Raw genomic sequence first — 144,179 nt, 5'->3', positions numbered from 1 at the left:
AGTGCTGAGTAAAGACTCTGAATACTTATGTAAATTTAATAATTCAGTTTGATTTTATATAAATTGGCATAACTTTCTAAAAACCTGTTTTTGCTTTGTGATTATGGGGTATTGTGTAGATTGAAGGGGGGGACAATTTAATCAATTTTAGAATAAGGCTGTAACGTAAAACAATGTGGAAAAAGTCAAGGTGTTTGAATACTTTTCGAAGGCACTAGGTCTACAGGTTATCAATGATAATAGCAATGAATGAATGACACATCTCTTGCATGTCATTGTCAAACCTGACATTTTTAAAGAGATTTTGTACAATTTTCTATAATTTATCTCAATATGAAAATAGTGCTTTTACACAGTATAGAAACACAATATTCCACAAATGACTGGTATTTGTATCAGCATTTTAGCTTTTTATAATAAACGAATTTCTTTACATTAGTTTATTATAAAGGTTTATACTTTTAGGGATTAAAATGGACAGACCCTTTTCCCCAGAGTTTGTTGTTTTGTTAATCACTGATTTTAATTTGGCTCCTTATGATAAGGTCCATTATCACTGGCTAACGACCCCTGCCCTGTGTCTTTCCAGGTGATGCAGAAGGACAGCGAGAAGAACATGTCCATCAAGAAACTCTGGAAGTAGACCTTTGGGATTTTTTGGGATCCGAACGCAGATATTTATTTACCTGCAAAGTCAAACATGTATATTTTTACTCTTTTGTTTAAGATTGGTTTATAATTGTTACCCAAAATTAAGTCTAAAATAAAATGGTGTCTCCCCACTGAGAAACAAGTCCCCCATTTCCCTTTTTTTTCCACCCTCACTCCTGTCCTGTAGCCTGGTCCAAGGTCTGTTTGTGCTTGGTAGCCTACACAACTATAGGCGTTGGCTATACAGGCTCTCTCCCACTGCATTCAAGGTAAATGCTGCAGATGTTGGCTCAATTGGAAATTACCTTTTAAATGTCAAGTGCGCTATAGACTTGTTTCTGATAGAATCCTGGCCTGAATAAGGAATACTCCTCTTAGCAGAATTCCAGGATTCTTTATCTTTAGTTTCCTCGATTCCTTGTGTCCCATCTTCTCGCCACTCTCATCCATTGGTTTGTGCAGGTCCTAGTAGAGCCCTATGCTGTAACAGTTTTACTCCACAAGTCGTGAACCACTTTTTACACGCCCACAACCCAATCATCAGATTACGAAAACCACATCTTAATGCAAGGTATAACCGGGGCTAGAAGATCAATGACAAGTGAGGCCAAATAAACAGGGTCACCTTGTATCTTTATGGAAGAGATTTTCTTGAATGGTTTGGTTAAATTTCAGATCTCACAATCAGTCATCAGTGTTATTTTGCATACAATTAATAATTGATCATTCATAATCAATATCTTCATCTTGTCAACATCTCTTTCATTTAAACCAATACTTGTACTTACTAGACTAATCTACACATTCTAGATTATTATAGAGGGCATAGCTCTGATAAATAGTATATACACTACGTTTTCAAGACCATTGTCCAACATGCTTTTTCATGGTTGTCACATTGCCAATTAGGATTAGGCCTATTATGAACTACACAAGTCCAGCCAGTATCCACAACTCCTCATTGCACAGAGACACAAAATAAATTCAGTATACCGGACAAGCTCATACACTTAGAAAGAATGAGCAGTACAATTTTTTTTAAAACAGTCCACAATGCTAAATAATTTATCTTGAGGTGACAACATCCAATACTTCTGATCCAACTTGTAATGGCAATGACAAGTCTCACAAACAGACATCCATTGTCAAGAGCTAGGCAAACCCACGCAGTTTCAATTGATTCCACTGTATTCACTTGAGTCACCACCGATAGCTGTTCACCTTGTGGAAAGGTCCCATTCCCAAGTTCCCTCTATTCTCCACTCATCTCAATGTCCGTTTGCCACCACCTACACCATCTCTCTGGCAGTGGTGGTCTCTCGTGATTTAACGTAAGTGTATGTGAGATTTTGTTCTGGTTTCTGAGATTATGGCACAATGCCAGTGAAACACTTAAGTCCAAATCCATTCCCATTATCTCTATCACCAGCTAGTTTCTATGGTTTACGTACAGTAATGGTTTACTTAAAGTAATGGAGCTTTATTGTATTATATGCAATACCCCCTCTGTAGCTCCAGGGATTGTATGCTAGGTGGTTTGAACCCAGCAAAGCAACCTGTGGACCTCAATCTCAACCCTCTGCAGGATGTCCCGGAGTTCAAAACTCAGCAAAAAAGAAGCGTCCTCCCACTGTCAACTGCATTTATTTTCAGCAAACTTAACGTGTAAATATTTGTATGAACATAAGATTCAACAACAGACATAAACTGAACAAGTTCCACAGACATGTGACTAACAGAAATTGAATAATTGTCTCTGAACAAAGGGGGGGGGGTCAAAAGTAACAGTATCTGGTGTGGCCACCAGCTGCATTAAGTACTGCAGTGCATCTCGTCCTCATGGACTGCACCAGATTTGCCAGTTCTTGCTCTGAGATGTTACCCCACTCTTCCACCAATGCACCTGCAAGTTCCCGGACATTTCTGGGGGGAATGGCCCTAGCCCTCACCCTCCGATCCAACAGGTCCCAGACGTGCTCAATGGGATTGAGATCCGGGCTCTTTGCTGGCCATGGCAGAACACTGACATTCCTGTCTTGCAGGAAATCACTCACAGAACGAGCAGTATGGCTGGTGGCATTGTCATGCTGGAGGGTCATGTCAGGATGAGCCTGCAGGAAGGGTACCACATGAGGGAGGAGGATGTCTTCCCTGTAACGCACAGCGTTGAGATTGCCTGCAATGACATCAAGCTCAGCCCAATGATGCTGTGACACACCGCCCCAGACCATGATGAACCCTCCACCTCCAAAATGATCCCGCACCAGAGTACAGGCCTCGGTGTAACGCTCATTCCTTCAACGATAAACGCAAATCCGACCATCACCCCTGGTGAGACAACCGCAACTCGTCAGTGAAGAGCACTTTTTGCCAGTCCTGTTTGGTCCAGCGACGGTGGGTTTGTGCCCATAGGCGACGTTGCTGCCGGTGATGTCTGGTGAGGACCTGCTTTACAACAGGCCTACAAGCCCTCAGTCCAGCATCTGTCAGCCTATTGTGGACAGTCTGAGCACTGATGGAGGGATTGTGCGTTTCTGGTGTAACTCGGGCAGTTGTTGTTGCCATCCTGTACCTGTCCTGCAGGTGTGATGTTCGGATGTACCGGTCCTGTGCAGGTGTTGTTACACGTGGTCTGTCACTGCAAGGACGATCAGCTGTCTGTCTTGTCTCCCTGTAGCGCTGTCTTAGGTGTCTCACAGTACGGACGTTGCAATTTATTGCCCTGGCCACATCTGCAGTCCTCATGCCTCCTTGCAGCATGCCTAAGGCACGTTCACGCAGATGAGCAGGGACCCTGGGCATCTTTCTTTTGGTGTTTTTCAGAGTCAGTAGAAAGGCCTCTTTTGTGTCCTAAGCTTTCATAACTGTGACCTTAATTGCCTACCGTCTGTGAGCTGTTAGTGTCTTAACAACCGTTCCACAAGTGAATGTTCATTAATTGTTTTTGGTTCATTGAACAAGCATGGGAAACAGTGTTTAAACCCTTTACAATGAAGATTGAAGTTATTTGGATTTTCACTAATTATCTTTGAAAGACAGGGTCCTGAAAAAGGGACGTTTCTTTTTTTGCTGAGTTTACATGGTCGCTGTCTTAGTCCTCCTTCACTAGAACCCGGTTGATTAGGTAGCCATAACGCTCGACCGACTGCCTCATCTCCTGAAGGTCCTCCTAGCCATGGAACAGAGAGCGAGTGGAGAGCGAGAGATTCAGGAGTATCAGATGTTTTAAAAGTATTGGTTTTACTGTAGCTGCTGGAAACACTTGAGTAAATGAGGATTGCAAAGTGTATTGAAACTAGGGGTTTCCACACAGATGTGGTTCCTGGGTTAATTAATCAATTAACCTCTCATCATGTTTTGGTTCATGTATACTGAACATGTAAAATGTTGGTTTCATGAGTTGAAATAAAAGATCCCATGAATGTTCCTTATCCACAAAAAGCTTATTTCTCTGAACTGTTTTGCACAAATTTGTTTGGATCCCTCTTAATGAGAATTTCTCCTTTGCCAAGATAATCCATCCACTTGACAGGTGTGGCATATCAAAAAGCTGATTAAACAGCATGATCATTGCACCTTGTGCTGGGGACAATAAAAGGCCACTAAAATGTGCAGTTTTGTCACACAATACAATGCCACAGATGTCTCAAGTTTTGAGGGAGTGTGCAATTGGCATGCTGACTGCAGGAATGTCCACCAGAGCTGTTGCCAGAGAACTGAATGTTCATTTCTCTACCATAAGCTGCCTCCAACTTAGTTAGAGAATTTGGCAGTACATCCAACCGACCTCACAACCGCAGAACGCGTGTAACCACGCCAGCCCAGGACCTCCACATGGTTTGATAAGAAAGAAAACCATATTGCATGGCCGTCTGTCAGATCTCAACCCATTTAAGATTCTAGAGCTGTGCCTGAGACAGCGCTTTCCTCCACCAACAAAACAAAATTATGGAATTCCTTGCGGAAGAATGGTGTCACATCCCTTCAATAGAGTTCTAGACACTTGTAGAATATATGCCAAGGTGCATTATAGCTGTTCTGGCTCATGGTAGCTCCACGCCCTACATTGATGTTTCATTTATTTTGGCAGCTACCTGTACGTGGGTATTATCCTGTCCATTTTAATGAATTTTGCCTATTTTGTTCTCAAATTGTGAAACTGAGCTGCTTTTCCCTTTTTCAAAGTATGTATGTCAATAGGATGCGATTGCTGTCCCTATGGGGGTGGGCGTGTCCCCATAGGTTGAGTTTGACTTAAAGGGAACTGCAACCGCAGACTTGGCCTCATTTTTGGGCTTGCTCCTCAAGAAATGCTGGCGGCCATGACAGAAGCCAAACATGAGTTGGCTTGGGGGTATGGGTTGATGTGAGTGTTTCTTGGGTGTGTTCTTGCCACCACCAAGACACACCAATCTGTCAGAACCTTGCCCACAGCTGTTAACCCCCACTCAATCACAACAAACAAACCTCCTGCAGGTTGAGTTCATTAACTACAGGCAGATGTATGGTGAGATGCTGGAAGAAGCTTTGCATAGGTCAGCACATGCGCACCAATATTCCATTATTATTCAGAATCCTGAAGTATTCTGTTTTTGAGTTGACACATATGAACATCATATCCCGTTTACAATAACCCGAAAAGGCTTCTATCCCGGTTATGAGAAACCCGGATAAGATGCCTGTGATAGGCTGATCAGTGGCGTGTAAACAACCCGTTTACTGTTGTTTTTCGCAGTTGCGCAGGCTCAAATTTACATATCATGGTTGATGTGTAATGATGTTTTCATCTGATTGTCAAACAAATCACTTAAAAAAGTAGGCTATCTGCGCAGTTCGATGCACTATAGTAATTCCATAATTATTTTTGCTCATACTCTATATTTAAGCAATAAGGCCAGAGGAGGTGCCAATAAAGGGAACACTTAAACAACACATCCTAGATCTCAATGAAAGAAATAATCTTATTAAATACTTTTTTCTTTACATAGTTGAATGTGCTGACAACAAAATCACACAAAAATAATCAATGGAAATCCAATTTATCAACTCATGTAGGTCTGGATTTGGAGTCACACTCAAAATTAAAGTGGAAAACCACACTACAGGCTGATCCAACTTTGATGTAATGTCCTTAAAACAAGTCAAAATGAGGCTTAGTAGTGTGTGTGGCCTCCACATGCCTGTATGACCTCCTTACAACGCCTGGGCATGCTCCTGATGAGGTGGCGGATGGTCTCCTGAGGGATCTCCTCCCAGACCTGGACTAAAGCATCCGCCAACTCCTGGACAGTCTGTGGTGCAACGTGGCGTTGGTGGATGGAGCGAGACATGATGTCCCAGATGTGCTCAATTGGATTCAGGTCTGGGGAATGGGCGGGCCAGTCCATAGCATCAATACCTTCCTCTTGCAGGAACTGCTGACACACTCCAGCCACATGAGGTCTAGCATTGTCTTGCATTAGGAGGAACCCAGGGCCAACCGCACCAGCACATGGTCTCACAAGGGGTCTGAGGATCTCATCCCGGTACCTAATGGCAGTCAGGCTACCTCTGGTGAGCACATGGAGGGCTGTGCGGCCCCCCAAAGAAATGCCACCCCACACCATGACTGACCCACCGCCAAACCGGTCATGCTGGAGGATGTTGCAGGCAGCAGAATGTTCTCCACGGCATCTCCAGACGTCTGTCACATGCTCAGTGTGAACCTGCTTTCATCTGTGAAGAGCACAGGGCGCCAGTGGCGAATTTGCAAATCTTGGTGTTCTCTGGCAAATGCCAAACGTCCTGCACGGTGTTGGGCTGTAAGCACAACCCCCACCTGTGGACATCGAGCTCTCATACCACCCTCATGGAGTCTGTTTCTGACCGTTTGAGCAGACACATGCACATTTGTGGCCTGCTGGAGGTCATTTTGCAGGGCTCTGGCAGTGCTTCTCCTGCTCCTCCTTGCACAAAGGCGGAGGTAGCGGTCCTGCTGCTGGGTTGTTGCCCTCCTACGGTCTCCTCCACGTCTCCTGATGTACTGGCCTGTCTCCTGGTAGTGCCTCCATGCTCTGGACACTACGCTGACAGACACAGCAAACCTTCTTGCCACAGCTCGCATTGATGTGCCATCCTGGATGAGCTGCACTACCTGAGCCACTTGTGTGGGTTGTAGACTCCGTCTCATGCTACCACTAGAGTGAAAGCACCGCCAGCATTCAAAAGTGACCAAAACATCAGCCAGGAAGCATAGGAACTGAGAAGTGGTCTGTGGTCCCCACCTGCAGAGCCACTCCTTTATTGGGGGTGTCTTGCTAATTGCCTATAATTTCCACCTGTTGTCTATTCCATTTGCACAACAGCATGTGAAATTTATTGTCAATCAGTGTTGCTACCTAAGTGGACAGTTTGATTTCACAGAAGTGTTATTGACTTGGAGTTACATTGTGTTGTTTAAGTGTTCCCTTTATTTTTTTGAGCAGTGTATATAAAAAGCAGACATTGAATATCCCTTTGAGCATGGTGCAGTTATTAATTACACTTTGGATGGTGTATCAGTACACTCAGTCACTACAAAGACACAGGCATCCTTCCTAACGCAGTTGCTGGAGAGGAAGGAAACCGCTCAGGGATTTCACCATGAGGCCAATTTAAAACAGTTACAGAGTTGAATGGCTGTAATAGGAGAAAACCGAGGATGGATCAACAACATTGTTGTTACTCCACAATACTAACCTGATTGACATAGCAAAGGGAGTGAATACATACGCACGCACCACTTTTCGTTTTATTTTATTTGTTTTGAACTTTTTTAAGCAAGTCCTTTTTTTCATTTCACTTCATCAATTTGGACTATTTTGTCCAAATAAAAATCCATTTCAATTACAGGATGTAATGCAACAAAATAGGAAAAACCCCAAGGGGGATGAATACTTTTGCAAGGCACTTAAAGTCACTGTTCTATTACCAATGGCAGTTAGGATAGTATATGTTTGTTTGTCAGATATCACCTATGTTGAAGTTTGAACAGGTCAGTCTAAACCTACCTAATTCTGGTCTCCCCATCGACGACAATTGGTAAGCAAGCAAGAGACGAGGCTGGAGGTGAGGTCTTTGCTAGTGCCCCATCGATGGGCATAGCCGGGTAGATCAGCTCCTGGCCCCTCATCAAAGATACTGGTCTTACACACACACAGAGAGCACTGATTACATTATCGATGTAATTATGATATCTGACGTGAAATAGAAAAGTGAATGCAGAGATCAGCTTGATTCCACCATGCTAATCATAACCACCATCGATAATGTAATCGACCATGCCCGGGTAGAATGGTAAACACAGCAATCAGGCTGATTCCACCAGGCGAGGTTATGAAAGGGAATTGGGACAAAACTGTCACCAACCTGATTCAAATGTCTTCCCTGTTCCATTTACAGGAATGTTCACAGCGAGGGCATGTCTGCGTGATGCTGAGGTTCCCCTTGCTGGTTCTCTATGTTGCATGTTCGGCTGCAAACTCTCGAACAACTGCAGCAGGCAATCCTCATAAACAATGTACTTCCTCGTCTTATGAGGTGATGTTGACTGGGAGGGCCTGTGACAGGGTGATACAATAGACAGCCAAGTAGCAAATTGCATTTTGTTTTAAAGAAGGGACAAAGCTTTTTTATAATGCACTTCACAACCAAAATGACTGCTACTTGTTTGTATCTGCTTGGCTGGGTAATTGAGCTATTAGTTCATCAAACCGGCTATTTTTAATACAACTTTTCTTGTAACAGTAAAAAATAGATAATAATAATGAAAGTAAAATAACAGTAGCGAGGCTATATACAGGGGGTACCAGTCGCGGGGGCACAGGTTAGTCAAGGTAATTGAGGTAATATGTACATGTAGGTAGAGTTAAAGTGACTATGCATAGATAATAAACAGAGAGTAGTGACTATGCATAGATAATAAACAGAGAGTAGCAGCAGGGTAAGGGGGTGGGGGGGACAATGCAAATAGTCTGGGTAGCCATTTGATCAGCTGTTCAGGAGTCTTATGGCTTGGGGGTAGAAGCTGTTAACCCCTACGGGATCGGTGTCCCCCCCGAGAATGGTTGAGCTAACATAGGCTAATGTGATTAGCATGAAGTTGTAAGTAACAAAAACATTTCCCAGGACATAGACACATCTTATATGGGCAGAAATCTTAAATTCTTGCTAATCTAACTACACTGTCCAATTTACAGTAGCTATTACAGTGAAAGAATAACATGCTATTGTTTGAGGAGAGTGAACTTGTGATTATGAACTTAAATGTATTAATAAACCAATTAGGCACATTTGGGCAGTCTTGATAGAACATTTTGCACAGATATACAATGGTTTATTGGATCAGTCTAAAACTTTGCAAATGCAGTGCCGCCATCCAGTGGCCAAAATGTAAATTGCGCTTGGGCTGGAATATTACATTATGGCCTTTCTCTTGCATTTCAAAGATGATGGTACAAATAAATACAAAAAAACTCATGTTTTTTTCTTTGTATTATCATTTACCAGATCTAATGTGTTATATTCTCCTACATTCATTTCACATTTCCACAAACTTCAAAGTGTTTCCTTTCAAATGGTATCAAGAATATGCATTTCCTTGCTTCAGGTCCTGAAATACAGGCAGTTGTCACATCCTGACCAGCAGAGGGCGTAATTGTATTAGTTTTGGTCAGGACGTGGCAGAAGTTTTGTGTTATGTGTTAGTTAATTGGGGTTGGACTCCCAATTGAAGGCAAGTGTGTTGAGTTGCCTTTGATTGGGAGTCCTATATAGTAGTGTGTGTTTTTCCTTGGGGTTGTGGGTAATTGTTTCTGTTCAGTGTGTTATGCTGTCAGTACTGTTGAGCTGTCGGTGTTTTCTTGTTTTTGTAGTGTTCCAGTATTCTTTTTGAATTAAATCATGAACACTAACTCCGCTGCACCTTGGTCTTCTTCTCTCCATGACGACAGCCCTTACAGAATTACCCACCATACCAGGACCAAGCAGGTGGAACGAGGAAGAAGGATGGACATGGGCGGAGATAAGGATGAGCGTTTCCAGGGCTATGGAAGAGTTAAGTAAACTCGAGAGGCAGCCCCAAGAATTTTTTTGGGGGGGGCACAAGGGCAGTTTTGCAGGGCAAGGATGGAGCCCCAGGCCAGCTCCCCGCACTAGCCCTGAGGTGCGTCAGCCCAGTCTAACTCGGCCTGTTCCCGCTCCCCGCACTAGCCCTGAGGTGCATGTCTCCAGGCTGGCACGTCCAGTACCAGTCCCACGCATCAGGCGTCTAGTGCGTCAGCCCAGCCTCACCAGTCAGGAGCTGCCAGAGCTGCTCGCCAGTCAGGAGCTGCCAGAGCTGCCCGCCAGTCAAGAGTCGCCAGGGCTGTCCGCCTGTCAGGAGTCGCCAGGGCTGTCCGCCAGTCAGGAGTCGCCAGAGCCGCCCGCAAGTCAGGAGTCGCCAGAGCCGCCCGCCAGTCAGGAGTGGCCAGAGCCGCCCGCCAGTCAGGAGTTGCCAGAGCCGCCCGCCAGTCAGGAGTGGCCAGAGCCGCCCGCCAGTCAGGAGTCGCCAGAGCCGCCCGTCTGCCCGGAGATGCCAGAGCGGCCCGACTGCCCGGATCAGCCAGAGCGGCCCGACTGCACGGATCAAATCAAAATCAAATCAAATTGATTTATATAGCCCTTCGTACATCAGCTGATATCTCAAAGTGCTGTACAGAAACCCAGCCTAAAACCCCAAACAGCAAGCAATGCATGTGAAAGAAGCACGGTGGCTAGGAAAAACTCCCTAGGAAAAACTCCCTAGAAAGGCCAAAAACCTTGGAAGAAACCTAGAGAGGAACCAGGCTATTGAGGGGTGGCCAGTACTCTTCTGGCTGTGCAGGGTGGATATTATAACAGAGCATGGTCAAGTTGTTAAAATGTTCATAAATGACCAGCATGGTCAAATAATAATAATCATAGTAGTTGTCGAGGGTGCAACAAGCACGTCCGGTGAACAGGTCAGGGTTCCATAGCCGCAGGCAGAACAGTTGAAACTGGAGCAGCAGCACGGCCAGGTGGACTGGGGACAGCAAGGAGTCATCATACCAGGTAGTCCTGAGGCATGGTCCTAGGGCTCAGGTCCTCCGAGAGAAAGACAGAAAGAGAGAAAGAGAGAATTAGAGAGAGCATATTTAAATTCACACAGGACACCGGATAAGACAAGAGAAATACTCCAGATGTAACAGACTGACCCTAGCCCCCCGACACATAAACTACTGCAGCATAAATACTGGAGGCTGAGACAGGAGGGATCAGAAGACACTGTGGCCCCATCCGATGATACCCCCGGACAGGGCCAAACAGGCAGGATATAACCCCACCCACTTTGCCAAAGCACAGCCCCCACACCACTAGAGGGATGTCTCCAACCACCAACTTACCGTCCTAAGACAAGGCCGAGTATAGCCCACAACGATTTCCGCCATGGCACAACCCAAGGGGGGGGCGCCAACCCAGACAGGAAGACCACGTCAGTGACTCAACCCACTCAAGTGACGCACCCCTCCCATGGACGGCATGGAAGAACACCAGTAAGCCAGTGACTCAGCCCCTGTAAAAGGGTTAGAGGCAGAGAATCCCAGTGGAAAGAGGGGAACCGGCAAGGCAGAGACAGCAAGGGCGGTTCGTTGCTCCAGCCTTTCCATTCACCTTCACACTCCTGGGCCAGACTATACTTAATCATAGGACCTACTGAAGAGATAAGTCTTCAGTAAAGACTTAAAGGTTGAGATTGAGTCTGCGTCTCTCACATTGGTAGGCAGACCATTCCATAAAAATGGAGCTCTATAGGAGAAAGCCCTACCTCCAACCGTTTGCTTAGAAATTCTAGGGACAATTAGGAGGCCTGCGTCTTGTGACCGTAGAGTACGTGTAGGTATGTACGGCAGGACCAAATCGGAAAGATAGGTAGGAGCAAGCCCATGTAATGCTTTGTAGGTTAGCAGTAAAACCTTGAAATCAGCCCTTGCCTTAACAGGAAGCCAGTGTAGGGAGTAATATGATCAAATTTTTTGGTTCTAGTCAGGATTCTAGCAGCCGTATTTAGCACTAACTGAAGTTTGTTTAGTGCTTTATCCAGGTAGCCGGAAAGTAGAGCATTGCAGTAGTCCAGCCTAGAAGTAACAAAAGCATGGATTAATTTTTCTGCGTCATTTTTGGACAGAAAGTTTCTGATTTTTGCAATGTTACGTAGATGGAAAAAAGCTGTCCTTGAAACAGTCTTGATATGTTCTTCAAAAGAGAGATCAGGGTCCAGAGTAACGCCGAGGTCCTTCACAGTTTTATTTGAGACGACTGAATGAAAACAAACCTTTCGGTCGACGCGGGCACGAGCCTGAGTCTCACAGTACTGTTACCAGCCACTACCCAAACGCGCTACTTTGTTTCAGCCAGAGCCTGCAAAGCCACGATTCCGCTTTTTGCCGCCTTCTGAGAACCTATGGCAGCCGTAGGAAGTGTCACGGGACAGCTAAGATCCTCACTCTTCAATAAACAGAGACAAGAAGAACGACACCTTGTCAGACAGGCCACTTCCTGAATGAAACCTTCTCAGATTTTGGCCTGCCATATGAGTTCTGTTATACTCACAGACACCATTCAAACAGTTTTAGAAACTTTAGGGTGTTTTCTATCCAAAGCCAATAATTATATGCATATTCTAGTTACTGGGCAGGAGTAGTAACCAGATTAAATCGGGTACGTTTTTTATCCAGCCGTGAAAATACTGCCCCCTAGCCATAACAGGATAACAGAACTCCTATGGCAGGCCAAAACCTGAGAAGATTTCAAGCAGGAAGTGGCCTGTCTGAGAAGTAGTGTTTCATCTTGGCTCTTTTTATTGAAGACTCAGGATCTGTGCAATAACGTGACACTTCCTACGTCTTCCATAGGGTCTCAGAGCCCGGGAAAAAGTTGAACGATATCGAGGCAGGCTCTGGCTGAAACACATTATCGCTTTTGGCAAGTGGCCACTCAGAGTACTATGGGCTTAGGCGCGTGCCCGCTTCGACCGAATGCTTTCTTTTCCTTTGTCTGTTTATCTAAACGCAGATTTCCGGTCGGAATATTATCGCTTTTTTATGAGAAAAATGGCATAAAAATTGATTTTAAACAGCGGTTGACATGCTTCGAAGTACGGTAATGGAATATTTAGAATTCTTTTGTCACGAATTGCGCCATGCTCGTCACCCTTATTTAGCCTTTAGGATAGTGTCTAGAACGCACGAACAAAATGCCGCTATTCGGATATAACGATGGATTATTTTGGACCTAACCAACATTTGTTATTGAAGTAGCAGTCCTGGGAGTGCATTCTGACGAAGACAACAAAAGGTAATCAAAGTTTTATAATAGTAAATCTGATATTGGTGAGTGCTAAACTTGCCGGGTGTCTAAATAGCTAGCCCGTGATGCCTGGGCTATGTACTTAGAATATTGCAAAATGTGCTTTCACCAAAAAGCTATTTTAAAATCGGACATATCGAGTGAATAGAGGAGTTATGTATCTATAATTCTTAAAATAATTGTTATGCTTTTTGTGAACGCTTATCGTGAGTAATTTAGTAAATTGTTAGCAAATTCCCCGGAAGTTTGCGGGGGGTATGCTAGTTCTGAACGTCACATGCTAATGTAAAAAGCTGTTTTTTGATATAAATATGAACTTGATTGAACAAAACATGCATGTATTGTATAACATAATGTCCTAGGTGTGTCATCTGATGAAGATCATCAAAGGTTAGTGCTGCATTTAGCTGTCTTCTGGGTTTTTGTGACATTATATGCTAGCTTGAAAAATGGGTGTCTGATTATTTCTGGCTTGGTACTCTGCTGACATAATCTAATGTTTTGCTTTCGCTGTAAAGCCTTTTTGAAATCGGACAGTGTGGTTAGATAAAGGAGAGTCTTATCTTTAAAATGCTGTGAAATAGTCATATGTTTGAAAAATTGAAGTTTTTGTATTTTTGAGGAATTTGTAATTCGCGCCACGCCTATCATTGGACATTGGAGCAGGTGTTCCGCTAGCGGAACGTCTAGATGTAAGAGATTATACTCACAGACACCATTCAAACAGTTTTAGAAACTTTAGGGTGTTTTCTATCCAAAGCCAATAATTATATGCATATTCTAGTTACTGGGCAGGAGTAGTAACCAGATTAAATCGGGTACGTTTTTTATCCAGCCGTGTCAATACTGCCCCCTAGCCCTAACTTAACAGTCCGATGGCCTTGAGAAAGAAGCTGTTTTTCAGTTTCTCGGTCCCAGCTTTGATGCACCTGTACTGACCTCGCCTTCTGGATGATAGCGCGATGAACAGGTAGTGGCTCGGGTGGTTGTTGTCCTTGATGATCCTTTTGGCCTTCCTGTGACATCGGGTGCTGTAGGTGTCCTGGAGGGCAGGTAGTTTTCCCCCGGTGATGCGTTGTGCAGACCGCACCACCCTCTGGAGGGCCCTGCGGTTGTGGGCGTTGCAGTTGCCATACCAGGCGGTGATACGGCCCGACAGGATGCTCTCAATTTTGCACCTGTAAAAGTTTGTGAGGGTTTTAGGTGACAAGCCACATTTCCTCAGCCTCCTGAGGTTGAAGAGGCGTTGTTGCGCCTTCTTCACCACACTGTCATTGTGGGTGGATCATTTCAGTTTGTCCGTGATATGTACGGCGAGGAACTTAAAACGTTCCACCTTCTCCACTGCTGTCCCGTCGATGTGGATAGGGGGGTGCTCCCTCTGCTGTTTCTTAAAGTCCACGATCATCTCCTTTAGTTTTTTTGACGTTGAGTTAGAGGTTCTTTTGCATCGTCTGTGGACCTATTGGGGCAGTAAGCAAATTGAAGTGGGTCTAGGGTGACAGGTAAAGTGGAGGTGATATGATCCTTGACTAGTCTCTCAAAGCACTTCATGATGACAGAAGTGAGTGCTACGGGGGACAGTCATTTCGTTCGGTTACCTTTACATTCTTGGGTACAAGAACAATGATAGCCCTCTGGAAGCATGTGGGGACAGCAGACTGGGATAGGGAGAGATTGAATATGTACATAAACACACCAGCCAGCTGGTCTGCGCATGCTCTGAGGACGCGGCTAGGGATGCCGTCTAGGCCGGCAGCCTTGCGAGGGTTAACATGTTTAAATGTCTTACTCGTGTCGGCCATGGAGAAGGAGAGCCCACAGTCCTTGGTAGCGGGCCGCGTCGGTGGCACTGTGTTATCCTCTAAGCGGGCAAAGAACGTGTTTAGCGAGTCCAGAAGCAAGACGTCGGTGTCCGCAACGTGGCTGGTTTTTCTTTTGTAGTGTGTGATTGTCTGTTGACCCTGCCACATACATCTTGTGTCTGAGCCGTTGAATTGCGACTCCACTTTGTCTCTATACTGACGTTTTTCCTGTTAGATCTCCTTGCGGAGGGAATGACTACCCTGTTTGTATTCTGCCATATTCCCAGTCACCTTGCCATGGTAAATGCGGTGGTTCAAAGCTTTCAGTTTTGCGTGAATGATGCCATTTATCCACAGTTTCTGGTTTTAATAGTTACAGTGGGTGCAACATCTCCTTCATTCCAACTGTCACAGACTCATCTTTATCCTGACCCTCTTAGGCTCTTAGAACTTCACCACACCTACCACCTCCGATACTTCGCCCTCATTCACTTCCATTTCTCCTCCTGCCTTCAGCTCACTCTTCTTACACGTTCTACCATTCTTCTTTAACAAACCATCTCCCTTTTTTTGCCATTTTTAACCGACTCAAGCTCACCGTCTTCCTCCCTCTCTCTTAGACCTCCTCTGCCTCTCTTTTTCCCTCCAATCCTCCTCCGTATTCCAAGTATACGTCTCCTTGTGATAATACTGCATTTCCCTGACATATATCTTGTTCTTGCTTTCTCAAGGGATGCCTTTTAACCGGCTGTCACAATCTCCATGCAATCAGCACGAACCCCTCGGGATGTAGCGCTCAACAGTGCATCCCACTTATAATGCAGCTGCTTCATCTTGATGTTATTTCTTTATCAAAAGCTACTGCGATGCTTTTCAATTTTAAACAAGCGCGCTCTTCCAACCAATAGCTCACCACGTGATTCAGCCTGCCTTCACTGTGAAAATTAATCCTGCTGATGGAACAAGACCTCGGCACCCTCTCACAACATGAGAACTAGCGAACGTCTTTTTTTTATGCTGAGTAACGTAACTACAATTTCCTGCACGTGGGTATTTCACGACAATTTCTACAATTTCCAGCTGGATATATATTTAAACTCTTTGTCATGTCTACTCCCGCTCCCCCTCTTTGGCGATCATAGTCGGCAGTTTTCTCATTATTACGCACATCTGTCACCATCGTTACGTGCACCTGCGCCTCATGAAACTCACCTGGACTCCATCACCTTCCTGATTATCTCCCCTATATCTGTCACTCCCCTTGGTTCTTTTTTCAGGCGTTATTGTTTCTGTTTCATGTCTAAACGCTACTCGTGTTTGTTATATTGTTCGTGTCACATCCTGACCAGTAAAGGGGTCATTTGTAATTGTAGTATGGTCAGGGTGTGGCAGGGGGTGTTTGTTTTGTGTGTTTTTTTTTTTTTTTATTCTATGGGATTTTGGTTCTAGTTTTCTATTTCTATGTTTCTTTTTCTATGTGTGGCCAGGTATGGCTTCCAATCAGAGGCAGGTGTCTTTCGTTGTCTCTGATTGGAAGCCATACTTAGGCAGCCTGTTTTTCCTGTGTCTTTGTGGGTGGTTGCTTTCTGCATAGTCTGTGTACCTTGCAGAACTGTTGTTTGTCGGTTCATTGTTTTCGTTAAAGTGTTCACTTTATTAAGTAATAAAAGAAGATGAGCACTATACCCGCTGAGTTTTGGTCCCCTTTCATCGATGCCTGTGACAGTTCGATGCTCCGCTTATAATTAAATTCACCACCTGCACTTGCAAAACATTTTTCCAAAATAAAAATATATTTTAATAAAAATAAAAGAAATTACAAAATAAACATTTAAACTCACCACCTGCACTTGCTTTCTGACTCCCAGCCTATAGGTTTCAGAATACTGACTCTGTGTCTGTTTATATGTTTCAAGTCTGTACGCTACTCGTGTTTCTTGTTTTGTTCCATGTTCGTTCATTTGTTAAATTCACTCCCTGTACTTGCTTCCCGATTATTAGTGTACACGTTACAGAATAACACCTCACCAAAGGGAAGCAACAGGGGTTTATTTTTTACTGGTTATGTCGGGTCCATGGGCCGCTGCCGAAGCAACCGGGGATGCCTCAGCTAGCTCGTCAGGCTTTCAAGCCTCAGCTGGCTTGACAGGTTCTCAAGCCTCATTTGGCTCATCAGGCTTCAATTGTCAAAGCTACCGGGGATGCCTCAGCCGGCTCGTCAGGCTCCCATGCCTCAGCCGGATCGACTGAATCCTGCGCCTCAGCTGGATTTGCAGGTTCCCACGCCTAAACTGATTCTACAGGTTCCCGCACCTCAGCAGAGGCGACCGGCCAGCTCCTGGTCCCCGGGACCGTCCCTCTGGTTGGCGTCCTGTGGCTGGAGCCACGCGTCAGGGAGGGGGTACTGTCACGTCTACACCCGCTCCCCCTCTCTGGTGCTCGTTGTCACCAGTTTTCTAATTATTACGCACACCTGTCACCATCGTTACGCGCACCTGCGCCTCATGTGAGTCTGGATCCAAGATGGCATAGCAGTCGGGACATGTGTTTTGTCTTGTCCCGTGTAAATATCGTTTTCTTTCATATATAATTCATATATATTTTAATCTCACTTTCCATCTACGGACTGAACATACTCTCCTGCAACCCGCCTCACCCAATGTGGTACGGATCTGCTGTTTTTATACTTTAGAACTGGAACCCCCATCAGAAGCTAACCAGCTAACTAGCTAGTAGCCAGTTAGCCATTGCTAGCGGTCTTCACCGTTAACTCAGACACCAGCCAGCCTCAGATCAGTCAATACCTGCCAGTCTGCACAGCGCGATATCAACCCAGAGCATATTGGACTGCTTTATCTCGACCACATCTCCGGATTTCTGAACCTTTACACTGGATCATCGCAGCTAGCTAGCTGCAATCCGAGTGGCTACTCCTGGCTAACGTCTCTGTCCCGAAGCAACCACCAGTTAGCCTTGAGCTAGGCCCATCTCCCGGCTAGCCGAAGAGATCCACCAGCCAATTCTTGGGCTACAATGCCTTTTTTGCCAATTGGCCTGGACCATTTACTGCCGACCTGGAGCCTCGCCAATCCATCACAACTGGTCTGCCGACGTAATCGTCCGAGGCGATTTCAACAGGCTCTTCTGTTGCGACATTGCCGGAGGCCCATCTTTTAGCCCTGGCCCGCAAGCTGTCTGAATCGCCGTGTCTCCAGCTCGCCTAGCGTAGTAGCAACTACTGAATCGGCTCCCTGACCCATCTATTGCTACTCATTGGACTCTATGATCACTCGGCTACACATGCCTCTCCCTAATGTCAATATGCCTTGTCTATTGCTGTTTTGGTTAGTGATTATTGTCTTATTTCACTGTAAAGCCTCCAGCCCTGCCCAATTTGCCTTAGATAGCCCTTTTGTTCCACCCCCCACACGTGCGGTGACCTCACCTGGCTTAACTGGTGCCTCTAGAGACGAAACCTCTCTCATCGTCACTCAATGCCTAGGTTTACCTCCACTGTACTTACATCCTACCATACCCTTGTCTGTACATTATACCCTTAATCTATTCTTCCACGCCTAGAAATCTGCTCCTTTTACTCTGTTCCTAACGCACTAGACGAGCAGTTCTTATAGCCTTTAGCCGTACCCTATCCTACTCGTCCTCTGTTCCTCTGGTGATGTAGAGGTTAACCCAGCACCTGAAGCCCCCAGCACCACTTCCAAATTTCAGGCGCTCTCATTTGTTGACTTCTGTAACCGTAAAAGCCTTGGTTTCATGCATGTTAACATCAGAAGCCTCCTCCCTAAATTTGTTTCATTCACTGCTTTAGCACACTCCGCAACCCTGATGTCCTAGCTGTGTCTGAATCCTGGCTAAGGAAGGCCACCAAAAATCCTGAAATTTCCATCCCCAACTACAACATTCTCAGACAAGATAGAACTGCCAAAGGGGGCGGAGTTGCAATTTACTGCAGAGATCTGTCATACTATCCAGGTCTGTGCCAAAACAATTCAAGCTTCTACCCATCTCTCCAGAAACAAGTCTCTCAACATTGCCACTTTTTATAGACCCCCCTCAGCCCCCAGCTGTGCCCTGGACACCATGTGTGAATTGATTGCCCCCCATCTATCTTCAGAGTTCGTACTGTTAGGTGACCTAAACTGGGATATGCTTAACACCCCGTCTGTCCTACAATCTAACCTAGATGCCCTCAATCTCACACAAATTATCATGGAACCCACCAGGTACAACCCTAAATCCGTAAGCATGGGCACCCTCTTAGATATCATCTTGACTAACTTGCCCTCTAAATACACTTCTGCAGTCTTCAACCAGGATCTCAGCGATCACTGCCTCATTGCCTGCGTCCGTAATGGGTCCACGTTCAAACAACCACCCCTCATCACTGTCAAACGCTACCTAAAACACTTTCTAACACTTTCTAATCGACCTGGCCCGGGTATACTGGAAGGATATTGACCTCATCCCGTCAGTAGAGGATGCCTGGTTGCTCTTTAAAAGTGCTTTCCTCACCATTTTAAATAAGCATGCCCCATTCAAAAACTGTAGAACTAAGAACAGATAAAGCCCTTGGTTCACCCCAGACTTGACTGCCCTTGACCAGCACAAAAACATCCTGTGGCGTTCTGCATTAGCATTGAATAGCCCCCGCGATGTGCAACTTTTCAGGAAAGTCAGGAACCAATCTACACAGTCAGTTAAGAAAGCTAAGGCTAGCTTTTTCAAACAAAAATTTACATCCTGTAGCACCAATTCCCAAAAGTTTTGGGACACTGTAAAGTCCATGGAGAATAACAGAACCTCCTCCCATGCTTTCCACCTGGCTACCCCGACCAACAGCTCAGCAGCAACTTGCCCAAGCCCCCCCCCCCCCCCCCCGCTTCTCCTTCACCCAAATCCATACAGCTGATGTTCTGAAAGAGCTGCAAAATCAGGATCCCTACAAATCAGCTGGGCTAGACAATCTGGACCCAATTACTAGCCTGTTCAACCTCTCACCGTACCTTCTCCACCTCAGCCACGCTCAAGGTCCTAAATGATATAATAACCGCCATCGATAAAAGACAGTACTGTGCAGCCGTCTTCATCAACCTGGCCAAGGCTTTCGACTCTGTCAATCACCACATTCTTATCGGCAGACCCAATAGCCTTGGTTTCTCAAATGACTGCCTCGCCTGGTTCACCAACTACTTCTCAGATAGAGTTCAGTGTGTCAAATCGGAGGTCCTGTTGTCCGGACCTCTGGCAGTCTCTATGGGGGTGCCACAGGGTTCAATTCTCGGGCCGACTCTTTTCTCTGTATATATCAATGATGTTGCTCTTGCTGCTGGTGATTCTCTGATCCACCTTTATGCAGACGACACCATTCTGTATACATCTGGCCCTTCTTTGGACACAAACCTCCAAACAGCTTCAATGCCATACAACTCTCCTTCCGTGGCTTCCAACTGCTTTTAAATGCAAGTAAAACTAAATGCATGCTCTTCAACCGATTGCAGGCCGCACCCGCCCGCCCGCCCGTCTAGTATCACTACTCTGGACGGTTCTGACTCACATTAAGCAACTCCAATTCAAAATTAAATCTAGAATCGGCTTCCTATTTCAAGTCAAAGCCTCCTTGACTCATGCTGCCAAACATACCCTCGTAAAACTGTCTATCCTACCGATCCTTGACTTCGACGATGTAATTTATAAAATAGCCTCCAACACCCTACTCAGCAAACTGGATGCAGTCTATAAAAGTGCCATTCATTTAGTCACCAAAGCCCCATATACTACCCACCACTGCGATCTGTATGCTCTCGTTAGCTGGCCCTCGCTACATATTCGTCGCCAAACCCACTGTCTCCAGGTCATCTATAAGTCTTTGCTAGGTAAAGCCCTGCCTTATCTCATCTGGTCACCATAGCAACACTCACCCATAGCACGTGCTCCAGCAGGTATATTTCACTGGTCATCGCCAAAGCCAACACTTCCTTTGGCCGCCTTTCCTTGACTGGAACGAATTGCAAAAATCATTGAAGCTGGAGACTTCTATCTCCCTCTCTAACACCCCAGTATCTCTACTTGCACATCATCATCTGCACATCTATCACTCCAGTGTTAATGCTAAATTGTAACTATTTCGCCTCTATGGCCTATTTATTGCCTTACCTCCCTACTCTCCTACATTTGCACTCACTGTACATAGATTTTTTTCTATTGTGTTATTGACTGTACTTTTGTTTATGTGTAACTCTGTGTTGTTGTTTTCGTTGCACTGCTTTGCTTTATCTTTGCCAGTTTTCTAGCCAACACTTCCTTTGGCTGCCTTTCCTTCCAGTTTTCTGCTGCCAATGACTAGAACGAATTGCAAAAATCATTGAAGCTAGAGACTTATCTCCCTCTCTAACTTTAAGCATCAGCTGTCAGAGCAGTTTACCCATCACTGTACCTGTACACAGCACACCCAACTACCTCATCCCCATGTTATTACTTACCCTCTTGCTCTTTTGCACCCCAGGATCTCTACTTGCACATCATCTGCACATCTATCACTCCAGTATTAATGCTAAATTGTAATTATTTCGCCTCTACGGCCTATTTATGGCCTATTTATTGCCTACCTCCCTACTCTTTGCACACACCGTACATAGATTTTTCTTTTTTTTCCTATTGTGTTATTGTCATGGACGTAGTAAGGATTGGATCAAGGTGCAGCGGGTAAAGTGCTCATCTTCTTAATTTATTAAAGAACACTCAAAATAAAATTAACAAACGACGATAACAGTTCCATAAGGCTCCCGGGCTATGCAGAAAAGAACCACCCACAAAACACAAGTGAAAACAAACCCAACTAAATATGGCCTCCAATTAGAGACAACGACAGCCAGCTGCCTCTAATTGGAGGTCATTGCCAAAAACCCAACATAGAAATAGAAAACTAGATATACACATAGAAATAGAAAATATAGAACATAAACCAAAAACACCGAAACACACAAAACAAACACCCCCTGCCACACCCTGACCAAACTACAATGACAAATAACCCCTTTAATTGGTCAGGACGTGACAGTTATTGACTGTATGGTTGTTTATGTGTAACTCTGTGTTGTTTTTGTCGCACTGCTTTGCTTTATCTTGGCCAGGTCGCAGTTGTTAATGAGAACTTGTTCTCAACTGGCCTACCTGGTTAAATAAAGGTGAAATTTAAAATATATATATTTTTTGAATTGATGGACGTCTATGGGAACGCAGGAGTGAGAGGAGGTCTGGCCTAGGGCACACTAGTTAATCTGGAATGGCTCGCTCACCTTCGAAGGAATCCGTAAGTCCCCGAAGGCTGTTTTTCTGAGAGGATCCAAAGACACCCGAGCTCCCTCGAGAATCATCGGCGACGGGTGAGTCTGATACTCTGGAACCTATGCAACTGGGCAGAGCTAGATTATTGCCTAGGGAACGTTCACATAGGCTAAATTCCAACAGTTGTCTGTACTGTGGGGCTGCGGGACATTATATAGCCACCTGCCCGGTTAAGAGACCTATTTCTGTAGTTGGTACAAGTATTCTGGTGAGCCAGACTGGGAATCCTCTAAATCCCATCAACTGCACTCCATTTTTGTGATACTGCTCTGGGGAGACCAGTCTAAATCTCTCCGGGTGCTCATTGACTCTGGGCCGGATGAGAGTTTTATGGATGCTACCCTAGTTTCTGAATTCGGTATCCCCACTCAACTCCTCTCTGTTCCCATGGATGCTAGAGCACAGGACTGGCGCTCCATTGGTAGTTGGTAGCACTGTTCCAGTTAAATTGCGGGTTGCAGGAAATCACAGGGAGGCTATACAACTTCTCCTCAGTGAGTCTCCACATATTCCTGTTTTGGGATTTTCTTGGCTCAAGAAACACAACCCGTTATTGATTGGACCACAAGTTCACACCTGGGTTGGAGTCCGTTCTGCCATTCCCATTGCCTCAAAGCAGCGCAGCCTTCCCCGAGACGGCCTCCTCAGGGCTTAAGTCAAGTCTCAGATTTCTCTGCTGTCCCCACAGAGTACCACGACCTCCTGAAAGTCTTCAGCAAGGCACAGGCTACTTCTCTTCCCCCGCACCGTCCTTATGATTGTGCCATTGATCTCCTCTCAGGCACCACGCCGCCTCGTGGTAGGATATATTCTCTATCTGGGCCGGAGACCAAGGCCATGGAGGAGTACATAGAGGAGTCTCTGGCTACTGGGGCCATCCGTCCATCTGCATCTCCTACCAGCGCAGGGTTTTTCTTTGTGGAGAAGAGGGACAAGACCCCCTGCGTCCGTGCATTGACTACCGGCGTCTGAATGACAGTACAGTCAAGAATCGTTACCCCCTACCACTCCTCTCCTCTGCTTGTGAACCTCTCCAGGGGGCCGCCATTTTTTCCAAGCTGGACCTTTGGAATGCCTACCACCTGGTTCGAATACGCGAAGGAGATGAGTGGAAGACAGCCTTCAACACAGCTAGCGGACATTATGAGTGGACTCACGCTGTCTTCCAGGCTCTAGTTGTCACGACTTCCACCGAAGTCGGTTCCTCTCCTTGATCTGGCGGCGTTCGGCGTCACCGGTCTTCTAGCCATCGTCGATCCACTTTTCATTTTCCATTTGTCTTGTTTTCCTACACACCTGTTCTCATTTCCCTCATTAAGTGTTGTGTATTTAACCCTCTGTTCCCCCCATGTCTTTGTGTGGAATTGCTTGTTGTAAGTGCTTGCGCACATGTTTACTGGTGCGCGCCGGGTTTTGTACCCATGTTAGTTATTCTTTATGCCGTTGGTTTTGCAATTAAACTGCTCCGGCTATTACCAAGTTCTGCTCTCCTGCATCTGACTTCCCTGCCACCAGTTACGCACCCCTTGACACTAGTAAACGATGTGCTCCGGGACATGCTAAACCGTTTTGTGTTCGTCTACCTTGACGACATCCTGTTTTTTTCCTGGTCTGCCCAGGAACATGTTCTTCATGTCAGACATGTCCTTCAGCGCCTCCTGGAGAACCAATTGTTCGTAAAATCCAAGAAGTGTGAGTTCCACCGCTCTACCATCTCCTTTCTGGGATATGTCATTGCTGAGGGAAATGTTCAGATGGATCCTGGAAAGGTGAAAGCAGTGGTGGATTGGCCTCAACCCATGTCCAGGATGCAGTTGCAACATTTTCTAGGTTTTTCTAACTTCTACCGCCGTTTCATTTGGGGTTACAGCATCCTGGCGGACCCCTCTCTGCACTCACCTCTCCCAAAGTACCGTTTACATGGTCTCCAGCTGTTGAAAGAGCCTTTGTGGACCTGACGCATCGGTTCACCACAGCACCCATCCAGACTCGTCCTGTCAATTTGTGGTAGAGGGTGATGCTTCTGATGTTGGAGTGGGGGCCATCCTGTCCCAGCAATCTGTCCAGGCCAAACTCTTCATCCAAATCAAATCAAATCAAATTCATTTATATAGCCCTTCTTACATCAGCTGATATCTCAAAGTGCTGTACAGAAACCCAGCCTAAAACCCCAAACAGCAAGCAATGCAGGTGTAGAAGCACGGTGGCTAGGAAAAACTCCCTAGAAAGGCCAAAACCTAGGAAGAAACCTAGAGAGGAACCAGGCTATGAGGGGTGGCCAGTCCTCTTCTGGCTGTGCCGGGTGGAGATTATAACAGCACATGGCCTAGATGTTCAAATGTTCATAAATTACCAGCATGGTCAAATAATAATAATCATAGTAGTTGTCGAGGGTGCAACAAGTCAGTAACACGAGAATAAGTGTCAGTTGGCTTTTTCATAGCCGATCTTTGAGAGTATCTCTACCGCTCCTGCTGTCTCTAGAGAGTTGAAAACAGCAGGTCTGGGACAGGTAGCACGTCCAGTGAACAGGTCAGGGCTCCATAGCTGCGGGCAGAACAGTTGGAACTGGAGCAGCAGCACGGCCAGGTGAACTGGGGACAGCAAGGAGTCATCAAGCCAGGTTGTCCTGAGGCATGGTCCTAGGGCTCAGGTCTTCAGAGAGAGAGAAAGAAAGAAAGAAAGAATTAGAGAGAGCATATTTAAATTCACACAGGACACCGGAAAAGACAAGAGAAATACTCCAGATGTGACAGACTGACCCTAGCCCCCCGACACATAAACTACTGCAGCATAAATACTGGAGGCTGAGACAGGAGGGGTCAGGAGACACTGTGGCCCCATCCGATGAAACCCCCGGACAGGGCCAAACAGGTAGGATATAACCCCACCCACTTTGCCAAAGCACAGCCTCCACACCACTGGAGGGATATCTCCAAACACCAACATACCATCCCGGGACAAGGCCGAGTATAGCCCACAAAGATCTCCGCCACGGCACAGCCCAAGGGGGGGCGCCAACCCAGACAGGAAGACCACGTCAGTGACTCAACCCACTCAAGTGACGCACCCCTCCCAGGGACGGCATGGAAGAACACCAGCAAGCCAGTGACTCAGCCCCCGTAATAGGGGTAGAGGCAGAGAATCCCAGTGGAAAGAGGGGAAACCGGCCAGGCAGAGACAGCAAGGGCGGTTCGTGCTCCAGCCTTTCCGTTCACCTTCACACCCCTGGGCCAGACTACACTTAATCATAGGACCTACTGAAGAGATATGTCTTCAGTAAAGACTTAAAGATTGAGACTGAGTCTACGTCTCTCACATGGGTAGGCAGACTATTCCATAAAAATGGAGCTCTATAGGAGAAAGCCCTGCCTCCAGTTGTTTGCTTAGAAATTCTAGGAACAATTAGGAGGCCCGCGTCTTGTGACCGTAGCGTACGTGTAGGTATTTACGGCAGGACCAAATCGGGAAAGATAGGTAGGAGCAAGCCCATGTAATGCTTTGTAGGTTAGCAGTAAAACCTTGAAATCAGCCCTTGCCTTAACAGGAAGCCAGTGTAGGGAGGCTAGCACTGGAGTAATATGATCAAATTTTTTGGTTGTAGTCAGGATTCTAGCAGCCGTATTTAGCACTAACTGAAGTTTATTTAGTGCTTTATCCGGGTAGCCGGAAAGTAGAGCATTGCAGTAGTCCAGCCTAGAAGTAACAAAGGCATGGATTAATTTTTCTGCGTCATTTTTGGACAGAAAGTTTATGATTTTTGCAATGTTACGTAGATGGAAAAAAGCTGTCCTTGAAACAGTCTTGATATGTTCTTCAAAAGAGAGATCAGGGTCCAGAGTAACGCCGAGGTCCTTCACAGTTTTATTTGAGACAACTGTACAACCATCCAGATTAATTGTCAGATTCAACAGAAGATCTCTTTGTTTCTTGGGACCTAGAACAAGCATCTCTGTTTTGTCCGAGTTTAACCTCTTACATCTAGACGTTCCGCTAGCGGAACACCTGCTCCAATATCCAATGATAGGCGTGGCGCGAATTACAAATTCCTCAAAAATACAAAAACTTCAATTTTTCAAACATATGACTATTTTACAGCATTTTAAAGACAAGACTCTCGTTAATCTAACCACACTGTCCGATTTCAAAAAGGCTTTACAGCGAAAACAAAACATTAGATTATGTCAGCAGAGTACCCAGCCAGAAATAATCAGACACCCATTTTTCAAGCTAGCATATAATGTCACATAAACCCAAACCACAGCTAAATGCAGCACTAACCTTTGATGATCTTCATCAGATGACAACCCTAGGACATTATGTTATACAATACATGCATGTTTTGTTCAATCAAGTTCATATTTATATCAAAAACCAGCTTTTTTACATTAGCATGTGACGTTCAGAACTAGCATACCCCCCGCAAACTTCCGGTGAATTTACTAAATTACTCACGATAAACGTTCACAAAAAACATAACAATTATTTTAAGAATTATAGATACAGAACTCCTCTATGCACTCGATATGTCCGATTTTAAAATAGCTTTTCGGTGAAAGCACATTTTGCAATATTCTCAGTAGATAGCCCAGCCATCACGGCTAGCCATTTAGACACCGACCAAGTTTAGCCCTGACCAAACTCCGATTTACTATTACAAAAGTTTGATTACCTTTGCTGTTCTTCGTCAGAATGCACTCCCAGGACTGCTACTTCAATAACAAATGTTGGTTTGGTCCAAAATAATCCATCGTTATATCCAAATAGCGTCGTTTTGTTCGTGCGTTCAAGACACTATCCGAAGTGTAAATAAGGGTCACGAGCATGGCGCAATTCGTGACAAAAGATTTCTAAATATTCCATTACCGTACTTCGAAGCATGTCAACCGCTGTTTAAAATCAATTTTTATGCCATTTTTCTCGTAAAAAAAGTGATAATATTCCGACCGGGAATCTGCGTTTAGGTAAACAGACGAAAGAAAACATAGCATGGGGTCGACGCGGGCACGCGCCTGAGTCTCACAGTACTGTAACCAGCCACTACCCAAATGCGCTACTTTTTTTCAACCAGAGCCTGCAAAGCCACGATTCAGCTTTTTGCCGCCTTCTGAGAGCCCATGGGAGACGTAGGAAGTGTCACGTAACAGCAGAGATCCTCTGTAATGGATAGAGATAATCAAGAAGGGCAAGAAATTGTCAGACAGGGCACTTCCTGCATGGAATCTTCTCAGGTTTTGGCCTGCCAAATGAGTTCTGTTATACTCACAGACACCATTCAAACAGTTTTAGAAACGTTGGAGTGTTTTCTATCCAAAGCTAATAATGATATGCATATTCTAGTTTCTGGGCAGGAGTAATAATCAGATTAAATCGGGTACGTTTTTTATCCGGCTGTGAAAATACTGCCCCCTAGCCATAACAGGTTAAGAGTAGAAAGTTTGCAGCCGTCCACTTCCTTACGTCTGAGACACACGCTTCTAGTGAGGGCAATTTTGGGCCTTCACCATGTTTCATTGAAATGTACAGCTGTGTGTCATCCGCATAGCAGTAAAATTTAACATTATGTTTTCGAATGACATCCCCAAGAGGTAAAATATATAGTGAAAACAATAGTGGTCCTAAAACGGAACCTTGAGGAACACTGAAATTTACAGTTGATTTGTCAGAGGACAAACCATTCACAGAGACAAACTGATATCTTTCCGACAGATAAGACCTATACCAGGCCAGAACTTGTCCATGTAGACCAATTTGGGTTTCCAATCTCTCCAAAAGAATGTGGTGATCGATGGTATCAAAAGCAGCACTAAGATCTAGGAGCATGAGGACAGACGCAGAGCCTCGGTCTGACGTCATTAAAAGGTCATTTACCACCTTCACAAGTGCAGTCTCAGTGCTATGATGGGGTCTAAAACCAGACTGAAGCATTTCGTATACATTGTTTGTCTTCAGGAAGGCAGTGAGTTGCTGCGCAACAACGTTTTCAAAATGTTTTGAGAGGAATGGAAGATTCGATATAGGCCGATTAGTTTTTTATAATTTCTGGGTCAAGATTTGGCTTTTTCAAGAGAGGCTTTATTACTGCCACTTTTAGTGAGTTTGGTACACATCTGGTGGATAGAGAGCCGTTTATTATGTTCAACATAGGAGGGCCAAGCACAGAAAGCAGCTCTTTCAGTAGTTTAGTTGGAATAGGGTCCAGTATGCAGCTTGAAGGTTTAGAGGCCATGATTATTTTCATCATTGTGTCAAGAGATATAGTACTAAAACACTTTAGTGTCTCCCTTGATCCTAGGTCCTGGCAGGGTTGTGCTGACTCAGGACAACGGAGCTTTGGGGGAATACGAAAATTTAAAGAGGAGTCCGTAATTTGCTTTCTAATGATCATGATCTTTTCCTCAAAGAAGTTCATGAATTCATTACTGCTGAAGTGAGAGCCATCCTCTCTTGGGGAATGCTGCTTTTTAGTTAACTTTGCGACAGTATCAAAAATAAATTTTGGATTGTTCTTATTTTCCTCAATTAAGTTGGAAAAATAGGATGATCGAGCAGCAGTGAGGGCTCTTCGATACTGCACGGTACTGTCTTTCCAAGCTAGTCGGAAGACTTCCAGTTTGGTGTGGCGCCATTTCCGTTCCAATTTTCTGGAAGCTTGCTTCAGAGCTTGTATATTTTCTGTATACCAGGGAGCTAGTTTCTTATGACAAATGTTTTTTGTTTTTAGGGGTGCAACTGCAAGGTTAAATTGAGTTCCTCGGTTAGGTGGTTAACTGATTTTTGTCCTCTGACGTCCTTGGGTAGGCAGAGGGAGTCTGGAAGGGCAACAAGGAATCTTTGGGTTGTCTGAGAATTTATAGCACGACTTTTAATGCTTCTTGGTTGGGGTCTGAGCAGATTATTTGTTGCGATTGCGAACGTAATAAAATGGTGGTCCAATAGTCCAGGATTATGAGGAAAAACATTTAGATCCACAACATTTATTCCATGGGACAAAACTAGGTCCAGAGTATGACTGTGGCAGTAAGTAGGTCCAGAGATATGTTGGACAAAACCCACTGAGTCGATGATGGCTCCGAAAGCCTTTTGGAGTGGGTCTGTGGACTTTTCCATGTGAATATTAAAGTCACCAAAAATTGGAATATTATCTGTGATGACTACAAGGTCCGATAGGAATTCAGGGAACTCAGTGAGGAACGCTGCATATGGCCCAGGAGGCCTGTAAACAGTAGCTATAAAAGGTGATTGAGTAGGCTGCATAGATTTCATGACTAGAAGCTCAAAAGACGAAAACGTCGTTGTTGTTTTTTTTCTTGGTAAATTCCCTGTGCCTTCCTGTCCCATCATCTCAATCCTGCAGAGAGGAACTACGATGTAGGCAATGGAGAACTCCTGGTGGTCAAGATGGCATTGGAAGAGTGGAGGCACTGGCTGGAAAGAGCAGAACAGTCATTCCTGGTCTGGACCAACCATAAAAATGTGGAATATCTCCATACAGCCAAGCGCCTTAACTCCAGGCAGGCCCAGTGGGCTCTCTTGTTTAAAAGATTTAACTTCACCATTTCCTCCTGCCTATATAGTTCCTCTGCCATACCCTCAGTCTCCAAAACCATACTCCCTACCTCTTGCCTTGCAGCCTCAGTAGGTTGGGGTATTGAGACCCTGGTTCGCAAGGCACAACGTTCCCAGCCTGGACCTGAAGGGGGCCCCGGCTAACCTGCTGTTTGTCCCTAACTCAGTCCAGTCCTGGAATGGGCTCATTCCTCCTGACTGACCTGTCATCCCGTTTTCCTCCGTACCATAGCATTCCTCCGACAACGTTTCTGGTGGCCCACAATGGTTCCTGACGTCTCTGCCTTTGTCGCCGCGTGCACGATCTGTGCCCAGAACAAGAGTCCACGGCAAGCTCCTTCTGGCCTTCTTCAGCCGCTACCGGTCCCTCATCGTCCCTGGTCTCATATCTCTCTGGACTTTGTCACTGGGCTTCCCCCGTTTGATTGCAACACCATCATTCTGACAGTGGTGGATTGGTTCTCAAAGCCCGCTCATCTCATCCCTCTCCCCAAACTTCCGTCTGCCAAGGAAACGACCCAGCTCATGGTACAGCACATCTTCAGGATCCATGGACTCCCGGTGAATATGGTTTCTGTCCGGGGGTCCTCAGTTCTGGAAGGCGTTCTGCAGCCTTATTGGGGTGTCGGCCAGCCTATCCTCCGGATTCCATCCTCAGTCGAACGGCCAGTCGGAGCGAGCTAACCAGGACCTGGAGACCACCATAAGATGCCTGGTCTGAACCAACCCCACTACCTGGAGCCGACACCTGGTCTGGGTGGAGTATGCCCGGAACACCCTTCCCTGTTCAGCCACGTGACTATCCCCTTTTGAGGGCTCCATGAGGGAATCAACCTCCACTCTTCCCAGAACAAGAACCGGAAGTCAACGTACCCTCGGCCCAGATGTTCGTCCACCGCTGTTGAGGTACCTGGAGAAGAGCTCGGGTAGCACTTCTCAAGACCAACTCCAGGTATCGTCAACAAGCGGACCGCCGCCGGACTCCAGCTCCCCGCTACCGCAGAGGGTATGGCTGTCCACACGGGATCTGCCCCTTCATGTAGAGCCCCACAAACTGTCCCCCTGTTTCATTGGTCCTTTTCCCATCTCCAGAGTTCTTAGTTTCACTGCTGTCCATCTCTTGTTACCCCGTACCCTGCATATTCACCCTACGTTCCATGTGTCTAGGATTAAGCCTGTGTCTCAGTCCTTTGTCTTCTGTCCCCAGTCCCCCCCCCCCCCCCCCCCTCCCTGTGTCATTGGTGGCCATCCGGCATACACGGTAAAACGTCTCCTAAGCGTTCAACTACGGGGCAGGGGTTTCCAGTACCTGGTTGACTCGGGAGGGTTTCGGCCCGGAGGAGAGGTGCTGGGTTCCTGCTGGAGACATCCTGGATCAAGCCCTCATCGCCTACTTCCACCGCCAACACCCCGGTCAACCAGGTATGCGCCCAGGTAGGACGCCAGGTGGTGTTTTCTGGACTCCGTATCCGCCTGCCCTTACCTCGAGCCTGCCAGCCACTCTGTACCTCCTGGACTCTGAACTAGTTTTGACCTTTTGCCTGTCCACAACCATTCTCTTGCCTACCCCTTTTGGATTGATTAATAAATATCAAAGACTCAAACCATCTGCCTCCCATGTCTGCATCTGGGTCTCAGCTCCAGACGATTTGGGACCCTAAGTGAGATTTGAATTCGGTGCCCCTCCTATAGAAGTTGAGGGTTGCTTCCCTGGGACAGTCAAGTCTTCTCATATCACTAACATTTGTCTTACCTCTCATTATTGAAGGTCTGCAATATAGCCCTGAGGAGGTTCAAGAGGAGGAAGGGTTTCCAAATTGGGTCAAGTTCTATACGGAGATTGGTGGTGATAAATTAATAATACAAGTTCTCGCACAAGAGAAATGTATAGCATTCTCTATTTTGATGTAGTAACATTCATTATCTGGGCTTGGGAGCTGAGATAGAATTTGTTGATATTTCACTAATGGTAATCAGTTGCCTTTTTAAAGTACTCCTCAGTAGATATACTGATATGGATAAAAAAATAGAGGGCTTCCCCATTTCATATAAGGAATTGTTTTATAAATACATTTTGTGTGCTCTTGGACACATCAGTGACATTTCCTAGGAACAAGTTTTGGGTCTTTCAACATTATATAACGTCACCCATCATACCTTAGCTTATCATAGTGGCATTATGCTAGTTCTCATGGATTTACTGATGCCACGCCATTCCAAGGTAACTAACCACTGGCCAACTCCCTGTCACAAAATAACGATATGCACTTGTTCCTATCTTTCAGTACAATCGTGGAAGGATTGGGCCAACGTTGAGAAGGGTTGGGTGTTTGGGATGATGGAGGTCAAACACAACAGACGGTGACCAGTTCTTAAAATGGTGGAAAACCATTCACAGGAAACCTTAATCCCTATCATCAGACGACATGTGCGAAGAGGTTCATTCTGAGTGATTGCTGGAGAGTGTATGTCAAGTCTCTGAATAGGCTGGGTTACAATCACCAGACAGTCAACCAGATAAAAAACTTTGTAGATCCTCACACAGGATGTCACACGCAACACATTGAAAGAGCGTGGCAGACAATAAAGAGACAGGTCTGGATGCTAAGGGGAAATCGGACCAAAAAAAGTTTATTGAGTGGATGTACTGGTTGGTTAAAGAAAATAAGGAGTACTCTCTCAACTCTTCAAAGACATCCGATTAGTATATCAGCTGTAAGATTTTCACTCTTAGCATGCTCCCCCTAGAGGAAATGGAGCCGTGATGGGTACTTTGACGCCGGGTACTTTGCCACCTAAATTGAAATAGCGGTCAATACCGGCCCTTTAAATGCATGTGACCCCTACAAGCTCTATTTTGCCGAAAGACAGAGAATCAATTTTTCTCTTATATCAACCATTACAATGTCTTTGGAACTACGATCTTATAGCAAATTCATGTTTCATTCTTTTGACAGGGTTATAAGCATGTTTTGTTGCTATCAGTGTTTTTTTGGGTCACTCCACTAAAATGTATTTGATATCATATGAAACGGGAGACTCTGGATTCCATTGCTTCCAAACATATCACTGTCCGATCAACAGGCGATTGAAATGGATTCCTATCGATCACAAGTACTGTATTGGGTGTCTGCCATCGTTGTAAAATAATAACTACATAGAAATTACATGAGGGATTTGAAGATTTGATGTATTTCACTTTACATTAAGTTACTTTTTCCTGAGTAGAAACATTGTAGTTACGATACTTTTCTACAACATTGTAATAACTGACATTTGATATATCCTGTGAAATATGTAATTGCATTGAAAGTACATTGTAATTGCACTTATAGGTGCTGTAACAACAGTTATTCTACATTGAAGTGTATTTTCCCAATGATTGTAATAAAAAGGTTTACCCTACACTGTCTCACTTTACCTTAACCTCTTGGGGCTATGTGGGACGCTAGCGTGCCACCCGTGGTGCACCCTATCAACAGCAGGTGCATTTCAAGAGCGGCAAATTTGAAACCAAATAAATGTCAAAATTCAAATTTTTCAAACATACAACTATCTTACACCCTTTGAAAGATAAACATCTCCTTAATCTAACCACGTTGTCCGATTTCAAAAAGGTTTTACGGCGAAAGCATAAAGTTAGATTATGTTAGGAGAGTACATTGACAATAGCTGTGTGTAATGTTTTGTCAATTCAAAGACAGGCGTCACCAAAACCATAAAACCAGCTAAAATGATGCACTAACCTTTGACAATCTCCATCAGATGACACTCCTAGGACATTATGTTAGACAATACATGCATTTTTAGTTCTATCAAGTTCATATTTATATCCAAAAACAGCGTTTTACTATGGCGTTGATGTTCAGGAAATCGTTTCCCTCCAATAACCGGCAGTCAAGTCAGCACAACAAATTAAATAATTAATATTACAAAACATTGGTAAAATATTATATTGTCATTTAAAGAATTATAGATTTACATCTCTTGAACGCAATCGACTTGCCAGATTTAAAAATAACCTTACTGGGAAATCACACTTTGCAATAATCTGAGCACTGCGCCCAGAAAAATACGCTTTGCGACACAGACTGACCGCCATGTTGGAGAGATCTAAAATCGAAAATACTATGTAAATAATCCATTACCTTTGATTCTCTTCATCAGATGTCACTTCCAGGAATCCCAGGTCCATAACGAATGTAGTTTTGTTCAAAAAAGCTCATCATTTATGTCCAAAAAGCTCCGTGTTGTTAGCACATGATCTAAGCCCGCCGGACTTCACTTCATGAACGAGGGGAAAAAATATATTTACGTTCGTTCAAACATGTCAAACGTTGTATAGCATAAATCATTAGTGCCTTTTTTAACCAGAACATGAATAATATTCAAGGTGGACGAATGCATTCTCTTTTAAAACGTATTGGAACGAGGGTACCCAACATGACCTCGCACGCCAGAGTCTAATCGGCCATCACCGTTCCAAGGCTCTTGTTCGGTCAGATCTCACAGTAGAAGACTCAAAACACTTTGTAAAGGCTGGTGACATCTAGTGGAAGCAATAGGAAGTGCCAAAACATTAATAAGCCCCTGTGTGTTTCAATGGCATAGGCTTAAAGGTAATTCAACACATCAGGTATCCACTTCCTGTCAGAATCTGTCTCAGGGTTTTGCCTGCCAAATGAGTTCTGTTATACTCACAGACACCATTCAAACAGTTTTAGAAACTTTAGGGTGTTTTCTATCCATATATAATAAGTATATGCATATTCTAGTTACTGGGTAGGATTAGTAACCAGATTAAATCGGGTACGTTTTTTTATCCAGCCGTGAAAATACTGCCCCTTAGCCCCAACAGGTTAAGGCTAGCTGTTCTGCTAGTGGGACAACTTCCGGTGAAACTGGAGGGCGCACAATTCAAATAAATAATCATACAAATTATGGATATTAAACATATAGGTACATACAAGTAGTGTCTTATATCGGTTAAAAGCTTACATTCTTGTTAATAACCTGTTGGGGCTACAGGTTAGCAATGAACCCTGAGACGGGATTGCTAGCAAGGCTGGAAATTCAAAACATCAAAAATCTAATAATTTCAATTTCTCAAACAATCAACTATTTTATACAATTTAAAAGATAAACATCTCCTTAATCTAACCACATTGTTCGATTTTCAAAGAGGCTTTACGGCAAAAGCATAAAGTTAGATTATGTTAGGACAGTACATAGCCACAAAAGTACAAACATCCATTTTCAATTCAAGGTCAGGCGTCACCAAAAGCAGAAACCAGCTAAAATTATGCACTAACCTTTGACAATCTCCATCAGATGACACTCCTAGGACATTATGTTATACAATACATGCATTTTTTGTTCCATCAAGTTCATATTTATATCCAAAAACAGCATTTTACAGTATCAAATCAAATCAAATCAAATTTATTTTTATATAGCCCTTCGTACATCAGCTGATATTCTCAGAGTGCTGTACAGAAACCCAGCCTAAAACCCCAAACAGCAAGCAAAGCATGTGAAAGAAGCACGGTGGCTAGGAAAAACTCCCTAGGAAAAACTCCCTAGAAAGGCCAAAAACCTAGGAAGAAACCTAGAGAGGAACCAGGCTATGAGGGGTGGCCAGTCCTCTTCTGGCTGTGCAGGGTGGATATTAAAACAGAACATGGTCAAAATGTTAAAATGTTAAAATGTTCATAAATGACCAGCATGGTCAAATAATAATAATCATAGTAGTTGTCGAGGGTGCAACAAGCACGTCCGGTGAACAGGTCAGGGTTCCATAGCCGCAGGCAGAACAGTTGAAACTGGAGCAGCAGCACGGCCAGGTGGACTGGGGACAGCAAGGAGTCATCATACCAGGTAGTCCTGAGGCATGGTCCTAGGGCTCAGGTCCTCCGAGAGAAAGACAGAAAGAGAGAAAGAGAGAATTAGAGAGAGCATATTTAAATACACACAGGACACCGGATAAGACAAGAGAAATACTCCAGATGTAACAGACTGACCCTAGCCCCCCGACACATAAACTACTGCAGCATAAATACTGGAGGCTGAGACAGGAGGGATCAGAAGACACTGTGGCCCCATCCGATGATACCCCCGGACAGGGCCAAACAGGCAGGATATAACCCCACCCACTTTGCCAAAGCACAGCCCCCACACCACTAGAGGGATGTCTCCAACCACCAACTTACCGTCCTAAGACAAGGCCGAGTATAGCCCACAACGATCTCCGCCATGGCACAACCCAAGGGGGGGGGGGGGGGGGGGGGCGCCAACCCAGACAGGAAGACCACGTCAGTGACTCAACCCACTCAAGTGACGCACCCCTCCCATGGACGGCATGGAAGAACACCAGTAGGCCAGTGACTCAGCCTCTGTAAAAGGGTTAGAGGCAGAGAATCCCAGTGGAAAGAGGGGAACCGGCAAGGCAGAGACAGCAAGGGCGGTTCGTTGCTCCAGCCTTTCCGTTCACCTTCACACTCCTGGGCCAGACTATACTTAATCATAGGACCTACTGAAGAGATAAGTCTTCAGTAAAGACTTAAAGGTTGAGACTGAGTCTGCGTCTCTCACATTGGTAGGCAGACCATTCCATAAAAATGGAGCTCTATAGGAGAAAGCCCTACCTCCAGCCGTTTGCTTAGAAATTCTAGGGACAATTAGGAGGCCTGCGTCTTGTGACCGTAGCGTACGTGTAGGTATGTACGGCAGGACCAAATCGGAAAGATAGGTAGGAGCAAGCCCATGTAATGCTTTGTAGGTTAGCAGTAAAACCTTGAAATCAGCCCTTGCCTTAACAGGAAGCCAGTGTAGGGAGGCTAACACTGGAGTAATATGATCAAATTTTTTGGTTCTAGTCAGGATTCTAGCAGCCGTATTTAGCACTAACTGAAGTTTATTTAGTGCTTTATCCGGGTAGCCGGAAAGTAGAGCATTGCAGTAGTCCAGCCTAGAAGTAACAAAAGCATGGATTAATTTTTCTGCGTCATTTTTGGACAGAAAATTTCTGATTTTTGCAATGTTACGTAGATGGAAAAAAGCTGTCCTTGAAACAGTCTTGATATGTTCTTCAAAAGAGAGATCAGGGTCCAGAGTAACGCCGAGGTCCTTCACAGTTTTATTTGAGACGACTGTACAACCATCCAGATTAATTGTCAGATTCAACAGAAGATCTCTTTGTTTCTTGGGACCTAGAACAAGCATCTCTGTTTTGTCCGAGTTTAAAAGTAGAAAGTTTGCAGCCATCCACTTCTTTATGTCTGAAACACAGGCTTCTAGCGAGGGCAATTTTGGGGCTTCACCATGTTTCATTGAAATGTACAGCTGTGTGTCGTCTGCATAGCAGTGAAATTTAACATTATGTTTTCGAATGACATCCCCAAGAGGTAAAATATATAGTGAAAACAATAGTGGTCCTAAAACGGAACCTTGAGGAACACCGAAATTTACAATTGATTTGTCAGAGGACAAACCATTCACAGAGACAAACTGATATCTTTCCGACAGATAAGATCTAAACCAGGCCAGAACTTGTCCATGTAGACCAATTTGGGTTTCCAATCTCTCCAAAAGAATGTGGTGATCGATGGTATCAAAAGCGGCACTAAGATCTAGGAGCACGAGGACAGATGCAGAGCCTCGGTCTGACGTCATTAAAAGGTCATTTACCACCTTCACAAGTGCAGTAGCGGTGAAATTCAGATTTTTTTCTTCTCTGAAATGCTTCCGGTGAACAACGTTACAAATTACAAAATTACTATTCGAAAACATTGGTAAATTATAATATTGTCATTCAAATATTCATAGTTTAACATTTCGTAAATGCTACTGCATTGCCAGATTTCAAAATAACTTTACTGGGAAATCACAAATTGCAATAAACCGGGTGCTGTGCTAAGAACAATAGGCTAGGCTATACAGGTTAGCACCATCTTGTAACCATGTAATATCAAAATTACTATTGTCAATAATCCCTTACCTTTGATTATCTTCATCCATTGGCACTTCCAGGAATCCCATGTCCACAGCAAATGTGGTTTCTTTCAACAAAGTTCATAATTGATGTCCAAATAACTCCAAGTTGTTAGCGCTTCGGTAGGCTACTAAAAGGTAGCGCGGGGGGGGGGGGGGGGAAGTCACAGCGAAAAGTAAAAAAAATAATCTATTTACGTTCGTTCAAACATGTCAAACGTTGTTTAGCATCAATCTTTAGAGCCATTTTTAACGTGAAACATCAGTAATGTTTCAACCCGACCTCTCCTGTGTCTTGAAAAACGTATTTGAAAAATGTATCGCATCACATGATTGCGCAGGTGCAGCCAATAATGAAGTGACGACATCCCAGGGAGGTCAACTTCCCTTCCTTGTCATCCGGTCTCTGTTGATCATAGACGCTTCAAACAACTTTATAAAGATCGCTGACATCTAGTGGAAGCCGTAGGAGTTGCGAAATGAATCCTTTCTCACTGTGGTATCTATTAAACAATGATTAAAAAAAATAGTACAGCCACAAAATTCTTTTTTTCTCTCAGGTTTTCTCAGGTTTTTGCCTGCCATATGAGTTTTGTTATACTTACAGACACCATTCAAACAGTTTTAGAAAATTCAGGGTGTTTTCTATCCAAATCTGGTAATAATATGCATATCCTAGCTTCTGAGTTGGTGTAGGTGGCAGTTAAAAATGGGCACATATTTTTTTCAAAATTCTCAATACCGCCCCGTAGCCCCAACAGGTTCTAACTGCACTGTACGATTTACAGTAAGGTTTACAGTGAAAGCATGCCATGCGATTGTTTGAGGACGGCACCCCAAGTCAAAATATATCCACCAGCACAGGTTTCATAAATTCACAAATAGTGATTAAATATTCACTTACTGTCACGTCCTGACCAGCAGATGGAGCTGGTGTAGTAGTTTGGGGGTCAGGACGTGGCAGTCTTGTGTGTGTCTTGTGACTCCTGATCAGGAACAGCTGGGAATCGTTGTTCCTGATTGGGAGTCGTATATGTAGGAGTTGTTTGTCACTGGGGGTTGTGGGGAATTGTTTGTGTGCACTGCGTTGGTTTGAGCCTGCCACACTGTTACCATTGTAAGTACTGTTTATTGTTTTGGTTTATTGTTTTTCGGTGGATACTTTGCTTGTTTTTTTTGTAAATTAAAGAAACATGAGTGTCCACACTTCCGCTGCGCCTTGGTCGTCCTATCATATCCACGATGGAAGCCGTGACAGAATTCCCCACCAACACAGGACCAAGTAGCGGAAGAAGGCTGGCGAGGACTGGGAGACACGACGGGTAAGGGAGACCGAGAGGCACCCCCAATAATTTTTTAGGGGGGGGCACAAGGGCTGTTTGACGGCGTCAGAGCTGCCCGCCAGTCAACAGTCGTCAGAGCTGCCCGCCAGTCAACAGTCGTCAGAGCTGCCCGCCAGTCAACAGTCGTCAGAGCTGCCCGCCAGTCAACAGTCGTCAGAGCTGCCCGCCAGTCAACAGTCGTCAGAGCTGCACGCCAGTCAACAGTTGTCGGAGCTGCCCGCCAGTCAACAGTCGCCGGAGTGGCCAGACTGCGCCGAACTGCCGGAGTGGCCAGACTGCCCCGAACTGCCGGAGTGGCCAGACTGTCCCGAACTGCCGGAGTGGCCCGAGCCGCCAGACTGCCCAGACTGGCCCGAGCCGCCAGACTGCCCAGACTGGCCCGAGCCGCCAGACTGCCCAGACTGGCCCGAGCCGCCAGACTGCCCAGACTGGCCCGAGCCGCCAGACTGCCCAGACTGGCCCGAGCCGCCAGACTGCCCAGACTGGCCCGAGCCGCCAGACTGCCCCGAGCCGCCAGACTGTCCCGAGCCGCCAAACTGTCCCGACTGTCCCGAGCCGCCAGACTGTCCCGACTGTCCCGAGCCGCCAGACTGCACCGACTGTCCCGAGCCGCTAGACTGTCCCGAGCCTCCAGACTGGCCGGACTGCCCCGACTTCCTGGAACGGCCAGAACCTGAGCTGCCTCCAGGATAGGTGGGTTGGGGAGGGAGGGTGTAGCACAGTGCCGTCGTTGATGGCAGCCACCCTCCCTTCCCTCCCTTATTGTTTAGGGTTAGTGTTGATGGGTTTTGTTGGGGTTTTTGTTTGTTGGTGTTAGGTGCATTCCGGGGTCTGCACCTTGAGGGGGGGGTACTGTCACGTCCTGACCAGCAGATGGAGCTGGTGTAGTAGTTTGGGGGTCAGGACGTGGCAGTCTTGTGTGTGTCTTGTGACTCCTGATCAGGAACAGCTGGGAATCGTTGTTCCTGATTGGGAGTCGTATATGTAGGAGTTGTTTGTCACTGGGGGTTGTGGGGAATTGTTTGTGTGCACTGCGTTGGTTTGAGCCTGCCACACTGTTACCATTGTAAGTACTGTTTATTGTTTTGGTTTATTGTTTTTCGGTGGATACTTTGCTTGTTTTTTTTGTAAATTAAAGAAACGAGTGTCCACACTTCCGCTGCGCCTTGGTCGTCCTATCATATCCACGATGGAAGCCGTGACACTTACTTTTTGAAAATCCTCCTCTGATTTGTAATCCAAAGGGTCCCAGATATAACATGTTGTTTCGTTTTGTTAGATAAAATCCTTCTTTATATCCCAGAAAGTCTGTTTAGTTGGCGCCATCGATTTGAGTAATCCACTCATTCAACATGCCAAGATAGGAATCTGAAAATCTACCCCTAAACTTTGTTTCAACAAGTCAAAATACATTTCTATTTAATCCTCAGATACCCTAAAATGTAATTATACTGTAATATTTCATACGGAAAGAAGTATGTTCAATAGGAAAATGATATTAGCAGGTGCGTGTCCTCATCAACATCGCGTGCATACATGCATACACGCATATTTCTTACTCGTTTTGGAAGAAACAAGCCTGAAACCTTGAACAAAGACTACTGACACCCAGTGGAAGCCATAGGAATTGCACACTGCGAAATAGATTTAATAATTTCCATATACGTTGGCCTCTCTCTCAAAGAAATCTGGTCTACCAGACGAGCTAAATGCCTTTTATGCTTGCTTTGAGGCAAGCAACACTAAAGCATGCACGAGAGCACCAGCTGTTCTGGATGACTGTGTGATAGTGCTCTCGGTAGCCAATGTGAACAAAACCTTTAAACAGGTCAACATTCACAAAGCCGCTGGGCCAGACCGATTACCAGGACGTGTACTCAAAGCATGCGCGGACCAACTGTCAAGTGTCTTCACTGACATTTTCAACCTCTCTCTGACCGAGTCTGTAATACCAACATGTTTCAAGCAGACCACCATAGTCTCTGGGCTCAAGGCAGCGAAGGTAACCTGCCTAAATGATTACCGCCCTGTGGCATTCACGTCGATAGCCATGAAGGGCTTTGAAAGGCTGGTCATGGCTCACATCAACAGCATCCTCCTGGACACCCTAGACCCACTCCAATTCGCATACTGCCCCAACAGATCCACAGATGACGCAATCTTAATCGCACTCCACACTGCCCTTTCTCACCTGGACAAAAGGAACACCTATGTGAGAATGCTGTTCATCGACTACAGCTCATCGTTCAACACCATAGCTTAGTGATGAGCTTCGTGGGCACTAAGGACTCTGGGACTAAACACCTCCCTCTGCAACGATCCTGGACTTCCTGACGGGCCGCCCCCCAGGTCGTAAGGGTAGACAACAACACGTCTGCCACACTGATCCTCAACACTGGGGCCCCTCAGTGGTGTGTACTTATTCCCCTCCTGTATTGCCTGTTCACCCACGACTGCGTGGCCAAACAGGACTCCAACACCATCATTAAGTTTGCTGACGACACAACAGTGGGCCTGATCACCGACAACGATGAGACAGGCTATAGGGAGGAGGTCAGAGAACTGGCAGTGTGGTGCCAGGACAACAACCTCTCCCTCAATGTGAGCAAGAAAAAGGAGCCGATCGTGGACAACAGGAAAATGCGGGCCGAACTGGCCCCCATTAATATTGACGGGGCTGTAGTGAAGCGAGTCGAGAGTTTCAAGTTCCTTTGTGTCCACGTCACCAACAAACTATCATGGTCCTAACACACCAAGACAGTTGTGAAGAGGACAAGACAACACCTTTTACCCCTCAAGAGACTGAAAATATTTGGCATGGGCCCCCAGATCCTCAAAATGTTCTACACCTGCACCATCGAGAGCATCCTGACTGGTTGCATCACCGCCTGGTATGGCAACTGCTCAGCATCTGACCATAAGGCGCTACAGAGGGTAGTGCGAACGGCCCAGTACATCACTGGGGCTAAGCTTCCTACCATCCAGGACCTATATAATAGGGAAAGCCCATAAAATTGTCAGAGACTCCTGTCACCCAAGTTATAGACTGTTATCTGTGCTACCGCCCGGCAAGTGCCAAGTCTAGGACCAAAAGGCTCCTCAACAGCTTCAACCCCAAAGCCATTAGACTGCTGAACAATTCATAAAAATCGCCACTGGACAATTTACATTGACACCCCCTGTACACTGCTGCTACTAGCTGTTTGTTTGTTACCTATGCATAGTCACTTCGCCCCCACCTACATGTACAAATTACCTCAACTAGCCTGTACTGCTGCACACTGAATCCGTACCGGTGCCCGCTGTATATAGCCTCGTTATTGTTATTCTTATTGTGTTACTTTTTATTATGACTTTTTATTTTAGCCTACTTGGTAAATATTTTCTTCTTGAACTGCACTGTTGGTTAAGGGCTTGTAAGTAAGCATTTCACGGTAAAGTCTACACTTGTTGTATTCGGCGCATGTGGCAAATAAAGTTTGAAGTGTGGTTAGTCTGGTATTTGTTCACTGTCATGATAGATTACATATTTAAGATGGTGGAACAAGGAGTGAGTGTGGCCTTGTATGCTGATGATGGGGCTCTATGGAAGAGAGGTTGGAATGTGAAATATGTGAGGGTTTAGGATGTCTGTGGCCAAGTCCTGCTTTATGGTGTTTTCATGGAGGAAGGTTAAAGATGTTAGGCTGCAAATATACGGACAGGATATACTGTGGCTTGCGAAAGTATTCACACACCTTGGTATTTTTCCGATTTTGTTGCCTTACAACCTGGAATTAAAATAGATTTTTTGGGGACTTGTATCATTTTATTTACACAACATGCCTAAGATGCAAAATATTTTTTATTGTGAAACAAACAAGAAATAAGACAAAAAAAACAGAAAACTTTAGCGTGCATAACTATTCACCCCCGCAAAGTCAATACTTTGTAGAGCCACCTTTTGCAATTTTAGTCTCATCTCACCAGAGTACCTTCTTCCATATGTTTGGAGAGTCTCCCACATGCCTTTTGGCAAACACCAAACATGTTTGCTTATTTTTTTATTTTTTTATGGCCACTCTTCCGTAAAGCCCAGCTCTGTGGCGTGTACGGCTTAAAGTGGTCCTATGGACAGATACTCCAATCTCCGCTGTGGAGCTTTGCAGCTCCTTCAGGGTTATCTTTGGTCTCTTTGTTGCCTCTGATTAATACCCTCCTTGCCTGGTCCATGAGTTTTGGTGGGCGGCCCTCGCTTGGCAGGTTTGTTGTGGTGCCATATTCTTTCAATTTTTTTATAATGGATTTAATGGTGCTCCGTGGGATGTTCAAAGTTTCAGATATTGTTTTATAACCCAATCCTGATCTGTACTTCTCCACAACTTTGTCCCTGACCTGTTTGGAGAGCTCCTTGGTTTTCATGGTGGCGCTTGCTTGGTGGTGCCCCTTGCTTAGTGGTGTTGCAGACTCTGGGGCCTTTCAGAACAGATGTGTATATACACTGAGATCATGTGACACTTAGATTACACACAGGTGGACTTTATTTAACTAATTATGTGACTTCTGAAGGTAATTGGTTGCACCAGATCTTATTTAGGGTCTTCATAGCAAACATACGCACGCACCCCTTTTCCGTTTAAATTTTTTTTTTATATTTTGAAACAAGTAATTTTAAAAATTTCACTTCATCAATTTGGACTATTTTGTGTTTGTCCATTACATGAAATCCAAATAAATATCCATTTAAATGACAGGTTATAATGCAACAAAATAGGAAAAACGCCAAGGGGGATGAATACTTTTGAAAGACACTTTTGCAAGGCACTGTAGGTAGGGTGTCTGAGTTTAAGTATTTAAGCAATCTCACTGGTCACCCCCAAAGCCAATTCCTCCTTTGGTCGTCTTTCCTTCCAGTTCTCTGCTGCCAATGACTGAAACGAACTGCAAAAATCTCTGAAACTGGAAACACTTATCTCCCTCACTAGCTTTAAGCACCAGCTGTCAGAGCAGCTCTCAGATCACTGCACCTGTACATAGCCCATCTGTAAACAGCCCATCTATCTACCTACCTCATCCCCATACTGTATTTATTTATCTTGCTCCTTTGCACCCCAGTATCTCTACTTGCACATTAATCTTCTGCACATCTATTATTCCAGTGTTTAATTGGCCTTATTGTAATTACTTCGCCACCATGGCCTATTTATTGAATCAAATCAAATCAAATTTATTTATATAGCCCTTCGTACATCAGCTGATATCTCAAAGTGCTGTACAGAAACCCAGCCTAAAACCCCAAACAGCAAGCAATGCATGTGAAAGAAGCACGGTGGCTAGGAAAAACTCCCTAGGAAAAACTCCCTAGAAAGGCCAAAAACCTAGGAAGAAACCTAGAGAGGAACCAGGCTATGAGGGGTGGCCAGTCCTCTTCTGGCTGTGCAGGGTGGATATTATAACAGAACATGGTCAAGATGTTAAAATGTTCATAAATGACCAGCATGGTCAAATAATAATAATCATAGTAGTTGTCGAGGGTGCAACAAGCACGTCCGGTGAACAGGTCAGGGTTCCATAGCCGCAGGCAGAACAGTTGAAACTGGAGCAGCAGCACGGCCAGGTGGACTGGGGACAGCAAGGAGTCATCATGCCAGGTAGTCCTGAGGCATGGTCCTAGGGCTCAAGTCCTCCGAGAGAAAGACAAAGAGAGAAAGAGAGAATTAGAGAGAGCATATTTAAATTCACACAGGACACCGGATAAGACAAGAGAAATACTCCAGATGTAACAGACTGACCCTAGCCCCCCGACACATAAACTACTGCAGCATAAATACTGGAGGCTGCCTTAATTTACCTCATTTGCACTCACTGTATATAGACTTTTTGTTTTCTTTTGTTCTACTGTATGTTTTGTTTATTCCATGTGTAACTCTGTGTTGTTGTATGTGTCTAATTGCTATGCTTTATCTTGGCCAGGTCGCAGTTGCAAATGAGAACTTGTTCTCAACTAGCCTACCTGGTTAAATAAAGGTGAAATATATATATATATATATATATATATATATATATATATATATATATATATATATATATTTTTAAATGAGGTTTGATAAGAGGCTTACGTGGAAGAGACATGTTGAGTATATTGAAATAAAGTGTAGTGAGGGCAGTGGCAGGGTATGATTGGGGGTTGGATAGACAAACACTGTTGTATATGTATCAGGCATTGATCAGGTCATCTTTGGATTATGGGTACTATGTATATGGATCGGCAGCCAAAATGGTACTACAGCGCCTGGATAGGATACAGTCAAGGGCCCTGAGATTGTGTGTGGGTGCCTTCAGGACAACACCTGTTGTGGCATTGCAGGTGGATAGTGGGGAACTGCCACTGCGGATAAGGCAGGACAAACTTGCATTAACGTACTGGGTGAGGTTGAAAGGGAGTTCAGAAGGATATCCTTGGGTTACGGCAACTGGGAAATGTTGGGAGTGAGGAGTAGGTGTGCAGAGGGCTTACGGTTGGACAATTGGGTAGAAAGCGGTAGAATAGGGTCTGGGGGAGAAAGAGATAGGGCCGGCAATTGCATTGGGGAACGTTCCTCCTTGGCTGTTTCCGAAACCAAGTGTAGATGTGGATATGATTGAGGGTAGGAGAGAATGTGGTGATGACGTGAGATGATAATCGTTTTTTATAGATATATACAGATGGTTCCAGGTCCATTGATTCAGTCACTAGTAGGGTGGGGGCAGGGGTGTATATCCCACATTTTAATGTTAGACTATGTAAGCAGTTAACTGATTATGTGTCAGTGTTTGTGGCCGAGTTGATGGCCATGATAATACTTTTGAGATGGGTGGAGGGGGTGAAACCACTCAGAGTGGTGATCTGCTCTGATTCGGCTGCTGTTTTGAGTAGTGTGAAGATGGGCAGGTTGGATAGGGAAGACTTGTTTGTTGAGATGGTGTTGTTAATGGGATTGGAGAGGAGGAGAGTGGTGGTAAGCTTTTGCTGGGTTCCTGCCCATGTGGGCGTGGTGGCTTAGAGTGTGGTGAGGAGAGAGGGGGTAAATATTCAGGTCCCGCTGGGCCGCAGGGAAGTCAAGTCCTTGATCTGGGCAAAAGTGCTTGATCTTTGTGGGATGCTAGTAGTAAGGGGAGGCAATTGTATCACGTGCATCGGTCAGTAAAGGAAGAGGTGGGGAGTATGGGATATAAGAGAGGAAGTTGTGTGGAGTAGACTAAAGTTTGGGCACATAGGTTTGAATGCCACGTTGTGAATGATAGGGAGACATGAAACAGATCTGTGTGATGAGGGTTTAGTAGTGGAAACAGTGGAACATGTGTTGATATTTTGTGAACTGTATGACGTAGATTGTGTGAAAGGGTTAGAGAGGCTGGACGGGGTTGGGGTTTGGGTGGTGTAGTGGGGGGAGGGAAGTGGTGTCTAGGGCTCTTTCACTTAGAGTACCAAGACTGATTAAGAGAATTTAATGTAGGCAGGCTGTAACTGGCCTCACACTCCAGTATAGTAGGTGGCGGAGTATGCACCTTATAAGTTGGATGTGATCCGCCAACCCAATCTCAAAGAAGAACAAGATGCTACACTGTTTCAATGGTTTTTCTTCACTCAGATATTTCAGGTAAGCTAAATCGCCCGATAGACAAACTTAGTTTAGACCAAATATTATTTTATAACATAGACCGATCGCGATCTACTGGTCGATCGCGGAGTGCTTGCCAGTTGATCAATATATTAAAAAAAATGTAAAAAAAATAGGATTATACATCTATGCGTATCGACAGTCCTCCATTCACAGCAATGTCTGAAAAGTCATGTGAATCACATAAAATATGACCAGTCCCTGCCAACTTATTGACGTATGCCTAGTTAGCGCGGTCAGATACCGCCCGCCAACTCCAGGTCGAGGTTACGCTGATGCCAGGCAGGTAGCTAGCTAGCTAATTTTGTAGCCAGATTCGTTCTTAAGTTGTGTTGTCGACAGCAGCAATAATGAGTAAAGGGAAGGATACAAAAAACTGAAAACGTATAATTTCCACAAGGAATGGGAGGAGGATTATTTTTTCGTCATGTCAAACTCAAAATGTGTGTGCCTCATCTGGCATAATAGCATTGCTATCCCAAAGAAAGGTAACATAGAATGACATTTTAAAATCACACACAAAACCCAGGAAAGAGATTTTCCAGCAAAGACTGAATAAGAAGAAGAAAGGTACAAGAACTAAAAAATCCACTGGCAGAGCAGCAATCAATTTTCACAAGGCCTGTGACCAAAGGGAAGTCGGCAACCATAGCATCTTATCGTGTGAGTCGCGTTCTTGCTAAGCATAAAAAGTTGTTCAAAGATGGGGAGATGATCAAGGAAGCATTTACTGAGGCTGCAGACTCGCTGTTTGGAGATTTTAATAAGAATAAGACTGAAATTATGGCTGCCATCAATGACATTCAGTTGTCTAGAAATACCGTGACAAGAAGATGTGAGGGAATAGCGGAGAACCTTGAGGATCAACTGAAGAATGATATCGGCAACTACAAGTGTTATTCCCTCCAGTTTGACGAGACTACAGATATGGTAGATGTGGCACAGTTATGCATTTTCATCAGAAAGGTATTTGACAACATGAGTACAAAGGAGGAACTACTCACCATTTTGCCACTGAAATGACATACATAGGGCAAAGATATTTTTCAAGCTTTTATGGAGTTTGCTAACAAATTCCAACTACCCTTTTGTAAGCTTTTCTCCATTACTACCGATGGGGCACCCGCTATGGTAGGCTGCATTAGTGGGTTTCTTTGCATTGTGCAAACAAGATGATTCTTTCCTGGACTTTCTTAATTATCACTGCGTAATTCATCAGCAAGCTTTGTGCGGGAAGATGTTAAACCTGAAAGATGTGATGGATGTTGCGATGAAGATTGTGTGTTCTATTTGAGCAAGAAGCCTACAGTGGAGGCTATTTCGTGCTCACTTAGAAGAGACTGAAGCGGAGCACACAGACCTGCTGCTGCACACGGATGTGCGGTGGCTGAGCCGAAGGACATTTTTAGGGAGATTCAGTGAAATCAAGGAGTTTCTCAAGGTCTCCAAACATGCAGAATATGCACTGCTAGAGGACACACAGTGGCTCCTGGATTTAGCTTTTCTCACTGACCTAACTTATATGCTTAGTGAATTGAATGTAGAGCTGCAAGGAGAAGGCAAACATGTAATCGACATGATCAGCTCTGTGAACACTATTAAATGCAAACTACAACTGCTCACAAGAAAGCTTCAACGTAAGGACCTGCACTTCTGTCAACACATGCATTCAGAACCTGAACGTCAGGGCAAGGATACAGCACAGCTTGACAGTGCACCTTACGTGGAGCAAGTCCAGAGCGTCTTATCTGAGTTTGACAGTCGTTTCACTGACTTTGCATCACTTGAGCCTATTGCCACTTATATGTGCTTTCCGCTTGGCACAGACATAAATGTGGAAGTCATTGCCTCCAAAATGGGATCACTTTTTCAGTTGGACACAACTATAGCAGAAACTGAAATTGTCACCCTTTAAAATGACATTCAGCTGAAATCCAGGGCAACCACTGAGATGAAGTATCCCAACATAAGAAGATGTGCACTCAACTTGTCAGCCCTTTTTGGATCAACCTACCTCTGTGAGTCTGCATTTGCTCACATGAAGATAATAAAGTCCAAGTACAGATCTGTTATGACTGATGACCACCTTGTGGCCTGCATGAAACTTGCAACAAGCTGCTACAGCCCTGACTATGAAAAACGACTTGCCTCCACCCTATGCCAAGTCACACTAAGGTAGGAAATGAAATGAGTTGCACTTATTTGTGGAAAACATGTTATTGATCCACATTATATTTGGGTATCAAATAGGTATCATAGCAGCAGGTCCACACTCAGTGGTGTGTTGCGTTTAATACATTTTGTTGGTTGGTTTAGAGACTGGTAGATCTCATCAGGCTTGCAAATGAAAAAGTAGATCTCACGTCAAAGAAGGTTGGGCACACCTGACATGGTGTTGGGTGTTCACAGAATTTGTTCAGCAAGCTAGTTTTGATGAATGGATACAAAACATAAATCTAGTTAAGTCCAACATTAGCTGGATGACAGTGGAACTAAATCTAGCAAGCCTTATATTAAGGTTAGCTGGTTGATCGTGTATATTAGACAAATATAGTGAACATAGCTAGCTTAGACAGTCATTTACATTAATTTAACCATAGTCATTCTTAGTTGTTTTGAACATTTCCCTTATCCATAGCTAGCTAGCTAGCTAGCTAACATTAGCTACCCTAGTCTGACCTCAAGAGTAAGCTAACGTTAGCTGACATAGCTAGTTAGCAGATGATGATGATGATAGCTAGCTAAGTGTCTACTTTCATAAACCACCATGTGTAATTTAACCTATTCAGTCATGCTGTCTTCTGTCTCTCTGGATACATTGCTGCTCATGTGTTTCCGTGTATCCACTTTACTCACTCCTGCCTTTCTGTTTGTCTTGCAGGATCATAAATCATAGGGGGCAGAACTCCTCTGATGAAAGCAGCCAGAGCGGGACACCTGTGTACTGTACAGTTCCTAATCAGGAATGGTGTGCATCTGCTCCCTCCCTGTATAACATCTAGTGGAGGCTGCTGAGGGGAGGACGGCTCATAATAATGGCTGGATTGGAGTGTAATGGCTGGAATGGAGTGAATGGAATGGTATCAAACACATCATGTGTTTGATACCATTCCATTAACTCTATTCTGGCCATTATTATGAGTCGTCCTCCCCTCAGCAGCCTCCACTGATAACACCAAAAACCACACAAGACATCTGACACATTGCATTAGTGATTTAATGCTGTCACTTCTGTTGGTAAAGAGTGAATGTTAAACAGGAAATGTAATTGTAGGGAAGAAGGACCCAGAGGATTGCTTTTTCATTGTTCCTCTTGTCCACATACACAGGGCACAGGGCAGATACTTACCCACTCCAATCCTTAGGTAGCCTCCATAGAGGTAGATAAAGGACTCATCTGTGCCATTATAGCATCTCTTAAAGCATGGGCAGCGCCATTGAGGCTATCCATTTTAATGTTGTCAGTTTTCTTTTTCACCATTGGCTGATCCCTCTTGATGACCTAGTGGGACATGAGTCCAACATGGTCAACAGGAGGGATTAGCCAATGAAATTGGAAGTCCCACCCAGTTGACTACATTAAAATGAAGAAACTCCTCCAAGGTGCTACCCATGCTAATACGGTCGTTTGGCCAGTAGAGGCCTCTATCATTCTCTGGTAGCCCCCTGCCAGACACTGCTTTTGGCAAGAGATATGGACTTTACCTACAGTTTCATATTGACCGTCCAAGCTCAGTATGAGGCAAAATATGAAACTCCCCTTTTATAAACAAAATTATCAAGTGACATGATTATATTCAGATCAAGTTTTAAGTTCATAATCTCATTGACTTTATGTAAAAGGTACAAGCTAGCTTTTCCAAAAAGTTGCAATGGTAGTTTGATAGTTGCAATGGTCAAAATAACAAGCATTGCAAATACATTTTACTTATTTACTTTTGGTCTAGGTACCAATTCCCACAAGTTGTGTACTCTGCAGGGTTTTCTCTGTATATGGTGGAGCAAGTTGAGAGCTTCAAGTTCCTTGGCGTCCACATCACCAACAAACTAAAATGGTCCAAGCACACCAAGACAGTCATGAAGAGGGCACAACAAATTCCCCCTCAGGAGACTGAAAAGATTTGGCATGGGTCCTCAGCTCCTCAAAAGGTTCTACAGCTGCACCATCGAGAGCATCCTTACGGGTTGCATCACTGCCTGGTATGGCAACTGCTCGGCCTCTGACCGCAAGGCATTACAGAAGGTAGCGCATACGGCCCAGTACATCACCGGGGCCAAGCTTCCTGCCATCCAGGACCTCTATACCAGGCGGTGTCAGAGGAAGGCCCTAAAAATATTCAGACTCCAGCCACACTGGTCATAGACTGTTCTTTCTGCTACCACATGGCGAGTGGTACCGGAGTGGCAGTCTAGGTTCAAGAGGCTTCTAAACAGCTTCTACCCCCAAGCCATAAGACTCCTGAACATCTAATCAAATGGCTACCCAGACTATTTGCATTGCCTCTCCCCCTCCCCTCTTCTACGCTGCCGCTACTCCCTGTTATTATCTATGCATAGTCACTTTAATAACTCTACCTACATGTACATATTACCTCAATTACCTCGACACCGGTGCCCCCGCACATTGACTCTGTACCGGTACCCCCTGTATATAGCCTCACTATTGTTATTTTACTGCTGCTCTTTAATTATGTTACTTTTATTCTTGTTTTTTTTTTTTAAGTATTTTTCTTAACTGCATTGTGTGTTAAGTGCTTATAAGTAAGCATTTCCCTGTAAGGTCTACTGTATTCGGCACATGTGACAAATAAAATGTGACTCTTATTTTGAAATTGGAAATCGCAGAACTTTTATATTGGAATGACAAATTGCGAGACTTTTAGTTTGAAATGGGAGTTTCAGGATTTATTTTAGCGTGACAAATCGAGGGACTTTAATGTTGAAATTGGAAACAGCACGACTTATTTTGGCATGACAAATCGAGGGACTCTTGAAATCGAAATCGCAGGATTTATTTTGGCATGAGAAGTTGAGGGACTGTTATTTTTTATTTTAGCATGACATGTAGGGGGATTCTTATCAGTTAAGAGTAGATTCGTATTTACAATGACGGTTTAACAAAAGGCTTCCTGCGGGGACGGGATGAAAAATAAAATAACAATATAGGACGAAACTCACATCACGACAAGAGAGACACCACAACACTACATAGAGACCTAAGACAACAACACAACTTGGTAGCAGCACAAAACATTGTACAAACATTATTGGGCACAGACAACAGCACAAAGGGTAAGAAGGTAGAGACAACAATACATCACGCGAAGCAGCCACAACTATCAGTTAGTGTCCATGGTTGAGTTTGAATGAAGAGATGGAGATAAAACTCCAGTTTGAGTGTTTGTTGCAGCTCGTTCCAGTCGCTAGCTGGGGTGTGTGTGCTTTGGGGACCTTTAACACAATGTGACTGGCAGAACGGGTGGAGGATGAGGGCTGCAGTAGGTATCACAGTATGTAAAAGTCATCCAGACGCTATGCAGGATGTTGTAACTCTGAGCTGGATGCTATACTGGATGTAACATCAGAGGATCCAGCCCCTCCCCTTCTCATGACAACGGTTTCCACTAGTTCTTACAGCTACAAAGTCAAAATTGGATATATCCTAAAAATTCATGAAAACAAAAATTTGCTTTTTGGCCTTAATTTAAGGTTTAGCATAAAGTTGGCAGTGTGGTTGAGGTTAGGTTTAAAATCAGATTTTAAGAAGAGGAAAGTTAGAAATAGGCGGGGGTAATGACTTTGTCGCTGTGGTAACTAGCGTGAGAACCGGTGAATGGAGGACACAGCAGACCCAGTGCGCGTGTGTTTGAGCGACGTGAGCGAGGGGAGGGAGAAAGGACAGAGAGCCAGCCGCCTTCAAAAATGGCGTCTTCCGAGGAAAAAGACAAAAAATATTAAAAACGAGGCCTACTTTACGTCTTCATCGATTTTCGGAATTTAGATTATGGTTTCCAGATGTCGCGATATCGTCGTAATCTTTATTTTGTAATGTAAAAGAAGAGAAGGAACGGTAGAAGGCTATATAAATAGCAACCCAGTTTTATTTTGATGCGTCGACAGGGCTAGCTAGCTATTAACTAGTAGCATCTGCTAGCCCACAACGATTTCAGGATGGGAAGGCATTTTGCATTCTAAATAAATCACGATTACTTTTATATGATCATTTATCGTTTGATACTATTTGGAACAGTCGTGAGATATCGATGTTAATCTTTTCAGTCGCGGATCAATGCATTTGCTCTAGCAATAAAGGGGATGGTATACGGCATGAATGTTTCTCTGCGATTTATCGATAATTTATCATGATCGTGCATAGCGTCGTTGCAATTTGGCAGTTGTGGAAATTATATTTAGAGAAAAGTGTTGGAAAGGAGAGACTGATTTTTGGAGGTGGTTGGAGTACATCCCCTAACCCCCCTTTTTTGTCCAGTTTTCTCCCCTCCTCCATTTCTCTTTCAATATACTGTTTTCCAATCCCGAGGATTTTCTAATGAAACGGGGAAAATAGTCTAAAATCGAAAACGGGGAAGACTGATACCCCAATTCTGTGAAAATTCCTAATACTCAGAGTGTTCGTCCTTGTCACATATTTCTCATAAATGAAAAATGGATAGAAATTACCCGGGAACAGGGTTCGGTGATTTGGGCGCAGGAGCCGGATGGAGTTATGACAGATCAGCGAAAGCAAGGTAAGCATTTGATCCAGTCCAGATAATGTTTGCACACTAGCTAATATATTGCATTCTCTTTGCGTGTATGTAATCGATTGGTCGTTCATTTGGTACATTGACATCGATCTGTAACCTGCCTACAGGCAGCATCGCGTTGTTACCAGTATTATAAATGGAATGGAGCAAGCGGTGTGGGGGTGGTGGGACTAGCTTGTAAGGGCTCTTGAAAATGTATAGAATGCGATTGACAGAATAAAAGCATGGTTTTAGGTAGACGGGGGGGACCATTAGAATAATTATAGTAGTATATCATTTTAGAATAGTTTGACACATTGACTGTGAAAACAGCCCATATTTTATTCATAGGTAAATGCACACGATACTATTGCATTTGTCAAAAACTTCCATTACAAACTGGGCATTGTATCTTTCTAGTTTTTCCTCCTGTGACATTGCATGATACGTTAGTTTCACATATTAACTGAGATGCCTGTGATGTAGCAAAGTTGTTACAATGTAAATAGTTTGCTTGCAAGTGATTTAGAGCGAGGTGGCAGTGGTGGAATGTTGCCAGCTCTCGTGCTCTAAAGAACGATAATGATTGATAGTCAACACATTGGCTCCTAAAATAACACCACAACTCTAGGTTGTTGTGCATAATTAAGTTAAAATGCATTACACCCAGTCCTGATAGCAGATCAAATACATTAGGTAGCTAAGTTTTTATTTTGATTTATCTTATCAGTGTTTTCAACATATTGCCATCATGCCATATCTACCATGATATGATTTGGTTTGCTAGCTAGTAGGCTACCTAGCTAATGACAAAAGCTAGCATGGTACATGGTCGGATCTTGGCTATTTAGTAGGCTTGGGCGGTATACCGTATATACCATATACTGGGTTATTTAGAAATAGACACGGCATGGTTTTTCAATACTGTCAATACCGTTAACTATTTTATTGAATTCATTGAAAATACATTTAAATACTTGTAGTTACTTTTTAAGTAAATACCTGCCGCCAACTTGTGCAATACGTTAGGAGATAAAGCAGATCGAGTTCTTCATGTCACATTATTTTACAGTATGAAGCTTACGGTAGTTCTACAGAGCCAGTCACGTATTTATTTGTAAATAACGCGACGAGAGAAAGCCGGAGTCCAGCTGTTTATTGACAGGGGTCGAGTTTTATATTAAAAGTCAATAGGTTTTTTTGTTGCTTAAATAGAGTGATCAGGGACGTGCACTACAGTTTTACTTCACAGAAAATACATTAGTGCACCACATTAGGCAGGAAATGTCATTCTCATCAGATGGCATCAGAAGTGCAACGCTATTTGGCTGGCAGCCACACCAGTAAATTAGCTTACAATGAAAAATGTCATTTTTGCAAAAACTATGCATGTCCATCATGTTTCCAATGTTTATAAAAGAAAGAATGTAGCCAGCTACATTTCCTACTGATTTGCTTAAGGTTCATCTTTAAATCTACTGGAGAAAAGTAGGCTGGCTACACCAAGAAAAGTAGCTACACATCAGTCAGAGCGCTGTCTGCTGATAGAATGGCATTTGTGAATTCTAATCCGAGTGGAGAATTACAACTGAAGCACAACATTAGTCTGATGCTGAGAAGAAATTAAAAGAAGAATTTTCGATCTCCGTTTACAAAATGGAGCATGATATTTCTAATGCATTTGATAATTATTTATTGCGTGGAAAAATGTAGAGTTCTGTGTTGACGCGACCCGTCAGATATCTAAGCAAGTGGCTTAATTAATAAGGTGACGGGGCATCATATAGTGTTTGAGAACTCATCCAAAGTGCTTTGACATGTGAACAGCTGCCGCTGCTTGATTTCCGTGCATTTTCTTCTCTGTTCTTGGCCAGCAGGCAGGCCCGTTGCCCTAGTGACTCCAGACTCCACACAGACACTGCATGTGTCAACTTTGTTCATTTGCACAATGTCTCTCATTCACTTTCGCTTGTAAATATCCAAACTCACCAACAATGACATTCGGTAGCTTCTACCGACATATGTATAACTTTGAGCTGGATTGCCTGTCTTTGCAATTACATTTACATTTACATTTACATTACATTTAAGTCATTTAGCAGACGCTCTTATCCAGAGCGACTTACAAAGTGGTGCATTCACCTTATGATATCCAGTGGAACAACCACTTTACAATAGTGCATCTAAATCTTTTAAGGGGGGGGGGTTAGAAGGATTACTTTATCCTATCCTAGGTATTCCTTAAAGAGGTGGGGTTTCAGGTGTCTCCGGAAGGTGGTGATTGACTCCGCTGTCCTGGCGTCGTGAGGGAGCTTGTTCCACCATTGGGGTGCCAGAGCAGCGAACAGTTTTGACTGGGCTGAGCGGGAACTGTGCTTCCTCAGAGGTAGGGGGGCCAGCAGGCCAGAGGTGGATGAACGCAGTGCCCTTGTTTGGGTGTAGGGCCTGATCAGAGCCTGAAGGTACGGAGGTGCCGTTCCCCTCACAGCTCCGTAGGCAAGCACCATGGTCTTGTAGCGGATGCGAGCTTCACCTGGAAGCCAGTGGAGAGAGCGGAGGAGCGGGGTGACGTGAGAGAACTTGGGAAGGTTGAACACCAGACGGGCTGCGGCATTCTGGATGAGTTGTAGGGGTTTAATGGCACAGGCAGGGAGTCCAGCCAACAGCGAGTTGCAGTAATCCAGACGGGAGATGACAAGTGCCTGGATTAGGACCTGCGCCGCTTCCTGTGTGAGGCAGGGTCGTACTCTGCGAATGTTGTAGAGCATGAACCTACAGGATCGGGTCACCATCTTGATGTTAGTGGAGAACGACAGGGTGTTGTCCAGGATCACGCCAAGGTTCTTAGCACTCTGGGAGGAGGACACAAGGGAGTTGTCAACCGTGATGGCGAGATCATGGAACGGGCAGTCCTTCCCCGGGAGGAAGAGCAGCTCCGTCTTGCCGAGGTTCAGCTTGAGCTGGTGATCCGTCATCCACACTGATATGTCTGACAGACATGCAGAGATGCGATTCACCGCCTGGTTATCAGAAGGGGGAAAGGAGAAGATTAATTGTGTGTCGTCTGCATAGCAATGATAGGAGAGACCATGTGAGGATATGACAGAGCCAAGTGACTTGGTGTATAGCGAGAATAGGAGAGGGCCTAGAACAGAGCCCTGGGGGACACCAGTGGTGAGAGCGCATGGTGCGGAGACAGATTCTCGCCACGCCACCTGGTAGGAGCAACCTGTCAGGTAGGACGCAATCCAAGCGTGGGCCGCGCCGGAGATGCCCAACTCGGAGAGGGTGGAGAGGAGGATCTGATGGTTCACAGTATCAAAGGCAGCAGATGGGTCTAGAAGGATGAGAGCAGAGGAGAGAGAGTTAGCTTTAGCAGTGCGGAGAGCCTCCGTGACACAGAGAAGAGCAGTCTCAGTTGAATGCCCAGTCTTGAAACCTGACTGATTAGGATCAAGAAGGTCATTCTGAGAGAGATATAGCAGGAGAGCTGGCCTAGGACGGCACGTTCAAGAGTTTTGGAGAGAAAAGAAAGAAGGGATACTGGTCTGTAGTTGTTGACATCGGAGGGATCGAGTGTAGGTTTTTTCAGAAGGGGTGCAACTCTTGAAGACGGAAGGGACGTAGCCAGCGGTCAAGGATGAGTTGATGAGCGAGGTGAGGAAGGGGAGAAGGTCTCCGGAAATGGTCTGGAGAAGAGAGGAGGGGATAGGGTCAAGTGGGCAGGTTGTTGGGCGGCCGGCCGTCACAAGACGCGAGAATTAAATAAGAACTAAACAATTAGTTTATTTTTGTTTGTGCTCATTAGCATATTTAGCTAGCAGCTTCCATTGATATTTGCTATTACTTGTGCAGATTTTGTTAGCATTCTGGTAATAGACACCCAATGTTTTTTTGTTGTTGTTTTTTTGTTGTTGTTTTTTTTGCACCCTCTTATGTACTATGCCGGTAATACCATAAATCCCGGGATGAGAGAAGTATGGTATGACTATGAAAATCTGGATACCGCCCAACCCTTCAGCTAGCTATCTACTTTTGTTTTTGAGATGATCATATGCATTTGCCTGTTGTGTTTTTGTTGAAGAACAACTACAGATAAACACACTTGTTTGAGCATCTCAAAGACGAAATTGAATGTAGAATCAGTTTAACCGGTCACCAACTGATTATTTTACTATTGTAGTATTTTTATTAACGAAATGTGTTTAATTGTTTATTAGGCTACTGTGCAGTCTACAATACATACTGTAGTTTAAATGGGAACGTGCCTAATTCCTTACATAAAGGAGAGCAGGCCATGTCTGTACTACAGAATGCGGGGCACGCGGGAGACCGGGTTTCCCGTTGGGGAGGAAGGAGTAGGCTGTCCTTGTAAATAGGAATTTGTTCTTAACTGATTCCATATGTGTTATTTCATAGTTGTGATGTCATCACTATTATTCTACAATGTAGAAAATAGTAAAAATAAAGAAAAATCCTGGAATGAGTAGGTGTGTCCAGACTTTAGACTGGTACTTGCTTAATTAATTTGGTTAACCTGTTAGGGCTAGGAGGCAGTATTTACACCGCCGGATAAAAAACGTACCCGATTTAATCTGGTTACCACTCCTACCCAGTAACTAGAATATGCATATACTTATGACATATGGATAGAAAACACCCTAAAGTTTCTAAAACTGTTTGAATGGTGTCTGTGAGTATAACAGAACTCAAATGGCAGGTCAAAACCTGAGAGATTCCTTTACAGGAAGTTGCCTGTCTGACCATTTCTGGAACTTCTTTGCCATCTCTATCTTTTACTAAGGATCTCTGCTCTAACGTGACACTTCCTACGTCGTCCATAGGCGCTCAGAGCCCGGGAAAAACCTGAATGTCGTCATCCCAGCCCCAGGCTGAAACACATTATCGCCTTTCTCAAGTGGCCGATCAAGGGACTCTGGGCTTAGGCGCGTGACCTGGCTGCCCCCGTCTTTGTGATTTTTTTTCCTCTGTTTGCCGAAAAGGAGATTCCCGGTCGGAATATTATCGCTTTTCTACGAGAAAAATGGCATAAAAATGGATTTTAAACAGCGGTTGACATGCTTCGAAGTACGGTAATGGAATATTTAGAATTTTTTTGTCACGAATTGCGCCATGTGCGCGACCCTTCTTTACCATTTCGGATAGTGTCTGGAACGCACGAACAAAACGCCGCTATTCGGATATAACGATGGATTATTTTGGACCAAACCAACATTTGTTATTGAAGTAGCAGTCCTGGGAGTGCATTCTGACGAAGACAACAAAAGGTAATCAAACTTTTATAATAGTAAATATGATTATGGTGAGTGCTAAACTTGCTGGGTGTCTAAATAGCTAGCCCGTGATGCCTGGGCTATGTACTTAGAATATTGCAAAATGTGCTTTCACCAAAAAGCTATTTTAAAATCGGACATATCGAGTGCATAGAGGAGGTCTGTATCTATAATTCTTAAAATAATTGTTATCCTTTTTGTGAACATTTATCGTGAGTAATTTAGTAAAATGTTAGCGAATTCCCTGGAAGTTTGCGGGGGGTATGCTAGTTCTGAACGTCACATGCTAATGTAAGAAGCTGGTTTTTGATATAAATATGAACTTGATTGAACAAAACATGCATGTATTGTATAACATAATGTCCTAGGGTTGTCATCTGATGAAGATCATCAAAGGTTAGTGCTGCATTTAGCTGTCTTCTGGGTTTCTGTGACATTATATGCTAGCTTGAAAAATGGGTGTCTGATTATTTCTGGCTTGGTACTCTGCTGACATAATCTAATGTTTTGCTTTCGTTGTAAAGCCTTTTTGAAATCGGACAGTGTGGTTAGATTAACGAGAGTCTTGTCTTTAAATAGCTGTAAAATAGTCATATGTTTAAGAAATTGAAGTAATAGGATTTTTAAGGTTTTGAAAATCGCGCCACAGGCTTCAACTGGCTGTTACGTAGGTGGGACGAATTCGTCCCGCCTAGCCCAGAGAGGTTAATATTATGGTGTTTCTATTCCATGAAAAACTAAAAACCCTCTGGGTTTCTGATAGGATGGAACGGAAAATATGGCGCTGTACACCGTGATGTCCGGCGGTACAGTACTGGGCTATTTAGCTAAAGAATCCCTGTGTCGTGCTTGTCTCAGAGCAACGCGAAACAGTGGTAAAATAGTTGTAGGCTCTTTCTTTCAGTGAAATACGGAACCGTTCCGTATTTTATCTAATGGGTGGCATCCCTAAGTCTAAATATTCTTGTTACATTGCACAACCTTCAATGTTATGTCATAATTACGTACAATTCTGGCAAATTAGTTCGCAACGAGCCAGGCGGCCCAAACTGTTGCAGATACCTTGACTCTGCGTGCAATGAACGCAAAAGAAGTGACACAATTTCACCTGGTTAATATTGCCTGCTAACCTGGATTTCTTTTAGCTGAATATGCAGGTTTAAAAAATATATACTTGTGTATTGATTTTAAGAAAGACATTGATGTTTATGGTTAGGTACACGTTGGAGCAATGACAGTCCTTTTTCGCAAATGCGAAACAAGGCAGTTAACGCACCGTTCCTAGGCCATCATTGTGTTCTTAACTGACTTGCCTAGTTAAATAAAGGTGTGTCAAATATTTTTTTTAATCAGCAAATCGGTGTCCAAAAAATACAGATTACCGATTGTTATGAAAACTTGAAATCGGCCCTAATTAATCGACCGACCTCTAGAAAAAACCTCTTGTGGCATGTCTTGTGGGGTATGCATGGGTGTCCGAGCTGTGTGCCAGTAGTTTAGACAGACACCTCGGTGAATTCAACATGTCAAAACCTCTCATAAATAAAAGTAGTGATGAAGTCATTTTCAGCCAGGAGAGATTGACATGGATATTATTAATATAAGCTCTGTCTACATCCAAGGGCCATCCGTGCTGCCCTGTTCTGAGCCAATTTAAATTTTCCTAAGTCCTTTTTTTGTGGCACCTGACTACATAACTGAACAGTAGTCAAGGTGCGACAAAACTAGTAGGTTAGTAGGTCCTGTAGGACCTGCCTTGTTGATGGTGTTGTTAAGAAGGCAGAGCATCGCTTTTTTTATAGACAGACTTCTCCGCAACTTAGCTACTACTGCATCAATTTGTTTTGACCATGACAGTTTATAATCTAGTGTTACTCCAAGAAGTTTAGTCATCTCAACTTGCTCAATTTCCACATTACTTATTACAAGATTTAGTTGAGGTTTAGGGTTTAGTGAGTATTTTGTTCCAAATACAGTTATTTTAGGTTTAGAAATAGTTAGGATTAACTTTGCCACCCACTCTGAAACTAACTGCAGCTCTTTGTTGAGTGTTGCAGTCATTTGTTGCTGTAGTAGCTGACATGTATAGTGTTGTCATCTGCATACATAGAAACTCTAGCTTTACTCAGTGGCATGTCGTTAGTACAAATTGAAAAAAGCAAGGGGCCTAGACAGCTACCCTGGGGAGTTCCTTATTCTAACTGGATTATATTTGATAGGCTTCCATTAAAGAACACCCTCTGTGTTCTTTGGATTGGAGATGTTTGATGTGAGTCTGGAAGGAGAGTTTACAGTCTAACCAGACACCTAGGTATTTGTAGTTGTCCACATATTCTAAGTCACAACCGTCCAGAGTAGTGATGCAGGACAGGCGGGCAGGTGCAGGCAGCGATCGGTTGAAGAGCATGCATTTAGTTTTACTTGTATTTAGGAGCTGTTGGAGGCCACGGAAGGAGAGTTGTATGTATGGCATTGAAGCTCGTCTGGAGGGTTGTTAACACAGTGTCCAAAGAAGGGCCAGAAGTATACAGAATGGTGTCGTCTGCGTAGAGGTGGATCAGAGACTCACCAGCAGCAAGAGCGACATCATTGATGTATACAGAGAAAAGAGTTGGCCCAAGAATTGAACCCTGTGGCACCCCCATAGACTGCCAGAGGTCCGGACAACAGGCCCTCCGATTTGACACACTGAACTCTATGAGAGAAGTAGTTGGTGAACCAGGCTATATATATATAATTTTTTCAATAAAATTGGCCGATTTTAATCGGTATCGGCTTTTTTTGGTCCTCCAATTATCGGTATCGGCGTTGAAAAATCATAATCGGTCGACTTCTAATAGGGACATTCTGGGCAAAGCACTCATTAGTGCCTAAATACAATGGCACAGGTTCAACGTAATTGAAGGTGTTTTTAAAGATAGTCTTCTGACGCTGATCTGTTGATAAAGAACCATTAGAGGCCTTGAGAAGATTTATATAAAAATTCAACAAATTTCATGTAGCCTACTGATCGTAATAGCAGATGTTCGCTTCCATCACGAGACTGCCTGGGCATGTGGAAAGCGAGATGTGCCCAAATGGCCAGTTGTTTACAATAGGCTATGTGATTCTGTAGGTTTTTTTTACGTCGTAAAATATGATTTAACCCACCTGATGGCTGCTTCAGTGTTAGAGGTCTTCTAAAAGAATTCACCCAAACAGACCCATAATCCAATGGGCCTAGACTAAGCGGTATTAGCTGTAAATCATCGTGCCTGTATTTTGTTTACGTAACATTCACTGTTATAAACTGTAATCATTCGTTGAACCAAGATGCATTGCAGTCTACAAAATATTTTTAATATATAAAACTTGGAATTACTGTGCGTTTTTACTGTAAAAACTACAACTTTGTTAGTGTACGTTGCCGCCTTATTCTAAAGTGGATTTAATTGTATTTTTTTCACCAATCTACACACAATACCTCATAATGACAAAGCAAAAATGGGTTTTTAGACATTTTTGCTAATTTATTATACTGAAATAACAATCAAATGTTATTTGTCACATGCACTGAATACAACATGTGTAGATCTTACCATGAAATGCTTACAAGCCCTTAACCAACAGTGCAGTTCAAGAAATAGAGTTAAGAAAATATTTACTGTATTTTTACTTCATTTAGTAACAGTAGAATTACATAAGTAACGAGGCTAAATACAGGGGGCACCGGTACCGAGTAACTGTGCGGGGGTACAGCTTAGTCAAGGTAATTTGTACATGTAGGTAGGGTAAAGTGACTAAGCGTAGATGATGATGATGATGATGATGATGATGATGATAAACAGCGAGTAGCAGCAGTGTAAAAACAAAAGGGGTGGTCAATGTAAATAGTCCGGGTGGCCATTTGATTAATTGTTCAGCTGTCTTATAGCTTGGGGATAGAAGCTGTTCAGGAGCCCTTTGGACTTAGTCTTGGCGCTCCGGTACCGCTTGCAGTGTGGTAGCAGAGATAAGTCTATGACTAGGGTGACTGGACTCTGACAATTTTTTGGGGGCCTTCCTCTGACACCGCCTGGTATATAGGTCCTGGATGGCAGGAAGCTTGGCCCCAGTGATGTATTGGGCCGTACGCACTACCCTCTAACAGTCAGATACCGAGCAGTTGCCATAGCAGGCGGTGATGCAACCAGTCAGGATGCTCTCGATGGTGCAGCTGTAGAACTTTTTGAGGATCTGGGGACCAATGCCAAATCTTTTCAGACTCCTGAGGGGGAAAAGGTGTTGTCGTGCCCTCTTCACAACTTTCTTGGTGTGTTTGGACCATGATCGTTTGTTGGTGATGTGGACACCAAGGAACTTGCAACTCTCAACCTGCTCCACTTCAGCCCGGTCGATGTTATTGGGGGCCTGTTCGGCCCTCCTTTTCTTGTAGTCCACGATCATCTCCTTTGTCTTGCTCACGTTGAAGGAGAGGTTGTTGGCCTGGCACCACACTGACAGGTCTTTGACCTCCTCTCTATAGGCGGTCTCATTGTTGTCGGTGATCAGGCCTACCACTGTTGTGTCATCAGCAAACTTAATGATGGTGTTGGAATCATGCTTGGCCACAAAGTCGTGGGTGAACAGGGAGTGCAGGAAGGGACTGAGCACGCACCCCTGAGGGGATCCGGTGTTGAGGATCAGCATGGCAGATGTGTTGTTGCCTACCCTTACCACTTGGGGGGGCAGCCCATCAGGAAGTCCAGGATCCAGTGGCAGAGGGAGGTGTTTAGTCCCAGGGTCCTTAGCTTAATGACGAGCTTTGTGGGCACAATGGTGTTGAATGCTCAGCTGTAGTCAATGAACAGCATTCTTACAGGTGTTCCATTTGTTCATGTGTGAAAGGGCAGTATGGAGTGCGATTTGAGTTTGCGTCACCTGTGGATCTGTTGGGACGATATGCAAATTGGAGTGGGTCTAGGGTTTCCAGGATGTTTGTGTTGATTTGAGTCATGACCAGCCTTTCTAAGTACTTCATGGCTACTAACATAAGTGCTACGGGGCAGTAGTCATTTAGGCAGGTTGCCTTTGCATTCTTGGGCACAGGGACTATGGTGGTCTGCTTGAAACGTGGGTAGTACAGACTCGATCAGAGAGAGGTTGAAAATGTCAGTGAAGACACTTGCCAGTTGGTCCGCGAATGCTGGGAGTACACACCCTGGTAATCCGTCTGGCCCTGCGACCTTGTGAATATTGACCTGTTTAAAGGTCTTGCTCACATCGGCTACGGAGACCGTGATCACACAGTTGTCTGTAACAGTTGCTCGCATGCATGCTTCAGTGTTGGTTGCCTCGACGCGAGCATAAAAGGCATTAAGCTAATCTGGTAAACTCGCATCACTGGGCAGCTCTCGGCTGGGTTGTTGCCTGTAGTCCGCGGTTGTTGCCTGTAGTCCATGGCTTCTGGTTGATGTGTGTATGTATGTATGTATGTATGTATGTATGTATGTATGTATGTATGTATGTATCACACACACAATGAGGGGGAAAAAGTGTTTGATCCCCTGCTGATTTTGTACATTTGCCCACTGACAAAGAAATTATCAGTCTATAATTTTAATGGTAGGTTTATTTGAACAGTGAGAGACAGAATAACGTAAAAAAAATCCAGAAAAACCCATGTCAAAAATGTTATAAATTGATTTGCATTTTAATAAGGGAAATAAGTATTTGACCCCCTCTCAATCAGAAAGATTTCTGGCTCCCAGGAGCTGAGATTAGGAGCACACTCTTAAAGGGAGTGCTCCTAATCTCAGTTTGTTACCTGTATAAAAGACACCTGTCCACAGAAGCAATCAATCAATCAGATTCCAAACTCTCCACCATGGCCAAGACCAAAGAGCTCTCCAAGGATGTCAGGGACAAGATTGTAGACCTACACAAGGCTGGAATGGGCTACAAGACCATCGCCAAGCAGCTTGGTGAGAAGGTGACAACATTTGGTGCGATTATTCGCAAATGGAAGAAACACAAAAGAACTGTCAATATCCCTCGGCCTGGGGCTCCATGCAAGATCTCACCTCGTGGAGTTGCAATGATCATGAGAACGGTGAGGAATCAGCCCAGAACTACACGGGAGGATCTTGTCAATGATCTCAAGGCAGCTGGGACCGTAGTCACCAAGAAAATAATTGGTAACACACTACGCCGTGAAGGACTGAAATCCTACAGCGCCCGCAAGGTCCCCCTGCTCAAGAAAGCACATATACATGCCCGTCTGAAGTTTGCCAATGAACATCTAAATGATTCAGAGGACAACTGGGTGAAAGCGTTGTGGTCAGATGAGACCAAAATGGAGCTCTTTGGCATCAACTCAACTCGCCGTGTTTGGAGGAGGAGGAATGCTGCCTATGACCCCAAGAACACCATCCCCACCGTCAAACATGGAGGTGGAAACATTATGCTTTGGGGGTGTTTTTCTGCTAAGGGGACAGGGCAACTTCACCGCATTAAAGGGACGATGGACAGGGCCATGCACCGTCAAATCTTGGGTGAGAACCTCCTTCCCTCAGCCAGGGCATTGAAAATGGGTCGTGGATGGGTATTCCAGCATGACAATGACCCAAAACACACGGCCAAGGCAACATAGGAGTAGCTCAAGAAGAAGCACATTAACCTGTTGGGGATAGGGGGCAGTATTTGCACGGCCGGATAAAAAACTTAACCGATTTTTCTGGCTACTACTCCTGCCCAGTGACTAGAATATGCATATAATTATTGGCTTTGGATAGAAAACACCCTAAAGTTTCTAAAACTGTTTGAGTGGTGTCTGTGAGTATAACAGAACTCATATGGCAGGCAAAAACCTGAGAAGATTCCTTACAGGAAGTGGCCTGTCTGACAAGTTCTTGTTCTTCTTGGCTCTGTTTATTGAAAACTGAGGATCTTTGCTGTAACGTGACACTTCCTACGGCTCCCATAGGCTCTCAGAACCCGGGAAAAAGCTGAATGATGTAATTCCAGCCTCTGGCTGAAAAACATTAGCGCGTTTGGATAGTGTCCGGTCAGAGTACCATCAGACTGAGGCTCGTGCACGAGGGGATCCCATGTTTTTATTTTCTCTATCTTTGTACGTAAACACGCTTTCCCGGTCGGAATATTATCGCTTTTTTACGAGAAAAATGGCATAAAAATTGATTTTAAACAGAGGTTGACATGCTTCGAAGTACGGTAATGGAATATTTAGAATTTTTTTGTCACGAAATGCGTGAACAAAACAGGATATTTGAACATAACTATGGATTATTTTGAACCAAACCAACATTTGTTATTGAAGTAGAAGTCCTGGGAGTGCATTCTGACGAAGAACAGCAAAGGTAATAACATTTTTCTTATAGTAAATCTGACTTTGGTCAGGGCTAAACTTGGTGGGTGTCTAAATAGCTTGCCCTGTGATGCCGGGGTATCTACTTAGAATATTGCAAAATGTGCTTTCACCGAAAAGCTATTTTAAAATCGCACATAGCGAGTGCATAGAGGAGTTCTGTATCTATAATTCTTAAAATAATTAATGTTTTTTGTGAACGTTTATCGTGAGTAATTTAGTAAATTCACCGGAAGTTTGCGGGGGGTATGCTAGTTCTGAACGTCACATGCTAATGTAAAAAGCTGTTTTTTGATATAAATATGAACTTGATTGAACAAAACATGCATGTATTGTATAACATAATGTCCTAGGGTTGTCATCTGATGAAGATCATCGAAGGTTAGTGCTGCATTTAGGTGTGGTTTGGGTTTATGTGACATTATATGCTAGCTTGAAAAATGGGTGTTTCTCAAACATATGACTATTTTACACCATTTTAAAGACAAGACTCTCGTTAACCTAACCACACTGTCCGATTTCAAAAAGGCTTTACAACGAAAGCAAAACATTCGATTATGTCAGCAGAGTAGCCAGCCAGAAATAATCTAATGTTTTGCTTTCGTTGTAAAGCCTTTTTGAAATCGGACAGTGTGGTTAGATTAACGAGAGTCTTGTCTTTAAAATGGTGTAAAATAGTCATATGTTTGAGAAATTGAAGTAATAGCATTTCTAAGGTATTTGAATAACGCACCACGGGATTCAACTGGCTGTTGAGTAGGTGGGACGATTTCGTCCCGCCGACCCTAGAGAGGTTAAGGTCCTGGAGTGGCCTAGCCAGTCTCCAGACCTTAATCCCATAGGAAATCTGTGGAGGGAGCTGACGGTTCGAGTTGCCAAACGTCAGCCTCTCAACCTTAATCACTTGCAAAGAGGAGTGGGACAAAATCTCTCCTGAGATGTGTGCAAACCTGGTGGCCAACTACAAGAAACGTCTGACCTCTGTGATTGCCAACAAGGGTTTTGCCACCAAGTACTAAGTCATGTTTTGCAGAGGGGTCAAATACTTTATCTATATTTCCCTCATTAAAACGCAAATAATTTTATAACATTTTTGACATGAATTTTTCTGGATATTTTTGTTGTTATTCTGTCTCTCACTTCAAATAAACCTACCATTAAAGTTATAGAGTGATCATTTCTTTGTCAGTGGGCAAATGTATAAAATCAGCAGGGGATCAAATACTTTTTTCCCCTCACTGTATCTATACATACACGCATACATGCATGCATACACACACACACACACACACACACACACACACACACACACACACACACACACACACACACGTACAGTCAGTGTGGGGATGACGTCGTCGATGTACTTATTGATGAAGCCGGTGACTGAGGTGGTATACTCCTCAATTCCATTGGATGAATCCCGGAACATACTCCAGTCTGTGCCAGCAAAACAGTCCTGGAGCGTAGCATCCACATCATCTGACCACTTCCGTATTGAGTGAGTCACTGGTACTTACTGCTTTAGTTTTTTCTTGTAAGCAGGAATCAGGAGGATAGAGCTTTGTATGCATGTCTGTGTGGGTTAAATTTTCTAGCTTTGTTTTCTGGTTGCACATGTGACATTCTGGTAGAAATGAGGTAAACGGATGTACGTACCCAGCCTCTAGGAGCACTGCTTCTGGATGAGCATTTTCTTGTTTGCTTAAGGCCTTATATAGCTCCTTGAGTGCGGTCTTAGTGCCAGCATCTGTTTGTGGTGGTATAGAGAGAGTGTGGTGTACAGCTTATCACGATGTACTCTACCTCAGGCGAGCAATACCTCAAGACTTCTTTAACATTAGTCATCGCGCACCAGCAGTTATTGACAAATACATCTTACCAGACGTAGCTACTCTGTCCTGGCGATACACAGAAAAAACAGCCATCTATCCGTGTCGTTGTTCTGCGACGACTCTGTGAAACATAAAATATTACAGTTTTTAATGTCCCGTTGGAAGGATAGTCTCGACCGTAGCTCAGCGAGTTTGTTTTCTAGTGATTGCACATTGGCCAATAGAACTGGAAGAGTCTTGGCGTTTCCTAACTTCCATTTAAGATTGATGGAGGCCACTGTGTTCTTAAGGACCTTCAATGCTGCAGACATTTTTTGGTACCCTTCCCCAGATCTGTGCCTCGACACAATCCTGTCCCGGAGCTCTACGGACAATTCCTTCAACCTCATGGCTTGGTTTTTGCTCTGACATGCACTGTCAACTGTGGGACATTTTTATATAGAAAGGTGTTTGCCATCCAATCAATTGAATTTACCACAGGTGGACTCCAAGGTAGCCTAGTGGTTGGAGCGTTAGGCCAGTAACCAAAAGGTTGCTGGATTGAATCCCCGAGCTGACAAGATAGAAATCTGTTGTTCTGCCCCTGAAGGCAGTTAACCCACAGTTTCTCGGTAGGCTGTCATTGTAAGTGGCTCAGTTGGTATAGCATGGTGTTTGCAACGCCAGCATGGTGTGTGCAACGCCAGGGTTGTGGGTTCGATTCCCACGGGGGGCCAGTACAAAAAAAAATGCATGAAATGAAATACACTGCTCAAAAAAATAAAGGGAACACTTAACCTCTATGGGACCGGCGGGACGAATTCGTCCCACCTACGTAACAGCCACTGCCAGCCTGTGGCGCGATTTTCAAAATCTTCAAAATCATATTACTTCAATTTCTCAAACATATGACTATTTTACAGCCATTTAAAGATAAGACTCTCGTTAATCTAACCACACTGTCCGATTTCAAAAAGGCTTTACAACGAAAGCAAAACATTAGATTATGTCAGCAGAGTACCAAGCCAGAAATAATCAGACACCCATTTTTCAAGCCAGCATATAATGTCACCAAAACCCAGAAGACAGCTAAATGCAGCACTCACCTTTGATGATCTTCATCAGATGACAACCCTAGGACATTATGTTATACAATACATGCATGTTTTGTTCAATCAAGTTCATATTTATATCAAAAACCAGCTTTTTACATTAGCATGTGACGTTCAGAACTAGCATACCCCCCGCAAACTTACGGGGAATTCGCTAACATTTTACTAAATTACTCACGATAAACGTTCACAAAAAGCATAACAATTATTTTAAGAATTATAGATACAGACCTCCTCTATGCACTCGATATGTCCGATTTTAAAATAGCTTTTTGGTGAAAGCACATTTTGCAATATTCTAAGTACATAGCCCAGGCATCACGGGCTCGCTATTTAGACACCCGGCAAGTTTAGCACTCACCATAATCATATTTACTATTATAAAAATGTCATTACCTTTTGTTGTCTTCGTCAGAATGCACACCCAGGACGTCTACTTCAATAACAAATGTTGGTTTGGTCCAAAATAATCCATCGTTATATCCGAATAGCGGCGTTTTGTTCGTGCGTTCCAGACACTATCCGAAATAGTAAAGAAGTGTCGCGCGCTTGGCGCAATTCCTGACAATAAAATTCAAAGTATTCCATTGCCGTACGTCGAAGCATGTCAACCGCTGTTTAAAATCAATTTTTACGTCATTTTTCTCGTAGAAAAGCGATAATATTCCGACAGGGAATCTCCTTTTCGGCAAACAGAGGAAAAAATCCCAAAGGCGGGGGCGGTCGGGGTCACGCGCATAAGCTAGTGTCTCTTGATGGGCCACTTGAGAAAGGCGATAATGTGTTTCAGCCTGGGGCTGGAATGACGACATTCTCTTTTTTCCCGGGCTATGAGAGCCTATGGAAGACGTGGGAAGTGTCACGTTAGAGCAGAGATCCTTAGTAAATGATAGAGATGGCAAAGAAGTTCCAGAAATGGTCAGACAGGCCACTTCCTGTAAAGGAATCTCTCAGGTTTTGACCTGCCATTTGAGTTCTGTTATACTCACAGACACCATTCAAACAGTTTTAGAAAATTTAGGGTGTTTTCTATCCATATGTAATAAGTATATGCATATTCTAGTTACTGAGTAGGAGTGGTAACCAGATTAAATCGGGTATGTTTTTTATCCAGCCGTGTCAATGCTGCCCCCTAGCCCTAACAGGTTAAACAACACAATATAACTCCAAGTCAATCACACTTCTGTGAAATCAAACTGTCCACTTAGGAAGCAACACTGATTGACAATACATTTCACATGCTGTTGTGCAAATGGAATAGACAACAGATGGAAATTATAGGCAATTAGCAAGACACCCCGATAAAGGAGTGGTTCTGCAGGTGGGGACCACAGACCTCTTCTCAGTTCCTATGCTTCCTGGCTGATGTTTTGGTCACTTTTGAATGTTGGCGGTGCTTTCACTCTAGTGGTTGCATGAGACTGAGTCTACAACCCACACAAGTGGCTCAGGTAGTGCAGCTCATCCAGGATGGCACATCAATGCGAGCTGTGGCAAGAAGGTTTGCTGTGTCTGTCAGCGTAGTGTCCAGAGCATGGAGGCGCTACCAGGAGACAGGCCAGTACATCAGGAGATGTGGAGGAGGCCGTAGGAGGGCAACAACCCAGCAGCAGGACCGCTACCTCCGCCTTTGTGCAAGGAGGAGCAGGAGGAGCACTGCCAGAGCCCTGCAAAATGACCTCCAGCAGGCCACAAATGTGCATGTGTCTGCTCAAACGGTCAGAAACAGACTCCATGAGGGTGGTATGAGGGCCCGACGTCCACAGGTGGGGGTTGTGCTTACAGCCCAACACCGTGCAGGACGTTTGGCATTTGCCAGAGAACACCAAGATTGGCAAATTCGCCACTGGCGCCCTGTGCTCTTCACAGATGAAAGCAGGTTCACACTGAGTACATGTGACAGAGTCTGGAGATGCCGTGGAGAACGTTCTGCTGCCTGCAACATCCTCCAGCATGACCGGTTTGGCGGTGGGTCAGTCATGGTGTGGGGTGGCATTTCTTTGGGGGGCCACACAGCCCTCCATGTGCTCGCCAGAGGTAGCCTGACTGCCATTAGGTACCGAGATGAGATCCTCAGACCCCTTGTGAGACCATATGCTGGTGCGGTTGGCCCTGGGTTCCTCCTAATGCAAGACAATGCTAGACCTCATGTGGCTGGAGTGTGTCAGCAGTTCCTGCAAGAGGAAGGCATTGATGCTATGGACTGGCCCGCCCCTTCCCCAGACCTGAATCCAATTGAGCACATCTGGGACATCATGTCTCGCTCCATCCACCAAAGCCACGTTGCACCACAGACTGTCCAGGAGTTGGCGGATGCTTTAGTCCAGGTTTGGGAGGAGATCCCTCAGGAGACCATCTGCCACCTCATCAGGAGCATGCCCAGGCGTTGTAGGGAGGTCATACAGGCACGGGGAGGCCACTCACACTACTGAGCCTCATTTTGACTTGTTTTAAGGACATTACATCAAAGTTGGATCAGCCTGTAGTGTGGTTTTCCACTTTAATTTTGAGTGACTCCAAATCCAGACCTCCATGGGTTGATAAATTGGATTTCCATTGATTTATTTTTGTGTGATTTTGTTGTCAGCACATTCAACTATGTAAAGAAAAAAGTTTTTAATAAGATTATTTCTTTCATTCAGATGTAGGATGTGTTGTTTAAGTGTTCCCTTTATTTTTTTTGAGCAGTATATATGCATTCACTACTGTAAGTCGAGCTGGATAAGAGCGTCTGCTAAATGACTAAAATGTAAAAGATTTAAGAATTTAATCTTAAACCTACTTGCCAAGTTTAATGAAGGTGATATTGTTTTTTTATTTTTAGTAAGTTGTAGAAACATCTCAAGGATGATAAATGGAAACAGGATGTACCTGAGCTCAATTTCGAGTCATAGCAAAGGGTCTGAATACTTATGGAAATATGGTATTTCTGCCAACATTTCTAAACCTGTTTTTTCTTTGTCATTATGGGGTGTTGTGTGTAGATTGATGAGGAAAAATTGTATTTCATAATTTTTTTGAATAAGTCTGTAACGTAACAACATTTGGAAAAGGGGAAGGGGTCTTTCCGAATGCTTTGTAGACCTACACGATGCAACCCTGCATAAAGCAAGTTCTGTCAGTTTTTGTTGTCTGATTGCTGTGCTGATCCTAGCAATGTGGATAGTTGGAATACACCACACAATGCTACTAAGGAAGAAACATATCCTATATGTAGGCTTATGATTTATCTCAAAATTGAGATAGTATCTCAAAAATGTTATACAATCAAGTCATTTTTTGGGTGGTGTTAATGGGCTTCCATATTGTAGGTCCATGCATAAAGTCATGTGTTGGTAAAATATCATGGACAGGAATTGTAAATGAAGTCTACAACAGGCTGTAAGATGGCAATCATATTTTAGTATTCATTCTGAGTTGATTGTGAGTAATCATAGTCTAATATTGTTACAATTTGAAGAATGATGAGCTACAGTAATCATTTTATTAGGGATGGAGATGACCTCGAAGTTGACCAATGCATCTGAATAACTAAGATCTTACAGTTTTCTGAAGCGTGTGCTGTAGTTAGTCATGACCTTCAAGCTAAACAATGTTCTTGGTGTATTTACATAGTAGGCCTACTTACATAGGATTTGTATCTGTTTCAATTTCATGGCGTCTCCCAGAGGTCACGTTTTGGACAAAGGTTTATGAAAATGAAGGCAATTGGACTTGAACAGTTGAATAAATGACCTCTTCTCCTCCCTAGTCTCGTCTATGGAAGTTCCAGATCATCACTCCCTGAGTCGGAACTTCTCCATCGACAAACCTACGGCACTCCCCATCCTCTGCAGGGCTATTCCACCAATCACCACCCAGGCAGCTCTGGCCAAGGCGGGGCTTGGGGAGCAGGACGGAGTTTGGGTGAGGGATGTCACACACCTTTATAATTCTGTCGCCACAGTACAGGTGTTATGACTGGCCATGCTGCTGGCACTAAGGTTGCAGCCACTGAAAAATGCATTCAGTTTCTATGGAAACCCCTTTTGTGTGTGCGGAAAAACCTGTATTTTACCTGGTAACAAATAGAGCCAAATCAGATTTATAACATCTGTTAGGACTACATCGTTGTATTATGGTGTAATGGACACTCCTTGACCTATTCATCCCAGTCATGCAATTTAATCACGTAGATATAGCCATCTCTCTAAATGATCTGTTGAGTTTGCATAATCTGTCAAAAGGGACATGGTCGTCACGGTTTACTCATGGTTGTATTTGTTGTCCCATCAGGTCTCTCTGGACTATTTGAAACAGGCCTGCACCATGCCAGCCCCTCTGGTCCAGACGCTTCGGTCATGAATCTGATCTCCGCTCTGGAATCCCAGCGAGGTCCCCAGGCTCCCCCCTCCGCTTCCTCCCTCCTCTCCCAGTTCCGCACGCCGTCCTGGCAGACAGGTGAGCATGTGACCAGACCTGTGTTGACATTCGAAACGGGGTGACAGAAGTCTTTGACATTTCCAACGCCTCACAGGTTCTATCAAATTATCATTCCTGTTGCATGTCCGCATAATTGGTGAGATTATGTTGGTTTCATTTGCATATTGGATTATTTTAGCTTTTTATGTGTTGAGTGGGGTGGGGGTACAATTATTTAGTCATGCTTGTCAGTTTTTTTTCTGTTGATGGTTTTTGAATAATTGTCGTCTTGTCTCCATCTGGCCCTGACAGCGATACACACCCCGGCCCCTGCTGAGCTCTTCATCTCCGGGCCCCTCCCCGGCTCGGGCTCCTTCACCTCTTCCTCGGCCCTGTCCGCCTATCAGCACCCAGCCTCCTTCTCCAGCCGTTCCTTCCCCACCCTCCAGGACACGCCCGCGTTCAACTCCACCTCCAACGGACTCCTCTCCCCCCATGACCCTCTGTTGCACATCAAGGGTCCCTCTCAGTCCAGCCTGGGCTTTGACCGCCTCCTGTCCTCCCAGGGCGCCGCCACAGCCTACCGAGGCGGCCAGGACCCCACAGGCGCCACGTCGGCCCAGGCCTCATCAGCACGGCACCTACAGTCCCACCAGTTCAACCTGCTGTCCTCTCAGCTGCAGGACCAGTCCTCCCAGTTGTACAACGCCTCGGTGTTCTCCTCAGCCCAGGCTCAAGCCCAGTCTAACTCGATCCAGGAGAGGGCTGTGCCCCGGCAGGACAGCGTGATCAAGCACTACCAGCGGCCCACGCCGTCCCAGTCCCAGCTCTCCTCCTCAGCGGCCCACTCCCTGCAGCACTACCTCAGCTGCGGTGGGGCTGGGTACCAGCAGATAGCCCACCACAGGCAGGCCGGACTCTCTTGCAGCCCCCTGGGCGACCAGAGCCCCTCCTCGGACCACAAGGCCTCTTCCCGGACGGAACAGGTTTACCGGCCCATCATCCAGCCCCCCTACTCGATCTCCACCTCATCTTCAGCAGCAGGAAAGGGTGCCAAGAGCAACTCCAGCAACGGCTACTCCTCGACCAGCTCGGCATCCTCCTCCCGTACCCCTCACACGCCCCCATCTGCGTCCTCCAGCTCTTCGACGACCTCCTCTTCCTCCTCTGCCTCTGGAGCCCACCCCTCCAACTCACTCCCCCCCTCCAGCTCCAGCTCGGCCCCGTCTAGACAGCAGCCTCCCCCTCAGAGTGCTCCAGCTCCCCAGCAGCAACCTCCTCCTGCCTCTTCCACATCTGTCCAGCAGCCCTTACCCAAACACAGCCTCTCAGGCTACGGCTCACCCGTGCCCCCAGTGAAACCCCCCGCCACCACCCTCACAGGCCAAACCCCGCCACAACAGCAGAACCAGTCATACTCTCCCAGCCAGCCCCCTCCCTCCCACCTACCCCAGTCCTATGGCGGCTTTAGCTCCCCTCAGGCCCAGGACCTGAGCTCAGCTGGGGGAAGAAAAGGGTACGGCAGCCTGGGAGGGCGAAGCCAGTCGTACTCAGCTGATGGGGTCTACGGGGCTGACTCTGCCTATGGGTCCGTCCCTTCCTCTCTGGGCGGAGCGGGATGTCCATCGCTTGGTTACGGCCCAGGCCACTCCCCTGCTCTTTTACAGTCGAGTGGGTCGTCGGTGAGCGGAGCCTCAGGAGGCGGTGGTAGCAGCACCGCAGGAAGCGGGAACTCCGGTTCAGGAGGAGCTGGGAGCAGTATGGCCAATGAGAGAGGTGGCGCCAGAGTAGGGTCTTACCATATCCCTGAGTCTAGCCCCTCTCCGTCGGCTAACTCGGGGATCATCCGTCCAGGGTTGCACTCCCCCACCCCTGCCTGCCCCACCCAGTCCCCGGGAGGAACGGGCTCCAACAAATACATCTCCTCTGTCCTCTCTCCCACCTTCATCTCCTCCCCTCAGGGCTACCCCGACACCAGAGGTCCCCAGTCCCAGTCCTACCACCCCACCGCCAACAAGACCAAGTCCGACTCCAGCCGCATGCTCGGTGTGGGCTCCCAGCGGTCTCAAGAGGATGTGGACGATGATGACGACTTTTTGATTCAGCACCTTCTCCAAGCCCAGGCCAGTCCCACAACCCAAGCGTCCCATCACCACTCCCAGCAGCAACAACCTCCACAGACGGCCCAACAACAGGCACCTCTGCAGCCTGTCCCCTCTACCACGGACGGCGGAAAGGGGCTGTCGTCCTACGAGCTGGGAAAGAGCTCTGAGGAGAGGTACCACCTCCAGAGCGTCATCCGCACCCACAGCGCCACCTCCAGTGCCGGGTCTGGAGGGGCGGTCACGGGCCTAGACAGCCAGCTGGAGATGTCTCTCAAGAAACATCAACAACAACAACAACAACAGAGGAATGACAGTGAAGGCGGTGGCAGGAGTGGCGGAGGAGGAGGTGCCGAGCAAAGCCACCCCCATCTACACCACCACGACTCCCTGGGGTCGGTGGTGCACTACGGCCGGAGCGACCCGTACTCCCAGCACTCCCTGGGCCCCCAACACTCCTCCCACGCGCAGCAGCAGCACGCCGCCTCCCACACCCACCTTCAGTCCCACGCTCACATGGAGCTGCAGAAGAATCCACAAGAGCGCTCCGAGCTGGTGTACCCTCGCAAGAACCCCGAGGTGCAACAGCACTCTCAATCCTCGGCCTCCGTCATGGATTCCCCCACGGACCAGTCCCACCAGCCGCCCCACCTGCTCCAGTCTGTGCTGTCCCACACCACTCGCAACAAGATGGAGCCCCATCAGCAGCAGCATTCAGTGAGCCAGCAACAAGCTATGATGGATGGAGCCGGAGGGAGAATGGGCGCGGGCAAACACCAGTCCCAGACCCAGCAAGCCTCCCAGCTTCAGCTACAACTCCAGTCCCAGGCTTTGGAGGTCGCAGCGGCAGCGGCTCACTACAACCACGGACCTCCTCGGCAAGACCAGAGCCAGTCCAAGCAGCGACAGCAGGGCTCGGTGGTGTCCTCACTGGACATGCTTGAGCGCTCGCTCTCCCAGACCTCCAGTGCGGACGGAGGGGGAGTGGAGGAGAGGAGAGGAGGTGGTGGTGGTGCAGGAGGAAGAGGTGGAGGGAGCGGAGAGCGCCACAGGCAGCAGCAGCAAGAGCAGCAGAGGCTCTCGTCCCATCACCCTCAACACTCCGCCTCGGAGCTCCACTCGTTCCTCTCTGAGCCCGACATGGGTTTATCCGCCCCCTTGCACGTGCACCACCTCCCCCAACACCATCAACACCCGAACTCCCACCACCAGCAAAGCCACTCGGGTCACCACCCCCACTCCCATGGCCACGCTCACACTCACCCCCAGCCCCTTCCCTCCACCCACTCCCAGCAACAGGAGTCCCAGTCCCACCCGTCCCAGCTCACCCCAGGCCAGCAGGTCCAAATAGACCAGCATCAGCGCACCGAGCAGCACCCATTCGACACGGTCAGCCCTGTGGAGAAAAGCTGTGGCCAGAGCCAGAACCGCTTTGTCACACTCACCTCTATCTGCTTCCCGGACTCGCTCCTGCAGGACGAGGACCGCTCCTTCTTCCCCGGCATGGAGGACATGTTCTGCTCAGACGACTTCTCCAAGTCGAGCTGTGCTGGAGGCACTGGCCCAGTGCAGGAGGAGATGAACCAGGAGGGATCAGGAGGGGGCCATGAGGAGCCCATGAAGGATAATTCAGGAGGGGGAAGCGGAGGAGCCGGGTATGAAATGCTGGGCGACCAGGGCTTTGGGCAGTACTGCCACAGGCTTTCCGAGTCCGGCAACCGCACCCTGGACCTGGACTCTCTCAAGACCCATGAACTGCCCTCCACTGTTAACACAGCGCAGCTGGGCCTGATCCAGTCCTCTAGTCCAGGCGGGTGCACCGGCGGAACTGGTGCCGGCCCTGGAGGCCTCACCTCGCCCATCTTCTGCTCGTCGCGCCCCAAGAAGCTCCTCAAGTCGAGCTCGTTCCACCTGCTCAAGGAGCGCCGAGACCCCAACACACTGCCCAAGAAGAGCTACGCGCAGGAATACGAGTTTGAGGATGACGAGGACAAGGACAACCAGCCGGCGGACATCCGTCTGAACAGCCGCCGGCTCCCTGACCACCTCCCTGACCTGGTCTCCAGCTGCCGTAAGACAGGAGGTGGAGGTGGGGCCGGAGGAGGAGGCACGCTCAGCCCCCTCATGGGCGACCTCGACTTCTACCACTCCTCCGGCTACCCCTCCCTCTGCCCCCCTCCCCAGCTCCTGCCGCAGGACGGGCCCAAGAAGAGGGGCCGTAAGCCCACCAAGCCGAAGAGAGCAGGGCCTCCAAGGCCCAGGGGTAGGCCTCGCATTCGCCCGCAGCCCGAGCAGCACGCACCCCGCGGAATGATGGGAGGTGAAATGGGAGGAGGAACCGAAGCAGGAAGTGGGTATGGAGGAGGAATTGAGGTTAAACGGAGCAGGGGCCGTGGTGGTGGCGGAGGCCGAGGGAGAGGGAGGAGAGACGACATGTTTATGGAGATAACTGGGAAGGAGCAGATGCAGCAACACCACCTTAATCGGCAACAGCATCAACTCCACCACCAGGCTCCACCCCCACAGCATCAGGAGCCCATACCGCATCTCAAGGTGAGCGTGGATAAGTTGAATGGAACTGAACTTTGTTAATTCCCAGGGGGAAATGTAGATGTCATTTTTTTAATTTTACCTTTATTTAGCTATTTAGTTTATTTAAACTTGAAATGCATGGACAGAGTCCAGGAGCCAAGGTGATTTGGATGGACTCCATCATTCCTGTAGAGTATCTTCTGTTTCCAGAAGGTTTATTTTTTAATTTTACCTTTTATTTAACTAGGCAAGTCAGTTAAGAACAAGTTCTTATTTTCAATGACGGCCTAGGAACAGTGAGTTTAACTGCCTTGTTCAGGGGCAGAACGACAGATTTTTACCTTGTCAGCTTTCGGTTACTAGTCCAATGCTCTAACCACTAGGCTACCTGCTGTCCCATGTCATTGCAGGCTTATACTTAAAGGGACATTACACTTTTAAATCAAAGTTTGTCAAATGGTTTCAGATCTTTAAAGTAGTCTGTCAAGATTAAACCACATCTCGTAAACATGGATCTACATAACCGATGACATGTGATGCGAATGCATCAGGACATCAGACTTCTTTTGAGTTCCAAATACATCTGACAACTTTTAATTTGAGTGTAATGTTCCTTTAAGGTGGTGGGAATAGCAAAGTTTACTGTATTGTACTTTACTCTATTGGTGTTTTAATCAAACATTTCCCCTATTTTTCCTGTCTTAGATCAAACTGCCCATCGGCTCCATGTCCTCTTCCGAAGCCCTGCTGAGGACAGACTCTCTGTCCGGCACGGACCCTGCTCTATCAGACGGCTCAGTGGGCTCTGCTCCCTCCCTTGGCCTAAGTCCTGGACCCCTGTGCGAAGGGGTAGACTCCAACAGGACCCAGGACAAGAGCAAGCAGAAGAACCAGATACAGAGTGACGGAGTGGATGGCGAGGGGATGGATGGAAGGGTAAGGGACGATTAGACTCTCTGTTTGGCCACTCAATCAGTCAGCTATTATGGTTAATCCTGAGTGTTGTATGTGACAAAAAGTAGCCGTAGCTGGTCAAATGAAGAGGGAAACCAGTATTTCCCTCTCTCATGAACTGTCTATTTTCTCTCGCTCTCTCTATTCCCCTCGTAACCTCTCCCTCTCTGTCTCTCTCAGGGGAATGAGAAATCAGGCTGCATGGCCTCCTTCATGGACTTCCTCAAGTCGGGAAAGAGACCTCCGGGCTTGGAAATGCAATCAGGAAACAGTGACGTCTCCCCTCTCAAATCTGAAGGGCTCTGTCCCCTGTCCCCGGCACCCCCTCCAACACTGCCTCAGTTCGGTGAGGGCAAGAGCAACAGCGGCCTAGGGGGCTGCCCCAGTCCCTGCAAGCGCACCCTGGACGATGAGCTGAAGAGGAACTTGGAGACGCTGCCCTCGTTCTCCTCAGACGAGGAGGATTCGGTGGGCAAGAACCAGGACCTGCAGAAAAGCATCTCCTCGGCCATCTCGGCTCTCTACGACACGCCGCAGCTGGCCTTGCTTCAGCCGCCCCCGCCTTCTCCCCCACCCCAGTCCCAAGACCAACCCAGCCAGGCCCCGCTCACACCGACCACCCTGCAGCCCCCAGCCCTTAGCCCCCAGCCCCCCTCACACAACCCTCACACCCAGCCCCAGGCGGCCGAGCCGGCAGTACTACAGCGAGAGGACCAGGAGATGGAGGAGAATGATGATGAGGAGGAAGAGAGGAAGATGCGAGGAGGGGGTGATAATGAAAGTGAAGTGAATGATATGAAAGAGGAGGAGCCAGAGTTGGAGATACTTGGTGCACCCAGATTGGAAGGTAAGGGAAATACTGGGCCGATACAGATCATATCTTGTCATCGATGATTGCCAATACCGGTATTGCAAAAGGAGAATAAACTTTTTAATGAAAGTTATTGCAGCAGAAAATACATTATTATACAGTGCATTTGGAATATATTCAGACCCCTTGACTTTTTCCACATTTTGTTACGTTACAGCCTTATTCTAAAATGGATTAAATGGTTTTTTTCATCATCAATCTACACACTACCCCATAATGACAAAGAAAAAAATAGTTTTTAGAAAACTGTGCAAAGTTGAAATATCATATTTACATAATTGTTCAGACTAGTGATGCACTGATCTGACATTTTTGGCCGATATCCAATATTTTCCTTGCCTAAAAAAACGATACTGATATTTACAATTTTAGCGGCCTTTTAAGCATTCTAGTACAGTTAAATAGTTATCGCACACATGGACGCAGCGGTCTAAGGCACTGCTTCTCAGTGCAAGAGGCGTCACTATAGTCCCTGGTTAAAATCCAGGCTGTATCACATCCGGCCGTGATTGGGACTCCCATAGTGCAGGGCACAATTGGCCTAGCGTCGTCCGGGCCAATTGTAAATAACAATGTGTTCTTAACTGACGTGTCTTGTTAAATAAAGGTTACACACACACACACTGACCAAAAAGTTATTTTGTTGGCATTTATGTGTGCCCCCATTACCAGTAAAACATAATCAACACCTATTTCTTTCACTTACTTGCTATTTCATTGTTCAGTCGTTTCATTCTCAACCAGGATTTCTTTGGAACGCCGTTTGGGTCTTCGCGTGTCAAAAAAGCTACACGTCAAATTACACTTTGACCTGTCAAATAAGCTTGTTGAACAATCAGGGCCTGAAGATGACTGCACGTCACACAATAATTTAAAGCGTTCATTCATTTTTTACGTAGTTATTACACATCGATTACACTCACTCGTATTTCATATGTCACAACGATTCATCGATAAGTATGCTTTGATGCTGGTAAAGTTGTCTCGCTAGCTAGCTCATGTATGCAAACAATGTTCTTCCCCAAAAACATAGCAAAACGACAATCTGTTTCAGTAGCTATAGTTAGCTAGGTGTCATCTAAAATAACCCTAATTTATAAGACAGTTCTTATTTGATAAATGGTGGTTGGACCCATCTGTGTGAAGCTAGCCACAATAAGGATTAGTCACAATAATGGACTTTGCGGTTAGCCTTCAAAAAAAAACATGACATAATTCTACAATTTGTGTTCATTTGCATCACTGTCAATGACACTTTTTTATTTTGAAGGCAAACCGCAAATTCCACTATTGTGCCTAATCATTATTGTGGCTAGCTTCACAACCCGGTCCGGTTGAGCTTCACTAGCCAGATGAAGCTATCTTTTGGCAACAGGGTTAAGTAGCTATTTTCATGAACTGAAGTTGAATTTTCGTAGGCGTACAAATAGTGGCAACCTAGCTAATACCTACTCACATGGATTCCTAAATCATTACTAAGAATAATGAAAATGACTGTAGTTTCTACTGGTCATTGTTTTCAGGCTGGTTGTATTGGTGCTAGCTAGGTACCAAGCTAAAGCTAGCTACCCCAGAAGTTGCGGTCGAACAAATTATGCTTTATTACCAACACGGTATTGTAAACACATCGTTCGTGGCCGGTGTTTGCTTGTTTGCAGACTTTTTTGTGCAGATTTGACAGTGCTACTGTATCTTTTTTGACACGCAAAGAAACGGCATTCCATAATATGTATGTCGTGAAGTTAATTGCAGAGACGCTATTACTGTGTAACTCCGGTAGGGCAACATCTGAAAAATGGTGCGCTTGGTAGTGTGTACCGGTGCTCGACCAGTCGGCGAAAGCCAACATCACCCACGACAGAGAACGGGGGAATGAATCCCATTACCTTAAGAACGGGGGAATGAATTCCATTATCTTGGCTTAATTGGATTTCGCCTTTGAGTTGCCTCGCTGAAATTTTCTTTCTCTTTCAAATGAATGCTCGACTTGTTGACTTCTCGATCCACACAGCAGACATTGTGGGCTAGGTTAGGAATGCTGTGTTGCACGTGTAGTGCAACATTTTACGTGGTGTCATTACGTCATCTATAGGTATGCATGGTACCTTTAACATCGGCGTAAAACTAGACATTGGGCCGATACCGATGTTGGCATTTTTAGCAAATATTGGCGGATTTCTGGTATGTTCATCGGTATATCGAGCATCCCTAATTCAGTCCCTTTACTCAGTACTTTGTTGAAGCACCTTTGGCAGTGATTATAGCCTCAAGTCTTCTTGGGTATGACGCTACAAGCTTGGCACACATGTATTTGGACAGTTATGCCCATTCTTCTTTGTTGGATGGGGAGCATCCAACCTGACAGAGCAGCTTTTTTTCAGGTCTCTCCAGAGATGTTTGATCGGGTTCAAGTCCGGGCTCTGGCTGGACCACTCAAGGACATTCAGTGACTTGTCCCGAAGCCACTCTTGCGTTGTCTTGGCTGTGTGATTAGGGTCGTTGTCCTGTTGGAAGGCAAACCTTCGGCCCAGTCTGCGGTCCTGAGCGCTCTGGAGCAGGTTTTCATCAAGGATCTCTCTGTACTTTGCTCTGTTCATCTTAGCCTTGATCCTGACTAGTCTCCCAGGTACTTGCTGCTGAAAAACATCCCCACAGCATGATGCTGCCACCACAATGCTTCACCGTAGGAATGGTGCCAGGTTTCCTTCAGACGTGACGCTTGGCATTCAGGCCAAAGAGATCAATCTTGGTTTCATCAGACCAGAGAATCTTGTTCCTTGTGGTCTGAGAGTCTTTTAGGTGCCTTTTGGCAAATGCCAAGCAGGCTGTCATGTGCCATTTACTGAGGAGTGGCTTCCTTCTGGCCATTGTACCATAAAGGCCTGATTTGGTGCATCAGAGATGGTTTTCCTTCTGGAAGGTTTTCCCATCTCCACAGAGAAACTCTGGAGCTCTGTCAGTGACCATCGGGTTCTTGGTCACCTCCCTGACCAAGGCCCCTCTCCCCTGATTGCTCAGTTTGGCTGGGCGGCCAGCTCTAGGAAGAGTCTTGGTGGTTCCAAACTTTTTACGTTTAAGAATGATGGAGGCCACTGTGTTCTTGGAACTTCAATGATGCAGAAATGTTTTGGTACCCTTCCCCAGATCTGTGCCTCGACACGATCCTGTCTCGGAGCTCTACGGACAATTCCTTCGACCTCATGGCTTGGTTTTTGCTCTGAAATGCGCTGTCAACTGTGGGACCTTTTTTTATATGGACAGGTGTGTGCCTGTCCAATCAATTGAATTTACCACAGGTAGACTCCAAGTTGTAGAAACTTCTCAAGGATGATCAATGGAAACAGGATGCACCTGAGCTCAATTTTGAGTCTAGCAAAAGATCTGAATACTTATGTAAATAAGGTATTTCTGTTTTTTATTTTTTTATAAATTTGCCAAGAATTAAAACCTGTTTTTGCTTTGTCATGATGGGGTATTGTGTGTAGATTGTATTTTTTTTTAATCCATTTTATAACTGGGCTGTAATGTAACAAAATGTGGAAAAAGTCAAGGTGTCTAAATGCTTTCCGAAGGCACTGTATATACAGAAGTATGTGGACACCCCTTCAAATGTATGTGGATTCGGCTATTTCAGCCACACCTATTGCTGATGGGTGTATAAAATCGGGCACACAGCCATGCAATATCCATAGAAAAACATTGGCAGTAGAATGGCCAGTGACTTTCAACGTGGCACCGTCATAGGATGCCACCTTTCCAACAATTCAGTTAGTGAAATTTCTGCCCTGCTAGAGCTGCCCCGGTCAACTGTAAGTGCTGTTATTGTGAAGTGGAAACGTCTAGGAGCAACACTGGCTCAGCTGCGAAGTGGTAGGCCACAGAAGCTTACAGAACGGGACCACAGAGTGCTGAAGCCCGTAGCGCGTAAAAATCATATTTTTCGGTTGCAACACCCACTACCAATTTCCAAGCTGCCTCTGAAAGTGGTGTCAGCACAACTTTTTGTCGGTAGCTTCATGAAATGGGTTTCCATGGCTGAGCAGCTGCACATAAGCCTAAGATCACCCTGCGCAGTGCCAAGCGTCGGCTGGAGTGGTATAAAGCTTGCCGCCATTGGACTCTGGCGCAGTGGAAATGCTTTCTCTGGAGTTATGAATCACACTTCATCTGGCAGTCCGATGGACAAAGCTGGGTTAGGCGGATGCCAGGAGAATGCTACCTGCCCCTCTGCGTAGTGCCAAATGTAAAGTTTGGTGGAGGAGGAATAATGGTCTGGTGCTATTTTTCATGGTTCGGGCCCCTTAGTTCCAGTGAAAGGAAATCTTAACGCTACAGCATACAGTGACATTCTAGACAATTCTGTACTTCCAACTTTGTGGCAACAGGTTGTGGAATGCCCTTTCCTCTTTCAGCATGACACCCTGTGCACAAAGCGAGGTCCATACAGAAATGATTTGTCAAGATCAGTGTGGAAGAACTTGATTGGCCTACACAGAGGCCTGACCTCAACCCCATCAAACACCTTTGGGATGAATTGGAGCGCTGACTGCGAGCCAGGCTTAATTACCCAACATCAGTGCCCGACCTCACTAATGCTCTTGTGGCTGAATGGAAGAAAGACCCCACAGCAATGTGCCAACATCTAGTGAAATGTCATTCCTGAAGAGTGGAGGCTGTTATAGAAGCAAAGGGCCATGATCGACTGCATAGTAATGTCCATGATTTTGGAATCAGATGTTTGAGCGGTACTTTTCGATACTTTTGGTCAGGTAGTGGATGTTGCAAACGATCACTTTGGGACATTCCCCACATATTCACTATTTTGGCTGAGATTTAATAGTATACATAATTGTCCCATAATATCGGATATGAAATCGACTATCGTCTGGTATTGACAGCCTATATGTTTTATTGGCAGAGAATGTATGTAGGCTGTTCTATTGTGCATCTCTTTGTGGAACCACAAATGTCTTATTTATTACAATACTTTTCTTCATAGCCTTGTTCTTTCAGCTCATGCCCCATTTTTCTTAAAATTAATTTTCACGGCATAGCTCATGAAAAATAATTATTTTAGCCTCTGGCTTTGCAGTTGCTGTAGAATTCGGTCCTGTGCACACATAGTAAAGAACTGATTAAAACAAACGATAGCCCAATTGTTATGATATTTCTGATTGCTTGAACTAAATCAGACCCACTGATCTTTACAGCTGTTTTTGGTTATTTAAATGAACGATAGATACCCATTGAGCTATTCCACACCAAGACAGCCCCAAAATATGTTTTGTATCTCAGGTTGTTCTGGAAATTCTCACATAGAAGCTTCATCGGGAGGAAGGATCTTTGACATGCTTTTTACATTTGTGTCACAAACATTGTTTATTTTAGGCCCACTTTAGACCTAACCATGCCTTCTGTAAGCACCCTATGATCTGTGAATCAAACCATACATCATACAGACATCTTGGTGTAATTATACTCCTTATAGCAAAGATCATCAACTAGATTCAGCTGTTGGACGATTTTCCTTTTCTTCAGCAGATGGGCAGGAACGTAATTACCAATCATTTAAGAGTGTTGGACCAGTAATCGAAAGGTTGCTGGATCTAATCCCTGAGCTGACTCAGTGAAAAATGTGTCTGTGCCCTTAAGCAAGGCACTTAACCCTAATTGCTCATGTAAGTTGCTTTGGATAAGAGTTCTCTGCTAAATTAGTTAAATGTATTTGTATACCGCAAATTGACTGCAAGAAGTCCAAACGGCTTTAATATTTGACTAAAACATAATTTCAAACCTTGCTTTCATTTGTGTACTATCGCATATCTCTTCTATGCGTGGTAATACTTGAACAGATTTACAAAATGTTAATCACTTGGAGCTGATTTGCTGGTGTTTTTACAGTCTTATGTCCAACTAATTATTACTTTTTTGCTAAACTTGCGTGGGCCAAATAAAATCCCCAGTGGGCCAAATTCGGGCTGCCATTTGGGGAATCCTGCATTATAGTGGGCTCTCAAATGGAGTAGGTCTTAATTCTGAAATACAATTTTTCACATACATTTTTTTCAACATATTTAATATCTCAAAAGTATAGTTTTTAAACATTGTTTGGAACAATATACTCTTCAAACACTCCACTTCTAAAGTGGGCTCTGGTACTTTGGACGATATGACCCATTTTATACATAGAAATGGACATTTATAGGTCATTAACCAATCACAGCCCTTGTTTAGGATTGCACATTCGGCAAATCGGCAACAGAAGAAGTTTCCTTTTAATCAATTTTCCCATTCACTGTGTTGGTTGTGCACATAACATTTATCATAACTTCAAAAGTACCCGTAAAGTATATTGTTCCGTAAAATGAACAAAATAAAATCGGGTACTTTTGAGATATTAATATTTTTAATGTTGAATAAATTAATGTGAGAAATTATATTTCAGAATCTAGACATACTCCATATGTTAGAACACACTATAACGACACCAAGATGTCTGTATCATGTACGGTCACCGATCATAGTGTTTTACAGGAGGCATGTAAAGTACCTTCGGAAAGTATTCAGACCCCTTGACTTTTTCCACATTTTGTTACGTTACATTCTAAAATGGATTAAATAAAACAAATTCATCATCAATCTACACACAATACCCCATAATGACAAAATGAAAACAGCTAATATTTTTGTTGTATTAAATATAAAAAAACACCTTATTTCCATTAGTATTCAGATCCTTTGCTATGAGAATCGAAATGTAACACCCCGGTGCATCCTGTTTCCATTGATCATCCTTCAGATGATTTGGAAAGAGGCACCCCTGTCTTTATAAGGTCCCACAGTTGACAGTGCATGTCAGAGCAAAAGCCAAGCCCTGAGATCGATGGAATTGTCCGTAGAGCCCCGAGACAGGATTGTGCCGAGGCACAGATCTGGGGAATGGTACCAAAACATTTCTGCAGCATTGACGATCCCCAAGAACACTGAGCTGGTGGTTCCAAAGAAGGGCCTTGGTCAGGGAGGTGACCAAGAACCCGATGGTCACTCTGACAGTGTTCTTCTGTGGAGATGGGAGAATCTTCCAGAAGGACAACCATCTCTGCAGCACTCTACCAATCAGGTCTTAATGGTAGAGTGGCCAGACGTAAGCCACTCCTCAGTAAATGGCACATGACAGCCCGCTTTGAGTTTTCCAAATGGTACCTAAACACTCTCAGACCATGAGAAACAAGATTCTCTGGTCTGATGAAACCAAGAAAGTCTTTGGCCTGAATGCCAAGTGTCATGTCTGGGGGAAACCTGGCACCATTCCTATGGTGAAGCATTGTGGTGGCAGCATCATGCTGTGGGGATGTTTTTCAGCGGCAGGGACTGGGAGACTAGTCAGGATTGAGGGAAAGATGAAAGGAGCAAAGTACAGAGAGATCCTTAATGAAAACCTGCTCCAGAGCACTCAGGTCCTCAGACTGGGGCAAAGGTTCATCTTCCAACAGGACAACCATCCTAAGCACACAGCCAAGCCAACGCAGGAGTGGCTTCGGGACAAGTCTCTGAATGTTCTTGAGTGGCCCAGCCAGAGCCTGGACTTGAACCGGATCGAACATCCCTGGAGAGACCTGAAAATAGCTGTGCAGCAACGCTCCTTATCCAACCTGACAGAGCTTGAGAGGATCTGCAAAGAAGAATGGAAGAAACTCTCCAAATACATGTGTGCCAAGCTTGTAGCATCATACCCAAGAAGACTTGAGGCTGTAATCGCTCCCAAAGGTGCTTCAAGAAAGTACTGAGTAAATGGTCTGAATTCTCATGCAAATGTTATTTCCGTTTTTTTATTTTTTTTTATATATAAATTTGCTAAACTTTATAGAAAATGTTTTTTAGTTTGTCATTGTGGGGTGTTGTGTGTTGAGGGGGAAAAAATGATTTAATCCATTTTAGAATAAGGCTGTAAAATAACAAAATGTCGGGAAAAATCAAGGTCTGAATACTTTCTGAATGCACTGTAGAGGTCTAAAAGTGTTTGATACAAATTTGAAAAGCATGTTAAACATCCTTCCTCCCCATGTAGTGTCAATGTGAGAATTGACAGAATATTCTATGATCTGAAAAATATTATGATGTGAAGTCGCATTTTGATTCTTGAAGAAAAATCACCACTTATCTCCTTTTATTCCAGCCTCCGCACCAGTGGCACCAGTCGGCCCCTCCCCTCTCTCCGTCTCCCCCGCTCAGTCCTTCTCTCCCTCTCCCCCGCCTTCCCCCTTACTTCCCCTCTCTCTCCCTTCATCACCCCTGCCCCCACAAGAGGCGGCACAACAGAAGCAGTCCCAACCTCCGAGCCCCCTCCCTCCTTCCATTCCTTCTCTTCCTCCTGCTCCTGCCAAACTCCCTCCCTCCTCCCAGACTCCCCCGGCATCAGATTCCCCTGAGCCAGCACTGGAGCCCCCCGCGTCCCCGGAAGATGCCCCCGCCCCTCAGGTCACCTCGCTGCACGTGGCCCAGAAGCAGGACGACGCCGCCATTGCTGGAGAGAGCGAGGATGACAAGAGTGAGAGTGGAGGGGAAGGCATTTTCCGAGAGAGGGACGAGTTTGTGGTGCGAGTAGAAGACATCGGAACTATGAAGGTATGTGTGTTTTGCGTTTTTGTGTAAAAAAAGAAAGGCATCACTAACCACCAGATCAACAGTTAGACTATATTGAGAAACAATCTATCTGTTCCATAAGTTGATTGAGTGTGTGTTCAGTATGTACTGTATTAAATCCCTCACCCCTCTTTCACCAGCTGGCCCTGAAGACCGGTCGAGAACCTCCCCCCATCTGGAGGGTGCAGAAAGCCCTGCTGCAGAAGTTCAGCCCCGAGATTAAGAACAGACAGAGGCAGTTCTGTGCCACCAGCAATGTGAGTCAGTCGGTCTGTCCACCCGGCACAGTGTTATTCATACCCTTCAAAGAATTTCTTGTTACCGGACCTCACAACCTTAATCTGTAAATTGATTTTTACATCAACAAAGAACCTTCAATTCATTGCATTTTCATCTCAATAAATACATTTACTCAATACGATTGTATTTTTCAAATGATCTTTCTCAGAAACTTGTATATTTTCCCATACAATGATCTGTACTCTTAATTTTGTGTTCCACAGACCCAACACATGAAGATCACTGCTCAATGTCAACACAGAATGCATGTTTCTGTCTATCAGCAGGGCACGCGTCGGAAAATGTCTTAAACATTTCGTAAATTAAAATGAGCGTTGCATAGGACAAGTCCGGATAGTCTCTCCCAGTACCTTTTCCACAATTAGGTGCCTAAGGTTCCACATGAAGATCACTGCTTTGTCCGACTGTGTGATTGTTGGTTTCAGGTCTTCTTAATTGCAGTCGCTGAGCATCTTACGAGTGCTATATCATATTAATGTGATTCCTGAGATCTAAAACTGTTCCTAGATCAGCACGCTGACTATTTTTCATTTTAGATGATAAGAAATGGACAGTGGGAATCTGGTCCTTGGTCAACATTCCTACTCTGAGACACTATGAATATAGAACCAAATAAACTGTGCAGCACGACTGCAATAAAGATGACCTGGAACAGACCCGCTGATTTGTGTGGACACCAGGATGACTATCTGTTAAGTAAGTAGCTATTAGGCATCCCAATAAACAAAATGGCTGCTCTTTCTTTTTCTTAGTATCTGGGCTACTTTGGAGACGCCAAGAGGCGGTACCAGCGCCTGTACGTCAAGTTCCTGGAGAACATCAACAAGAAGGACTATGTGAGAGTGTGTTCTCGACGACCCTGGCACAGACCATCCGGACTGAGGTACCCATCTATACACCCATTTCCCGACCGCGTCATGAAAAGATGCATGCGTAGGTCTTCATCAGAAACCTAGCAGTGGATACATGCACGTGCAACTTCAAATGCACCTCGTGCAATTTAACACGTAATCAGATGGTTATCGTCAGAGAATTGATTACCTAGCAAGCCAGTGAGGCAAGGTAAAGTCACAAACGGAGCTAGATGAAGCCAAAACAATAATATACATGCCTATAGCCATCGGTCTTGTGTGAAAATGGCTTTATTTTAGACATGTACAGTTGAAGTCGGAGGTTTACATACACCTTAGCCAAATACAGTTTTTCACAATTCCTGACATTTAATTCTAGTAAAAATTCCCTGTTTTAGGTCAGTTAGGATCATCACTTTATTTTAAGAATGTGAAATGTCAGAATAATAGTAGAGAGAATGATTGATTTATTTCAGCTTTTATTTCTTTCATCACATTCCCAGTAGGTCAGAAGTGTACAAACTCAATTAGCCCATTCCTCCTGACAGAGCTGGTGTAACTGAGTCAGGTTTGTACGCTTCCTTGCTCGCAAACGCTTTTTCAGTTCTGGCAAGACATTTTCGATAGGATTGAGGTCAGGGCTTTGTGATGGCCCCTCCAATACCTTGACTTTGTTGTCCTTAAGCCATTTTGCCACAACTTAGGAAATATGCTTGGGGTCATTGTCCATTTGGAAGACCCATTTGCGACTAAGCTTTAACTTCCTGACTGATGTCTTGAGATGTTGCTTCAATATATACACATATTTTGTGAAGTGCACCAGTCCCTCCTGCAGCAAAGCACCCGCACAACATGATGCTGCCACCCGCATTCTTCACGGTTGGGATGGTAATCTTCGGCTTGCAAGCCTCCCCCTTTTTCCTCCAAACATAACGATGGTCATTATGACCAAACAGTTCTATTTTTGTTTCATCAGACCAGAGGACATTTCTCCAAAAAGTACAATCTTTGTCCCCATGTGCAGTTGCAAACCGTAGTCTGGCTTTTTTGTGGCAGTTTTGGAGCAGTGGCTTCTTCCTTGCTGAGCGGCCTTTCAGGTTATGCGATAAAGGACTCGTTTTACTGTGGATATAGATAATTTTGTACCTGTTTCCTCATGCATCTTCACAAGGTCCTCTGCTGTTGTTCTGGGATTGATTTGTACTTTTTGCACCAAAGTATGTTCATCTCTAGGAGACAGGTTTCTCCTTCCTGAGTGGTATGACGGCTGCGTGGTCCCATGGTGTTTATACTTGCGTATTATTGTTTGTACAAATGAACGTGGTACCTTCAGGCGTTTTGGAAATTGCTGAACCAGACTTGTAGAGGCCTACAACTTTTTTTCTGAGGTCTTGGCTGATTTCTTTAGATTTTCCCATGATGTCAAGCAAAGAGGCACTGAGTTTGAAGGTAGACCTAGAAATGCATCCACAGGTGCACCTCCAATTGACTCAAATGATGTCAATTAGCCTATCAGAAGCTTCTAAAGCCATGCCATCATTTTCAGGAATTTACCAAGCTGTTTAAAGGCACAGTCAAGTGTATGTAAAGTGCTGACCCACTGGAAGTGTGATACAGTGAATTATAAGTGACATAATCTGCCTGTAAACAACTGTTGGAAAAATTACTTGTGTCATGCACAAAGTAGATGTCCTAACCAACTTGCCAAAACTATAGTTTAACAAGACATTTGTGGAGTGGTTGAAAAACGAGTTTTAATGACTCCAACCGAAGTATATGTAAACTTCCGACTTCAGCTGTACATTGTATATGCCTTCACTTCTCAAAGGTTTTCTTCTACCTTGTCATTGAACAGTTCATAGGACAGCGAAAGATATGTCTGGAAGGTTTATTACTTGTACCTTTTTAAATATATGTTTCAGAGCGTGCTGTCCTGTTGAATGTCCAAGGACAAGGCATAAGAGGAAAATACTAGCCTAAAGAGCTAACATGGTGTTTGTACTTCCATCTAGCCATCCAGTGTGTTCCCAAAAATCTGAAGTAGCCAGCATACTGAAAAAAGTTGCCAGCTAGGGGGGTGAGAGGGCATGACCCCCACAAAATTAGGGTTAGTAGTCATCTATTTGGTTGGAAGTGGGTGGTTATAGAACTGGGCATCTGAAATATGGTTGCTTTCTCTTTATTCAAATCTCTACTCTTCTTCACCAGGCAACAGGCCCTCCCCAAAATGGCGTCCCCGCCTCTCACCACCCAGACCCCGCCTCGAGCTGAGAAGGTGGAGAGGGAGCAGCGAGTGGCGCCGGCGCGAGCGCCGGTGCAGCGTGAGCCAAGGGAGAGAACAAGGGCAAAGAACGAACAGCGAGAAAAGGAGAAGGCGGCTGCGGTAGTGAAAGAGGAGTGGGAGAAAGAGAAGCAGAGAGAGAAAGAGAAGAGGGTGCTGCCGTCTCAGAAGCCCGAGAAACGGACCGCCACAGTGCCAACGACAGAACGAGGGAAGGAGAAGGAGAAGAAAGGGGGAGTGGAGAAAGGGAAGAAGGTAGAGCGCCTTCCCAAGTCGAAGCCAGCCAAGGTCAATGCGGAACCTCTTCCGAAAAAGAGGAAGTGGCTGAAGGGGGTCCCCTCGTCGTCTGATTCCGACTCATCTGAGGAGGCAGCCAGCGAGGATGAGAGTAAGAAGCGCTTTTTGCCTGTAGGCCAGTTTCTTAGACACAGATTAAGCCTAGTCCAGGACTAAAACGCATTCTCAATGGAGATTCTCAGAGTAAAAAGCTATTTCCATTGAGACTAGTCATAAACTGTCCGGGAATGTAGCCTGTAATACTTTGTTATTTTGTGAAGCAGTTTTGTACTGATTATTGCTAGTTACACTATATAGTGCACTACTTTTGAACAGAGCCCTTTGGAGCTCTCGTAAAAAAGTATAGCACTATAAAGGGATTACGGTGCCAATTGGAACGCAGTGCCTTCAAAGTATTCATACCCTTTGACTTATTCCACATTTTGTTGTTAAAGCCTGAATTCAAAATGGATTACATTTATATTTTTCTCACCCATCTATCTCCTCACAGTACCTCATTATGAAAAAGTGAAAAGATATATTTTTAGAGATGTTTGCAAATTTCATTGAAAATGAAATGCAGAAATATCTGATTTACATAAGTATTCACACACTTTAGTCAATACTTTGTATTAGCACCTTTTGGCAGTGATTAAAGCTGTGACTCTTTCTGGGTAAGTCTCTTAGAGCTTTCCACACCTTGATTGTGCAACATTTGACCATTATTCTTTTCAAAATTCTTCATGCTCTGTCAAATTGGTTGTTGATCCCTGCTGGACAACTATTTTCAGGTGTTGCCGTAGATTTTCAAGCAGATTGAAGTCAAAACTGTAACTCGGCCACTCAGGAACATTCACTGGTTTCTTAGTAAGCGAGAATTTGGCCTTAAGCAACTCCAGTTTAGATTTGGCCTTGTGTTTTAGGTTATTGTCCTGCGGAAAGGAGAATTCATCTCCCAGTGTCTGGTGGAAAGCAGACTGAACCAGGTTTTCCTGTAGGATTTTGCCTACATTCCGTTTCTTTATTTTTATCCTGAAAAACTCTCCAGTCCTTAACGATTACAAGCATACCCATAACATGATGCAGCCACTACTATGCTTGGAATTAGGGAGAGAGGTACTCAGTAATGCGTTGTATTGGATTTGCCCCAAACAACAATTTGTATTCAGGACAAAAAGTGAATTTCTTTGCCACATTTTTTGCAATATTATTTTAGTGCCTTGTTGCAAACAGGATCCATGTTTTTGAATATTTTTGTTCTGTACAAGCTTCCTTCTTTTCACTCTGTCATTTAGGTTAGTATTGTGGAGTAATAACTACAATGTTGTTGATCTATCCTCAGTTTTCTCTTATCAGAGCCATTCAACTCTGTAGCTGTTTTAAAGTCACCATTGGCTTCATGCTGAAATCCCGGAGCGGTTTCCTTCCTCTTCAGCAACTGAGATGGGAAGGACGCCTATGTCTTTGTAGTGACTGGGTGTATTGTTACACCATCCAAAGTGTAATTAGTTACTTCACTGTGCTCAAAGGGATATTAATTGTCTGCTTATACAAATTTTACCCATCTACCAATAGGTGCCCTTCTTTGCGAGGCATTGGATAACCTCCCTGGTCTTTGTGGTTGTATCTGTTTTGAAATTCACTGCTCAACTAAGAAACCTTACAATTATCTGTATGTGCGGGGTACAGATATGAGTTAGTCATTCAACATTTATGTTAAACACTATTATTGCATTGGCTTCATGGTGAAATCCCTGAGCGGTTTCCTTCGTCTCCGGCAACTGAGTTAGGAAGGACGCCTGTATCTTTGTAGTGACTTGGTGAGGCTTGCCATAACAAAAGGGATCGAATACTTATTGACTCAAGACATTTCAGCTTTAATTTTTTTTCAAAACACATCATTTCACTTCATGGGGTATTGTGTGTACGCCAGTGACAAAATCTCAATTTAATAAATTTTAAATTCAGGCTGCAACACAACAAAATATGGAAAAGGTTAAGGGGTGGGAATACTTTCTGAAGGCACTGTTTGTTTAGCCTATATGTATCAGTATTTGTGCAGTCCAACTGGGTGGAGGGATTCTGTGATGGGTAGTGATATGTGTCTGTATCTGCCCTATAATAAATGGAATAGAATGGCTCACTTTGTTTTGGTGCGCCAGGCAGTGAATAGGAGGGAAGACGAAAATAAAAGCTTTCAGGAATGTATTTGGCAAATAGGTAGAGCTGTGTGTGTCGGGTTGTCACGATAATATAGTACAACATTTTCCATGGCAAAAAGGAAAACAATGCAGACTAAGCTCTTTGGTCATTTAGTAGGAGTGTTATGTTACATTGTGTGCTATTGCTTGTTAGATGAAACAAATGTGACTCTGGGCTACAACATAAGAAACCATTATGCCTTTTTTTCTCAATTTCCTTGCCATGATACGTCTGAATATTGTGCTACAGGTATTGTGACAAGTGTGTGTGTGTGTGTGTGTGTGTGTGTGTGTGTGTGTGTGTGTGTGTGTGTGTGTGACCTCTATGCAGTGACAATGCAAGGCAGGGTGAACAACCGAGCCATGCGGGAGATGTTCAGGAGCTATGTGGAGATGCTGGTCAGCACGGCCCTGGACCCCGACATGATCCAAGCCCTGGAGGATACAGAAGGTGAGCGCTCAACACACACACACACACACACACACGGCCCTGGACCTCGACATGATCCAAACCCTGGAGGACACAAACGGTGAGAGCACAACGCAGAACCCGCACTCCACACAATACACACACAGCCCTGAGGGGTGAACCACGAAGCTGGATAGAGAAGTTACCGTGCTAACTTTGGTCAATTCCTTGTTTAACTTGGGATAATCGTTGACACGAAGGTGGCTCACCTTTCAGCCAGGTACATTTCTATGGCAACGAATGCTTTAGCTTTAACCTGCTAACTCTTCATCCTGAATGAAGTGTTTAAGGTTTGAGTTGATGACCAATCAAATTAGATTCCATCACTCTCGCAAAAAATGGGCCATCATCCTCTTCTCCGGACCATATTTGAGGAAGATGACTGATTTTAAAATATTTTATTAGTCAGGTGTTCTTTTGTTAAAAATAGTCATATTAAAATACATGCATTTGAAACTTAATGCGCTGTAAAACTTTCGTATGTACTAACAATATTATTATTTTTTTAATTAAGAGTGGGGGAAAAGGGGTTTGTTCATTGATAAGCAGACCAAAGACAACATTAACAATATAATTAATTAAAGAATGATGGCACTTCTACTAGCCTATTTCCCACCATATCCTGCTGATTTTGCAGGATAATCTGTCTTTCATTTTAATTTCGTAAAATGAATGACTGGTGGATGAATGGCATGACAATGGTCCTCAGGATCTCGTCACGGTATCTCTGCGCGTTCAAATTGGCATCGATAAAATACAATATGTTCGTTGTCCATAGCTTATGCCTGCCCAAACCATAACCCCACCGCCTACATGGGGCACTCTGTTCAGAACGTTGACATCAGCAAACTGTTCACCCACACAACACCATACAAGCTCTCTGCCATCTTCCGGTACAGTTTAAACCGGGACCCATCCATGAAGAGCACACTTCTCCAGCGTGCCTGTGGCCATCAAAGGTGGGCATTTGCCCACTGAAGTTGGTTATGGCGCCGAACTGCACTCAATGTCAAGACCCTGGTGAGGACGATGAGCAAGCAGATACTTGCTAATCAACCTATTATTCAAAATACTTTTATTTTTGTTATTTAGCTACTCATTTCAAATGGTTGAAACTAAAGAACTAATGAAGTTGAGATTGTAATCAGGTGTTTGGAAAATGTATTTTTTGTTTACAATGAAAGGTAAAGTTACCCAGAAGGATTTTGACATAAGCACTGGAAACTTTGACCTTGTCAATTGTCCATATCTCAATTTAAGAATAAATTCTTATTTTCAATGATGGCCTCGAAACAGTGGCAGAACGACAGATTTGCACCTTGTCAGCTCGGGGATTCGAACTTGCAATCTTTCAGTTACTAGTCCAACGCGCTAACCACTAGGCTAGAATTCAGGTTCTTTCAATCTCATTCATCTCTCTACTCCGCCTGTCTACCTCCCTTTCAACCAGTCTTGAACTATCCCTCATGAAGCGTAAAATTGTATCAACTGAATGATGGTTATGAAATAAACCGAAACTTGTTTCTCACAAGTGTAGCAGTTGTGAACTCTCCAAACAAAATGGGGGTTAATGGTACATTTACTAGACCTACTGGTTACATACAGTACCAGTCAAAAGTTATGACACCTACTCATTCAAAAGGTTTTTCTTTATTTTTACTATTTTCTACATTGTAGAATAATAGTGAAGACATAAAAACTATGAAATAACAGTTATGGAATAATGTAGTAACCAAAAGTGTTAAACAAATCAAAATATATTTCATTTGAGATTCTTCAAAATAGCCACCTTTTGCCTTGACAGCTTTGCAAACTTCCGGGGAATTTACTAACTATTTACTAAATTACTCACGATAAACGTTCACAAAAAGCATAACAATTATTTTAAGAATTATAGATACAGAACTCCTCTATGCACTCGATATGTCCGATTTTAAAATAGCTTTTTGGTGAAAGCACATTTTGCAATATTCTAAGTACATAGCCCAGCCATCACGGGCTAGCTATTTAGACACCCAGCAAGTTTAGCCTTCATCAAAATCAGATTTACTATTACAAAAGTTTGATTACCTTTTGTTGTCTTTGTCAGAATGCACTCCCAGGACTGCTACTTCAATAACAAATGTTGGTTTGGTCCAAAATAATCCATCGTTATATCCGAATAGCGGCGTTTTGTTCGTGCGTCCCAGACACTATCCAAAATGGTAAATCAGGGTCGTGCGCATGGCGCAATTCGTGACAAAAAAATTCTAAATATTCCATTACCGTACTTCGAAGCATGTCAACCGCTGTTTAAAATCAATTTTTTTCAATTTATCTCGTAAAAAAGCGATAATATTCCGACCGGGAATCTCCTTTTCGGCAAACAGAGGAAAAAACACAAAGACGGGGGCGGCCAGTGCACGCGCCTAAGCCCACAGTCCCTTGATCGGCCACTTGACAAAGGCGATAATGTGTTTCAGCCTGGGGCTGAAATGACGACATTCAGGTTTTTCCCGGGCTCTGAGAGCCTATTGGAGCCGTGGGAAGTGTCACGTTACCGCAGAGATCCTTTGTAATTGAATGAGATGTCAAAGAAAGACAATAAATGGTCAGACAGGCCACTTCCTGTAAAGGAATCTCTCAGGTTTTGACCTGCCATTTGAGTTCTGTTATACTCACAGACACCATTCAAACAGTTTTAGAAACTTTGGAGTGTTTTCTATCCAAAGCCAATAATTATATGCATATTCTAGTTACTGGGCAAGAGTAGTAACCAGATTAAATCGGGTACGTTTTTTATCCAGCCGTGTCAATTCTGCCCCCGATCCCCAACAGGTTAATTTGAGTGGCACTTCTGAATGAAGTTGAGTTGTGGAAAATGTTTATTATGCCTTGCTTTCCTTTGCAGCCTTTTGCTGGATCCACCTGGTAACCAAATGACTTAGGCTAATATATTATGGACATTTCTTTGAGATGATGTAAAAAAAGGCGTAGAGTAACTGTGCACCTTCCAAAAATAGAGTTTATCACTATAGCAATTGAATTTAATTTTATTGTGATATGGATTTTTGTCAATATCGTCATAGTTTACTCTGTCGTCTCTTTCCCTGTCTCTTGTTGCAGCTGCTTCCCACGCACACAAAGCCTTGCAGCGCACTCAAGCAGCGCAGTTCCTCCTCCCCACTGTTCGATTCAAAATAAGTTTGCATGCTGCTCTGTTAGGTCAAATGCAGTTAACCGATTGTTCCAAACAAGAACAATGCTGCTTTCCACTTTGCTTCTTAAATGCCATTCTACTTCTATGATTCCAACAGTAGACTCGTGTTTTGATCTATATCGCAAATCAGACCGCTATATTTGGTAAAAGAAATAGCAATTTCATTTTTTGGCCTATATCATGTAGCCCTAGCCTAGGTCATGTTCATTAGGCTCCAAATGGAAGAAATTGGACTGAAATGGGTAGGGACTATTTGGAACTGATCATGGCGTGTCCAATTGAACACGGACAGCCCTGTTCAGGAGCGCTCAAAGTGACAATGTTTAGATATGATGATCTGTCATGTCTGATCTATTCATAACATTTCTAACTGAAAACATTCAGAATTTTTCACTTCATTGACTACATCCCAGTGGCATCCAGAGTTAAAGTTAGACTTTCTGCCCCTGTTAGGGACAAATCCTAACTTACCCCCCACACTTTGGACCAATCCTAACTTTCCTATGCCCATTGGGGCAGAGAAAGGTTCAACACTGAAGGAATGGACATTAATCTTGCAATATGTCAAGGATTTTTGTCAAGTACAAGTTGCCTCATGCGTATCCCAAGTTGAGGATTTGGCCCTAAGTCATTCTTGTTATGAGTTAGATGTAATTGATATAAAGGGACGCTGTAGCCTGATTCACACTATAGGGCCGAGCTGAACTGGGCTAGCCTGGTTACTCATTCACCGTAGCTGCTGGAACCATTCTAGAAAGGACAAGGCGAAAAGAAAGTATCTGAGTCAGCACAGTGTGATTTGGGTTGGCCATACAGTGTGAATAAGGTACAGTATGTGTTAGGGATAGTTTCTGACCTTTTCCCTTGATTGTTTCGTGCTCATTTCTGAAAAGCAACTAGTGTTGTCATATCAGCTGTAATATGTCAGTAAAGAGTTTGATAAGGGAAGGCAGCGCCAAACGTGCAACATACATTTGAATGGAAACAGTGCTGTTTTGAACGACCAGTTGAATGTTGTGTTTGGTTTTGAGATTTCAAATGGTCAAACCCATATAGGGTTGCGAAGGGTCAGAAATTTTCCATGGGAAGTTAAGCCCGGGAATTTGGGGAATTTTTCTTAAATTATAACAGAACCTTTTTTATGGGATACACATAAGGCAATTCTAGGTCTTGTGGAATATTTTGGTTAAACTATCCCCAATTCAATGGAATTGCAACCCTCTGCATGCACAGTGCATTCTTCCATCACATGTGCAGTGCATTCTTCCATCATGTACAGCTGATTCTCAAGATCTTGCACACTAATGAGATGCTATTGAGCCCACACTACTACACTGTCTGAGCTAAGGACTACATGCTTTCTGGTAAGTTATGATTACAATACTGGGTGAGGTGAAGATATTTTATATGACATATATGATTTGTTGTTAACTAGTAAATTGTAGCCTATAGCAAAGTGTTTGTCATTTCTAACATGTTAACAATTGCTACTAGTTCGTTTTTGCTACCATGTGGGTTTTAGCTTGCTTGAGCCTGCTGAGTGTTAATTCACCTGTTTCCATACATGTTTAATTTTAAAACATTTATCTTACAAAGGAGTTGTTTAATCTAACTGTTTAACTCTTTATCTGTACATGGAATTGTATTTGTTTTTTTAAACATTGTTTTCTAATCTTCACAGGAAAATGCCACGGGCACAATCTGATCTGTGGAGACATTTCACTGCAGCTAATGTAGAAGGAAAAGCTGTGTACATTTGCAAATACTGTGCCAAATCATATGTGAAGAATGCAACAAAGATGCAGAATCATCTGGCCAAGTGCATAAAGTTCCCTCAGCGCTCACAACAAGCAACTTCTGACATAAGTCCCTCTACTTCTATTTGAGGTGAAAATGATGAATCGGACACCTTATCGATAGCAACAGCTCATGGCCCTCCTGGAATCAGATGTTTTTTTTTTACTCAATGGAGGAACGTAGTCAGAGAAATGCTGATAGATGTCTTGCTCGAGCTGTGTATGCAACTGGTTCAACTCTGCTCACAGGCAATGTGTATTGTAAGAGATTTGTGAATGTTCTTCGCCCAGCATACACTCCTCCAACCAGACATGCTTTATCTACTCATTTGCAATCATCTAATGGGTGGTTGATGTTCGTGGGCAAGGAATAATTAACTACATCATCTCCACCCCTCAACCAGTATTCTACAAGAGCACAGACACAAGGGACAACAGACACACCGGTCTCTACATTGCAGATGATTTAAAGGCAGTCATCGATAACCTTGAACAACAGAAGGTATTCGCACTGGTGACAGACAATGCTGTGAACATGAAGGCTGCTTGGTCTAAAGTGGAGGAGTCCTACCCTCACATCACACCCATTAGCTGTGCTGCTCATGCGTTGAATCTCCTCCTCAAGGACGTCATGGCACTGAAAACAATGGATACACTCTACAAGAGAGCCAATGAAATGGTTAGGTATGTGAAGGGTCATCAAGTTATAGCAGCAATCTACCTCACCAAGCAAAGTGGGAAGAATAAGAACACCACATTAAAGCTGCCCAGCAACACCCGTTGGGGTGGTGTTGTCATCATGTTTAACAGTCTCCTGGAGGGGAAGGAGTCTCTCCAAGCCGTATCACAGTCTGCCGATATGGACAGCCCCATCAAGAGGATCCTCCTGGATGATGTATTTTGGGAGAGAGTGGTAAGCAGCCTGAAACTCCTGAAACCTATAGCAGTAGCCATTGCACGGATTGAGGGAGACAATGCCATCCTGTCTGATGTTCAGACTGCTTGCAGATGTAAGAGAAGATATCCGTACTGCCCTGCCCACTTCACTGTTGCTCTAAGCAGAGGAAACTGCAGTTCTGAAATACATCAAAAAGCGTCAAGACTTCTGCCTAAAGCCCATAAACAATGCATACATGTTGGACCCCAAATGTGCTGGCAAGAGCATCATGTCTGGTGCAGAGATCAACAGGGCCAATGGTGTCATCACTATCGTGTCTCGCCACCTTGGCCTGGATGAGGGCAAGGTTCTCTGGCGAAGTACATTTCCAAGCAAGGGCTTTGGGATGGAGATGCAATATGGCAGTCGTGCCAATATATCTGATCAGCCACCTGGTGGAAGGGACTTTGTGGATCTGAGGCTCTTTCCCCTGTTGCCTCCATAATCCTCCAAATACCACCAACATCAGGTGCCTCAGATCGCAACTGGTCCTTGTTTGGGAACACACACCAAAGCGCGCAACAGGCTGACCAATACAAGGGTTGAAAAATTGGTGGCCATCTGGGCAAATTTGAGTCTTTTTGAGCCTGAGAACGAGCCATCCTCAACAAGGTTGGAAAGTGACAGTTGGACATTGAGGAGGCCCAGGGAGAAGACATGGAAGCCTGAGAGGAAGAGAGCCAAAGCTTTAGTTTCTAGACTATCATTTTACAGATGTATGTTGAAAATGTTTTTGGGAGATGCGATGGATCATTCAATATTCCCTTTTGTTGTTGTTCAGTGAAGTCATTCCATGTGAAGAGTCAACTCATTTAATTAAAGTTCAATTCGTAGCTAAATGGGTTTCTTTTTTTTCTATTGGAAGGATTTAATCATTTGCAATTGTCTACTTATGAGAAGGGAAAAGGTTTATGTTTCTGTCTCCATATGATATGGTAAATATATCCAATGCAAAAAACATCTACATTTAAATGGTGTTAATATTAATTTGGATATATTCCCATTAATTCCCACGGAAAGTTTCCACCTCTGAATATTCCCCAAAATGTGTAACCCTACACCCATATTGATCAGGCCACACCCCGCCACACACACCAAACAGGAGCAAACATACCTTGAGGAAAGTTGAACAGTGCACAGCATTGTGGGAAAGCGTTTGGTTCTGTACAAACCGTTCCGCAATGTAGCATAACATTTCAACTGAATATGCCCCTGGTTAGCCTCCCCAGGTTTTGATTGATTGACAGTCGTTTGAAACATATCCATTTAATCAGGCTTTCCTCTCCATCGGTTCCCTCAGATGAGCTGTACCTCCCTGGAATGAGGAAGATTGATGGCATCATTGTGGAACAGAAAAGGAGACTGATGAGGAGAGTTAACATGAGTACTCAGCACCAGGTAACCTGCTCTGAATATACTGTCAATGTATATATTCTGAACAAAAATATAAAAGCAACATGCATCAATTTCAAAAATGTTACTGAGTTACAGTTCATATAAGAAAATCAGTCAAAAAAAATAAAAAGATTTGGCCCTAATCTATGGTTTTTACAGTGGCTTGGCATTTTTCCTATTTTGTTGCCTTACAACCTGGAATGAAAATAATTTGATTTACACAACATGCCTACCATTTTGAAGAAGCAAAATATTTTTTATTGTGAAACAAACAAGAAATAAGACAAAAAAACAGAACTTGAGCGTGCATAACTATTCACCCCCCCCAAAGTCAATACTTTGTAGAGCCACCCTTTTCAGCAATTACAGCTGCAAGTCTCTTGGGGTATGTCTCTATAACCTTGGCACAACTAGCCACTGGGATTTTTGCCCATTCTTCAAGGCAAAACTGCTCCAGCTCCTTCAAGTTGGATGGGTTCCGCTGGTGTACAACAATCTAAGTAATATCACAGATTCTCAATTGGGTTGAGGTCTGGGCTTTGATTAGGCCATTCCAAGACATTTAAATGTTTCCCCTTAAACCACTCGAGTGTTGCTTTAGCAGTATGCTTAGGGTCATTGTCCTGCTGGAATGTGAACCTCCGACCAGTCTGAAATCTTTGGAAGGCTGAAACAGGATTCCCTAAAGAATTTCCTGTATTTAGCGCCATCCATCATTCCTTCAATTCTGACCAGTTTCCCAGTCCTTGTCGATGGAAAAACAACCCCACAGCATGATGCTGCCACCACCACGCTTCACTGTGGGGATGGTGTCCTCGGGGTGATGAGGTGTTGGGTTTGCACCAGACATAGCGTTTTCCTTGTTGGCCAAAAAGCTCAATTTTAGTCTCATCTCCAGAGTACCTTCTTCTATATGTTTGGGGAGTCTCCCACATGCCTTTTAGCAAACACCAAACATGAGGGAGCGTGCAATTGGGCATTCTGACTGCAGGATTGTCAACCAGAGTCAACCATAAGCCACCTCTAATTTCGTTTTAGAGAATTTAGCAGTATATCCAACTGCTAAATTCGCCCACACGACGCCAGACACGTGTCCTGTGGTTGTGAGGCCAGTTGGATATACTGCTAAATTCTCTAAAACAAAATTAGAGGTGGCTTATGGTTGACTCTGGTTGACAATCCTGCAGTCAGAATGCCCAATTGCACGCTCCCTCAACTTGAGACGTGTGAAATTGTGTGTTGTGTGACAAAACTGCAAGTTTTGGAGTGGCCTTTTGTCCCCAGCACAAGGTGCACCTGTATAATGATCATGCTGTTTAATCAGCTTCTTGATATGCCACACCTGTCAGGTGGATGGATTTTCTTGGCAAAGGAGAAATGCTCACTAACAGGGATGTAAACAAATTTGTGCATATGGAACATTTCTGGGATCTTTTATTTCAGCTCATGAAACGTGGGATCAGCACATTACATGTTGGTTTTATATTTTATTTCAGTTTGTGTATGTGTGAGTCTCTCACACACACACACTACCGTTTTGAAAAGTTTGGGGTCATTTAGAAATGTCCTTGTTTTTGAAAGAAAAGCACTTTTTTTGTCCATTAAAATAACATGAAATTGATCAGAAATACGGTGTAGACATTGTTAATTTTGAAATTAATATTGTAGTTGGAAACGGCTGATTTTTTAAAAATTTCTTTTAATGGAATATCTACATAGGCGTACGGAGGCCCATTATCAGCATGGACATTTCTAAATGACCCCTAACTTTGAACGGTAGTGTGCATGCATACACGCACGCACACTCTTTGAAGAATCTAAAATATATTTGGATTTGTTTAACACTTTTTTTTTTTTAGTTACTACATGATGCCATGTATGTTATTTCATAGTTTTAATGTCTTCACTATTATTCTACAATGTAGAAAACAGTAAAAATATAAAACCCTTGAATGAGTAGGTGTTCTAGAACAAGTGAGTGATTAAAAATATATCTGTATACAGTTGAAGTCAGAAGCGTGGCGGAGGGTTGGGATTAAAGAGTTTGTTTGGTAATGTATTGTTGTTATATACAGTTGAAGTCGAAAGTTTACATACACCTTAGCCAAATACATTTAAACTCAGTTTTTCACAATTCCTGACATTTAACCCTAGTAAACATTCCCTGTCTTAGGTCAGTTAGGATCACCACTTTTATTTTAACAATGTGAAATGTCAGTATAATAGTAGAGAGAATGATTTATTTCAGCTTCTATTTCTTTCATCACATTCCCAGTGGGTCAGAAGTTTACATACACTCAATTAGTATTTGGTAGCATTGCCTTTTTAATTGTTTAACTTGGGTCAAACATTTCGGGTAGCCTTCCACAAGCTTCCCACAATAAGTTGGGTGAATTCCTCCTGACAGAGCTGGTGTAACTGAGTCAGGTTTGTAGGCCTCCTTGCTCTCACACGCTTTTTCAGTTCTGCCAACAAATTTTCTATGGGATTGAGGTCAAGGCTTTGTGATGGCCACTCCAATACCTTGACTTTGTTGTCCTTAAGCCATTTTGCCACAACATTGGAAGTATGCTTGGGGTCATTGTCCATTTGAAAGACCCATTTGCGACTAAGCTTTAACTTCCTGACTGATGTATTGACATGTTGCTTCAATATATACACATAATTGTCCTGCCTCATGATGCCATCTATTTTATTAAGTGCACCAGTCCCTCCTGCAGCAAAGCACCCACACAACATGATGCTGCCACCCCCGTGCTTCATGGTTGGGATGGTGTTCTACGGCTTGCAAGCTTCCTCCTTTTTCCTCCAAACATAATGATGGTCATTATGTCCAAACAGTTCAATTTTTTTTTTTCATCAGACCAGAGAACATTTCTCCAAAAAGTGCAATCTTTGTCCCCATGTGCAGTTGCAAACCGTAGTCTGGCTTTTTTTGTGGCAGTTTTGCAGCAGTGGCTTCTTCCTTGCTGAGCGGCCTTTCAGGTTATGTCGATATAGGACTCGTTTTACTGTGGACATAGATACCTTTGTGCCTGTTTCCTCCAGCATCTTCACAAGGTCCTTTGCTGTTGTTCTGGGATTGATATGCACTTTTCGCACCAAAGTATGTTCATCTCTAGGAGACAGGTTTCTCCTTCCTGAGTGGTATGACGGCTGCGTGGTCCCATGGTGTTTATACTTGCGTACTATTGTTTGTACAGATGAACGTGGTACCTTCAGGCGTTTGGAAATTGCTCCCAAGGATGAACCAGACTTGTAGAGGTCTACAATATTTATTCTGAGGGCTTGGCTGATTTTATTTTGATTTTCCCATGATGTCAAGCAAAAAGGCACTAAGTTTGAACGTAGCCTTTGAAATACATCCACAGGTACACCTCCAATTGACTCAAATGATGTCAATTAGCCTATCAGAAGCTTCTAAAGCCATGACACAATTTTCTGGAATTTTCCAAGCTGTTTAAAGGCACAGTCAATTTAGTGCATGTAAACTTCTGACCCACTGGAATTGTGATACAGTGAATTATAAGTGAAATAATCTGTAAACAATTGTTGGAAAAATTACTTGTCATGGACAAAGTAGATGTCCTAACCTAACCGTCTTGCCAAAACTATAGTTTGTTAACAAGTGGTTGAAAAACGAGTTTTAATGACTCCAACTTAAGTGTATGTAAATTTCCGACTTCAACTGTATATATATTCAAAGTAGCCACCCTTTGCCTTGATGACAGCTTTGCACACTCTTGCCATTCTCTCAACCAGCTTAATGAGGTTGTCACCTGGAATGCATTTAAATTAACAGGTGCGCCTTGTTAAGTTAATTTGTGGAATTAATTTCCTTCATTACTTTAATGATGGACCAACACATTACATGATTGACCGCTGTAATGATGGACCAGCACATTATAGGTCAGTCAATATGGAACATTTCAAGAACTTTGAAAGTTTCTTCAAGTGCAGTCGCAAAAGCCATCAAGCGCTATGATGAAACTGTCTCTCATGAGGACAGCCACAGGAAATTAAGACCCAGAGTTACCTCTGCTGCAGAGGATAAGTTCATTGGAGTTACCAGCCTCAAAAATTGCAGGCCAAATAAATACTTCAGAGTTCAAGTAATAGACACGTCTCAAAATCAACTGTTCAGAGGATTCTGTGTGAATCAGGCCTTCATGGTTGAATTCCTGCAAAGAAACCACTACTAAAGGACACCAATAAGAAGAAGATACTTGCTTGGGCCAAGAAACACGAGCAATGGACATTAGACCTGTGAGTCCAAATTTTAGATTTTTGGTTCCAACCGCCGTGTCTTTGTGAGACGCAGAGTAGGTGAACGGATGATATCCGCATCAATTGTTCCCACCGTGAAGCATGGAGGTGGTGTGATGGTGTGGGGGTGCTTTGCTGGTGACACTGTTTGTGATTTATTTAGAGTTCAAGGCACACTTAACCAGCATAGCTACCACAGCATTCTGCAGTGGTATGCCATCCCATCTGGTTTGTGCTTAGTCCCACTATCATTTGTTTTTCAGCAGGACAATGACCCGAAACACACCTCCAGGCTGTGTAAGGGCTATTTGACCAAGGAGAGTGTGAAGACCAGGTCATCTGATGTAGCACGCCATCAATCATCCAACCTCAACCCAATTTGAGATGGTTTGGGATAAGTTGGACCGCAGAGTGAAGGAAAAGCAGCCAACAAGTGCTCAGCATATGTGGGAACTCCTTTAGGACTATTGGAAAAGCATTCCTCAGGAAGGTGGTTGAGAGAATGCCAAGAGTGTGCAAAGCTGTCAAGGCAAAGGGTGGCTAATTTGAAGAATCTCAAATGAAATATATTTTGATTTGTTTAACACCCTTTTTTTCGTTACTACGTAATTCTATGTGTTGTTTTGATGTCTTCACTATTATTCTAGTGTAGAAAATAGTACAAATAAATAGTTTTTCTTTATGTCCAAACTTTTGACTGTGTGTGTGTGTGTGTGTGTGGTTTCCTCCCATTTTCTCTCCACCTGTTTAGGAGACCCTGCACATGTATCCTCATATGGCGGCGGACCCCCTGGACTCAGGAGCTGTGTTGATGCGGCTCAGTGGGGAGGGCTACAACCGCAAGACCCTTAACAGAGTCAAGAAGAGCCTACCCAAACCACAGGTGTGTGTTTGTAGGTAGTTCTGATGTGGTTGGTTTTGCATACCAAATATGCCAGATGTTGTGGGGGGGAGGCCAGAGGGAGTTGCTCATTTTGGAGGTGGGTTGCTCTTTTGATTTCTATATGGAGCAGACCTTTGCTGCCAAGTTGCTGAATTACCACCCCATCATGCCTTGGTTACCAGTAGGGATGTGACAAATGGAAAACATTTATTTCATGTTTAAACTGCTTTATCGGTTTTCCGTTAAAACGATAGAAATTCATAAAAGTATTGCCACACAGGACTTTGCTGCTGTCGCTTGCCTTTTTCCAACTCTTACCGATGATGACGTAGTGGTGGAATCGTCTCCAAAATAATTGATTCCTCGACTCCTTGCACGTCGCCTTCCGACATCTACTCACAAGTGTCAAGATTCAGTATTTGTTTAACAGAGGAGACAAATTTAGATGCTGTACTTTCGAGAACGTAAACACTCGCATCTTTCATAGCGAGCTAGCGAGAGACGGAGAGAGGGGAGGGTCACGATAGTCAGGTCGGCCACCAGGCAGACATTCAGAACCGTGCGCTAGGCCTGTCTATTGGCAATCAATAGCTGTATCTCAGTTTCTATCTCACAGTTTCTATCTCTCTCTCAACTTCTGTAAAGCGGGGCCTATCATCAATGAATAGGCTAGGATATTGAGATGAGCGAGATACAACATTTCAGTCACACACAGTATGTGTGCAGGTTCGCTTCACGCTTTTCACAGCGTGGTAGCCACGGGACCAAAACAGCGGAGAAGTTGAGCCTCGCGCGCCAACCCTTTTAGTAATTGCGAAAATTGACCCACTATGCTGTTTACTTTCTGCATCTACGTACATTTAAAAATAATAATAATTGGGTTAGGGATTCTTCTTAACGTTAAGGATCCCAATTTTGTTTAAACGTTCAAATCAAACTTTATTTGTCACATGCGCCGTGAAATGCTTACTTACAAGCCAACAATGCAGTTCAAGAACGAGTTAAGAAAATATTTAGCAAATAAACTAAAGTAACACAAGAACGAGGCTATATATAGGTGGTACCACTACCGAGTCAATGTGCAGGGGTACAAGTTAGTCGAGGTCATTTGTACACCAGTTACCAGTGCAAAGTTGTGGTACTGATATTTGGGAGCCTCGGCCGTGTACATAGGCTTGACAGTACATGGCCTTCGGATTGCAGGCCTGCATAAGACAGGCAAAGCAGCTAGCTAGTTACTGCTCTGTGTCAGCTGTCATGGGCAGCTTAGCTGTATGAAGGTGCTTTTTGTATCCCTGAGTGTCCATATACATTGACTTCAGAAAGTATTCTCAACCCTGGACTTCAAGATTTTGTTGTTACAGCCTGAAATTAAAATTGATTAATTTGATATTTTGTGTCATGGCCTACACACAATACCCCCATAATGTCAAAATGGAGTTATGTTTTTAGAATCTTTTACAAATTAATTCAAAATAAAAAGCTGAAATGTCTTCAGTCAATAAGTATTCAATCCCTTTGTTATGGCAAGCCTAAATAAGTTCAGGAGTAAAAATGTGCATAAATCACATAAGTTGGATGGACTCATTCTGTGTGCAATAAGACTGTCTAACATGATTTTTTTTAATGACTACCTCATCTCTGTACCCCACACATATACAATTATCTATAAGGTCCATCAGCCGAGCAGTGAATTTCAAACAAAGACCAGCGAGGTTTTCCAATGCCTTGCTAAGATGGGCACTTATTGGTAGAAATAAAAAAAGCAGATATTGAATATCCCTTTGAGCATGGTTAAGTTATTAATTACACTTTGGATGGTGTATCAATACACCCAGTCACTACAAAGATACAGGCGTCCTTCCTAACTCAATTGCTGGAGCTGAAGGAAATCGCTCAGGAATTTCACCATGATGCCAATGCTGACTTTTAAAACAGTTAGAGTTGAATGGCTGTAACAGGAGAACTGAGGATGGATCAACAACATTGTAGTTACTCCACAATACTAACCTAAATGACAGAGTGAAAAGGAAGCCTGTACAAAATACAAATATTCCAAAACATGGATCCTGTTTGCAACAAGGCACTAAATAAGGCAGAAAATGTGGATACAAAGCCTTATGTTTGGGGCAAATCCAACACCAACACATCACTGAGTACCTCTCATCATATTTTCAAGCATGGTGGTGGATGCATCATGTTATGGGGTATGCTTGTCATCGGCAAGGACTATGGAGTTTTTTTTTAGATAAAAAGAAATGGAATAGAGCTAAGCACAGGCAAAATCCTAGAGGAAAACCTGGTTGTCTGCTTTCCTACAGACACTGGGAGACAAATTCACCTTTCAGCAGGACAATAACCTTAAACACATGGCCAAATATACACTGGAGTTGCTTACCAAGACGACATTGAATGTTCCTGAGTGGCCGAGATACAGTTTTGACTTCAATCGGCTTGAAAATCTATGGCAAGACTTGAACATGGCTGTCTAGCAATGATCAACACCCAGCTTAACTGAGCTTGAAAAATGTTAAAAAGAATAATGTGCAAATATTGTAGAATCCAGGTGTGCAATGTTCTTAGAGACTTAGCCAGAAATACTCACAGCTGTAATCCCTGTCAACAGTGATTCTAACATGTATGGAGTCAGGGGTGTTTGAGATGTGTATTTAATTTTCAATACATTTGCACAAAATAATAAAAACATGTTTTTACTTTGTCATTATGGGGTATTGTCTGTAGATGCGTGAGTGGAAAAAAATATATTTAATCAATTTTGAATTCCGTCTAACGCAACAAAATGTGGAATAAGTTGAGGGGTGTGGATCATTTCTGAAGGCACTGTCTGTGTCTGTTGAATTGTTTCAATTCTTCGGCTGTAATGTCATTTGTGGATTCAAATAAAGTATTTTGTGTGTGTGTGTTTGAGGGGGCGGGTGTGTTTGTGGGTATTTACAGTGACTGTGTTTTATGTTAAAGGAATTACCAACAATCAGTTCAACAGCTGCTAGGTTGCGTTGCCCATCTCTCCCATAAGTTGATAGTTTGTTTGTAGGTATTTGTGTGTGTGTGTCATGTGCATTCTCATGTCGCACTGTTGAACCTTGATTATATAGGTGGATTTTATTCTCTCCATATATTGTTTTTAATCTGTTTTCCCCCAGGACCTTAAACTGTCAACAGAATCATGTCGGATCTACAGCCTCTACCACTCACTGCATCATTATAAATATCATACTTTCTTACACTGCAAGAAAGAGGTAAGGACATCCGCCCTGTATTTTATATTATTGTAATAGATACACCTATTTCATATATATTTCTCTTGTTGATATTGAAATATTGTATCAAGAACAGTTATTTGTGTCTCCCCTACTATGGTTTATTTAAATATTGTTTCAATTTACCCAGCAGAGATATTACCCAAATGTCTTTTATTCCTTTATCCTTGCTTAAACACACCAGATATATTGTGGTTGAAATCCCCTGCTGACATAGATTAAATTAAATTCATCTTTGCTAATCAACAATGGTTGATAGGAATTCTAAATATTGTTTTTATATTAACGCTGTCAAACAATTAAAATAAATAATTGCATGATTTTTCAGTAGTTAATCACGATTTAATTGCAATTTTTGAAATTGCTCAAATTTGGCTCTAAAAAGCAGGGCATTGAGTTACAGGCATACTATGCTTTGATTGTAAGGGACAGAAACACACAATTATCTGTATCAGAAACAAAATGCTCTCAATGTTTTAAGTAGGCTTACTCCATCTTATCAATGTTCTTGAAGTTTAAGACTTGCACATAGTCACACACTCAAGTACTGTTAAAGCTTCAGGCATTCTAAATGAGTGTTCTCCCAATTTCTGAAACAAGGAGCATATCAACCTGTCCAAATATGTTGTGAGTTCCACAGAAGACAACAGATCAGCCAGGCCTGGGCTACTTATCCATGTTCTTCAACATGAACTAGTCACAAGCTGTAACGCGTTAACTTTGACAGCCCTAGTTTATATTAATATTGTGTTTACCCAGCATAGATAATGTTTATTCCTTGGGTAGACACACCATAGCCTTGAGACATGTACTTCTATTTTTCAAATAGACATATTACCATAGTCTAAATATACTGTATATTGTGCTTATATTTGTGTTTCCCTGGCAGACCAACACTATAGAGCAGGCAGCTGAGGACCCTGGGCAGGAGGAGGTGGTGCAGCAGTGTATGGCCAACCAGGGCTGGCTGGACACCCTCTTCAACTCCTTCATCGAGCTGCTCACACTCAGCGCCAAGGCCTGAGCGACAGACAGAGGGGATGGAAGACAGAAAGAAAAGAGAAAGCGAAAGAACAAAAGGCACAGAAACTAGGCCCCAGGAACGGTGAGGTGGGCGAACAAGGGGAAACGATGTAAGAGGTCCCATCCCACCTGGAGTCGTGTGGGTCCGACGGACAACTTGAAAGGCCACTCTAGGAACTAGAGGGTCGGTAGGTGTGACCTTGGAGAGTGACCTCTCCTTAGTTCAATGACTAAAATATAGCAATTAATTGACTTGACCTTGAGAATGGATGATGACCCCACAGGAGCTGGTGTTGTTCCTGATTGGTCAAGAGATGACAGTGACCAATCAGGAGGCAAAGACCAAGGTGATAAAATACACCGAAGGCAGAAGGAGGATCTATTGCACCTGGTCACGTGGATTGTCTCACAGACATCGTAAAACTGTGCATCAGACAAAAACTTTTAAGAGAATCTATTACTGTCCATTTTTACATAAATGATTTGTTTTTAAACATTGCATTATAGGAGTGCAGTGAGCGGTTTGAATATATGGCTTGTCTGTGGAAAGGATGCAACATAACGGTGTTAATTCTCTCACTCGTTCTATGCGACAGTAAGCAGCGGCACCGGTGAGCTATGTGATAATATATAAACCCATTTAAATTATTTATATGAGGAGGATTTTAACAAACTCTCACAAGTGCTGGGATGCCGCCTTAGCATTAACATTTTTTCACAGGTTAAATGTTCAATTGTACGTACACCCACATATCCGAGCTGTCTTATCTTTTTCTTTGACACAAAAGATGGGTGGATGAGACGGAAACGTGGCATCAACTTTGTCTGTAAAAGTAGAGAATGGGTATATTTGAAACCGACATTGTAGGGCTTTAGTTCATCAGAATCATGCAGCTGCAAAGAGAAAGAAACATTATCAAGTTCCCTTACAGGAATGGTTATAAATGAGTAATATTTAAAGAGAAAATTGTCATTTTTATGTTTGATGTTTTGCATATTGCTATGACATATTTTGGGAGGAAATTCATTTTTTCCTTGGAAAGAAAGTCTGTAAATATTGTACAGTTCTTGACAAATCTTTGTTTATACATTAGATACTCAGCGAAATGTTTTGCCACGAGCAGCACCACAGATATTGAGATGAGCGAGATGCAAGACTTCTCTCTGTCATACACAGTATCTGAGCATGTGAACGGGTTCGCTTCACACTGTTGCAGCCTGGTAGCCACGGGACCAAAACAGTGGAGAAGTTGAGCCTCGCGCTTCAATCCTTTTAGTTGTTGCGGAAATTGACCCACTATGCTGTTTACTTTCTGCATCCACATCATATCGCTGAGTTTACCTTAAATAACTCTCCTGTATTTGAAACACAAATAAAAACGGCAAAGAACAATTTGTTGTTGAAGTCAATTAATGTATATGAAATAGATTAGATTACAGAAGGGAAGTTACCCAGAGCTGTTGGTGACGTAGAAGCTGGAAAAAGAAACTAAAGTCACAGCATTTTTGCTCATGGGGCATTTAAACCAGGTATGACATACGGCGACTTTCCTGGTACAACCTGTTAAGTGAAACATGACATGTGCTATCTGATTGTGCATGTCCAACAAAGAAGCCCATCTGTCATGGGGTGGGTAAATTAAAATGTCAGTCTTTTCTGGCTAGGTCGCAAGTTTTTTTTCTTCTTTGTAATACGTTTTTGGGTGCTATCGTCCAAGTCAATGTTATTAAAAACCTTTTAAGGATCGGCCCCATTTTTCCAATTTTCACCTAAAATGACATACCCAAATCTAACTGCCTGTAGCTCAGGCCCTGAAGCAAGGATATGCATATTCTTGGTAGAATTTGAAAGGAAACACTTTGAAGTTTGTGGAAATGTGAAAGGCAGGTAGGAGAATATCACACATTAGATCTGGTAAAAGATGATACAATGAAAAAAACAATTTTTTAAATTTGTTTTGTACCATCTTTGAAATGCAAGATATAGGTCATAATGTATTATTCCAGCCCATGTGCAATTTAGATTTTGGCCACTAGATGGCAGCAGTGTATGTGCAAAGTTTCAGACTGATCCAATGAACCATTGCATTTCTGTTCAAACTTTTGTATCAAGACTGTCCAAATGTGCCTAATTTGTTCATTAATAACGTTTCATGTTCAAAACTTTGCACTCTCCTCAAACAATAGCATGGTATTCTTTCCCTGTAATAACTACTGTAAATTGGACAGTGCAGTTAGATTAACAAGAATTTAAGCTTTCTGCCAATATCAGATATGTCTATGTCCTGGGAAATGTTCTTGTTACTTACAACCTCATGCTAATCTTATTAGCCTACATTAGCTCAACCGTCCCACAGGGGACCCACCAATCCTGAAGTAGTTTTAAGAGTTTGCTACAAGTTGTAGTCTGATGCTATCTACCGAAATTGCTTATGTAAAGCTATTTTGCAAGCTATTTTTAAGTTGGCTAGCTACTAGGCAAGCTAGCACGATTCATTTCAGGCTGAGCACAACATTTTTAACACTGCTTTTTTCTGATAAATATATTCATTGCATCCGCCATGGAGTCCAGTTTCATAATATTACCGTATGTCCCAGCTGCTTGCCGTAGTTTTGAAGTAATCACAATAAACAGGCCTTATTTTAGGGCATTTTTCACCCTTCCAGCTGCTATTAGTTCTATTGAACACTGGCAACAACTCGCCTTCCGAACGTTCTATTCCCAGCCCATTGTTCTGCTTCACGATGCAATTTAAACTGGCAGGAGAAATTTTGACAATTTTTGTTTTCTAAATGGCTTCTGGGTAATTTGATATGCGTCAATCTGTTCGTTCGTAGGCATCGAATGCTGTGCAGGTTCACTGAGTTGCAAACCAAATGGATGGGTCTAGGTCATTTATTTGTTGATCTGATGTAGTTGGTACCTCAGATTATCAACCCAGCGAAATAAGTATGTAGTATCCGTAGATGGCCACCGTGAGGAGCAGGAGTTATAAACCCATAAAAAGTTTTGCTGGGAAAAAACGCTAACCCTTATAACTATTTTAACCCTGAACAGTCAGGTGATCAGAAGAGAGAGAGGGGGGAGAGAGAGAAAAATTAAATATATAGAATCATTCTTCTTGTTATTAATACACAACATGTGGTACTTGTAGGGCCTTTCCTATAACACTTTAAGAAATAATTATTTTCTTTATATTATGTCAGTAAATACCATTATAGGACTAAATACTTAACCTAAGTATTTGCTGGTTTTTTTAATTGTATGGTATTTTTTTATTGCAAGGCAGAACACTTCTAATAAAAAAAACAATTTAAACGATTTAATTTTTTTTTATTTCAAATGTGGTTTGAACTGTGTGACTCACTATGTGAAAGTCCAGCAATTGGCAGGTTTGAGACTGATTTCTTGAATTAATAAGAAAAATATACTCTACTTTATTTCACAGCTGTCTCCAATGTCTTTACGGTCTTCTTTTGAATATTTACAGGTCCACTTCTGGCAGCAGGTATTGCAGTAAGGAAACCACTCAGCAGAAGCAAAGGCTCTTTTGAGAGCCACCATATTTATTAAAAGCAACTAATTTCCTGTGTCTGTGTTTTTTTATACAGTGCATTCTGAAAGTATCCAGACCTCTTGACTTTTTCCAGATTTTGTTACATTACAGCCTTATTCTAAAATTGATTAAATCGTTTTTCCCCCCTCATCGATCTACACACAATACCCCATAATGACAAAGCAAAAGCAGGTTTTTTTAAATTTTGGCTAAAACCCCCCCGGGAATATGACATTTACATAAGTATTCAGACCCTTTACTCCGTCCTTTCTTGAAGCACCTTTGGCAGCGATAACAGCCTCAAGTCTTGGGTATGACGCTACAAGCTTGGCACACCTGTATTTGGGGAGTTTCTCCCATTCTCTGTAGATCCTCTCAAGCGCTGTCAGGATAGATAGGGAGCGTTGCTGCACAGCTATTTTCAGGTCTTTCCAGAGATGTTCGATTGGGTTCAAGTCCGGACTCTGGCTGGGCAACTCAAGGATATTGAGAGACTTGTCCCAAAGCCACTTCTTGGCTGTGTGCTTAGGATCGTTGTCCTGTTGGAAGGTGAACCTTCGCCCCAGTGTGAGGTCCTGAGCGCTCTGGACCTTTCATCAAGGCTCTCACTGTACTTTGCTCTGTTCATCTTTCCCTCTCCTGACCAATCTCAGTCTCTGCTGCTGAAAAACATCCCCACAGCATGACTCTGCCACCACCATGCTTCACCGTAGGGATGGTGCCAGGTTTCCTCCAGACGTGAAGCTTGGCATTCAGGCCAAAGAGTTCAACTTGGTTTCATCAGACCAGAGAATCTTGTTTCTCATGGTCTGAAAGTCCTTTAGGTTCCTTTTGGCAAACTCCAAGCGGGTTGTCATGTTTCTTTTACTGAGGAGTGGCTTCCGTCTGGGCACTCTACCATAAAGGCCTGATTGGTGGAGTGCTGCAGAGATGGTTGTCCTTCTGGAAGGTTCTCCCATCTCCACAGAGGAACTCAAGAGCTCTGTCAGAATGACCATCGGGTTCTTGGTCACCTCCCTGACCAAGGCCCTTCTCCCCCGGTTGCTCAGTTTGGCTGGGCGGCCAGCTCTAGGAAGAGTCTTGGTGGTTCCTAACTTCTTCCATTTAAGAATGATGGAAGCCATTGTGTCCTTGGACCTTCAATGTGGCAGAAATGTACCCTTCCACTTCTATGGACAATTTCCTTCGACCTCATGGCAATGTTTTTCTTCTGTGGGACCTTATATAGATGAGTAGGTGCCTTTCCAAATCATATCATATCAATTGAATTTGGCACAGGTGGACTCCAATCAAGTTGTAGAAACATCTCAAGGATGATCAATGGAAGCAGGATGCACCTGAGCTCAATTTTGAGTCTCATACTAAAGGGTCTGTATGCTTTTGTAAATAAGGTATTTCTGTATATTTGTAATACATTTGCAAAAATGTCTAAACCTATTTTCACTTTGTCATTATGGAGTATTGTGTGTAGATTTACATTTTATTTTTTATTTAATCCATTTTAGAGTAAGCTATAACGTAAAATGTGGAGAAAGGGAAGGGGTCTGAATACTTTCTGAATGCACTGTATGTTAACGCTAGAATTCATAGTTACTACATCCATTTTTGGACTTGTAAAGTATTGATGAATAACATTGATCCCTTTTTGATTCTTGAAGAATATTACATGTACCCCATAAGAACCCAAAATACACGTTTTTTTTTTTTTTTATGCCAATGTTTATAAACAATGTAAATGCATTTTGCGTGCATTTCCTTGGCTAATCGCATTCAGTCGGTCACGACTCCAATGTATGCATCTGATTGGCTACTATTCCCAGGCGGGAATCTTCCTGCTGATGTGCCCTCTTGAAACTGTCAATAATGTGAGTTGCATTTTAGTGCCTAGTGGATTTGCTCTCTCGACTCGTGATACTTCACAAGTTCGAATCTTGCATGCAGCAACATTGCTTTTTCCTTTTTAAGCCTATTACTTTTGATATTAAGGCAATGGCATACCATTTCAGTGTTATTGGTATATCTAGTAAATTGGATTAGCACTCTTGTCAGTAGCAAGTGTCTGAAATCTTAAACGTCAGATTTTCATTTGTAGTCGTGCTGCCACCTTGTGGTATAATTGAGATTTGCAGTACCTGGTTTTCTTGACCAGAGGCGATTGAATTAATGTTCAGGATTATTGATAATCGTTATTGAAATAGTAATCAAGTATAATTTCTAAAAATGTAAAACTGGTAATAATAATATTTTAAACATTATAATAAACACATTGTAGCTGGGTGATATCTAAAATGTAACAGACACACACAGACAATGGAAATTATCCCTTAATAATTAATGATTCGGCTCTGAAAACAACTTTTTTGTTTTTTTGAAGGAATACTGTGTTCAAGATTGTTGCACCGACACTCATATGCTAGTGAATGTAATCACAAAGGTTTTTGGTGCATTTCAATAGAGCCCCAACTAGAGCTAGTGAGAGGCAGACATTTAAAACAATATACAAAGAAGTCATATAAAAATAATACATATATACAGTCCTGTAAATAGAGTATGATTCCGGGGTGGGAATTGGTTATTAAAATAGCCTTTGTTTTGGGTTCGGAAGAGCAACAAAGCTAAATATTACAAACCAAATCAAATGACTAAAGTTATGATTGAACCTGCCATTTCAATTTTAACAACCCAGCTACAGACAACCAAGAACGCTGAAGGTCATTGGCCACAGATAAAATGACATCAAAACACGTTATATCTACTGTAGCTTTGATTGGACTGATCATGTCAACATCATACTTACACAATTTTAGCTAGACAAGCAGTCATCATCACGAATCATGTCGACAAATCTACTGGCAAATCCTTTTCAATCCTTGTCATATGAAGAGAAATTATAGATAAAACAACCGTGCTCATCAGCCATTGAACGTAAACATCACACAAGTCGGAAATCGCAAATTCAACAATTAGTAGTTCGTAAGGAATCAATGGCAAACTGCAAGCATCGCAAGACGTCACTATTTTGCTTCCCCTGTCTGCTATTCGGTGGAGAGGGTGTGCGGTCCATGTCTGGGTTTAAGAATTCAAAACATCTGGGTGAAAGGATCTGTTTTCCATGTTTAAAAGGATAAACGTTCACATGCAACACGATGGGCCAGAAATTGTTAAATATGTTGGCAATGCTGTCAATCCAGCATGACTTCTGCCACGTTCAAAACAACGGTAAACTCTGAACTGGGAAATCTCCGACTTTTTTGTGCGCTCAAGACAACTGGGAACTCGTGAAAGAACATGCGGAATTCCAAGTCGGGAACTCTGGCCGCTGATTTTGTACATTTGCCCACTGACAAAGAAATGATCAGTCTATCATTTTAATGGTAGGTTTATTTGAACAGCGAGAGACAGAATAACAACAAAAAAATCCTGAAAAACGCATGTCAAAAATGTTATAAAATGATTTGCGTTTTAATGAGGGAAATAAGTATTTGACCCCTCTGCAAAACATGACTTAGTACTTGGTGGCAAAACCCTTGTTGGCAATCACAGAGGTCAGACGTTTCTTGTAGTTGGCCACCAGGTTTGCACACATCTCAGGAGAGATTTTTTCCCACTCCTCTTTGCAGATCTTCTCCAAGTCATTAAGGTTTTGAGGCTGACATTTGGCAACTCGAACCTTCAGCTCCCTCCACAGATTTTCTATGGGATTAAGGTCTGGAGACTGGCTAGGCCACTCCAGGACCTTAATGTGCTTCTTCTTGAGCCACTCCTTTGTTGCCTTGGCCGTGTGTTTTGGGTCATTGTCATGCTGGAAAACCCATCCACGACCCATTTTCAATGCCCTGGCTGAGGGAAGGATGTTCTCACCCAAGATTTGACGGTACATGGCCCCGTCCATTGTCCCTTTGATGCGGTGAAGTTGTCCTGTCCCCTTAGCAGTTGTCCTCTGAATCATTCAGATGTTCATTGGCAAACTTCAGACGGGCATGTATATGTATTCTTGAGCAGGGGGACCTTGCGGGCGCTGCAGGATTTCAGTCCTTCACAGCGTAGTGTGTTACCAATTGTTTTCTTGGTGACTATGGTCCCAGCTGCCTTGAGATCATTGACAAGATCCTACCATGTAGTTCTGGGCTGATTCCTCACTGTTCTCATGATCATTGCAACTCCACAAGGTGAGATCTTGCATGGAGCCCCAGGCCGAGGGATATTGACAGTTCTTTTGTGTTTCTTCCGTTTGCGAATAATCGCACCAAATGTTGTCACCTTCTCACCAAGCTGCTTGGCGATGGTCTTGTAGTCCATTCCAGCCTTGTGTAGGTCTACAATCTTGTCCCTGACATCCTTGGAGAGCTCTTTGGTCTTGGCCATGGTGGAGAGTTTGGAATCTGATTGATTGCTTCTGTGGACAGGTGTCTTTTTTACATGTAACAAGCTGCAGTTAGGAGCACTCCCTTTAAGAGTGTGCTCCTAATCTCAGCTTGTTACCTGTATAAAAGACACCTGGGAGCCAGAAATCTTTCTGATTTGAGAGGGGGTCAAATACTTATTTCCCTCATTAAAATGCAAATCAATTTATAACATTTTTGACATGCGTTTTTCTGGGTATTTTTGTTGTTTTTCTGTCTCTCACTGTTCCAATAAACCTACCATTAAAATTATAGACTGATCCTTTCTTTATCAGTGGGCAAACGAAAAAAATCAGCAGGGGATCAAATACTTTCCCCCCCCCCCACTGTACATATGAGTAATGTAAGATATGTAAACATTATTAAAGTGGCATTGTTTAAAGTGACTAGTGATCCATTTGTTAAAGTGGCCAGTGATTGGGTCGCTGTAGGCAGCAGCCTCTCTGAGTTAGTGATTGCTGTTTAACCTCTTGACGGTCGCCTAGGATAGGGGGCGCCACGGCGCATTTTGAAAAAAGTTTGTGCCCATTTTAAACGGCCTACTACTCAAACTCAGAAGCTAGGATATGCATATAATTAATACTTGTGGATAAAAAACACCCTAAAGTTTCTAAAACTGTTTGAATGGTGTCTGTGAGTATAACAGAACTCATATGGCAGTCAAAACCCCGAGACAGATCGAAACAGGAAGTGGAATTCTGAATTGCGGACTCAACTTCATCACGTTGCCTATTAATCACACCGTGAGCTATGGTTCATTGAGCACGTCCTATTGCTTCCACTAGATGTCCCCAGTCTTTACAAAGTGGTTTGAGTCTCCTACTGTGAAAACTGACAGAATGACACGCTGTGGAACGTGGTCACACGGAGAGGGCCATCACCATTATGACGCCGGCGCCCCTAGCTACCCTCCCCTTTCGAAACGTTTTGAAACACAATGCAATCGTCCCCCTCGAATCTTATTGGAGCTCTGGTTGAAAAAGGCCCTAAAGATTTATGTTATACAACGTTTGACATGTTTGAACAAACCTAAATAAGAAAAAAATGCATTTTGTTGAAAGAGTAGCCCCGCGCACGTCGGAGCTTTTGGTGCAGCCTTCAGAACATGCTAACAACAACAAGCTAATGGAACATAAAGGATGAACTTTTTCGAACTAAAATACATTTGTTGTGGACCTGGGATTCCTGGAAGTGCCTAAGGATGAAGATAATCAAAGGTAAGGGATTATTGACAATAGTATACAAGACTAGATTTGATATGCGATTGTTCCAAGATGGCGCTGACCTGTATTGCTAGCCTATTGTTCTGAGTATCGCATCCCCTTTTATCGCAAAGTGTGATTACCCAGTAAAGTTATTTTTAAATCTGGCATTACAGGTGCTTTCAAGAGATATTCATCTATAAATCTTAGAATGGCAATATTACATTTAAAAAATGTTTTAGAATAGTAATTTAGTAAATTGTAGCGCTGTTTCATCGGATGCATTTGAGGGAAAATAGTTAGTCAACGTTACGCACCGATGTAAAATGCTGTTTTTATATATAAATATGAACTTTATCGAACAAAAGAATGCATGTATTGTGTAACATGATGTCCTAGGTGTGTCATCTGATGAAGATTGTCAAAGGTTAGTGCTGCATTTAGCTGTTTTTTGGTTATTTGTGATGCATGTGGTTGGTCGGAAAATGGCTATGTGGCTACTTTTACGATATACTCCTCTAACATAATCTAATGTTTTGCTTTTGCTGTAAAGCCTTTTTGAAATCAGACAACGTGGTTCGATTCAGGAGAGGTGTATCTATAAAACGATATAATTTGAAAAAAAAATTGAAACAAAAAAAATTATTAAATTTTGTTATGCTAATGGCGATAGGATTTTTCGCTGGATGTCCGTCCCGCATACCGGACGGAGGCCGCACAGGGGTTAACAGTCTGATTTCCTTGAGATAAAAGCTGTTCTTCAGTCTCTCAGTCCCAGCTTTGATCCACCTGTACTGACTTCGCTTTCTGGATGGTAGCGGTGTGAACAGGCAGTGGCTCGGGTGGTTGTTGTCTTTTGATCTGTCAAGGCAAAGGGTGGCTATTTTGAAGAATCTCAAATGAAATATATTTTGATTTGTTTAACACTTTTGGTTACTACATTATTCCATAACTGTTATTTCATAGTTTTTATGTCTTCACTATTATTCTACAATGTAGAAAATAGTAAAAATAAAGAAAAACCTTTTGAATGAGTAGGTGTCATAACTTTTGACTGGTACTGTATGTAACCAGTAGGTCTAGTAAATGTACCATTAACCCCCATTTTGTTTGGAGAGTTCACAACTGCTACACTTGTGAGAAACAAGTTTCGGTTTATTTCATAACCATCATTCAGTTGATACAATTTTACGCTTCATGAGGGATAGTTCAAGACTGGTTGAAAGGGAGGTAGACAGGCGGAGTAGAGAGATGAATGAGATTGAAAGAACCTGAATTCTAGCCTAGTGGTTAGCGCGTTGGACTAGTAACTGAAAGATTGCAAGTTCGAATCCCCGAGCTGACAAGGTGCAAATCTGTCGTTCTGCCACTGTTTCGAGGCCGTCATTGAAAATAAGAATTTATTCTTAACCTCTTATGGCTAGGGGGCAGTATTTTCACGGCTGGATAAAAAACGTACCCGATTTAATCTGGTTACTAATCCTACCCAGTAACTAGAATATGCATATACTTATTATATATGGATAGAAAACACCCTAAAGTTTCTAAAACTGTTTGAATGGTGTCTGTGAGTATAACAGAACTCATTTGGCAGGCAAAACCCTGAGACATTTTCTGACAGGAAGTGGATACCTGATGTGTTGAATTACCTTTAAGCCTATGCCATTGAAACACACAGGGGTTGATTAATGTTTTGGCACTTCCTATTGCTTCCACTAGATGTCACCAGCCTTTACAAAGTGTTTTGAGTCTTTTACTGTGAGATCTGACCGAACAAGAGCCATGGAACGGTGAAGGCCGATTAGACTCTGGCGCGCAAGTTCATGTTGGGTACCCTCGTTCCAATACGTTATAAAAGAGAATGCATTCGTCCACCTTGAATATTATTCATGTTCTGGTTAAAAAAGGCCCTAATGATTTATGCTATACAACGTTTGACATGTTTGAACGAACGTAAATATATTTTTTCCCCTCGTTCATGAAGTGAAGTCCGGCGGGTTTAGATCATGTGCTAACAAGACGGAGATTTTTGGACATAAATGATGAGCTTTTTTGAACAAAACTACATTCGTTATGGACCTGTGATACCTGGAAGTGACATCTGATGAAGAGAATCAAAGGTAATGGATTATTTACGTAGTATTTTCGATTTTAGATCTCCCCAACATGGCGGCTAGTCTGTATCGCAACGCGTATTTTTCTGGGCGCAGTGCTCAGATTATTGCAAAGTGTGATTTCCCAGTAAGGTTATTTTTAAATCTGGCAAGTTGATTGCGTTCAAGAGATGTAAATCTATAATTCTTTAAATCACAATATAATATTTTACCAATGTTTTCTAATTTTAATTATTTAATTTGTGACGCTGACTTGACTGCCGGTTATTGGAGGGAAACGATTTCCTCAACATCAATGCCATAGTAAAACGCTGTTTTAGAACTAAAAATGCATGCATTGTCTAACATAATGTCCTAGGAGTGTCATCTGATGGAGATTGTAAAAGGTTAGTGCATCATTTTAGCTGGTTTTATGGTTTTGGTGACCCTGTCTTTGACTTGACAAAACATTACACACAACTCTTGTAAATGTACTCTCCTAACATACTCTAAATTTATGCTTTCGCCGTAAAACCTTTTTGAAATCGGACAACGTGGTTAGATTAAGGAGATGTTTATCTTTCAAAGGGTGTAAAATAGTTATGTTTGAAAAATTTGAATTTTGACATTTATTTGGTTTCAAATTTGCCGCTCTTGAAATGCACCTGCTGTTGATGGAGTGCACCACGGGTGGCACGCTAGCGTCCCACCTAGCCCATAGAGGTTAACCTGTTTGGGATAGGGGCAGTATTTTCACGGCCGGATAAAAAAACTCACCCGATTTAATCTGGTTATTACTCCTGCCCAGAAACTAGAATATGCATGTAATTAGTAGATTTGGATAGAAAACACCCTAAAGTTTCTAAAACTGTTTGAATGGTGTCTGTGAGTATAACAGAACTCATATGGCAGGCCAAAACCTGAGAAGATTCTATATGGGAAGTGCCCTGTCTGACCATTTCTTGGCCTTCTGTAGCCTCTTTATCGAAAATACAGGATCTCTGCTGTAACGTGACATTTTCTAAGGCTTTCATTGGCTCTCAGAAGGTGCCAGAATGTTGAATGATAATTCTGCAGTCTCTGGGCGAAAACAGTAGGGGTTTTGTAGAGTGGTACTTCTGAGAACAATGACACTGGTGCGCGCGTGCATGTGATGACTCCATTTTCTTCTTTCAGTGTTGGAATATTATCGCTATTTTACGAGAAAAATAGCATAAAAATGTATTTTAAACAGCGTTTGACATGCTTCGAAGTACGGTAATGGAATATTTTGACATTTTTTGTCACGAAATGCGCCGGCGCGTCACCCTTCGGATAGTGACTTGAACGCACGAACAAAACGGAGCTATTTGGATATAACTATGGATTATTTGGAACCAAAACAACATTGGGTGTTGAAGTAGAAGTCCTGGGAGTGCATTCTGACGAAGAACAGCAAAGGTAATCCAATTTTTCTTATAGTAAATCTGAGTTTGGTGAGTGCCAAACTTGGTGGGTGTCAAAATAGCTAGCCGTGATGGCCGGGCTATCTACTCAGAATATTGCAAAATGTGCTTTCACCGAAAAGCTATTTTAAAATCGGACACAGCGATTGCATAAATGAGTTCTGTATCTATAATTCTTAAAATAATTGTGTTTTTTGTCAACGTTTATCGTGAGTAATTTAGTAAATTCACCGGAAGTTTTCGGTGGGTATGCTAGTTCTGAACAAAACATGCTAATGTAAAAAGCTGTTTTTTGATATAAATATGAACTTGATTGAACAAAACATCCATGTATTGTATAACATAATGTCCTAGGAGTGTCATCTGATGAAGATCATCAAAGGTTAGTGCTGCATTTAGCTGTGGTTTTGGTTTTTGTGACATATATGCTAGCTTGAAAATTGTGTGTGTGATTGTTTCTGGCTGGGTACTCTCCTGACATAATCTAATGTTTTGCTTTCGTTGTAAAGCCTTTTTGAAATCGGACAATGTGGTTAGATAAAGGAGAGTCTTGTCTTTAAAATGGTGTAAAATATTCATGTTTGAAAAATTGAAGTTTTTGTATTTTTGAGGTATTTGTAATTCGTGCCACTCTATACCATTGGATATTGGTGAGGCGTTCCGCTAGTGGAATGTCTGGCCCAGAAGCTAGGAAATGCATATAATTAGTAGATTTGGATAGAAAACACTCTAAAGTTTCCAAAACTGTTACAATAATGTCTGTGAGTGTAACAGAACTCATATTGCAGGCAAAAACCTGAGAAAAATCCAACCAGGAAGTGGGAAATCTGAGGTTTGTAGTTTTTTAAAGTGATTGCCTATCCAATATCCTGTGTCTATGGGGTCAGATTGCACTTCCTAAGGCTTCCAGTAGATGTCAACAGTCTTTAGACGTTGTTTCAGGCTTCTATTGTGAAAGGGGAGAGAATAAGAGCTGTTTCAACAAGTGGTCAGACTGAAAGCCTTTAGTTTAGTCTCGCTCGTGGCCGTGAGTGCGACGGTCGTTCCCTTCCCTCTCTAATGACAACGTAGTTGTCCGGTTGGAATATTATTGAAGATTTATGATAAAAACATCCCAAAGATTGATTATATACATCGTTTGACATGTTTCTACTAACTTTAATGGAACTTTTTTGACTTTTCGTCTGGACTTTGTGCCCGCGCTCTGTGCATTTGGATTACTGGACTAAACGCGCGAACAAAAAGGAGGTATTTGGACATAAAGATGAACTTTATCGAACAAAACAAACATTTATTGTCTAACATAGAGACCTGGGAGTGCTATCAGATGAAGATCATCAAAGGTTAGTGATTAATTTTAATGCTATTTCTGACTTTTGTGACACCTCTCCTTCTTTGGAAAATGGCTGTATGGTTTTCTGTGGCTAGGCGCTGACCTAACATAATCACATGGTGTGCTTTCACCGTGAAGCCTTTTTGAAATCGGACACTGTGGCTGGATTAACAAGAAATGTATCTTTAAAATGGTGTATAATACTTGTATGTTTGAGGGATTTTAATTATGAGATTTCTGTTGTTTGAATTTGGCGCCCTGCAATTTCACTGGCTGTTGGCGAGGTGGGACGCTTGCGTCCCGAACGATCCCAGAGAGGTTAACCAATCCTACGTCTGTGTCATGTTGCGACCATACCCCTTCAGGTAAATTTTTTTCCATTTCGTGTCTCTGTTCACTTATTGATTCAATATTATCTCCTAATTGTATTTGTTGATTAGCTGTAACCTCTACTACCCTTGGATCCCCATTGTGGTCAGTATCTTTATAAAGGCTTTATCTTTAGAGTGGAAAATCAATGGATTGTCTGTTTTATTCCATTTACAATTCTTGGCTTTCTTCACCATGAGTCCCAATTCTTTTGCTTTGAACCCTTTGTTTACCAACATTATACCTTTTATTTTGAAGTGTCCTAGCTGGTAACATCCCCAACAGGTCCCAGGTGGCCCCTGTGGCCTGCTAAATCCTTTTCTCTGATTGTTCTGTGGATGTCTATGTTGCCCATTTGTCATTATTAAATTGTTGGGGTTGTTGTGCATACTGGTGGTGTGGGCTGCACTTGGGCTTGCTGGACGGGAGGCAGTTGCGGCCCTCCTGGGGAGACTGCAGCCATTGTCCCTACTTCCGGCACAGGTATTGTCACTGGAGCCTAGATTTTCTTTTTTCCTTTGTAGGTCAATTCTTCCAGCTGAAGCTGAGCTATTTTTCTCTGAATGTTTTTTTCTTGTTCTGTGAGTTTCTGTTAATCCTTTCTGTGTTTTTCCACTGCATGAATGACATGGTCACAGAATTCTTTTGTGTGATTTTGAAGTCAGTCCCACTACATCCTCCAGCTTGCTTCTCACTGGCTGGGGCATGGCTTCTATCACTGAGTTTCGGAACAGAGTTGTCATCAGTGGGTCTCCCTCTGGATTCTGTTCTGTTTCCTGCCTCCATCGTTTCAGCTGTCTGTGTAAGTACACAGCCAGATTCTCTGTCACCCCCAGTAGCTCTCCTTTTAGTGACTTTGTGTCCATCCGTGCAGAGTACTCGTCTCTTAGGGCTTTCCAGACTCCTGGACAGTATGTATCAAAGTCCACTCCATCCCTCATTGGATCCCCTATTGCCACTCTCAGGCCACTGGCATCCAGTACATCCTCCAATTTTGCCGCTCCTGCTACTCTCGCCAGCAGTGCCTTCAGATCCCCCACAGCCAGTAGTTTCCCCATGGTTTGCTCTTCAAACGTTCTGATCCATTTTCCAGCTCTGTCATGGAGTTCAGGTAGACAGGTAACCAACCCTTCCAGGTCCTGTGACCTCCATGGAACGTATTGCCCTTGGGTCCCTTTAATCAAAATCGGGTATTGCGTACCATATCTTTCAGGTTCTTTCATCTTCCTCTTACTACTTTTTTCTCTCTCTTTCATCATTATAGACCTAATGTTCCTAAAACTGGCTATATCTTCTTCACTTTCCCCCTCTTGTATCCTACATGCCTGTTCTCTCCGTTTCTTTTCATTTACTCTCTCCCTCTGTTCACTTAAGCGTTTTTCTATCTTTCTTATTTCTCCATCCACTCTCCTGTTTCTTGCTTCTATTTCAGTTACTATGTCTTCATCCAGTGAATCTTCATCTATGTCCTTTTGAACCTTTATTTTAGCTAAGGCCTTACTTAATCCTTCATAACAATTAAACATTTCCGGGTTCCTTCCTGCACCTTGCTCAATCTCCCCTGTCCTTTCTTCTCTCTAAAGGAAGTATAGAGGAAACAACCCCCTCATCCTCTAAATCCACTTCCCCTTTTATTTCCACTATTCCAGACACCAGCCGGAATTGTCCATTGGCGTTTGGTGGAGGTTCTGTAAACCATTCCACCTTCTTCCTGTCTGACTTTTCATTGACTTTCTCTAACATTCTTCTAGCTGTCTTTATACTTTTTAACAATCCCTCTCCTTCTACTTTGAACATTTTCATCACCTCGCTTTCTCTAGCTCTTTTATTTTTCCTTTTCTTTCCTGTGTCCTTTGCTTTGTTTTTTTATTAGAGTTTCCATTTCCTCACACACTGAGACATCAAATGTTCCCTCTTTTGGCCATTTAGTACCCATTTTCCTGGTGCGTCTTTCCCATTTCTTAGACATTTCTGTTAGACATCCCCTATGCAAAAAATAACTAACACTCCGAATGTCTACTGCCGTTTTACTCATTATTGCGGCCTGCATCGTTTTGGTCTTCCTACCGTCAGTCTCAGTTGTATTCCCTTTTCTGTGTTAGGTCTACCAAGTACTAATATTTTCTTTAATATTAGTCTATAGACGTCTGTATTTTTATAATTGCTGCTCTTTCATGTAATTTTCCTTATCTATTCTAACGCTACGAATATTCTTGTTTCCTGGTTTATTTTGTATTTATTCCTTTAGCTTTCTGTGATATACGTATTTATTCTTTACTTCCTATTTTCGTTTTTTTTGCTATAGAAATTGGAATATTTCTAGTAAGAATATACCCAAAAAGAGAGAACAATTATAAAAACTGAGAAACAGGGGTAATTACCAATAGTCTGAGTACAATAATCAGAGAGAGAGAACTAACATGGATATAAATAGGAGAGAATAGGGTGTGGTTAAAATATTTAGGGTTTGAACAGATCCTTAAAGTTTTTAGCCCTGGATCTATAGGGAGTAATATAAGAACAAGATAAAGTGGTTTAATAACTGTTATTAATTGTTATTAAACCACTTTATCTTGTTCTTATATTACTCCCTATAGATCCAGGGCTAAAAACTTTAAGGATCTGTATGACCTTATTATTCATATCTCAGAGCTATTTGCTTGGCTAGCTATAGCCTAATGTTAGCTAGCTACCATTGAACCTGGTTGGTTAGCTACCTGCAGGGTAGTAACATGAGTTATGATTATGGTTCATTGTTTACCTAGCTAGCTAATGTTAGCTGGCTGGCTCGCTAGCTAACGTTACATGTATGACATTATTCGTATCTCGTAGGCTGTAGCTAGCTAAGCAAATGGCTAATGTTAGCTAGCTAACATTGAACATGGTTGGTTAGCTACCTGCCGATTCATGCAGGGTAGTAACGTCATGAGTTGGGATTATGGTTTATTGTTTACCTAGCTAGCTAGCTACGTCTTAACAAAAGACTCCACTATGCAAGTAACCATTTCGGGTGTGTTCGTAAATTCAGTCTAGCCATCTACTCCGATTTCAGAGCACTCTCGTCTGAGTGTGCCAGAGAGCAGAAAAACTGATGAATTTACGAACGCTCAACAGCCGTTGAACATGACCGGTGTCAATAGACTCGGCAAAAAAGCGTAATCAAATTCTTGCCAGCTGCAGTTAGTCACCAACGCTCTGGATAACATAACAGCCTAACCAGCTCTGCTAGGGTGAGTAAAATGGTCAGAGTGGGGTGTTCTCTCCTCATGTGTCTGGAAGTAGCTAGCCAGTTAGCTTGGGTGCTTGACTGCCGTTGTGAGTTCAGAACGTTCGGATCAGCCCTACTCATCGGCCAGAGCGTCCGGTATGCGCTCTGAACACTCCGAGAGCGACACATTTTGAATTTATGAACGGACAATCTGACAGCACAGTTGCAGTCACCAACGTTCTGGATAACACGACAGCCTAACCAGCTCTGCTAGGGTGAGTAATATTCAGTGAGCTGTTCTCTCATTTGTGTCTGGAAGTAGCTAGCAAGTTAGCTTGGGTGCTTGACTTCTGTTGTTAGCACAGAACGCTCGGGTCAACCCTTGAAGAGATGGGTGGGGCTAAGGCTTAAGAGGGTGTGAATGATGCTGAATTGGTGTAGACAAAGAATGGTTCTCCAGTATTAGTACCAAAAGGACATTTTCTCTTTCAAAGCAAAATTACTTTCCCAATGTTCCTCAACTGTTGTGTATGATATATAATTTTGTAGCTCTGAGTCTCTGCTTTTTTCGAATGTAAAAAAACACAATAAGACTGATTTTTAAATCAACAGCGGACAATCATTTTTACCTAGTCAAAAACCTCCACATCCTTCAGTCTGTGCCTGAAGGTAGTCCTCTATGGCGTTCTGATCTGGTTTGACAACTTCCACCACATCAGGTGGAGTTTCAGTGATCTGAAAGTATGTTATGCAAAAATAGCAATAGACAAACACTAAGTCGATCACAATTTTTTTTATACTACAGTATATGTAATAATTGTATATACAATTGCATTGTTTACCTCAGTCAACAGCTGCGACTCCCGTCTGTACGCGGCCTGGATGCTGCTGTTGTGTGCAAAGAGAATTACCTTCAGGTTGTTCTCCCACCCTTCCTGGTACCAATCAAGGGGCTTTCCCATGGCAGTCTTAAGGGTCTGGTTGGTCCATACACCAAACCTAGAGGAGGGGGTAGGAAAGCGATATCTACTGACAATGTAACATATTTAAATGTCTTATGTACCATGGAAAAACAAAAATTGTGTAAAAAATAATACAACAAAACATTTGTGACAGAATATAATCTATAACCTCCGTACCTTGTTCCAACGCTCATGACCTCGGTCACTCAAGATGACCTCCGGAGACCCGTGGGTGTTGAAGATGTCCACCATCACCTTGGAGGTGGCCTCGCCAGTCTCATCCTTGATGGGTATTCTACAAAACGAAAATCTATTTTTGGTTGCAAGCACCCTTTTTAATGGGTTACAGAAGGGTAGTTAAGCACGTACTCTTCCTTTACTATTCCTGGATTTCGTGAAGGGTCCGATGAGGTCCACCCCTAACATTTAAAGTGTTAGAGAGAAGATTATTTTTACCTGTATCTGTCATACAGTATGCATATTTGTAAGGATACTGAGACACATGCACACTATAATATTGAACTCTGCAGTGGTCAAATAAAGCAACCATTACAAATCAACTTATCAGGGCAAGATCGGCAAGTGTCCCAATTCAAATTATGTGCCATGGTGAAACAACTTTGATGGGCTTCAACTCCGGCGCCACAGTCTTCGCCCTCTCAAACTTCTGGCAGGCTAGACAGGGTACTGACCTTTTTTAAGCAAAACGTGACAAATTGAAACGTGTGCTCTCTGATATGACATTAATTGAAATCATAATAATTTCAGATAGGAGAGTATGATTGATAAACAAAAATTATTTCCCTGTCAGAAGAAGCATAGGTTGATTTTTGGCAATCATGCGCTTCACTCTAAAATGGCCAGCATGCATCTTGGTCAGCACGGCCTCCTTCTCCTCCTTAGTTAAAATCACCCTCCTGTGTGGCTGGCCATCCTTCCCCCATAGGTAGATATGGATTGCCTAACAAGTTGGAAGAGAAGAGTTGTTGAAATACTCAAGTCTAAGTACATTTGCACTGCTGTCTTTCTCTTTCTCCCACGTGTTTTGATACCATTCCATTTACTCCATTCCAGAAATGTTTATGAGCCATCCTCCACTGAACTATATGTATCGCTAGCTAACGTTAGATGAAAAATGGTTGTACATAGCTAAATCCATTCAGTTAACTGCTTAATGTTACCCTGAATTCGCTTGGTTGGAAATATTAAAGAAAATCTCTTCGGGATGCCATTGAAGTGCAAGCTACATAAAACAGAAAGCTGCAATAACAGTTACAGTAGCTTGCCAGCTAGCTAACTTTAGCTAAATAAAACTGTCTGGCCAGCTAGCCAGGCTGACTAGGCAGGCTGATGTGTATATAAGTACAGTAGCTAGCAATGTCAATCTAAAAACAGCTTAAATTATTTATTCATATTTAACAATATTTACAGTACATATATTAAGAAAAATACATGGTAAAGAAAGTGTTCTTTCCAGGCTTTTCGGTCCTCTGAAGCAGCAGGTAGTCAGCAGGTTGTCACCGTCAAAAACACCGTCCTTGGAGAGTAATTCAGAGGTAATAATTTTGCGTGGACTGAGCGAGCGTTTATGCTGTGAAATAAAACTAGAACTGCCCGCATCCTCCTTCCTTCGCGACCGCTACAAGATAAAATAAGGCCAATCAACCAGCATAGAAACGGACGCTTTGGTTCATTACATAATCTGGTCAGAATGTTGCAAGTTCTAGCAACAGCCCTAGCAACAGAAGGTAGATCTCATCGAATCCCATTGTGACGCGGAGGGGGACGCTATTCGGCATGACAGGCCCGCCTATAGAAATTAAATGCCCGTCCAACTGATTCGTTCTGGTGCCGGCCCTGCACCCAGTTAGATCTGGAGTTTTAGTAGAAGAACAACTGAAGGTAGAAAATAAATAAATTGTTTAGCTTTTACATTGGTTGCAGTCTGTGAATCTGTACTGCCCTTTGATTCATGTAAAGCCTTATCTAAACCATTTACAAGTGTCTGTCCCCGCTCTCCAGATTGCCATCCACTCCCAGTTAGACGGGGTATGTACAGCCCTTATTCAGCTCCACAACGTCCTGGGGGACGTGAAGGACATCCTGAACTCCCTGGCAGATGTCAGCAATGACTGGAGACAAAGCATCAACAACATTGAACATGAAAGACGTAAAATATACTGGAATGCAACATGGTCAGCTTGCCTCAGCCATGGAGAACCAAAAAAATATCTCTAAAAAGGTCAACCCATACAGAGCCAATCAGTCGATATAATCAAGATTTTGAAAAAAAGGTGGAGAATCATGATGCCGCCTATGTCAATAAGCGTGCTCTTGATCATTCGCCTTAATTCATCTTAAATAAAATTACTGGTATGTGCATTATGGTGGAAAATCCCCCTATTCCTTGTTTACACCAATCAAATGAAATGACAGTTGGGATGAAAGGAACAGATAGACAAAGTATAGACAAATGTAGATAGGCCAGTGGTTCCCAACAGGAACCAATATCCAGTGGGCACTTAAACTCATTTCATATGCCTATATGTAAAATACATATTAGGGGGGTCCTTTGAGGGCACTCTGTGCAGAGCAAGATGTGGGCTACAACAACTCCCAAAAGGTTGAGAATCAGTGGACTAAGCTAGTATTAGATAGTACATTCTAACAAGTCAAACAATAATCATCCATTAACTTAGATGTCCAATATATTCTTGTCCCACACTTGAAGCCCAAAGATGTCATCACCGGCCTCTGAAGCCATTTGACTACTTGCAGTGCCTTCAGAAAGCATTCATACCCCTTGACTTATTCCACATTTTGTTGTTACAGCCTGAATTAAAACATGATTCATTTTTCCCCTTCAGCCATTTCTATTTATTTTTTGCATATTTATTGAAATACAGAATATTTAATTTATATAAATATTCACACCCATTCGCAATGAAACTCCACATTGAGATCAGGTGCATCCGATTTCCTTTAATCATCGGCAACAACTTGATTGGAGTCCACCTATGGCCAATTCTATTGTTTAGACATGATTTAGAAAGATAAACACCTGTCTATATAAGGTACCACAGTTGACAGTTTTCAAAACCTTAAAAATCCTATTACTTCAATTTCTCAAACATATGACTATTTTACAGCTATTTAAAGACAAGACTCTCGTTAATCTAACCACACTGTCCGATTTCAAAAAGGCTTTACAACGAAAGCAAAACATTAGATTATGTCAGCAGAGTACCAAGCCAGAAATAATCAGACACCCATTTTTCAAGCCAGCATATAATGTCACCAAAACCCAGAAAACAGCTAAATGCAGCACTCACCTTTCATGATCTTCATCAGATGACAACCCTAGGACATTATGTCATACAATACATGCATGTTTTGTTCAATCAAGTTCATATTTATATCAAAAACCAGCTTTTTACATTAGCATGTCACGTTCAGAACTAGCATACCCCCCGCAAACTTCCGGGGAATTCGCTAACATTTTACTAAATTACTCACGAAAAAACGTTCACAAAAAGCATAACAATTATTTTAAGAATTATAGATACAGACCTCCTCTATGCACTCGATATGTCCGATTTTAAAATAGCTTTTTGGTGAAAGCACATTTTGCAATATTCTAAGTACATAGCCCAGGCATCACGGGCTAGCTATTTAGACACCCGGCAAGTTTAGCACTCACCATAATCATATTTACTATTATAAAAGTTTGATTACCTTTTGTTGTCTTCGTCAGAATGCACTCCCAGGACTGCTACTTCAATAACAAATGTTGGTTTGGTCCAAAATAATCCATCGTTATATCCGAATAGCGGCGTTTTGTTCGTGCGTTCCAGACACTATCCGAAATGGTAAAGAAGGGTCGCGCGCATGGCGCAATTCGTGACAAAAAAAATTCTAAATATTCCATTACCGTACTTCGAAGCATGTCAACCGCTGTTTATAATCAATTTTTACGCTATTTTTCTCGTAGAAAAGCGATAATATTCCGACCGGGAATCTCCTTTTCGGCAAACAGAGGAAAAAATCACAAAGGCGGGGGCGGTCGGGTCACGCGCCTAAGCCCAGTGTCCCTTGATCGGCCACTTGAGAAAAGCGATAATGTGTTTCAGCCTGGGGCTGGGATGACGACATTCTGTTTTTTCCCGGGCTCTGAGCGCCTATGGACGACGTAGGAAGTGTCACGTTAGAGCAGAGATCCTTAGTAAAAGATAGAGATGGAAAAGAAGTTCAAGAAATGGTCAGACAGGCCACTTCCTGTAAAGGAATCTCTCAGGTTTTGACCTGCCATTTGAGTTCTGTTATACTCACAGACACCATTCAAACAGTTTTAGAAACTTTAGGGTGTTTTCTATCCACATGTAATAAGTATATGCATATTCTAGTTACTGGGTAGGAGTGGTAACCAGATTAAATCGGGTATGTTTTTTTATCCAGCCGTGTCAATACTGCCCCCTAGCCCTAACAGGTTAATCTAACCACACTGTCCGATTTCAAACCGCTGTTTAAAATCAATTTTTATGCCATTTTTGTCGTAAAAAAGCGATAATATTCCGACCGGGAATCTGCGTTTAGGTAAAAAGAGGAAAGAAAATAAAGCACGGGGTCGACTCGTGCATGCACCTAAGCCCATTGTCCTCTGATCGGCCACTTGCCAAAAGCGTAAATGTGTTTCAGCCTGGGGCTGCCTCGATATCATTCAGCTTTTTCCCGGGCTCTGAGAGCCTATGGGAGCCGTAGGAAGTGTCACGTTACAGCAAAGATCCTCAGTCTTCAATAAAAAGAGCCAAGATGAACAACAACTTGTCAGACAGGCCACTTCCTGTAAGGAATCTTCTCAGGTTTTTGCCTGCCATATGAGTTCTGTTATACTCACAGACACCATTCAAATAGTTTTAGAAACTTTAGGGTGTTTTCTATCCAAAGCCAATAATTATATGCATATTGTAGTTACTGGGCAGGAGTAGTAACCAGATTAAATCGGGTACGTTTTTTATCCGGCTGTGTCAATACTGCCCCCTACCCCCAACAGGTTAAACCTGTCTGGGCTAGGTGGGACGTCAGCGTCCCACTCTATTCAACAGCCAGTGGTATACCGTGGCGCGAAATACAAAAACCTTAAAAATGCTATAACTTTAATTTCTCAAACATATGACTATTTTACACCATTTGAAAGATAAGACTCTCGTTAATCCAACCACATTGTCCGATTTCAAAAAGGCTTTACAGCGAAAGCAAAACATTAGATTATGTCAGGAGAGTACCCAGACAAAAATAATCACACAGCCATTTTCAAAGCAAGCATATGTCACAAAAACACAAACCACAGCTAAATGCAGCACTAACCTTTGATGATCTTCATCAGATGACACTCCTAGGACATTATGTTATACAATACATGCATGTTTTGTTCAATCAAGTTCATATTTATATCAAAAAACAGCTTTTTACATTAGCATGTGATGTTCAGAACTAGCATACCCACCCAAAACTTCCGGTGAATTTACTAAATTACTCATGATAAACGTTTACAAAATACATAACAATTATTTTAAGAATTATAGATACAGAACTCCTTTATGCAATCACGGTGTCAGATTTTAAAATAGCTTTTCGGCGAAAGCACATTTTGTAATATTCTGAGTACGTAGCTCGGCCAACAAGGCTAGCTATTCAGACACCCGCCAACGTCGAGGCTCAGTAAACTCAGAATTACTATTAGAAAAATTGGATTACCTTTGCTCTTCTTTGTCAGAATGCACTCCCAGGACTTCTACTTCAACAACATGTTGTTTTGTTCCAAATAATCCATAGTTATTATCCAAATACCTCCGTTTTGTTCATGCGCTCAGGTCACTATCCAAAGGGTAACTCGCGGGCGCGTTTCGTGACAAAAAAATTCAAAATGTTCCTTTACCGTACTTAGAAGCATGTCAAACGCTGTTTAAAATCCATTTTTATGCGATTTTCCTCGTAAAATAGCGATAATATTCCAACCGGACAACCTTGTATTAATTCAAACAGGTGAAGAAAAAAATGGCAAAGTCTCGTGAACGCGCATCTCCTGTCTCTGAGCCACCAGGCAGTCCACTCACAAACAGAGCTGCTGTACTTTGCCCAGAGTCAGACGCCCCAATCCACTTTCTGGTGGCTTTAGAGAGCCAATGGAAGCCTTAGAATGTGTCACGTGACAGCAGAGATACTGTAATTTTGATAGAGATGCAACAGAAGGACCACAAATTGTCAGACAGGCTACTTCCTGCTTGTAATCTTCTCAGGTTTTTGGCTGCCATATGAGTTGCCAGACACCATTCAAACAGTTTTAGAAACTTTAGAGTGTTTTCTATCCAAATATACTAATTATATTCTCGTTTCTGGGCAAGAGTAGTAACCAGTTTAAATCGGGTAAATTTTTTTATCCGGCCGTGAAAATACTCTCTCAAATAATTTTGAATAACTACAGATGCAGAAATCGCTCTCCCATTTCCTGGTTGCTAAAATTCTAATAGTTTAACTAATTTTAGTTTGTGACAAAACAAGCAAGTATAGTGTAGAGAATCATTGTACCATCTAAACCACAAAAAATATATATTTTCCATAACAAACATTTTTGTATTTTCCAGCTGTTTGAAGCTGGTGTAAAAACGTGAGCATGGGAAGCATAGAGAGAGTGCACATAGAACATATCTACCGCTTCTTAGACTTGCTTTCAATGAGATCAACAGATCGAGATCTCACATTTCTATGTGAATTTGGTAAGTCGCCCAAAAAGTTGCAGCTTTAGTTATTTACATTATTGTTTTATGGAAAACCGTCATCAAATTATTGCAGATGATGCCCTATTTGTGCTAACCAAGAAAACATTGACTGGGACCAGCATTGAGAGTCCCAAACATGCTGGGCTGTTTGTTTGTTAACAGGACAAAGTCGACTGCTTTGTAGGAGTAGTACCAGACACACCAACTGAGGTATACTACATTTGGATGTGTCTCACAATCGGTTTGTTTCACTGGCCCTCTTCTGTGTGACTTGTGTGTTTCCATGTATACAGTCATGGCCAAAAGTTTTGAGAATTACTCAAATATTAATTTTCACAAAGTCTGCTGATTCAGTTTGTATGATGGCAATTTGCATATACTCCAGAATGTTTTGAAGAGTGATCAGATGAATTGCAATTAATTGCAAAGTCCATCTTTGCCATGCAAATGAACTGAATCCCCCCAAAACATTTCCACTGCATTTCAGCCCTGCCACAAAAGGACCAGCTGACATCATGTCAGTGATTCTCTCGTTAACACAGGTGTGAGTGTTGATGAGGACAAGGCTGGAGATCACTCTGTCATGCTGATTGAGTTCGAATAACAGACTGGAAGCTTCAAAAGGAGGGTGGTGCTTGGAATCATTGTTCTTCCTCTGTCAATCATGGTTACCTGCAAGGAAACAAGTGCCGTCATCATTGCTTTGCACAAAAAAGGGCTTCACAGGCAAGGATATTGCTGCCAGTAAGATTGAACCTAAATCAACCATTTATCGGAACATTCGGAACTTCAAGGAAAGCGGTTCAATTGTTGTGAAGAAGGCTTCAGGGCGCCCAAGAAATTCCAGGAAGCGCCAGGATTGTCTCCTAAAGTTGATTTAGCTGCGGGATCGGGGCACCACCAGTACAGAGCTTGCTCTGGAATGGCAGCAGGCAGGTGTGAGTGCATCTGCACACACAGTGGGGTGAACACTTTTGGAGGATGGCCTGGTGTCAAGAAGGGCAACAAAAAAGCCACTTCTCTCCAGGAAAAACATCATGGGACAGACTGATATTCTGCAAAAGGTACAGGGATTGGACTGCTGAGGACTGGGGTAAAATCATTTTCTCTGATGAATCCCCTTTCAGATTGTTTGGGACATCCGGAAAAAAGCTTGTCCGGAGAAGACAAGGTGAGCGATACCATCAGTCCTGTGTCATGCCAACAGTAAAGCATCCTGAGACCATTCATGTGTGGGGTTGCTTCTCAGCCAAGGGAGTGGGCTCACTCACAATTTTGCTTAAGAACACAGCCATGAATAAAGATTGGTACCAACACATCCTCCGAGAGCAACTTCTCCCAACCATCTAGGAACAGTTTGGTGCCGAACAATGCCATTTCCAGCATGATGGAGCACCTTGCCATAAGGCATACTCAAAGCCAGTGGCATGTCATTAGTAAAGATTTTAAAAAGTAAGAGGCTGAGACAGCTGCTGCCCTGGGGAATCCCTGATTCTATCTGGATTATTTTGGAGAGGCGTCCATTAAAGAACACCCTCTGTGTTAGACAGGTAACTCTTTATCCACAGTATAGCAAGGGGTGTAAAGCCATAACACAGGTTTTTCCAGCAGCAGACTATGATCGATAATGTCAAAAACCGCACTGAAGTCTAACAAAATAGCCCCCAAAATATTAGTGGATGGTAATCGAGATGGGACAATATCATAGCCTGAACAACTGTTATAGTTGATCTTTGTGTCAAAGATGCAGAACATATTTTTATAACAGACATACCTCACCCCATCTTCACAACTTTGTAAACATGACTTAACCATGATAACTGACCATCCAATCTTACTCCTGGGAGTTTCAACTTCAACTTGTTCAATGGTCACACCCTTTATGCACAATTCCAGATGAGGTTTAGGTCTAAGAGAATGCTTTGAGCCAAATACAATTATTTTGGTTTTGGATGTATTTAAGACCAGTTTATTGTTAATTACCCATTCTGACACTGACCGTAACTCCTTGCTAAGAGTCTCAGGGAGTTCACTGGCTGTCGGTGCTTACAGTGCCTTGTTAAAGTTGTCATCCCCCTTGGTGTTTTTACTATTTTGTTGCATTATAACCTGTAATTTAAATGGATTTTTATTTGGATTTCATGTAATGGACATACACAAAATAGTCAATTGGTGAAGTGAAATGAAAAAAACCCCTTTTTCAAAAAATGTCCCAAAATAAAAAACAGAAAAGTGGTGCGTGCATATGTATTCACCCCTTTCCTATGAAGACCCTAAATAAGATCTGGTGCAACCAATTACCTTCAGAAGTCACATAATTAGTTAGATAAAGTCCACCTGTATGCAATCTAAGTGTCACATGATCTGTCACATGATCTCAGTATATAGACACCTGTTCTGAAAGGCCCCAGAGTCTGCAAAACCACTAAGCAAGGGGCACCACCAAGCAAGCGGCACCATGAAGACCAAAGAGCTCTCCAAACAGGTCCGGGACAAAGTTGTGGAGAAGTACAGATCAGGCTTGGGTTATAAAAAATATCAAACTTTGAACATCCCGCGGAGCACCATTAAATCCATTATTTAAAAAAATGGAAAGAATATGGCACAACAAACCTGGCAAGAGAGGGCCGCTCACCAAAACTCATGGACCAGGCAAGGGCATTAATCAGAGGCAACAAAGAGACCAAAGACAACCCTGAAGGAGCTGCAAAGCTCCACAGCGGATATTGGAGTATCTGTCCATAGGACCACTTTAAGCCGTACATTCCACAAAGCTGGGCATTACGGGAAGAGTGGACAGAAAAAAGCCATTGCTTAAAGAAAAAAATAAGCAAACACGTTTGGTGTTTGCCAAAAGGCATGTGGGAGACACCCCAAACATATGGAAGACTGTACTCTGGTCAGATGAGACTAAAAGGAAAATGCTGTCTGGCGCAAATCCAACACCTCTCATCACTGCGAGAACACTATTCCCACAGTGAAGCGTGGTGGCAGCATCATGCTGTGGGGATGTTTTTCCATCGGCAGGGACTGGGAAACTGGTCAGAATTGAAGGAATGATGGATGGTGCTAAATACAGGGAAATTCTTGAGGGGAAATCTGTTTCAGTCTTCCAGATATTTGAGACTGGGATGGAGGTTCACCTTCCAGCAGGACAATGACCTTAAGCATACTGCTAAAGCAACAATCGAGTGGTTTTAAGGGGAAACATTTAAAGCCCAGACCTCAATCCAATTGAGAATCTGTGGTATGACTTAAAGAATGCTGTACACCAGTGGAACCCATCCAACTTGAAGGAGCTAGAGCAGTTTTGCCTTGAAGAATGGGCAAAAATCCCAGTGGCTACATTTACATTTAAGTCATTTAGCAGACGCTCTTATCCAGAGCGACTTACAAATTGTGTGCTAGATGTGCCAAGCTTATAGAGACATACCCCAAGAGACTTGCAGCTGTAATTGCTGCAAAAGGTGGCTCTACAAAGTATTGACTTTGGGGGGGCTGAACAGTTATGCACGCTCAAGTTTTCAGTTTTTTTGGTCTTATTTCTTGTTTGCTTCACAGTAAAAAATATTTTGCATCTTCAAAGTGGTAGGCATGTTGTGTAAATCAAATGATACAAACCCCCAAAAATCAACCCCCCCCCCCAAAATATATTTTAATTCCAGTTTGTAAAGCAACAAAATAGGAAAAATGCCAAGGGGCTTGAGTACTTTCGCAAGCCACTGTATATGTAGGGTGTGCTATCATCAGCATACATAGTCATTTTAACTTCTTGTTAGACAAGTGGCAAATAATTTGTAAAAATAGAGAAGAGTAATAGCCCAATGCAACTGACCTGAGGGATACTGCACAGTACATATCTAATGTTAGAGAAGCCTCCATTGAATAATACTGAGTTTTATTGGATAAGTAACTCTCACCATGTGATGACAGGTCATAACATGGTGAGGTCATATGTGTAAAGCCGTAAGTTCTTTTCAATAACAAATGATGATCAATAACATCAAATGCTGCAGTGAAATCTAACAATACAGCTCCAACAATCATCTTATTTTCAATTTATATCAGCCAATCATCAGTCATCTGAGTCAGTGCAGTACAATCTGGGTGCCCTTCCCTATATGCATGCTAAAAGTCAGTTGTTCATGTGTTCTTAAAAAAATAGCATTGTATTTGTTCAAACACAATTCTCTCCATCCGTTTTCTAAGAATAGGCAGCAAGCTGATTTGGCGGCTGTTAGAGCCAGCAAAGGGTGCTTTACTAGTTTTAGGTAGCGGAATTACTTTAGCTTCCTTCCACGCCTGTGGGGGGACACACTCCTTTAGGCTTTGGTTAAATACATCAACTTCAATGAACGATGAAGATGATTTTGGTTTTTTGGTCCGCATTGTCATTTATCTTATTTTGGTAAGGGAATTAAAATAATATTATTGTTCTGGACATTGTAAATGAGGTTTAGAGTGTTAATTACACAAAATTACACATTTAATAGCTTTATATTTTCATTATAAAAAAGTGCATTATTTAAAAAGTTACATGCATCATTGCTAAAAAAACAACAACAAAAACATTGGCAACAGTAGCAGGCGCTTGGCCCTTCTATCTGTAGAAAATACCTGGGAAATTCTAAACAGCATCACAAACGAAAGCTGCTAAGGGGAAAATCCAGAGCTCTCTGCTACCGCACTGCAAGTGGTACCGGAGTGCATGAGGCTTCTAAACAGCTTCTACCCCCAAGCCATAAGACTCCTGAACATCTAATCAAATGGCTACCCAGACTATTTGCTCTGCACCCCCCCCCCCCCCCCCTGCCCATGCTGCAGCTATTTTCTGTCATTATCTATGCATAGTCACTTTAATAACTCTACCTACATGTACATAATACCTCAATTACATCGACTAATCGGTGCCGCACATTGACTCTGTACCAGTACCCCCTGTATATAGCCTTGATATTGTTATTTTACTGCTGTTCTTTAATTTATTGTTACTTTTTATATTATTTGTAGGTATTTTTCTTAACTGCATTTTTGGTTAAGGGCTTGTAAGTAAGTATTTCACTAAGGTCTACACCTATTGTATTCCGCGCATTTGACAAATAAATATTTGATTTGGCAGTAGAGTGGCCTTACTGAAGAGCTCAGTGACTTTCAACGTGGCACCTTTCCAACAAGTCAGTTTGTCATATTTCTGCCCTGTTTCAACTGCCCCGGTCAGCTGTAAGTGCTGTTATTGTGAAGTGGAAAAGTCTCGGAGCAACAACGGCTCAGCCGCGAAGTGGTAGACCACCAAAAGTCTGTCAAGCAACAAATTAAATGGGGCCAAACATTGTAATTCACACAGGTACTAATGATTTGATGACAATGCAAGGACATGTAGCTCCTGCAATGGACCAAGTGGCAGCCTAAGCTGCAGTGAAATTTCCTAACACCAAAATCACTATGTCCACCATGTGGCGATGTGCCCTTCCACATTTATTCAGAGCAGCAATGCTGAGCTGTCTAGAGGCTGTGCTCTGTTATACAATGTTTACCTAGCGAAACACCGTGACGTTCACCCCAGCTGATGTACGACCTAGGATACTTAAACTTAAGCATACTTAAACAAACAGGGTGCCCCCCCTCTAAAACCCACGCTGACAGGACAACGCCCCAATCAGAAGAGACCCACAGTCCAGCAAGACAGCAATGCAGAAGTAGCACAGATAATAGAACACCCTGCTGCTGGCGAGCTAAACCAGGTAAGGCATCTGAACATAATGTGCTCAAAAATCCAGTAATTCCTTCTTTGTTATTACATCCTATTATCATTATGAGTAAAGTTTTATCCAGGACAGGGTTAAAGTTGCTCATATTAATATAGGTAGCCTCAGATACAAAGTTCATGAGATTAGTAATTTATTCATCATTTCTGAGACTTGATAAGACGGCACCTTTTTGATACAGCAATAAGAATAGTAGGAAAAAACCTCTATAGAAAAGACAGGAATGTCTATGGGGTTGCTGTACATATTCAGAGCCATATTCCTGTAAAGCTCAGAGAGGATCTCATGAAAAATGAAGCACAAGTGCTGTGGTTGCAGGTTTGTGTCTCATCTGAAGCCTCTTCTTTTAGGGTGCTGCAATAGACCAAGTGCAAACTGTCAGTATCTGGAGAATGTGTCTGATGGTCTCTAATGCTAACAGAGTAATGTATTTTCTTGGTGACCTGATCATTGACTGGTTATCATCTATTTGTCCTCTCAAGAGGAAGCTTCTTACCTTGACTAATGCCTGTAACATGACCCACGGTATCACTCAATCAACTAGAGTGTATACCAATAGTGTTGGATCTGTGACATCCACTTGTATTGATTATATCTTTACCAATGCTGCTCCAAAGCAATATCAGTTCCCATTGGCTGTAGGGACCATAACATTGTGGCAATAACAAGGAAAGCTGAAGTATCAAAGGCAGGGCCTAAAGTTATTTATAAGACATCATACACATTTTTTTCTCAGGACTCATACGTATGAGGAGAATCTAGATGCAGCACTTGGAATATTTGTAAAAATATTATTTCCAGATGACAAACATGCACCTATTAAGAAACTAATTGTCAGAACTGTTAGAGCCCCTGATTCAACGATTAATTGAAAAGTTGTATGGTTAAAAGAATTTATGCAAAGAAGGTGGCAAACAAGACAGGCTGCTCAATTGAAAAGGTTTGACTTTGGAGCACCTTAAATGATATTATGGGCAGAAAACCTAATTAATCTCCATTCATTAAAGTGTCATTTATAACAAAACCTTTTGATATAGCCAATCAGTTTTTTTTTATGATTATTTTTTACCCCCTTTTCCTCCCCAATTTCGTGATATCAAATTGCGATCGAATTCTGATCTTGTCTCATCGCTGCAACTCCCCAACGGTCTTGAGAGAGGCGAAGGTCAAGTCATGCTTCCTCCGATACATGACCTGCCAAACCGCGCTTCTTAACACCTGCTCGCTTAACCCAGAAGCCAGCTGCACCAATGTGTCAGAGGAAACACTGTTCAACTGACGGCAGAAGTCAGCCTGCAGGTGCCCAGCCCGCCACAAGGAGTCGCTGGGATCAAACCCCAGGCTGTAG

The 144,179-nt window shown here is 43.3% G+C and overlaps 2 protein-coding genes across 5 annotated transcripts in view; both read left to right on the top strand.

Annotated features, from left to right (window-relative positions):
* prs8 (26S protease regulatory subunit 8) overlaps positions 1-793 on the top strand; it is a 21,307-nt gene extending 20,514 nt beyond the window's left edge. Inside the window, exon 12 of one of the 2 annotated variants that reach the window (XM_014157010.3) lies at positions 590-793. In XM_014157010.3, the coding sequence (XP_014012485.1) occupies positions 590-643 (54 nt within the window). In that variant the 3' untranslated portion in view covers positions 644-793. 2 annotated transcript variants of the gene reach the window in all.
* A 51,803-nt stretch (positions 794-52,596) lies between these two features.
* Positions 52,597-113,111, top strand: prr12a (proline rich 12a). 3 transcript variants are annotated; one of them, XM_014157027.3, is made up of 15 exons: positions 52,597-53,495; positions 72,809-72,963; positions 73,333-73,497; positions 73,771-78,113; positions 78,798-79,028; positions 79,227-79,893; positions 88,094-88,542; positions 88,701-88,817; positions 89,613-89,743; positions 91,920-92,380; positions 94,801-94,920; positions 102,171-102,268; positions 107,283-107,414; positions 110,579-110,674; positions 111,585-113,111. In XM_014157027.3, exons 1-15 carry the CDS (start codon positions 53,413-53,415, stop codon positions 111,717-111,719), a joined length of 7,383 nt encoding a protein of 2,460 aa, XP_014012502.3. In that variant the 5' UTR covers positions 52,597-53,412; the 3' UTR covers positions 111,720-113,111. The 3 variants fall into 3 exon arrangements, with proteins under 3 accessions (XP_014012502.3, XP_082821702.1, XP_082821701.1); XM_082965576.1 differs by lacking the exons at positions 107,283-107,414; positions 110,579-110,674; positions 111,585-113,111 and adding an exon at positions 106,798-107,265; XM_082965575.1 differs by lacking the exons at positions 107,283-107,414; positions 110,579-110,674; positions 111,585-113,111 and adding an exon at positions 106,795-107,265.
* Positions 113,112-144,179: the final 31,068 nt, after the last annotated feature.

This window comes from Salmo salar, chromosome 19 (genome assembly GCF_965601325.2).
Source record: "Salmo salar chromosome 19, fSalSal1, whole genome shotgun sequence".
In the NCBI taxonomy this organism is placed as follows: domain Eukaryota; kingdom Metazoa; phylum Chordata; class Actinopteri; order Salmoniformes; family Salmonidae; genus Salmo; species Salmo salar.
The sequence above is the reverse complement of the archived record's forward strand: the minus strand, read 5'-3'. Positions and strand labels throughout refer to the sequence as shown.

What these genes read in the sequence shown, in the direction of transcription:
- prr12a (XM_014157027.3), top strand. Translation starts at nt 53,413, where the DNA reads ATGGATAGAAATTACCCGGGAACAGGGTTCGGTGATTTGGGCGCAGGA. An exon ending in AGTTCTGTGCCACCAGCAAT is followed by an intron (nt 88,818 to 89,612) that starts GTGAGTCAGTCG and finishes TCTTTTTCTTAG; the next exon opens with TATCTGGGCTACTTTGGAGA. An exon ending in AGAGCCTACCCAAACCACAG is followed by an intron (nt 107,415 to 110,578) that starts GTGTGTGTTTGT and finishes GTTTTCCCCCAG; the next exon opens with GACCTTAAACTGTCAACAGA.